This window comes from Sturnira hondurensis, unplaced genomic scaffold, assembly GCF_014824575.4.
Source record: "Sturnira hondurensis isolate 20B ecotype Veracruz unplaced genomic scaffold, ASM1482457v3 Scaffold0007406, whole genome shotgun sequence".
Classification (NCBI taxonomy): Eukaryota; Metazoa; Chordata; class Mammalia; order Chiroptera; family Phyllostomidae; genus Sturnira; species Sturnira hondurensis.
In genome coordinates, this window is record NW_028080037.1 from 3790998 (window position 1) to 3928281 (window position 137284).

Sequence of the window (137284 nt, forward strand, 5' to 3'; positions counted from 1 at the left end):
TCATCGATGTTGCTGCCTTTTAGTGCTTCTGCCATTTTTTTCCCACTTCTTCCACATCAGCAAAATGTTTCCCTTTGAGGACTTTTTTTTAAATCTGGGGAAACAAAAAATAACGTCATTCAGGGCTAGATCGGGTGAGTAGGGAGTGTGGGGCACAGGAGTCATGACGCTTTTGGTCAAAAACTGCTGACCCCTCAGTGGGTGGGGGCAGGTGCGCTCACGAATCGCCCATGATGAAATGGGAAAAAATGTGCTGAAAGAGTCTTCAAAAAAATTCACTGAAGCCAAACGCAGCCTCTCAGAACAACGCCAGCTGATGCACTGATACGGATGGGTTCCTAGAACACGCACCCAGCCGGGGAAGACTAAACTATAAGGGGCTTTCCCTCCAGAAGATAATTCCGGGGGTTTTGGGTCCCCCTCCGTGTGTGCTTGTATGTGGTCTCATGAGAATGGAGAAAGTTAGGGTCGTGAGTATGAGACTGTTAATATTTTGTGCCTGGGCAGTGTGGGGCAGAGGAGAAAGCAACAGAAAATATAGGACATTTATTAATACGAATGCAGAGTAATTAACAAAGAACATCTATGTCAAAGAGCAGGAAGCCAGCCGTACATTCGAGTGAGACAGGTCGTCACAGATGTTGTTTCTAATTGTTTGGTTAAAATAATTATGATACAACCTTTCATGAAACGCACACATGAAAACAATGAATACGGGTGTTTCTTGCCATGAAAAGCGGTGACAAAGCATACATTAAAAAATGTTACAGTATCACACCTATACATGTTTGTATGTTTTTAGAAGGTGGTCTGGCTGAGTATGAACAAAATGTCTATGGCAGCTGCCTGATGAGGCAGAATTACAGGTGGGTTTGTTTTCTGTATTTTCGCCCTCCCCCTTTTATTTATTTACCTTTTTAAAGATTTAGCGAGACAGAGAGGGAGAGAAACATCGTTGTGCCAGTGAAACATCAGTCGGTCGCCTCCCGCATGCCCCACCCTGGGACCTGGCCCACAACCCGGCACGGGCCCTGACCAGGAATCAAACCAGCGACCTTTCAGTTCATAGGCTGGCACTCCATCCACTGAGCCACACCAGCCAGGGCTTTTTATTTATTTTTATTTTTTACTTTTTACTTTTTTTTAAGGAGAGAAACATCAACGTGTGGTCGCCTCTCACACGCCCCCTACCAGGGACTTGGCCTGCAATCCAGGCATGTGCCCTGACTGGGAATCAAACCGGCAACCCCTTGGTTCTCAGGCCTGAGCTCAATCCACCGAGCCACACCAGCCAGGGCTATTTTTTACTTTTAATGATGTGTATTTTCCCTTTTCCCCCCTAACTTAACTTTTATTAATTCTGTTACAAAGAATAAAATAAAACACCTATCAGCCGATTAAACAGAAAACTCAGAGCTATATACATTTTGCACTTTCTCATGCACATCAATCTTTAGTCGATATGCCATTTCTCAATTTTTAAAAATACACTGAATTATGGAGAACATTTTAGACCCAATGCAGCTTTTAAAAATATTTTTTTTTATTTTCAGAGAGAGGGGAAGGGAAAGAGAGAGGGAGAGAAATATCAATGTAGGGTTGCCTCTCGTGTGTTCCCTGCTGGGAGCTGGCCTGCAACCCAGGCATGTGCCCTGACTGGGAATCGAACCGCGATTGTCTGGTTCGCAGGCCCGCGCTCAATCCACTGAACTATGCCAGCCAGGGCCCAATGCAGCTTTTTAAAACAGAGATTTATGCAACATAAAATTAACTGTTTTTTAAGTGAGCAGTCAGTGGTATTTAGTATATTTAAAGTTGTGTGACCACTGTCTCTGACCAGCCCCAGGACATTTTCACACCCAAAAGGAAACCCTGGGCCCATCAGCAGTCTCTCCCCTTCCTCCCTCCCCGGGCCCCTGGCCACCCCCAATCCATCTTCTGTCTCTGACGACTTGCCTACCCTGCGCAGGTTCACACAAATAGAATTTAAAACAACCCTATTTTTCAGTCGATGGATTGCACATAAAAATTCCAATTTCCTGCTTCTTCTAATCTGACCCAACAGGGTCCCCAGACCCACAGGCCACAGCTGGCTGAAGGGAAGCGGCCGTCGCCCGTGTGGACAAGGCATGGCTTGGAACCCCACGGCCCCAGCCCGCTCGCTCTCTTCTGCATCAGTCTCTCGGCTCCTGCAGCATCTGGGGGGGCACCTTCCAAGGCAAGTCCCCGGGTGGTGGCCTCTCAGACTCTTCCCATTTGTTCAAGTCCTGAGGGTGTCCAGGGGCAGTGAGACACACCAGAGAATGTGAGACACCTGGAATAAAGGGGGACTGCGCCACCACTTACTAGCATGGACCACGCAGCTTCTCGGAGCCTGCTCCCCGGGCTGCAAAATAGGCACCGTAGGTACCATAGGCACCATCGCAATGATCATCCCCACCTCCTGGGGTCGTGTGAAATGCAGTGTTGGACGCAGTCGCCCCCATCCCCGCGGACCACAGACACTCTGTCACTACAGCTCTCCCCGATGTTCAGAAGTGGGACAGGGAGGATCAGAGAGGCAGAGAGGTTCAGCAATATGTCGAAGGCAACTCAGCACATCAGACGCCAGAGCTACTTCCCCCATTGCCCTGTGAAGAATGAAAGTCAGGGCTCCAGGGTAAAGGGTGGCAGCTGTTTGAAAGCTTGGGGAGTTTAAATGGTGAGGACACAGGTTCATCCCAGAAGCGATCAATGATCCACCTTGAGTAACTTCATCCTTGGCTTGTGCAAGTGACAAAGGTAGTCACGTGACAGCAGTTTGGCCTGAGAGGAAAGGGACGAACCCCTTAGATGTGCCCTGGGCCTTGTGTCACAGCAGCTGCTCCGCCTCCACGGCCACCCCTCTGTCCTCTGCCCCACCCCCAGTTGCTGAATTGGTTCTCCTGAAGTGCAGGCTGAGACAGAGCTCGGTGTACGAGATGTTTTCAGGGACCCACATCAGTGAAAGGAAGCCAGGGAGAAGCAGCCTTCACGGTGGGCCTGGGCCAACCCCACCGGGGGGGTCTGGAGGCAAAACCCCCACTCAGGTTGTCCCCCTTGGGCTGAGGTGGCCGGGCCGGTCTCCCCTGCTGAGCTCAGTCCCCAGGGGTGGGCCGCCCTGAGCCAAAGTGGCCTCAGGCAAAACCGCCGCAGCTGCCCAGGTCCTGGTGGAGCCCACAGCCAGCGCCCCTCCGGCACCTGGGCAGCAAGTCCCTCCGGGAAGGAGCACGTCTCCCACCCACACAGCACTGCGATGTCTACAGAGAATTTACAATAAGGAAAGCTGTCAACCTCGTGTTACCATTTGGTGCCAGCAGACCTAAACAATGTCAAGGCCAGGTGCTGAACAGACAATTGCCACTGCTCCCCACCGTGGTGCCTGGTAGTAAGTGCTCACAGACGCCATCGTTGCTGCCACTATTATGATCGTTGTTATTTTAGCCTCACCCAAGGCCATTTTTTATTGCTTTTAGAGAAAGAGGAAGAGGGAGAGAGAGACAAGCAGGCAGACAGATAGGCAGACACCAGTGTGAGAGAGAAACAGCAATTGGTTGCCTTCTTGTGTGCACCCGGGGGGATGGAACCTGCAACCCTCGGTCTACAGGCTCCAACCAACTGAGCCACACAGACCAGGGGATCCTCCTCATCATCGTCGTCATTATTCTCCTCTTTCTGTGACTCAGGATCAGTGGTGGTAAATACCAGGAACTCATCTTCAACAGACTCAGCAAACAGGAGGGCGTAGGGCAGCTCACCCAGAAGCACGCCTGGAACATGGCGCTCACACATCAGGGCCCTGCCTGTCTCCTCTCCTCGTGCTTTCTCCGTGCGGGCCTCCCGCACAGGCACGTGTTCCCTCCAAGGGGGCAAACGAGGCCAGCGCAACGCCCCTCGGTCAGCTTAGCAAATCCCGAGCTCAGAGAGAGACTCTCCTCCCGCGATGTCCCAGGGCAAACCGTTCCCGACCACTCTGGTCAGGCGCCCAGGCTGGAATCCATCCCTGGGATTGTCGTTGGCCAGTCCTGGCTCACGTTTCCCAACCTCGGGGACAGGGAAGGGGCAGGGAGGCTCTCCAGACGGAGTTGCTGTTGTCAGACGGGGTAGGAATTGATGCTGGAGATGCAGAAACAATAAGGATGCCCCTGGGGCCACCCCCCCCCCCCGCCAGACAAGCACAGCGACCCAGGGTGCCCGCTTGCATGGTCTGGGGCTCTGAGACTCGGAGAGGGCCTGGGAGTGGCCCGGGATCAGGCTCCAGAGCCCAGGGGTCCCACATCCCCTGCCATCGGCTCCCTGGCCTCTCAGGCTGTGACCAATGCCTGTGGATACAGCTGCCTGTCACTCTGAAGCTCAGGCACCTGGCCCCTGGGCCCCAAGAGATAAAGTTCCGCTTCATCCAGCCTGCCCAGCCCCGATAACAGCCCGCACACAGACCGGCCCTCACAGCTTCAGGTCCCCAACTAGTGTCTCGGCCCTCGGCCCTCGGTGGCAGGGCTGTGGGGCCTGGCAGGGGACAGGGAAGTCCTACGCACACGGCTTGTGCCTCTGAACCCTCACTAGTTCTGTCTGGGGTCTGTAGTTACAGATTCTAGGAAGCAGAGCCCAGGGCTCTCTGTCTGACTGTGTTCAGGTCCAATTTTCAGATGTAAGTAAAGCCTCCTGGTTTATTTACGATCCCCAGATGCAATAACGAGTCACAAATAGGCCCCTGGGCTCCGCTAGTCAACCACAGCCGCTACGGACAGGTGGGTCCCTGCTCAGCTCTCTTCCCCGTGTTGACCTGGATCGGACAAGCTTTTCAAGTCAAGTCCTGATGACGTTGCAGCTCTGCTATAAAACCCTCAATAGCTCCCCATTGCCTTGAAGCTACAACCCACACCCCCAGCCTGACCCTTGAGACCCTCCAGGGAGCTCGGAATCGCTGTGCCGGGGGTTTCCAAGCTGCCTCCCAGGTTTGATGGTGCACTGGGAAGACTCATAGGAGCGAGCAGACAGCCCCACTCACGGCTGAGATGCATTACAGCAAAAAACAAACACAAAAAACACAGCACAGTCGGCCCAGGGGACAGGGGCATGGGGGTCGCTCAGGGGAAACCAGGGGCAAGCTGCCAGGGTCTTCCCCAAGTCAGGGTGCAAAGACACTCTTAATTCCTCCAGCAAGGGGCTATGAACTGCTCTCTACCAGGGACTCACGCCTGAGCCTAAGGCTTTGGGGTTTTTATTGGATGCTGGGCACACAGGTACCCGCTCCAGAGCATGTATGAAAACCTCAGGATCCCAGAAGGGGAGCTGGTGCTCAGCATAATGCACGTAGCTGTGGACCCCGTGAGCCACAGACCTCCAGTCATGCCAGGCCCTCGGTGCCCTCTCCTTCAGTGGAACCTCCTGGCCTGTGAGCTCCTTCGGCTCTGGATTTCTCAGTGGGAAACCTGGACCCAGGGGCATGCCGTGGGCACTGAGGACAGGCTGGTGGGAGGGGGAGGGGCGGACAGATTAAGGAGGAGGAGCCTCCTTGCCAGCCTCCAGATCTGCCCAAAAAACAGGAAAGGAGGAGGTGCTTGGCCTTGTGGGGTGGCTTCCAGCTTCAGAAGCACAGAGGCTGGACTTTGGGTCTCTGTCCCCAGCAGGCCCCCACCTTCAGGGTAGTGGCCCCAGGCAATCTGTTGCTATTTGTCCGTTTTTCTTTTCCTCTGGAAAAGCAGGATGCTGGGCTCTATGGTCCCTGAGGTCATTACTAGCCACAAAGATCTGTTTTTCTGTATTTTTTCTAATGGGCCGATGTGGGCCCTGGCCCGGTGCCTCAGTTGGCTGGAGTGCCGTTTTATACACCAAAAAGGTGTGTTCAATTCCCAGTTCAGGCACATACCTAGGTTGTGGGTTCAATCCCCAGTCAGGGCACGTACAAGGGCCAACTGATCGATGTTTCTCTCTCACATTGATGTTCTCTCTCTCTCTCTCTCCCCCCGACCTTCCTCTCTCTCTAAAATCAATAAATGTAGCCTTTGGTGAGGATTGAAAAAAAAAGGCTGATGCGAGACACTGTGAGAACCAAAATGCAAGAGGATAGAAGGTCGAAGCCAAGTCAGGGACCCAAATGGTCAATGTCACAGCTGCTAAGCATTTCCAGGCAACAAGGACATTTAACAAAGTCAGTTCCCTGCGAAGAGGGCTCAGCCACAGAGCCTTCGGGGACTAAGGCTAATCTGGAGCCCTCCGTAAATGCCATGGCTGGCTGGCAGTCACTGCTCCATCTTCCAGGACAGGGGGACCTGAAGACTCCCTGGCGGGGTGCTGGGGAGAGCCCTGGCCTTCCTGTTTCCAGAGCCACCAACGCCACCCACTCACCTCCCTGGAGACACTGAGAACCTGGGCCCTGAATCCCAAAGAAACATCATGAACCCTAACCGACACCGATAGAGACCCTACTTGCAGCAGGTCAACTGCAAAGACTTGGGCATTATCTCATGGAATCCCCACCACACTGTTATCGCTCTCGTCGGACAGATGGGGAGACCGAGGCCCAGGGGCTTTGGTGACTTGCCCCAGTCATGTGGGAGGGGGCAGCCCCAGGACCCCAAGCCCACACCTGTGCCTCTCACCACTATGGAATGCCAAGAAACGAAACCCTTTTACCCTAATACAAACCACACACTCGCCATGGAAACAGGGCCTCCAGACCAGCCCCCAGTGCCCTCTCAAATTCTCCCTGGATACAAATTCTGAGGGCACCACTGCACTCAACCTGGCCTTGACTCCTGAGCCTTGGGTTCTGCGGGGCAGAGCTCAGAGTCCAAGCCCAGGGTCCTAGGAACAATGAGCCCCTTGGCTTCCTGCCCTGGCCCCTGGGTAGGCCACTCCCTTTCTCTACGCCCGACTGCCTGGCCCTGTCCCCCTGGGCCGGACCAGAGGTTTCCAGGAACTTCCAGGGATGGTGCCAGCACCCACCCCCAGGACAGCCACAGAGGCCAGAGGTGAGCCCCACTGGGTGTTAAATACCTTTGCCCAGGGCTCCTCCAGCCTCTTGTCCCATTGTCTTTCGAGGGAAGCCAGACCCAGATCCGTCATGGTAAGTGCCTGCCTAAGGCCATGGCAGCCTCGCTGGGGTAGCTTCCAGAAACACCTGTGGCCGAGCGTCCAAACCTTACCGTCCTGTTCTTTCTCCTTAGACGTCTTACAGCAACAAGGGACCGAAGGTAAGCAGGAGGGGACAGGTGGGTTCGGGGCCCCAGGACACGAGGATGTCCGCAAACATCAGAAGAGGAATGGGTACAGGGGGGTTGTGACGTCCAGCATGTGTGCTCGAGGTCATCTCTGCCCACCCCCGCTTCCCCCACACTGAGCTGCCCTCCCTAGGAACTTTACCTCAAGTTCCTGCCAACCTCTTCATTCTGTCTGGAAGTTCTTTCTAAGATCCAACTGAAATCCATGTTGCTGTATCAACAGGCTATATCCTTCTGGGAAACCTGAGCAGGCCTCCCAAGCCTGGTCTCCCAGGAGCTCAAATGCTCCATGAGAAACCTGTTTTGCGGCTTGGCGACCGGGGCGGGGGTCAGGGAACAAGGTTAGTGACCGCAGGCAGGGACTCAGCCTCGGCCCCTCTCTCCTTCTCAGCCCGAGAGAGGCCGATTCGTCCACTTCCACTCCGTGACCTTCTGGGTGGGCAATGCCAAGCAGGTGAGGCAGGGGCGAGGTGTTGGGGTGGGCAGAGGCTGGGCGAGAGGGCCTCTGGACGAGTCTGTGATTGGCCCCTGGGAGGAGAGGGTCAGGGCCAGTGCTGGCACGTCAGCGGAAGGACACACACTCTGGGCCCTGTGTACACAGTCGGGGCAGACCCGGGCAGGAATCTCACGGGAGGTCCGGAGGGGTCAGAGAGCGGCCCTTCTTCCGGCAGGGGCCCTGCCCTGGAATGAGGGGGCAGACGAGATGGGGGGCAGCTCTCCGTGGGGGCCCCAGGCTGGCACCTCAGCCCTCATGAACCCAACGCGCTTGCCCCTCTGACCCAGGCGGCATCCTTCTACTGCACCAGGATGGGCTTCGAGCCGCTGGCCTACAGGGGCCTGGAGACGGGTTCCAGGGAGGTGGTCAGCCACGTGGTGAAGCAAGGGCAGGTGAGTCCCCCGGCTGGGACCGCCACTCATCCACGAGGCCTGTCCCTCTCCTCCTGCGGGTCTCTGAGATCCAGGAGACTCTCGTGCCTTTGGCTGAAACCCAGAGACCAGGAGGACCCTTGTCCAGGCAGACCCAGGCCTCTTCCAGGGAGCCTGGCACGGCCAGCAGCTTGCCGGTGGGGTGTGGCACCCACCGGCCCCTCCGCCAGGCATCTTTGTGTCAGGCACAATGGGGGCCTTCTTAGTTTCGTCTCCTCCTCCAACGCTGGCCTTACACGTGTCGGGGAAAAGTGGGCAGAGGCCCCAGGGTCGGAGCCGGAAACCTGAGCAGTGCCCTGGCCCCGGAGCTGTCCCGCAGGAGGCCTGACTCAGGACCCTGGGGCACAGGAGAAGCCCCCAGGCCCTCAGGACCAGGCGGGACACTGAGGCACAGCAGAGACTGCAACCCAGGGCCAGGGAACCTGCATGCCTGGAAGGCTAATCTGGCCCTGGAGTGGCAGGGAGAAGAGGGCGGGGTGCACTGCCTGCACTCATGGGGGCCACAGCTCACTGTCCCCCCTTCTTCTCTGGGTCTTAGATTGTGTTTGTTTTCTCCTCTGCTCTCAACCCCTGGAACAAAGGTGAGGGGACCCCAGAGGGGTTGGATGTGCCAGGGGGTGGAGACCTGGTATTGCGGGCGAGGTCAGGGACACGGGCATTAGGGCTCCCGGAAGGGCCGCAGCCCTGAAGGAGATGGAGCCCAGCAGCCGGGGAGCACAGGTGAGGGTCTGTGACTCCAGTGCCACCCCCACCTCCTGCCGGCCACAGAGATGGGCGACCACCTGGTGAAACACGGGGACGGAGTGAAGGACGTCGCATTTGAAGTGGAAGACTGCGACTACATCGTGCAGGTGAGCCGGCACCTGGGCTGCCGAGGGGAAGAAGCAAGAAGGCCCAGCCTGCCCTCTGTCCGCATGGAGTCCCTGTTCTGTCAGGGCTGCAGGACACTGCCGTGCTGAGCGACACACGCCTGAAGTCCCGAGACACCCGGCCTGACTGTGTGTCCTCTCTCTGAGCCTCAGTTTTCACAACCACAACATGGGCCTAACCCCAGCACCCAGCCCACGGGGCTCTCACAGCAAGGCAATGAGATTGTAACGGCTGCTTGTTGAGCAGAACGCTGAACCAAACACTGAGGCTCAGAGCTCAGATTCCAGAGGCAGGCTGCCTGGGCCTGAATCCCATTAGCTGTGCGACCCTGGGCAAGTGACTTAACTTCTCTGTGCCTCAATGTCCTCACCTGCAAAGTGAAGACAATAATAACAGCACCTTCCACAGAACGCTGCTGTGAGGATTAGAGTTTAACACCCACAGCAGTGCCTCACATGTGATAGGAACAGACATGCCCTAAGTAAGGCTTACTATGTGCATGCATGAATTATGCATGTAAGGCACTTAACAGAGGGTCTGACACATAGTGAGTGCTCAATTAATGAGCTCATATTCTTATCGAACCGCCCTTTATACCGATGGGAAAACTGGGGACTGGAGAGGAAAAAGGGCCACAGAGTGAGGAGAGGCAGGACAGACCCCCCACCCCTACCTGGTTTGTCGCCCACAGCCTCAACTCTGGACCTGAGCCTCAGTTTCCCAATCTGCCAATGGGCACTAGGCATGAGTATCAGGGGCAACTGCAGAAGCTGGCCAGGGGTTCCTGCCTGGGGCTGGAGCACGCAGGGGCGATCCACCGGGAGCAGTGCGCCGGGGCTCCGGGAAGGTCCAGACTTGACTGCCCCCCTCCCCATTCTCCTGCAGAAAGCCCAGGAACGAGGTGCCAAAATCATCCGAGAGCCCTGGGTGGAGCAAGATAAATTTGGGAAGGTGAAGTTTGCTGTGCTGCAGACGGTGAGTCAACTTCGGTGCCTCCCCCCACCCGCAGCATTAGTGCCCACGAAGATGCCGGGATTCCCCCACCCCCTGAACTCCTTATGTCATGCCACCCTCGTTCTTTTTTAAAAATATTTTATTTTTTTAAGATTATTTATTTATTTTTAGAGAGCGGGGAAGGGAGGGAGAAAGGGAGAGAAACGTCAGTGTGTGGTTGCCTCTCACATGGCCTCCACTAGGGACCCGGCCTGCAACCCAGGCATGTGCCCTGACTGGGAATCGAACCACAGACCCTTTGGTTCGCAGCCCATGCTCAATCCACTGAGCTACACCAGCCAGGGCCACCCTTGTTCTTCAAAGCACAGACTGCCCCCTCCAGGCCGATTGTCTGTGATGCCTGGCCAGCGTACACAGGCCAATGAGGGTTACCTGCCACCCTTCTGGGGTCTCCTTTCCTCCTCAGTGGGGGTCACATCATGGGGATGTAAGCTCCGGGCAGGGACTTGGAAGAAAGCAGAGGGACTGGACACGGGGCGCCGTGCTCCACCCTGCACTCGCTGAGTAACTTTGGGCAAATCACTTCACCTCTCTGACCATGTTGAAACGAATGAGGACTGGACCCCCTTGTCCGATCTGAGACGGTGCCCCACCTAACCTTTCTGCGCCTCAGTTTCCCCAGCTGCAACCCTTCCAAGGGTTTTTGGAAGGTCAAATAAGATCACTCGTGCACTTAGCTCCTAGCACGATGGTGCCTGGATATTGCAGACACGCCAATGGAGATCACCGACTGGGTTTAGCACCTGTGCTGTCCTCATACAGAGACAGCCACGGGCCCGATCTTCTCAAGATTAAATACAACCTAAAAGTGGTTAAGACTAAAAGTGTATCTGATGCAACATCCTCGTTGTTCTCCATTAGGTCTGCATATTTTTATTGCACCAGGCACTGACCTAGGTGTGGGGGACACAGCAGGGAGCCAGAAAGTGTCCTCGCCCTCTTAGAACCTCGGGTTCTGGGGGGCAGAGAGACTGCCAGAGAAATTCCCAAATGACAGGCTGCAGCTCATTTCCAAAGTGGGGGCGGGTGACTTGCCTGCAGTGGGACAGCGAGTGGGAGTCGGTCCAGGGCAGAAGCCCAGGGCTGCGTGGGTGCCGTGAGATGCAGCCTAGCCTCAGAGGGGACGTGAGCTCAGGGGCCCAGCCAGGCTGTTTTCCGCCCGTAGTATGGTGACACCACGCACACCCTGGTGGAGAAGATGAGCTACACTGGCTGCTTCCTGCCTGGGTTCAAGGGCTTGGACTCCAAGGACGCCCTGCTCTCCAAGCTGTGAGTGCTGCTCAGAGCAGGGCAGGGGTAGAGAGCGAGGCTTCTCTGCTCCAGGCTCCTCTGCAGGGGTGAAGCGTTGCGAACCTGCTGGGGTGCCCCTCAGGGTCCCCAAGGGTGGCTTGGAGACTCAGCCTAGAGGCTAAGAATACAGGCTCTGGAAGCGGGCTGCCTGGGTTCAAATCCCAGCTCCGTCACTTCAGAGTCCGTTAACCTTGGCAAGCAACTTTATTTCTCTACCCCTCAGTGTCTCCATCTGCAAAATGGGGCGAGTAAGGGGGTGTGAATGGACACAAATAAAATGCCTATTGTAGGTGCTACGTCATAGTGAGTTATTACTATTACTGAGGGGCCAGTGGGAAGAAGGGTAGATTTGGGGAGTGACCCTCTCACTCCTTAACCGAGCCTCTGTCCCAGGCCCCACTGCTGCCTCGAGGTCATTGACCACATCGTGGGCAACCAGCCTGATCAGGAGATGCAGTCTGCCTCTGAATGGTGAGCCCCTGGCCCATGCTGGGACCTGCTTGTCTCAGGACCCCAGAGTGGGAAGCAGCACGCTGGGTGGTAGGAAGTGAGCCGGAGGCCCCCCGATCATCTTTCCCTGCATATCTGTCCCCATGGAGACCAGAGGATACAAGGCCCAAAGTGAGGAACCTGGGGGAATCGGCACAGGGTGGGTGTCACTGTCCAGGGAGGCTCAGAGACTGTCACCACCCCACCAGAGCCCTTGTGCACATTAGAAGCAAGTGCCCCTTCTCCAAGCACTTGCCCCTGCTGGAGCATGGCCTCACTGTGGGGTCCACCTGGAGGGAAACTGTCACAACGCAGGTACAAACCCATGACGTGCGTGATGGGAATGATGGTCCCTTTTGGAGCCTGCTCTGGGAACCCATTCCGGAAGGTGGAAGAGAGGCAGGGAGCCCGTCCCGGAGCCAACGCGCCCTTCCGGCTACCCCACAGGTACCTGAAAAACCTGCAGTTCCACCGCTTCTGGTCTGTGGATGACACGCAGGTGCACACGGAGTACAGCTCTCTGCGGTCCATCGTGGTGACCAATTACGAGGAGTCCATCAAGATGCCCATCAATGAGCCGGCACCGGGCAAGAAGAAGTCCCAGATCCAAGTGGGGCCGCCCTGGGGGGGAAGACAGCAGGGAAGGGGTTTGAGGGCTCTTGTGGGGACGGGGCCGATGACAGGGGTTTCCTTGTCGCCCTCCGCCAGGAATATGTGGACTTTAATGGGGGCGCTGGGGTGCAGCACATCGCTCTCAAGACCCAAGATATCATCTCGGCGGTGAGAAGCCCATTCCTGGCGGCTAAATGCTCCCCACACTCAGCTCCAGAGCCAATCTCTACACAACAGTGTGGAAGCTGCAGAGCAGCCTGGGCCCCCCCGGGGGCTGATGGGGCCCCTGCTGGGTCCTGCCACCCAAGTTCAGGCACAGTCCCTCCCAGAGGGCTCAAGCTCTCCTCGAACAGCACTCTGGGCTTTAGAAACAGCAGGTGTCAGAGTCGACACGAAGCCCTGATTCTCTCCCCAGTTTCTGCCAGGGACGCCCTGATTCTCTCCCCAGTTTCTGCCAGGGACGTGCTGAGTCTCTCTGGGGAGTTTATCCCCCTCTCTGGGCTTCAGTTGCCTCACCTTGAAAATGAGGATATTAGGCCACAAGATGGATTAGGTCCTGGGAGCCAAATTAAACGGCCTGAGTCTGTGGCTCCAGCCCCTAGGGAGGCTGGGTCCTACCCATTCCTTAAATGGCAGTTTGGCAGAGTGGGCGAGAGCCTGGACTGTCCCATCAATCTGGCCCAACCAAAAATTCATTGCATGGCCCTAGCCGCTTCATTCATTCATTCGCTTACTCAGCAGATGGTTACAGAGCACTATGTGCCGGGGGCTGTTTTAGGGGCTCGGGAGCCACCAGCCAACAAGGCAACAGTTTCCACCCCCATGGAGGCAAAAGAGAGAGCAAGTGAAATAGATGTTAGATGGCAGGGAGTGTTTGGGAGGAAAATTAAGAGGGCCGTGGGGGCGGGGGCGGGGGCGGGACGGGCACTGCAGTTCAGGTAGGGTGGCCACAAAAGGCCCCGTAGAGAAGGACACATTGGCGAGTGCAGAGCCGGAAGGGGCAGGTTTGGAAAGGGAGAAGCATGTGGACACCTGGGGGAAAGCACGCCGGGCAGAAGGCACAGCCAAGGCGGAGGATGGCTGAAGGAGCAGCAAGATCACGTGGCTGGAACAGAATGAGCAAAACAGATGGGTATAGGAGACCAGGTTAGAACATCGGAGGGGGAGCCAATGGTGAGGACTTAGACTCTGAGGTGTGACACCGCCGGGGAGTAAGAAGAGGACTGACATGACTTGTAGTTTAATAAAGGCACTCTGGTTATGATGTGGAGAACAGATATTTAGTCTCTTAATGCCTCAGTGTCCCCAGCTATGGGGATAATGTCATCCAAATGCCTCCAAACACCACTGCCAGGACATAATGAGGCAATACCCAGGGCTGGAGACAGGCTCACGGGGAGCGTCCCATCACACGTTAGTGATGGCTGTTCTTCCATCAGGATCCACAAGACCCCGAGGGGGAAGGGGATGAGGTCACAGTGCACCCTGGCACTTTTCGGGGGCCAGAACAGGGGCTCTGCCTCCTCCTGGCCCAGCACCTCCACCTGGCTAAGGGTGCTGAGCATGGAGAGAGAAGGAGGCCGAACTTGACCTTGCCCTGAAACAGATTCGCCACTTGAGAGAGAGAGGCATGGAATTCCTGCATGTCCCATCCACGTACTACAAACAGCTGCGGGAGAAGCTCAAGTCGGCCAAGATCCGGGTGAAGGAGAACATGGACGTGCTGGAGGTGAGGCTTCAGTGGGCTCCTTAGCCAGCTGGCAGGGCCAGCCGAGTTCCATCTCACCTTGCAAATTTTGTCCAGACCTCTAACCTGCAGGACACACCTGGATCCAGAGGGAAACCAGGCCAGGGCCCGGCTGTCATGGGACTTTCATCCTAGTAGAGGGACAGATGACAAACAAATAAATAACACCAAGCCATCAAAGAGGGACAGGGTCATGGCCACCTAGGAAGTTAAAGTAGGCTATGACAGAGATCGACCTGGGACTACTTTACAGGAGGTAGCCAGGAGGGAAGGCTTCTCTGAGGAAGTGACATTTCCGTGAAATGCAGATAATGAGAGGGAGTTGGCTGTGTGAAAAGCTGGGGAAAGGGTAGTCCTGGCAGAGGGAACAGCAAGTGCAAATGTCCTGAGGCAGGAGCAAGCTTCAAGTGCCTGAAGAACAGAAAGGAGGCTAGAGGGGATGGGAGAGGGAGTGTGGCATAGGTCACAGAGGTAGGTGGGGGCTGATTCCTCGTGGAGGCTACTTAGGACTTTGGAGTTTGTTTTTCTGTGGCCAGAAACCACTGTGGGGCTTTTTTTTGGTTTGTTTTGTTTTTAATAGTTTTAATAATATATAAATCACATAACATAAAATCACTCTTAGAGCATAATTCGGTGGTTTTCAGCTACTCACTATGCTGTGCGGCCATGATCAAAATAAATTTCAGAGTGTCTTCATCACTCTAAAAAGAAGGGGTATGGCCTTAGCCATCACCTACCAGTCCCACCATTCCACCGTCCCCTCTGACCTAGGCAATACTGATCTCTTTTGTTTCTCGAAATTTGTCTTTTCTGAGCATGTCACACAAATAGTATCACACAATAGGTGGCCTTCAGTGTCTGGCATCTCTCTCTCAGTATCATGTTCTCAAGGTCCATCCACGTTGTAGCCGGTATCAGGGCTTCGTTCCTTTTCGTGGCTGAGTAATATTCCACTGAGTGAATAGACCACATTTTGCTTGCCTATTCATCAGTTGATGAATATCTGGGTCATTTCTATTTTTTAGCTGTTTCAATAACACTATGACAATTTCTGTACAAGTTTTTGTGCTGACATGTTTTGATTTTCTTGGGTAGCTACTTAGGAGTGGAATTGCTGGGTCATAAGGCAACTCTGTGTTTAACCTTTGAGGACCTGACAGAAGGTTTTCCACAGTGGCTGTACCATTTTCCCACCAGCAACCTAGGAGGGTCCCCATTTCCAGTGGATGGTTTTAAACAGGGAATGGCATGATCTGATTTCTGAAATACCCCACTATGTCTGTGGGGAAGATGGGTTGTAAAGAGGCGAGAGCAGAAGCAGGGAGACCTCAGTGGAGGCTACAAGGGTGGTCCAGACCAGCAGGGAGTGAGTCAGGGAGTGGTGATGGGGCAATTGGGGGATCTATTTTGAGGCGTCTGGAACTGCTGGCGAAAGGGGTCTTTTCTTGGCTTAGGGAATGCCAGAGCCCCTTCCTATGGACTTTCTAAGGATGCCAAGGTGCAAAATCAGAGGAGCATGTCAGCCTTCCCCCAACCCAGGCCCCTGTCCCCCACGCAGGAGCTGAACATTCTGGTGGACTACGATGATAAAGGCTACCTCCTGCAGATCTTCACCAAGCCCATGCAGGACCGGCCCACGCTCTTCCTGGAAATCATTCAGCGCCACAACCACCAGGTAGATGCCACCCATCCCCAGCAAGCCCAAGGGGGTCGGTCATGCAGGTTAGTTAGTCCGGTTGGCTTTCTGGGCTTGCAACTCACCTCCTCTCTACTGCTATAGGGTTTTGGAGCCGGCAACTTCAACGCACTGTTCGAGGCTATCGAGGAGGAGCAGGCCTTGCGGGGCAACCTCACTGACTTGGAGACGAACGGGGTGGTTCAGGGCAAGTAGGTCCCGCCCACTGGCCGCCGCACGGAAGACCACGCCCCCTAGTTCTGGAACCGCGCCCATCCACGGGCTCGAAGAGCCTTTCTTACTGGCCAGTCCCTTTAGGCCCCTCCCACTAGCCGGTCTTGGACCCAAGGTCCCGCCCACCTCCTGCTGCCGCCCCAGTCTGTGGTTCTCCGCAGTAAAGAGGACCGGGATCCCACGCGTTGTCTGGGTGTCTGTGCCGGGCAGGAGCAGTGACGCCGTTTGGCGGCCAGGGGGCGGTAGCGCCGCAGAGGCGTCTGCGTTAGGGGTTCGGAGCACGGTGACAGCCGAGGAGCAGAGTATGAGCGCTTGGTTCCTGGGACGGCGCCGGTCAGGGGAATTCTGGAACCAAGGGTTGTACAGAGGGCTTACACTCTAGCGGGGAAGACAGACTACGGTTTCGTGGAGTGGTGCATGCTATTAAGAAAATAAAGCGGGTGGTGAGATTGCTGAGGGTGGCACTAACTTTCACCGAGGGAAGGCTTCTCTGGGGAGGTGACATTTGGTAGCCGGCGTGGGAAAATCTGGAGAAAGAGCATCCCAGGACGAGGGAACAGCAAGAGTAAAAGCCCTAAGGTGTGACTGCTCTTGGCAGCAATCTGTCTGGTGGCCTTATGGGTCTCTAAAGATGAGCCATCCCCAGCTTTGCTGCCCTGAACGCAAACTTTTGGAAAAGAGAGGGGAGAGTGTTAGGTAAGGAGGTAAGGGTTTGGGGGGAAGCGTCCTTGCTTCGCACCAATGGGGCATGGTTTCTGGTCTGAGAGGTGGATCTGGTAGGAGGGATTTGAGCCCCCAGAACAGTGGTACAGCTCCGGCCCCCACAGCATTGCTAGCTCATACTCAAGTGTGAGTGAACCTTGCAAAAGAATGACACACTTGGGAGGGAGCTACTCGTCCTAAGACTCTTGGAAGGAAATTTTTCTTCAAAACCAGGCAAGAGGAGGTGGGGGCAAACTGGGTGTCTCCTTCCATCTGCATCGAAGGTTTGATAGCCTCCCTGAGAACAACAACTCAGAACTGGGAGCAGGTGGATCTCAGTGTAAGACAAAATCTAAAGTGGCCCTGGCCAGGTGGTTTCATTGGTTGGAGTGCATCCAGTACACTAACAGTTTTCGAGTTTCGTCCCCAGTCAGGGCACCTACCTAGGTTGTGGGTTCGATCCCTGCTGGGGCATGTATGGGAGGCAACTGATCAATGTTCCTCTTACATCTATGCTCCTCTCTCTCTTTCTCTCTCCCTATCCTGCTCCAAAATCAATAAAACATATCCTTGGGTGAGAATTTTTTCAAGAAAGAAATTTACATTGACACAAAGGGAAGAATTGGGTTTTTAAAAAATTATTATTTCAGGTAATAGAAGATAGGGATTCTGGAACCATGGACTTCAGATATGAAATTAGCAAGACCCCACAGAACAACGGCAAGCCCCAGGCCCAGGCTGCTGGGTAAAAAGACCCTCCCTCTATTTTCCTATGGCTTATGCAAAAAGGGGAAATTCTACAACCCGGGAAGTTGCAAACTAGTGGCCCATGGGCCAGGTCTGGCTCACAGGTGTATTCTGTCTGCATAGTTTTAAGCAAATTTGAGTCAGCATTTCAGAAAGTTGGGATATTTCACATAGAAATCCTAGGGTTCTAGTTCTTCTTGGGGCCACCAGGCGATTCTGGGCTGCTCTTCCTATTAAGCGACACTCAGCGGGAACCAAGCAGTCGGTGACCCTTTCAGTGGGGCCTGGGCAGAGCGGACCTGCATTAGCTGAGCGCAAACCAGGGAGCCAGAGTGCCTGGGTTCTCACCTCAAACCAGCCACTTGCTTGCTGTGGGACCTCGGGCAAGTTACTTAACCTTTCTGTGCCATGCTTCTCCTCTTTTGTTAAATGGGGGCGAAATAATACCTGCCTCCTCGTGCTGCTGTGAGCTGAACATCAAAGATGTTTAAAACTGACGGGCAGCCCTGGCTGGTGGGGTCCAGTGGATTGAGTGCAGGACTGTGAAAGGTCATCTGTTCAGTTCCCAGTCAGGGCACAGGCCTGGGTTGCGGGCTGGGTCCCCAGGAAAGGGGCATGTGAGAAGCAACCACACGTGAAAGTTTCTCTCCCTTTCTTTCTCCCTTGCTTCCCCTCTCGCTAAAAAAACAAAACTGGCTGGCACAGGACCAGCACTACGTGTCTGCTCTTGTTTTTGGAGAGGGGCCTGAGTGACCCAAGTCTACCGGGCACCACCACCCCCCCTCATGCCAACCTACCTGGTCTGCCCTGTGCATGTTCTGATTGGGCCTTCCTTTTTGGTCCCCACACCAGAACCCGTGAGGGAAGGTCTTACCCTGTGGGTCAGAGAGGCAAAGCGAGAGGTGGCTGATTTGAAGAATAAGGGAGGAGAACCATCCATCCAGGATTTAAGGGGGTTCGAGCTTAGGTAACCAGGGGCAGCAGTATGGTGGGGGCAGGGGCGGTGCACGGCGAAGAGAGATGGCATTGACCCAAGTGGAAATACAGCAGGAGGGGCAGGTTCAGGAGGGATGATGAAGGAACCTCCAATTCGTAGGTGTCTCCAGTGTGTGCCTTGGGCTGGACGCCCAGGGCCGTCCTCACGCAGCCCTGCAAGGCCCTTTGGTGTCTGCTGCCTCCACAGTACCTTCTGGACCTTATTTCAGCTACAGCCTTGCAGGCTTCCTTAGGGGTGCTTGATACATCGGGTGGGGGTTCCTTCTGCCTGGAATGTCCTTCCCCAAGGCATCCGCAGTGAGGTAATGCGCCCTATGTCCTTCGATTTTTGTGCCCCTCTTGGCCCGGTGGACTTCCCCGATCACCCTATGTCAAACCTCACTCCCCACCCACCAACACCCTCCTCTCACGGCCATTTTTCTCCCGCCTGTAGCACCAATCCTCCATGTCCGTCTGGCCCACCCACAAAAACAGTAGCCATGAAGAAGGGGAGTGGGTTTTCTCCAATCCGGTACCCCCAGCACCTGGGTGAGCATCCGGCACAGAGCAGGTCCCTAACAAACATGTTAGGTCAAATGAATGCACGAACGGCCAAGAGCTGTGTCTTGTTTCCTGGCTCTGCCCCGCCCTTGGCCCGGTTTCTGTTCCCGCGAGTCCACCCGCAGTGGGGTTCGGCTGTCTGGACGGACGCTCGGCTCTGACACCAGCCCACTCCACCGTGGACCGTCTGCCGGGCCTTTCTTTGCTGCCGCCCCCTCCCCGCCCCCCACGAGGCTGCCGAGAACCTCCGGGTGCAGCCTGCGTGTACCTGGCAGGCTCGATTCCTGACAGTGGGACGGCTGGGCCAAGAGCTGACGTGCACTTTACATCCCGATGGCCAGTGTCCTGTGTTTCCTCCCTAAGGTTGTCACGCCCGATGCTTCCGCTATCTGCAGCGCAGGAGTGCCCCCCGCCCCAGGCCCGCCAGCGCTGGGTGTTTTCCAACTACGTGACACCTGCCACGTGACAGGGAAAATACTCTTGTGAAAATTTGCGTTTCTCTTGGAAGAAGATACAGCCTCTTTCCTGTCACGCTGCCTCTTGCTGAGGTTTTGAGCCTGTCCTTTTCAGGGATAAGTGGACAGCTGTCTCACACGCTCTCCCTGGGCCCCTCAGTCACTGCGTCCCGGGGTCAGGCAGAGGCAACACTTACCTGGAACACCACAGCCACTTAGTTCTTCTCCACCTATTCCACCAGCCCCTGCTCCCCTCAAATGTCGACAAGAGCACGTGTTAAATGTTCGACATTGTTTAGTTCTTCTAGGGATGGCAATAGGCTACGGGATCCAGTGTCCTTACTGGCAGACTATTAGCAGGGTGAGATACCTAAGTTTCGATAAGGAAAGCTCTTCAAAAGCTGTGGGAGGTCTAGCCTGACCATGGCTTGGCCCCTTCACAGAATTCACCTGCTCGAAGTTGAGGAGCTGGTCCTCTGAGCAGACCACACCCTGCCTGGCTCCTCCCACCCCCAGCACAGCCAGCCCACCCTCTGTGCCAGCAGGGTGGGCCCCTAACAGAAAGAAAGAAGAGGGAGAGGGAGAGAGAGGAGAGCAAGAGAGACGGCGTATCTGTAAGAAAAGTCAGTATATTTATGGTTTGCTTTATAAAAGTTACTATAATACAATGGTACATAGTATTGAATTCACAAAAATATGAACAAATATTTACAACCAGACACACCCACAACAGAAACACTTCTCTTCGAAACGAGTTCCATACGGGTGACAGAGCCTGTATGCACAAACGTCCCTAAAACTGACAGGCTCTCTTTGTGGGAGAAGGGAGGCAAGGAGGGAGGAACAAGAAAAAAAAAAAAGCAGAAGCCCCCAATTCTTCCAAAGCAAAAATTTGTTCAGTGAAAACGAAGGCATTGAAAGAAAAACGAGCCAACACGTCTCTGGCTATGGCAAACCATTTCAGGGGCGGGCAGGGGTTCCTGGGGACGAGGGCCTGGTCCCCCCCTGGCTGGGCAAGGCGAGGGCTGAGGCAGGCCCGGCCCCTGGTGTCCCCACCTCTATTTCTTCTGTAGGGGAGTGGGGACAGAACGGAGACAGCCCCTTGGGGACTGCACAGGTAACGTAAATCAGCGGTCTCTACAAACTACACATGTTCTCATGTGAAAAATAAATTATTTCCTGTTGCACAATTAGGCAGAACACCGCAAATGGGAGAGAAGGTCGCTGCTATGCGTAGGTCCCCTCTCTGTGTCTTAATGCCACCAATTTCATCATCCTTGAAATGGCAGGCACAGTCTCAAACAGAGAGGGCGTGGGGTGAAAACCGGAAAAAAAAAACCACAACAAAACCACCAACAACAAAAAAAAAAGAAGAGAGAAAAATAACAATTCTTTGTACATCATTTACACAATAACAAGCTTGACACAAGCTGAGATACCAGAGGCCCGGCCCCGCGTCTCCGCAGGGCGGGGCGGCCCCGCCGGGGTGCTCCCATCTCGGCGAGATTGAGTCCTGGTCACAACGGTCACGTTCCATAAATTATTTACAGGCCTGCTCTGCTTTCTGGGGTGCGGGGACTCGTGTGGTGTTTTCGGAAGTACAAAGAAATGAGCAAAAAAGTCTTCCCACGTGTTTCTACAAGAAACAATGTTCCCGAGAAGAAGTCCTTTACCGGAGCCTATGTACAGAAGTTGGTTCTGAACTTCAAAAACCTATCCCCCCCTCGGTCTGGTTTTATACACGCGCGCAAACACACACAGACCTATGGAAGTAAACCCTGATAGGATGACGCGAAGGGAGTAAAAAGGATTAAAAAAGAACAACAACAAAAAAACCTGTCAGATTTAGAACTGAGTTTTAAAAACTTCTCCAAGGTTTTTCTTTCTCTGGGAGAAATAATCTTCTCGCTCCGAAAATAAATACGCTTTTTGATGTCTTGGGGTGAGGGGGCTGCTGGCAGGGTGGGTGGGGGTGTGGGCTGGGGGCGAGCAGGTGAAGCTTATAAACAAAAAATCGCCACACGTATTCACGGTCAGACACCCGTAGAGGTGGGACTAGGAGCTGCGCCTGCCTGGGGCGGGGGGTGACGGGGAGGACAGGGGAGTGCAGATGGGACCCTCCCCAGTGCCCTGCCTGCCCATTGGGACCTCCTGGAGGCCCCCTCGTTGCTGGCATTCGAATGAGAAAGTAAACATTGAACCCAAGATCTGGGGGGTGGCAGGGTGCAGGGTGGCGGAGAGTGCCCAGAGGGGAAAGTCCTGCCTGGGACTAGCGCGGCTGGGGTCCGTGAGGGGAAATGCACGCCCCGCCCCAGGCTGCTGGGGGAGGAACAGACGGGGGGTGGGGGGCTGTAGGAGGGTCTTCTCACTGGGTCCACTGGCAGAGGCCAGGGCCTCTCATAGTGTTGAGGTCAAGGCCACCGGGCCGCACCCCTCTCCTCTCTGCAGCACCTGGCCCAGCACCCTGGCCCCGGGGGTTTCCAGACCACTGGCCGACACACCCGCCGAACCGGGGGCTCTGCAGCCTCCACCAGGGGTCCCCGCCCTCCGATTCTGCCTTCACATTTCAACAGTTAAAATGTCTTTTCTTACAACAAGGAAGAAAATACAGGGAAGACAAAACAACGTAGCAGCATTCATGGAAAAAGAGGCTGACGACAACGACGACGACGGGGAGAAAAACAGAGATGGAGAGCCGGGGAGAGTGACACGAGAGCAGAGAAGTTCGTGTTGGAGTCGAACACAAGCCCTCACAGGAGCACTTTAAGAAACGATGAGACACAGGCTGACAGACAGAGAAGCCCTTTCCCTCTGAGGGGCTGGAGCCGGGGTCCTGGGGGTAGTGTTGGGGGCGCCAGGCCCTGCCACGGCCACTGGGTAGAGGACAGCACCTGAAATGGGGGTGGGAGGTGGGGCCGGGCCCCGGGGCCACAGGGGTCCACGCGGGGAGCCCTGACGACAGCCGACATCCTTCCGCTGGGCACCGCGCCTAGTTGAGGGTCCCCCGGCAGTTCTCGGAGCTGCACAGACAGGGGATCTTGACGTCCTCGATGGGGAACTTGTAGTCGTAGGTGATCTCCTCGTTGACACTGATGTGCTGCTTGGAGTAAATGACGATCTTCTTCTGTGACTCCACCGTGATCACCTTGGCGTAGCAGTTGGGCTGTGGGCCAGGAGGGGGCGCGCTGAGCAGAGAACTCCCTGACCCCCACCCAGTCCGCCCCCACCAAGGGCCCGGAACAGAGCCCCGTGCTTGCCACGTGACCCCCGCCGCCTGGTGCCACCTGTTCTAGGCCTCCGTTCTCCCACTTGGGTGGCAATGACCCCTGGCCTCTGATGTTACATAGGAATGACCACGATGGTAGTATCAATCAATCCTTTCCCAGGGTTTCAATTTTCGTTTACATTGCAGGTGACTCCCAAACTTGTGTTTGTAGCCCAGGCCTCACTTCTGTGCTCTAGAGAAGGGGTCAGCAAACTCCGCACCACCCCGCCCCCCCCCTGCCTGTTTCTGCAAATAAAGTTTTATTGGCATATAGCCACAACTATTCATTTACATATCACTGGGGCCTCTTTTGTTACAGTGCCAGTTAAGCAGTTGCTAGGACATGGTCTGGGCCACAAAAGCCAAAAATATTTACTAACTACTGGAAAAGTTTGCAGGTCCTGGCCCAGGCCCAAACGCCCTACAGGGGCTGGTATGCACCTCTGGCAGTTCCAGGAGACAAGTGTGGCTGTCATCTCCAACCTAAGCTCTAGGGGGTGCTGGGCCGTGGACTCAGGCCCCAAACCTCCGCATCCTCCTCCCCTCTCACCTGGACCACAGCCACACCCAGTGGGGTCTGTCCCCCAGAACCTGCTTAATTCTGGTTACTGCTTCCCACCCTCTGCCAGCAGCTGCAGTCAGGCCCCCACCCCGTCTCTTCTGGGCTGCCACCTCCTCTCTCCTGAGAAAACCTACTCTTGACCCAGCAGCCAAGGAAATCTTCCCGAAGGGACAGCAGATACTTTCACCCCCTGGCTCAAACCACCCAGCAGCCTGCAGCGTCTTGGAGAGAAACTCCTCAGCTCCGCCTACCATGCTAAGTGCCTTGGCCACCCCAACCCCGCCAACCTCGTGCCCTCACCCTGTCCGCTTGCCCCTACTGCGTCCCCACCGCTCCCCTCGCGGACCCTCCTCACACAGGCGTTCCCCCTCCCTGCCCCAGGGCCTTGGAACAGGACCCTCGCCTCAGTCACCACCTCTGACCCCTCGGCTCTCCCAGGAGCATCCCAGGGAGTCCCTACCAGTCCAGATCGTGACCGAGTGACAACCAGGAGGGCCAGTGGGGACAGAGAATTCACTGTGTCAGGACGCTCGGAGGGCTGCCTGCAGGAACCCACTGGTCCTCCCAACAACCTACAAGGAGGGGCTGACGGCATTTCTGTTTCCCAGTCGAGGAAACAGTGGCACAGAGACACTCAGTAAGTAGGGACACCAGGAGCTGGCCGTGTTGGCTCGGAACCACCCACCCCGTGCCAAGCTCCTACGCTTGTTTCCAGGGAGAGAATCGCCCTTGTTATCAACAACAACCCCCAAGTACCCCAGACCTGCACCCTCCACTCCGGCTGCCACGAGCCACAGGTGAGTCCTTTCAGTTTGAAACAAAATGAAATTAAAAACTCAGTTTCTAGCCCTGGCTGGCGTAGCTCAGTGGATTGAGCGCGGGCCTGCGAACCAGACGATCGCGGTTCGATTCCCAGTCAGGGCACATGCCTGGGTTGCAAACCGGTTCCTTGCAGGCTAACTACCAGCAGGGGATGCACAAAAGGCAACCATACATTGATGTTTCTCTCCCTCTCTCCCTCCCCTCTAAAAATAAATAAATAAAATAAAATCTTAAAAAAAAAATATATATATATATAAAAAAAAAAACAAAAACAAAAAACTCAGTTTCTAAAGCGCACTGACCCCAGTTCAGTGCTCAACCGCAGGCCTGGCGGGTCCCGCGCCCGTGGGCAGTGTGGACGCAGGGCTTTCCCAGCATGCCGCAGACCATGACCCACTGAGGCAGGGAAAGAGCCCGGCACAGAGGAACTCTGCCGCCACCAGCTGGACGCGCCCGGCCTGAGCACCTTCAGCCTTGTTGTACCCATTGTACAGATGAGAAAACTGAAGCCCAGCAGGGAAAGGCCCCGGACACGCTCTCCCCCTCTGCCCTGCCACCCTCCCCTGGTGCAGGGGCAGGAGCCGTGGTGACCCCTGCCGGCACTCACGTTGCAGCTGTGGTTGATGAAGCGAGCAAAGTTGCCGCACTTGGTGGCATCGATGATGGTGTCGTGGTCCACCCGGAACATGTAGCTGCTCCCAATGCCCTCGTCTTCGTAGCGTTTCTCCCGCATGTCCGCGATCACCTGGCCGGGGCAAGGCCTCCCTCAGTCCAGGCTGGGCCAGCCCCGTTCCCACCCCAGCGCCCGGTCACGGGGCGGCGCCTACCTGGCGGATATTCTGGCCCACGTACTCGATGACCATCTCGTCGGCGGCAATGGGCTCCATGGCGAACAGGCCCCAGTCGTGAATGTGGCTCTTACAGAACTTGAGCTTTTTCTTGCGGAACTGAGCAGGGTGGGGAAGGAGCAGAGGTGAGTGCCTGGGTCTCGGGTCCACGCCACCCCGGGTGGCCCTGACCGGCCTGGCCTCACCTTGAGCTGGTTGAACTTGAGCAGGTCGCTGTCACAGCTGCCGGTGAAGGAGGACAGCAGGCGGCGCTGCTCCGAACGCCGCTCCGAGCCCGCGCGGGTGGAGGCGTGCGGCTGTGCCGGAATGCTCATGCCCTGCGGAGGAGGGTGGGGGACTGGTGAGGGGGCGTGGGCACCCGGGGGAGCGGGCACCCAGGGGAGCTGGCCCCGCTGACCACGGCACCCCATGACCTGGGTCCCTGTTGCCCCAACTTCCTTGCTGTGGCCTTTCCCGTGCCTGTCCTGACCCTAACTGCCACCTGCCCTTCCTGCCACAACTGGCACGTGCTCAAGCATCCCCCACCCCGACTTCACCAAACAACTTTTCACTGAAGTCTTTTCTTTTTCTGCGTCCTCGCAGACTCTCCCCGTCATCCATGTGGCTTGCTTCTTTCACTCAGGGCTGGCTCTCATGTCACCGTCTCCAACCCCGACCTCCTCTCCTGAGTGCCAACCCATAACCTCCTCTCCTGCTTTCTTCGCCCGGTGCCCGGTCTGCTCGTGTCCTCTCCCCCACTAACATGTACGTCTCGGGAAGAGAAGCATGTGGTTTTGCTCCTGCCTGAAGCTCCAGAACTGTGCCTGGAACACGGCAAATACTCAGTAGATGCTTGCTTCACTTGAAAAAGGAATGAGTGAACTTTCTGGAAATGCCACTCAGCTCTGCTCACATCCCCGATCAAACCTCTCCAGGGACTCCTCGCTGCCCACTGCTCACCTCACTTCCCCCACCTGAGCAACCAGGTACGTAACCCCCGCCACGGGCTGCTCCAGGGGCTCTACCCACAACCCCTCAACCTGCCTGAGCCCCATTCAGGGAGACCCCTGCCCACTGCCCAGGCCCCCAGCGGCAGTACCTGGGTGTCGGTGGGGGGCTCATCTGTGCTGGCGCGGGTGTTGTTGAGGTATCTGATCTTGTCCTTCTTATCGATGGTGTAGAAGCCCTCGCTGCGGGCGCAGCCGGTTGCGTGTTCGGGGATGTCGTCGTCCCGCTTCTTCTTCTTCGCTGAAGAGAGGCTGGTGGGTGGGCGTGGGTCAAGGGCCACTTGGACACGGATGACAAGCCCCTCTTGGTTCCTCGTCAGGCCCATCCCACCAGCCCAGCCCTTCCACCCTCAACACCACCTCCAGGCAGCTCTAACATGCACCGTCGCCACCCGCAGCCACGCCTCCTGGCCAGCCAATCCCAGCGACAGCCAGGACTCAGGCAGGGGCACCTGGCTAGCTGCGTAGCCCTGGGTGAGCTATATTAGCTACTTTCTGCCTCAGTTTCCCCATCTGCAAGCGATGCCTCTCCAGATGACTCCCTGTGCTCGGCAGGGCCCCTGGCACCAAGTGCCCACTGAATCAGCCCAGGACAACTGGGAGGATGGCAGCTCCAACCTCAACACGGCACAGCCAGCACCTGACGATCAGATCTGCCTGGGCTCAGATTTCAGGTCGGCTTCCTTTGTGCTGTGTGGCTTTGGGCAGGGCGCTTAACCATCCTGAGCTTTGGCTTCTGCACACTGGCTGCCGGGAACAGCAGCCCTACCTGACTGGGCTGCAAGGGGAGGATTCAAGCAGGTGACAGGAGCCTGGGGAAGAGCAGGCCCTCAGCCAGCTTCTGCCGGTTACTTTGCACAAGCCCGTGACTGCACTTGGCCCTGAGACTGGCTAACTCAGGGGCTGAGCTGGGCCTGGCACAGAGGGCGGGTTTAAGGATGCCAGTGCGGAGCCTGTGGACGCTGGCCCGAGCCGGTGCACAGACGCCACTCCGCAGGCGACGGGGACTCATGTGACTGCCTTCGGGGGCATCGTGGCAGACAAGCCGCAGAGCGGGGGCAGAGGATTCCTAGTAGCAGAAGGTGTGCCCCACCCCCTCCGTCAGGCAGGATATAGGGATGGTAGACCCAGAGGGTATCGTTGAGCCAGTCCATGCCGTTGTCCTGCTGCAGCAGCCGCTCGTAGGTGACACACAGGAAGCGGATGTCCTCCTCGTCGATGCCGCCGTTCCAGATGTCGTAGAGGATGGTCATCTCCTCGAACTCCGTGCGGGGCCGGAAGAGGGGCTGCGGCGGGGAGAGCTCGGGCGAGGCTGCCAGGTCCTCGTGGCGCTTCTTAGGCGGCCGGCGCCAAGGGCCTCGCACCTTGGCCAGGTCCATGAGCTCCTCCGTGACCTCGTCACGCCCGCGGGGACCCGGAGGGATGGCCTCAGAGAGCCACTGGTTCTCTAGCTCCTTAAAGGGTAGCTTGGTGGGCTCGACAGGGGGCATGGGGGGTGGTGGTGGAGGCTGGGGAGGCAGGGGTGGGGGCGGGGCCGGGATCCCCGTGTTCCGGAAGTCCAGGGTCACGGCCCGGGGGTCGTGGGTGCTGGGGAAGACAGGGGTCTGGGGCTGGCCAGGCAAGAGCAGCAGGTCCCTGCCAAGGGCGGCCCCCACTGGTGGCCGGACCAAGGGTCCGTCCAAGGAGAGCACGGCTGGCGGGGATCGCCGGGGCCGGCCCGGCTTCCTCTTGATGGGGGGTGGGCAGGGAGCCAGAGGGGCAGGCAGCAGGGGGGGCAGCTGGGCCGGGGTCCGAGTCTGGGGCCGCAGGACAGGCACAGGCAACGCCAAGGGCAGGGGCAGAGGCAAGGGCAGAGGGAGAGGCAGGCGCGTGTCCAGGAGCATCTGGGAGGGCAGGGGGCTAGGCCGCTCGTCCCGCCGGCCCGCTGGGATGGGGCAGACGGGCAGGAGCAGGGGCCCCCCGGGCTCAGGGAAGGTGGGCGTGAAACTGAAGTCCCGGCCTGGTGTCCTCGGGAGGCCCCCGCTGCTCAGGCTGGGGGACTGGGATGGGTAGGAGAAGGGGCTGCCGGGCACCTGCGGAGAGCTCAGGGACAGGCTGCCGCTGCCCCCCGACAGTGGGGGCTCCCCGCTCGGGGTGGCTGGCACAGTCTCGGTGCTCTGTGACTTGGCCAGGCTGCCACAGAGGCTTGGGGTACGCGGGGGCTGGTCTTCAGAGGGAGGCTCTAGAGGAGCTGGTGGGTGCGGGGGGTCTGGGGTCTTGGGCTCGGGGGGTGGGCTGGGTGGCCGGGCTGGTCGAGAAGGCGGCAATGGTGGCTGCCGGGGTAAGGAAAGTGGCACAGGGGGCTCGGGCTTCACTTCCAGGTCCTCCCCTGCAGAGACGGGTGAAAACCGGGCCATTAGTTGAGTCAAACATCTCAGTGCCTTATTTCTGCCGCCCTACTATGCGCTTGATACCTGACCGGCGCATACCCGCAATTCCCCTGAGATTCTTCTGAGTGTAAAGACTGTCCCCCTCGCTCCCCAGCAGCTAAGCCACTCAAGGACCACTCAGCGTCCCGCCCAGTGTCCGGGTATACAGTAGGTGCTTGATAAATGCTGAAGTGACTCAAAAGGTGGAGGCATGGTTGCTAGTGGTGGACGCTCTCTTTAGAGCGTGTCCTGTGACCGAGGAACACCCCACGGACCAAGAAAATGGGCTCCGGCGGCAGAGCTGTGGAATGAAAGTCCCGTTTCTCCCCTGCAGGACTCGTCGGGGCCTTTAAGGGCTTTTCTCCCAGCACTTCCCTCCAGTCACGGAAGGCGTTTTCTAACTCATCCGCTGTCACCTGTCACCCTGCCCTAGAAAGGTCAACTTTGCGAGGGTGAGTATCCTCGTCTGTTCCGTCTGCTGTTGCAGTGAGTCCCCAGAGCGGCACTAGGGATGCGAGGAAGCCTTAACAAAATACTCATGACAGTATCGAAGGACCCATGATTCTGTAGCCAAACAACACGGAGATACAAACTATCCCGGGCCTCTTTCCTGAAGGACTGAGCAGAGGTACAAACTAACCGCACGTGGATATGAAAGTTTCAATGAACTGAAATGAAGTCACATTGCGGAGTCCAGTGGCAACAGTACTAGACAGGGCAGAGAGCGGGCGTTTGCATCACTGCAGGAAGCCCTGCTGTCCGAGCCTTGGACGTGCTCCCTGCAGCTCCGTCAGGATGTGGAGGGTGCGATGTCCATGGCCACTCACCTGGCCCAGCACCCAAAGCTCCCCCTACCTGCCTGTCACTAAAGCAACCATGCACACCTGCCCCTTTCTGGGGAGCTTCTCCTGGGACTAACGGTTCAGGGACGCATTGGTGGGGAAATGCAGGCCCTGCGCCAGCATTTGGGACGTCATCTGTCCCCCCACTCTCCCCTCCCACACAGCCTCACAGCGAGGGCACTGTCCGCCGACCCATTTTCCATATGAGAAAACTGAGGCTTGGGAAGGTTAAATGATTTACCCAAAGGAGACTGGGCTTATCCTGCCTCCACCCCCACCACCCTCCCAAGGGGCTGCAGGTGTTACCTTGGGTGGGCTCCGGGGAAGCTGGCAGGTGGGCCTCCATCTCTCTCGAGGGGGGCTCTGGAGACAGCGACCTGGCCCCTTCCTGGGTCAGCCCTGGTTCCTTGGGGGGTTCTTTGCAGCCAGACAGCTCCTTCACACCCGCAGGCAGGGGGGGCTCTTCCTGCACGGGGGGCCGCTCCTTGGGGGCTTCGTCCTCAGCCTCAATGTCCACCTCCTCTTCTGGGCCCAAGGACACCATCACGGGTGGCCTCGTGGCCACCTCCTCAAAGTCCTCCTCAGGCACGGCGGCAGCCATGCTCTCATCTGTGGCTGGCTCCTCCTCCTCCTCCTCCTCCTCCTCCTCCTCCCCGGCTGTTGCTAGCTCTTCTTCATCCTCTGAGGACGACGACGAGGACTCGGAACTTGATTCGAACTCTGAAGACTCCGAACTCTCACCGGAGGAGCCAGCTCCACCCTTGCAGGTAGCCATGCTCGCCGACTCGTCTGGGCAGGGGACACGGCAGGGGACCCTCTCGTCATCTGCTGTGCCCGAAGCAGATGCTTCGCCAGAGGGCTAAAACAGGTGACGCGTGGCCTGAACGTGGCCCTCAGAGACATGGGTGTGTGTGTGTGTGTGTGTGTGTGTGTGTGTGAACTACTCATTGTTTTCTTAAATCGAGGTAAAGTCCACGACATAGGAAACGAACCGTTTTAAAGTCGACAACTCAGGACATTCACAGAGGGCACAGGGGCCTCCCCCTGCCTAGTCCCAGAACCGTCGTGAGCTCAGGAAGAAACCTATCCCCGTGGCCTTTATGCCCCCCGGCCCCACACCCCTTGCCCTAAGCGACCATGGGTCTGCTATCTGGCTCTGCGGACAAACCTGTTCTGGACATTTCATGTCAATGGGATCACAGGGAATGTCGAGCGTGTTTTAATGAGTTCACGTCTCAAGGGCAAGACTTTTCACCCAGCAAGCATTGCTAACTCTTGCTCAGGCTCTGCCCTCTGCAGAAGGGCCCTGGGCCAGGCCACGGACGACAGCCTGCACCACTCACCTCCATCCGAGTCCCCTTCTTCCTTGTCACTCGCCTCTGACAGGGCTAAGTCTTCGTCGTCATTCTTAGACTCTTCCTGGCCGTCACTGTCATCGTCATCATCCTGGGGAAGATGACGGGTGAGTGAGGAGCCTCAGGGTGCCCGTTCCCCACCCTGGTGCCCCAGGCCTCCCTGCCCCGAATGGCACCTTATCTGACGTGGATGAGGTGGAGGAGGAGGAGATCCGACTTCTGGGGCCTTCTTCCTCTTCGTCCTCTCCCTCCTCTTCCTCCTCTGTGCTCTCCTGCTCCTCCTTGTCGGAGGCCGAGGATGAGGGTGAGGTTGTGGAGGACCCGGAGGAGGAGGACGCTGACGACGAGGAGGACACGGACAGCGACTCCTTCTCGTCCTCCTCCCCACCACTGTCCAGCTCCAGGGGTCGAGCTGGCCGCCGCCGCACACCCACGCCCTTGGGGTCCCGCTTGGCGAGCTCGCAGGGGGCGTCTGCCATGTCCCGGCCCTGCTCAGACTCTGTAGGGAGGCAGGGTGTGAGTGGGCTGGGCTGGGGGGAGCAGGAGGAAGAGACCCCGGAACCCGGCGGGGAGTGAGGGGGGCACAGACCTTCATCTTCCTCATCCACGGAGGCTGAGGGCCGAAGCCGCTTCTGGTCTCCGGACGAGGCTGCTTCGGGTGGTTCCTTCCTCTTGACCTTGAAGGAGGGCAGGCGGATGGCCCCACGCAGCCCGATGCCCAGGCCCAGGCCCTCGTAGCCCAGGCCCTCGCCCTTGCCCCACGACTCCAGCAGGCAGGAGGTGATGCGGTCCTTGGGCTTCGGCCGGTCCTCGTCCTTGTGCTCGCCCGACTTGACGGGGGTCAGTGAGGCCTGGAGTGCAAGAGGGACGGTCGCCATGGTTACGGTGCTGCCAGGGGCCCCGTCGGCGGCCCTCCCTGAGCAGCCTCCCTCCCTCCAACAGCGGCAGCTGCAGGGTGACTGGTCACTTCCTTCCCGAGAACCGGCCGCCCTCCATGCCCACCTCTCAGGACTCTCGAGTCCCCACTTCCTCGCCTGCAGGGAGAGCGCTACAGCCACCTGGGCCAGACCCCTGGCTCCCCCGTCGGGAGGTTGGGGTTCCCCAGAAACGCGTTCTCAGTGCACATCGGTACCACTGACGCCCCAATTTCACAAAGTAACACTCCCACCGCCCGCTTTCCCGGGTATGAAGAGGAGTGTTTCCCACGCGTCTGGGGAGGAGAGTGCGTGCCCGGCGGGGCCCCCGCCCACCCACCTTGGCCATCCGCTCCTTCTTGTCCCACCACTCGTCGAAGGCCCGGAAGGCCACCACCTCCACCATCTTGCGGTTCAGGTCGCGCTTCATGATGGCTTTGAGCTCTTTGAGCACCACCAGCAGGACGCCATCAACAGTGGCCTTGTGGGGGTCCTCCTGGCGTGGCATGTAGCCTGGCGGTGGCACGGACGGGTCAAATTTGGGCAGGGGCGGCCAGGGCTGCCCACGACCTGGGCCCGTGTTGCTCAGGGAAAAGGGGCCCCGGTAGGGGGGCAGGTTGACGAACTGCAGCCCAGCTGCAGCGGCCATGAAGGGCGGGTAGGGGCAAGCGCCCTGGCCCGTCATCAGACGGCTCAGCATCTGGGTTTGCATCTGGAAAGACATGGGCATGCCGCCCCACTGGCCGCCCAGCACGTGGCTCACGTCCACCTGCATCACGGGAAACAGCCCAGGCGGGAAGGGCGGCAGCGGCGGCAGGATGGGTGGCGGTGGGACACCAGGAGGTGCTGGCAGGGGTGGTGGGGGCACTGTCACGGCTGGGTGGGCCGGGGGTGGCGGGGGCGGTGGCGGTGGCAGAGGTGGGGGCATGGGGAAGCCAGGCTGTGGCGGGGGCGGCGGTGGGGGTGGGGGCAGTGGCGGGAAGCCAGGGGGTGGAGGCAGCGGCAGGTTCGGGGCCAGCACGGAGGGGCCTCCTACAGCTGCCCCCCCTGGGGTCACCACCATGGGCTTGGGACAGTCAGCGCTGGTGATGGGGGCTGAGGGCATCTCGTCATCCGAGATTTCCATGTCCTCGCCAGAGGACTGCTGGCCCTGGGGAGATAAGGGAGACAGTGGTGAGTGTGAGCCTGGGTGGCCCAGCCACCTCCTAGGGCACCCCACTTCTGAATGCCGGAGGGAGAGGAGAGGCCTTCTGCAAGTCTACTCCGTAGGGCTGAATGCTTTAGCTCCGACCCTCGTCTCCTCCCTTCCCAGCCCTGTGGCCTCAGCAAGTCAGTGACCCTCTCTAAGCCTCAGTTTTCCCATCTGCATAATGGGCATCAGAGTACCTGCCTCGGGGGGTTACCCTGAAGATTCAGGCATTTTTCACACATTTTTCCAGCACTGTTTTAGGTGCTGACTACCCAGCGGGGAACAAGACCCCCAAAATTCTTGTTCTCGTCAGGCTGAACGAGAAGGAGGAGGTAACCGGGACAAAGGCGTGAAATATACACTCTGTCCTGCAGAAAAGGAAGCCGGGAGGGAGATGGCCCGAGAGGAGAGAAACAGATTCTGTTTCAATTTGAGAGATTCTGTTTCAGTTTGGATTCAGAGAAGGTGATACTAATAACTAACACCCCTGAAGCTGTTTCCTACTGCCAGGCACCTTTCTAAGCGCTTTACACACAGTAACTCAGCTCATCCTCCGAAGAACGCAACCAAGTAGCTCTACTAGCTCCGTTTTCGCTGAGGAGAAAATCGGAACACACAGCTTAAATAACCTGCCCAAGGCCACACAGCCAGTGAAGGATGGCCCTGGGATTCGAACCCAGAAGTGGTTCCCCGTCAGCCTGCTGCCCTCGCTGGAGAAAGCCCGTGGAGACAGGGGCATTTGAAGGGTGGGGGGCACAGGGGTGGTTGGTGGAACCACGGGCACATGAACAGGAAGTGCGCCTTTACCTTCATCTCTTTTCATCTAGTCTCGTCACTGGCCCACACTCAGTACAGGCCAGTGTGGGGCTGTCTCCCGTCTTTCTTTCTATGTACATTTTGTAAAAATTGAATTTACTGGGATGATATGGGTCCCAGGGTACAGTTCTATAATGTCATCTGTGTATTATATTGTGTGTTCCCCACCCCAAGTCAAGTCTCCTTCCGTCACCATTTGCCCCCCTTTACAAACCTCTTCTATCTCCCCCACCCCCTCTTCTTGCCTCTGTCAATCACCATATTGTCTGTATCTGTAAGTTTGGTGGTTTTTTTGTTGCTTAATCTCTTCACCTATTTTACCCCGCTCCCCAATCCCCCTCCCCGCTGACAGCTGTCAGCCTGCCTGTTGGATCTGTGCGTCTGTTTCTATTTTGTTGACTTCTCTTTCCAGCTGAGTAGCATTCCACCGTGTAAACGTACCACTGCTTTTCTCCCCACTCATCTACCTATGGACACTCAAGCTGCTTCCAAATCTCAGCTATCGCGGTAGCACTGCAGCGGACAGAGGGGCCCCATTTCTCATCTGCACTGCAACCTCCCAGTGTGGGCTTCTCCTCCAGTCCCTCCTGACCGGTGAGGGGAACTCAGGACAGTCAGAAGCCACTGGCCCAAGAGGCAGAGCCGGTCAGAATGGGGGCCGAGGCTCAAGCTCAAGAGGCTCTGCCCATTACGGGGGGGGGGGCGGGGGGTGCTGTTGCCGGAACTCGGGCACCTGCCACCCGGTGACCAGGAGAGGAGCTGAGGGTGGGCCCGGCTCTAAAATGGACAAGGGCCCCTGCACAGTGGGGCACAGTGGGGCACAGTGGGGCACAGTGGGGAGGCGTGGGGGTCCGCTTGGTGGAGGTGGAGCCAGATGACAAGGAGGGGTAGGGAGAAAAGGGTCCGGCCACCCCCGGGGCTCTTGTGACAGAACAAGAGGTGAGAAGGTGCTCTGGGTGAACTTGGCAGAGGGGACTGAGCCTTTGTAGCTTTTGAGACAGGAGTGCTTTGGAAGGCCGAGGGGGAGGGGTCTGTGCAGGCTGTGAGGTGATACGTCGGCCTACCAGTGGGGGAGGCCTTGAAGACAAATGGGGGTTGGGGGAAGAATGCCAAACATTTGGCAGCAGCAGGAAGCTCTGGATTTTGCTAGTCCCCTCTATTCTCCTTTTCTCTCCCCGACCCCAGGGTCCCCGGGCACTTGCTGAGAGACACAGGCAGGCTCAGCCTGGTACTCAGGGACAGCGGCCACCAGATCAGCCCTGGACAGCACCCAGCAAGCCCTGTGATGCCCGCAGAGTGAACCCAGGGCCGTGCAGCCAGCCAATCAGTAGGGGACGGGGACAGTTGGCCCTAGACCTGCCCCACCCCTCCACCTGCCCCTTCCTCCCCACCCTCGGGGTGTGTGTGGGGCGTGGTTGGAACTAACTAGGCGCCCAGCAGCAACCCGCAAGGGCCCTGCTGTGCCTGGAGCTAACCTCACAGCACCTCGCTGAGGCCCAGACCCCAAGAGACAGGTGCTCTCCCCATCCCACTTCACTCACACTGACAATGAAACTGAGACTCAAGAGAGGGAAAGTGCCTTCCCCAAGGTCACAGAGCCAGAGAGTGGCAGAGCTGGGGCTCAAGGCCTGTAGGTTTAACCCTCGGTCTCTGTGAAGAAAGGGACCCCCTCCCACCCACCCGCAAAGGCCCGTGGCGCTCGCAGCTGGCCAGGGTGGGAAGTCGCAGTTCAGTCCGGAGGAGCCTGCACGCTGCTCTCCAGGCTGCCAGCAGGGGGCGCAAGAGGGCCAGTCTGAAGGCTATGGGTACACCCAGGCGTCCCCAGTCAAAGATCCCAAGCATGCCCGACCTCAGCTCTCTGGGCCTCGGGCTCCCCTACCCTACAGTGACAGGGTCCGGGCGCAGTCCCTTCTTCCGACTACTCTGCACTTCCCAGCCTTGAACGAGGTCGTCAACGTGGTCAACAGCCCTCAACCCCAGACAGCAGGGAGGCAAGGAAAGGAGGGTGTCAGGGCCAGCAGCTCCCCACCCCTGCACACCTGTCAATCCCCCTGCTTGGAGCCCTGGGCACCTGAAACCACTTCCCTAGAACCGCCTGGAGGCCATCTGGAGCCCCAGCCCCCTGCAGTTCCCTCCTGGGCAGGCCAAGTTCTCCTCTGTTCCTCCCTGAGGCAGCCAAACCGGCCTAATCAAAGGGCCTGGGAAGGGGAGGACCCTCCTCCCCACCACCCACAGTGGCACAGAGAGCTGTCAAGGCCCTGCTCGCTCATGCCCATCGGACCCACAGGTTCCAAAGCAGGTCTCAGGGAGGGCGGGGGCAGGCCCCTGGACCAGGAAGGGGGAGGAGCGGAGCCAAGGAGGGGACCTAATATCCCACCCCCCAGAGGAATGTGGCACACAGCACGCCCCCCGCCCCCCACAATCCTGAGGCTGCCGATCTGGGTGATGAGAGGGTGATGAGACCGCAGGAGAGGGTCTAAGGTTGAAGAGAGGGTGGAGGGCAGACAGCCTGGCCTGCTTCTGGCTGTGGCCCTCCCCCTGGGCTAGCCCTTAACTCCTTCACTACTAGAGCCAGAAAAAGTGGGAGGAGGGAAATGCCAGTGCCCACCGGCCTGCCCACAGTGGGTGGTTTCCCATCTCCTCAGAGAGCCCTAGGTTTGAGCACACAGTGCTCCGGCGCTCCCTGCCTCTCCCCAAGCTTCCTGAGCCTCTCAGGTCCAGCCCCAATTATCCCCAAGCCACCCAAGGGAGAAGGGGGCCCAGAACCATCACCACAGTCCATAACCTCTGAGCTCTCAGCAAACTCCGACCAAAGATCACGCCAGAATTGACCCCTGGGAAAAGTCTCAACTCCCCACACCTAACAAGGAGAGCAACAGAACTGGGTCGTGTTTCCCTTCTCTCCACGGCTGCTAGGGAGCTCAGAGGCAAACCAGCGCTCAATCACAGTCTGGTGCTTTTTGCATCCTCTTTTTATTCTGTGCATCGGTCTGTCCTTTCGGCTGTCCTGATCCTGTTGCTTCTATGTCTTAGCTAGTTTTCCAAGAAGATAATGCTTTCAAGGGGTGAAGAGGGAGACATACATAAAACAGACAAAACCAATCCCAGACAGACATGGACAGACATGGTGGTACCTCATCCATCTTCTCTGAGGTTGGCGTCCTGTCTCCAGCCAGGTCCAAGGCCATCTCAGTTGTCTGGCCCAGAAGACCAGTCGGGTCCGGGGGGCCTGGCTCGGGTGGGGGCCGGGGCCCCAGCCCCAGGTCAAGCTCGTCGTCCTCATCAGAGTCCGGCAGTGGCGTGGGGCTAATGTCCTCCAGGCCGGTGCTGGACGGGCGCGAGGAAGGCGGCGTGGGGCCCCGGAAGCCCGGCTGGGAGTTGGTGCCGAAGGGGGCCAGCGGGGAGAGCTGAGAGGAGGAGGAGGAGATGGGACTGCCCTCCATCTGCAGCTCCGGGTCCGAGTCCTGCTCCGGGAGGAAGGGCAGCTTGCTCCGCTGCTCCTTCAGCAGCATTTCGATGCGCGAGTCCAGGCTGTCGTGGGGCTTCTCCAGCCCCGGCGACGACTCCAGGGTCGGAGTGCCTGGACTGTCACAGGGCTCTGGGCTCCAGCCGAAGGTCGGCCGGCCGCCCAGCTCCATGCTGTTGGCCTCAGGGGGGGGTGGGCCGGGGGGCGTGCCCGGCCTTTCCTTGGGCAGGGGCTCAGCGGGTGGCAGGGGTGGGGGTGCGGGTGCTCTCCGGAACTCCCCGCCGTCACGGGCTCCGAAGGTGGCCGCGGTGGGGGGCTCCTCAGGGGGTGGGGGGAAAGGGGGCACAGGAGTCTGATAGGGAGAGAAAGCCGACTTGAACGGGACTCCGGTAGCAGGAGTTGTTTGGGGCGGTGGTGGAGTGTGGGCAAACGTGGCCGAATCCTGTGGCTGGACCTTGAACGGAGGGCCCCCGCTGGCCCCACTGCTGCCGACTGCCCCAAACGCGAGGTCCACAGAGCTCCTGAAGGGGGTAGCTGTGGCCCCCGCCACCGCAGTGACCACGGAAGAGTTGTGGACATAATGGTGCTCATGGCGGCGGTTGTAGGCGTCCGTAAACTTGCTCTCGTGGCGCCGGGCCTTGAAGGTCACCGTGGGGTCCTGGCTGAAGAGGTAGGAGGGTGTGGGCTGGCGGCTGGAATAGCTGGAATCCTGCGAGAAGGGGGTGCCCAGGCGCGGCGTGAGCGGCGTGGTCTGTCCGTAGGAGTTGGGCGTGTCCAGGCGACAGCTGGAGTAAGCAGTGTCCTGGGAGAAGGGCGTCCCGCCACTATTCGGGGTGACGGAGGATGAGCCAGAGCCACAGCCTGTGGACAGGCCACCGTCCTTGAGGCGCTTCAGGGCATCTGACAGCTACAGAAACAGAGAAAGAGAGACGTGAGACCCTGGGAGGGAGGGGGGAGGGCTGGCCATGGAATGGGGCTCTCTTCCCCACTCACCCTGGCTGCCCAGAGTCCAGGCCACACTGGTCGCTTTAGAACTGCAACTTGGTAAGAGTTTGGGGTCAGGAGGAGATGGAAGAGAAGTGGCTGGGTGGTCCTTTCTCTACTCTTGGGGTAGCCAGTTGCCCTTAGGGAACCTTGAGGGCTTGTCCTAATCCCCGAAGCAGAGGCAAGAGAAGACCCTGACTCCATGGTCTGAACTGGGACTTTCTTCCCATCTCAGGCAGAGATCAAAGAACTCCCAGGCAGGGGTAGCAAAAAGTACTATGGCCTTGGGAGTGTGCCTGGGGTGGGTGGGTGGGTGGGTGGGTGGGGGGGGCTACCTGGTGTTTTAGGATTTAAATAACAGGACATGGTAAATGTGCCTTACAAAACCACCTAGCCAACCAACATGCGAACAAAGTCTCTTCATTCTGGAAAAGCTACTCCTGTGGGTGGCTGGGTGGATTCTGGGAAAGGGCTGGGACGAGGCTCTCCCCAGGTGACGGTGGTCCGGTGAGTGTGCCGGGAGGCAGTGACCAGGAAAGGAGTTGGTCTTGCTCTGTAAAGAGGCCCTGAACTCTGCTTTCTGGGAGCAGGGGTTCAGGGGCACACAGGACTTCGGACGCAGCAACCCCACGGCAAGTGGACTCCAGCTGGGCTCTGGGTCTGTGGGAGCCCCAGCCTGTGTGTGGCCAGATCCCTTTCCCTCCCAGGCCATGATGTCCAAAGCTGGGGTGGGGGACACACCAAGGACCTGGTGGTGGGTGATGGGGGGGGGGTGCGGGGGTAGGGAGGAAACACTGAGAGCCATCACCCACCTGCAAGGCCTCATTCACAACCGGGGAGACAGCATCCAGCTCGCCCACGGGGAGGGTCTGGGGTGTGTACCGGCCCGTGACCAGGAGTTCGTAAAACCGCATTCGGGTTTCCCCTGAGAAAGAACGAGGGAGGGGGCCTTCAGCCAGGTTCCCGGGGGGCACAGCCCCCACAGGTGGGCTTCCTCTGGGTCCCTAATACCTGAGACCCCAAACCTGTGGTAGCTGTGTAACCATAACCAAGTCCCCACCTTTTTTGTACTTCACCCCGGGGTCCAAGCTGCTCCCCAAGGCTGCTGGGCTCTGTGGTGTTTCTCATCCTGAGACTCAGAATGCAATGCCTCTGGGGCTGGGATTCCCCCCAATACAGAACGCCACCCCCAGCACAAAGCCTGCCCTGTCACCTGGGCACCCAGAGAAAGCGGGCAGCTCTTCCCAGTCCCGGTAGCAAGTGGAGAGGAGAGGTAACAGCTGGCTGCTAACTGTGGGGGTCCAGGTGACCAGCAGCCAAGCTCCTGTGGACCCCGCGGGCCTCCTCCTCTGACCAGACTCCCCGGCTCTGTGTGGCGCTGGTCCCCCAGAGCCCTGTGTGGGGACCTTCTACCCCTCCCAGCAGAGAGAGGCCTCTGCAGACCCGGGGCCCCAGGCCACTGATATTTATAGAGCCCTGTGAGGCAGCTGCCTACATATGCAAAGGAGCCACATTCCTTGAGCTACACTTTACTGGTCTCTTTCTTGAAATACAAACTTAGTTAGCGGTCTCTGAGGGCTGCCCCCCCCCTTTCTTTTTGTAGAAATGAAATTTCGGTGAGCGCTGGCTGCTCCCTAGAATAGGGAGGGGGCTCTATATTTGCTTCTCAGGGCAGCAGCCACCCAGGGGGCATGCAGATTTCCAAGGGTCTGTACTCCCCCCACAGAGATTGATAAAGTATAACAGAGCTGGGGGACAGGGTGGGTGTGGCTTAGATAGGAACCTGGACTTGTGCCCCTAGGAGATTCAGAACTAGGTACAGCTCGAAGAGTTTAGGGGAGGGGAGGGGAGGAGAGGGCCTGCCTCCTTCCACACACAGCAGGCAGCAAGGAAGGCCTCTGGGACTCAGTCAATATGCATCCACTATGAAAACCAAAAATAAAGGTCTAGATTTTCCTGTCTTGGGTTTTTTGTGCCCTGGTAGCTCACAAAACCCCTGGAAGCCACCCTCCTAGGCCTGCTCAGAGACCTCAAGGAGCTCTGGACCTGGCACAGTCGCGGGGCTGGCTTGTCTCCAGAGTACCTGGCACCTGTCTGGGCACCTTCTACCTTGGTGGTGGGGTCCTGGCTCGCCCCTCCACCCAGCTTCTGAAGGGGCCTCCTGGGACCCAGAGGGTGGGAGGTGTGGCCTCTGGGCCGGCCTCTCCCAATGGCCAGAGGGACTCGAGCACAGTGCAGGGAAGGTGCTGCTGTCTCTTTAAGAGAGAGGAGGGAAGACACCGTGTCAAGCCTAAAGCACCCAGAACAGCCCGCCCAGCACTATCTGGAACATTATCAATGAAACCGCACTCTGGGCCCAGATTGGTTCCCACTTCCAGGGGGAAGGGGTGGCCTGGAGGGGAGGGGTGCCCTGGAGCCCTGGAGGGCTCTCTTTTTAATCTTGGGACCCATTCTTTAGGCATTTGAAGGCATCCTGGTGGCTCTCCCTCAGCACCCCCCCCCACAACAAATAAACAAAGCCAGACTCCTCCCCTCACACAGAAGAAACACTGGGGACTGTCTAAACCCCGGCCACCAACAGGGCTCTGAGGGGGCCCTCTGGGGGTGTCAGCGGTGGGGAAGCCTCCGGGGGGTCCCTAGGGATAAAGCGGCCAAGGACCGCACATTTGGTAAATTATAGCTTGTCTCCTAGCAACAGACAACACATTTAGCTCCATGTGACTCTACCCTCAGGAGGGGGGCAAAAAAAGAAAGAAAGATTGTAGTGGGGCACCCAAGGAAAAGTGAGGGGGTCCCCAACACTGCCGGAGGGGCTTGGAGAGGAGAAGGGGCCACACTGAAGGCCCTTGAGCGCCCTGGGCCGGCCTCCACTCACCTTTGGTGTCCAGCTCCACGTGGATGATATTGCCCATGACCGAAGTGCTATGCAAGTGCTGAACCGCCTCCTTGGCTCCCCTGACCGTGGCAAAGACCACCTTGGCAATGCCCAAGTGCTTCTTGGTCTTGGGGTTGTACAAAATCTCCACCTCCTCCACTTCCCCATACTTCTTGCACATGTCCCTCAGGAAGTTTTCGCGGATGTTATCATTCAGCTTGGCGAATGTCACCTGCTTCGGAGGCACTGGGCCCACGTAGAACTCATCGATCTGGCAGGAGAGGAGGGGGAAGGGAGTTTGGAGAACATGGAAATTGAAGGGAAAACACAACATTCCCCACTCGCCTGGCGGTAGAAAACAATGAAGGGTAAAAAAATTTAAAAAAAAAATTTTTTTTTGGAAAAAAAAATGTACGCGGGCGGGCCCGGGAAGCGGAAGATTAAATCGTTTGGAACGTGGAAGTCCTCCGGGTTCGAAAGGAAAGGGGAAAAAGAAACTGTTTCTCTTTCCCTATGCCCCCATTCCGGCCTCCTCTCCCTGCTGCCGGGTCTGGGGCGGCCCCCTGGGCTAGGAAGTTGTCCCCCTAAAGACACAACACTGGGGAGGGGGGCGGGTCCCTTGGGCCAAACCCCCGGCCTCGCAGGAGCCAGGTGGGGACCCAGAGCCCCCAGCTGGGCGGGCAGGACACAGTATCAGCGCCTCGATTACAGTTGTAGCGCAGTGTTACTCTGTTTACAGCAGCTCGGAGGGGACGCCCCTCTCGCAGCGAGCTCCCCCTCCCCGCCAAAACTTCCCCGTCCGGGACGGCGGGAACTCAGAATCTGGCCGGGCTCGGTCTGGACTGGCGTTATTTTCGAACTCCGGGAGGGGGAGGAGGGGCCGCGGGGGCAGGGGGTAGGGTCCTACCTTGAATTTGGGCACCGACAGCTCGAGCTCCTTGTTTTTGGTCCAGATCCCGACCACCCGTGGATCTTCGACAATTTCCACCGGGCGGTTGCTGGACATCTGTGGGGAGAAACGCCCCCGGTGGGGGCGAGATGGGAGGGTTGGTCCCACTACTCCCCGGGGGCTGGGGCAGGACCCCCTTCTCCAAGCACTTGTCAAACTCCAGGGTTGGGCCAAGCCGGCTGACAGTTGGCCGGGTGGTCGGGACGGGGGTCCCCGGGCTGTTCGGCCCCCTCTCCCCGGGCACGGCCTGGGAGGGGGGGAGTGGGGGCGGCGGGGAGGCGCGCCGGCTACTCACCGCCAAGCTGAAATGCTGCCCATCGTAGCGGTACAGTTTATGGTGTCCCTTCTTCAGAGCCGGGTCAATCATCAACTTGTAACTTCTCCAATGGTGGTTCCTCCTCTCGCCCGAAGGGCCGGGCTGCGGCGGGGGCTGCTGGTGGTGGTGGTGGGGGTGACTGTTCTCCATGCCGCTAACCCAACCTGAAAACGAGCAAGTTGTTGTCGCCTCCGCCGCGGCGGCGGCCGCTGCCACACACACGCGAAAGAATCAAATCGTCCAGCCCCCACCCCCTCCCACCTTACCAGCGCGCCCCAAAAGGCGCTGTCTCGCTGGCTCCCCCCAAAATAAGAATGGGGCGAGAGAATAACCCTTCCAGGAGAATTAGAAGCCCGCCCGCTCGGCCACCGTCTCGGGGCGGCAGCAGGGGGCTCCCGGGGACCCCCGGTGCGGGCTGGCGGGGCCCGGGGCGCCGGGAGGACGTGGGCTCCGGCCCATGGTGCCCGCCCGGCCGCCCGGCCGCCCGGCGTGGCGCGCGCTCGCTCGCTCGGCACGGCGCGGGCGTNCCCGCCCGGCCGGGGCCCCGGGGCCGGGGCCGGGGGCTCAGGCCGCCCGGTGCCGGCCGCGGCCTCTCCCTCCCCGAGCCGCGCTTACATCCCCGCCGGGCGCCGGCCTCCCTGCGCCGCCAGCCAGTACATGGTGTCCCCCGCGGGAGCCGAGGCCGGGGCTGCCGGACGGGGGGCCGGGACGGGGGGGCACCGCCGCGGCTGCCGGGCCCAGAGCTGCTGCCGCCGCCGCTGCTGCTGCTGCTGCCCGGGAGGCGGCTGGCGGCGGAGGCTCGGCTCCCAGTAGCCGCACATCCCACAATACACCGCTAAGGAGCCCGACCCGAGCGCTCACCCTCCTCCTCTTCCTCCTCCTCCTCTTCCTCCTCCCCTCGCCTTCCTCGCCGCTTCCCCAGGCAGTCTCCCGGCGGCGGCAGCTGCGCCGCCAAAGCCCCGGGCCCCAGCGGCCCCCCACCCCTCACTTGCGCGCTCCCACACCGCCTCCCCCCTCCCCAGGGGAAGGCCTTTTAATTTATTTATTCTGCTGGGACCTAGGTGGGGGTCTCGGCGGGCGGGGGCGGGGGTCTCCCCGGGCTCTACCTCCCGCGGCCGAAGCTACCCTCCGGGCCGCGGCGTGAGCCTCGGGCCTCCACAACTGTTTCCAAACTGCCGAGGCCGGAGGTGGGCGCGCGGGGGCCCGAGGGACAGGGCCGGGGATTTGGGGTCTAATTGTGTGTCTGGGCGCTGGAGCCGCGGGCGCAGGCACAGGCGGCCCCGGGCGCGTTGCAATCGAGGTATCTCCGCGCCGGCTTCCTCCTCTGCCCCGCGACCCCCTCCCCCGCGCCCCCGGGGGCAGAGCTCAGGAGGGGAAACCAGGATTTTAACCACATTAGCATTCACATTCCTGGGAGGATGCGGCCCTCGCCTGGACCTGGCTGATAGAAGCCTCTTGCACTGTTTTTATTTTGGGCGAGCAGCGCCCTGTAATTGTCCAGAACACATGGTTGTCTCCCCCCACCCCCTTCTTCCTCCACCACCAGCAGAGGAGAGAGAGAGGAGAGAGAGTTCCCCCCTTTTTTTGCATTTATCTTTTCCTTCCCCTTTCTTTATTAAAGGTCCGGGCAGAGGCGGCGGCCAATCAGCGCGCGGCTTCCATCTTGCGAGTTCAACTGCGAGGCTCCCGGGCTGGGCGAGGGCGCGCGTGCAGCCCCCTCTCGCCTCCCGGGCCGGGGCGGCCGCGGCGGGCCGGCGTCTCGCCGGGGCTCTCGTGGTGCCGAGTGTCACATTGGGGCTCTTTTCGGGGTTTGCCGCGGGGCGGTGGGGAGGTAATTGGCTGGAGCCGGGCGGCCGGGCGCGGCGGCCAATCAGCGTGCGGCTTCTATCCGGCTTGAGTTATTAGACGCCGATCTGCAAACATCCTTCATCAGACACCAAGGAGAGGCCAACAGATGAGGGGAGCCATTTTTCTGCAATGGAATTAAATGGCCAAGTGGGTTTTTCCTTTGTTGCAAATGGGGAATGTTCTTCCTTTGGCTCCTCCACCATCCCGTTCAGGACGCTTCACTGTTGTGTTGTAACAAGGGGTCACCAGGCTAAAGGATTCACAGTTGGAAGAAAGAAGACTTTATTTTTATTTTTATTTTTTTAAAAAAACTCTGGATTTTTCCTTTATGACTTGGAATCCATCTTTGTCTTATATAACTAGGTCATAGCACACCCTTAATGTCAGCAGTTAACAATTTTGAATTCCAAAAAAAAAAAACCTAAGTAAATGACATATTTTTCTTTTTTTTCAACTTGGGTGAGTGGGGGGTGGGGGGGAAGCTTGGAGCTGTCTTAATCTGTATTCTCTCGACTGAACAATAAATTTTTAAATATGTATAGTTTCCTCTATTAAACACTTAAACCTGGCCATCTTATTAACTCCTTCTGCTCTCTCTCTCTCTTTTTTTAAGGTAATGTTTTAAATGTATAGTTTTAGGGACTAGCGAAATGGCAGCAACAACTTGTAAGCAGTTCTTACTCCTTTTTTAAGTTTTTAAAAAAAACTTGTGCATTGTAAGTAGCCAATCCATCGTCCTTACCAGTGTAGTTTTCATGTTAATGTTGCTGAGATGTCCTTATTTTTCCGAACCTTCATCTGCATGTCTGTCTGTGTCGCTCTTGTCTAACATAAGCCAGTAAAAATGCTTGTAGACGATTTTTGCTTTTTAAAGCCAAGGCTCTAGCTTTTAAGCTTTTGAGAATGTGTACAGCAGTAAATGCTAGTCAGCTTTCTTCCCAGGAAACAGGTACACTTTCTTTGAAAATCGATCTACTTGAAGAAAAACAGCTCTTGTTTTTCTCCTGGTCTCGCTAGAGGAGTGGGTGAGGGGAAAAGGAAGACCTCTTTGTGTCCAACAGACGAAAAGCCGTCACAGGAAACTAGATTAAAACTGGAAAACAAGTCCTGGCTGGTTTGAGCCAAACACCAACGTTCACTTGCGGGTATTTTTCGATGGTGGTTGGGGTGGCCGCATGTCTTTTTTGCCTTTTGTTTGATCTGACTGTGTGTTTTCGCCTTTTGTCTCTTAATGACGGTCCCACCATTGCCATGTCCAGAGCAGTACACGGCCCTCAGCGAAGCCGCCTTGTGCCAACCCAACCCTGGAAAGTTCACAGAAGTTGGAAGGACAGAAAATGCCATGAGAGTGTAACTTACAAAAAAGGTAACAACTACAAAAAAAGGCACCACCGTCTCCCCCAAAACCCCCAACTAAACAAGTCCCCCCCCCCCCGAGATATTTTTTTCCAATAACACCTCCCAACCCTCCGCCCAGTCTGATCTTCCAGACTCCATGGCACCTGGCCGAGCGGGTAAGTTGAAGAGACAAAAAAAAAAAAAAAATGCTTTTTGCCCCCTTCGAGGAACTCTTGTTTATGCCGAGCAGGCCAAGGGCTGCAGATGCCTGGGAGCTGAGGGGAGAAGGAGGTTTCTGGGGCTTTGAGTTTGGGAGCGGGCCTCGGTCGGGGTGGGGGCCGAGGAGGGGTCTTCGGACCCCTCTGCCGGGGTCCGGAGGAGAGGCCCCCCAGCGGCCTCGGGCGCCCGCGTCGCCGCCTGCCCCTCGCCCCTCTCGGTGCGAGCCTCGGTGGGGAGGAGGAGTGGAAGTGCTTCGTTGGTGGAGTGGTTGGTGGGGTGGGGGGGCGTGAAGGACCAGGAGACGTGCCCGCCCGGCCTCGGGCCCCTCTCGCTGGAGCTGTGGGTCTGGCGCCCCGGCGCCCGTTCGGCCGGCTCCGGCCGCGCCTGCGCCTCCGCGGCAACAAAGGACAAAGGCCGGCGTCCATGTTAGCACCGTGACGCAGCAACTCTCCCGCCTGCGGCCCAGGCGTCGCCGGTTCCCCCGGCCGCGCGCGCCTCCCTCCCAAACACGAGTTTTATTTTCAGGTTCAGAACGGGGCCGGGGCCGGGCGGCTCGTGGCCGCCGCTCTCCGCGTCCTTCCTCCCTCCTTCCCCGGTTGCCGTTGGGCGCCCGGAGCAGGCGGCGTCCCCGCGGCCCCCGAGAGTCCGGAGGGCACAGCACTCCGAGCCACGGGCTGGTCGCGGAGGCCGTTTCGGGGGCCCCGGGGTCTGGGGGCGTCGCGCGCTGGGGCTCCCGCGCTTGCCTCCGCGAGGCGAGGCGAGGCGAACAGACCGGCGCCATTTCGCGCGCCGCCCGCGGCTGGGGCGGTGGCGGCGGCCGAGCGCCAGGCGGGGGGAGGGAGGGAGGGAGGAGGGCAGGCGGGGGGAGGGGAGGCCGGCGCCTGGTCGCCCACGCTCCAGGCCGCCGCCCGCGTGGACGCCCCTGGCCCGGAGGCCTCGACGTGGAGTCCGTGATGCACAGCTGGCGGGGGACCTTGCACCCAAGTCGGGGCCCCTGGCGGGCACCAGGAGGCCTGGCTGCCCTCCCTCCAGAGCAGGAGCCAGCAGCAAAGGGCCAAGTAGCCGATCCGGGCCTGGAGGCTGCCCTCCAGCCCCAGGCTGTACATCGGGCTTCTGTGCGCACGTTGGATTAGCAACCGCCCTTTAGTAGTGAAGCCCAAGGTGCTGGGGGTCCCTAGTCCTCCCTCAGTTTGGGCGGGAGGCCCTCACGGAAGCCACCGACACCCGAGCTGGTTGTCCAGGTCATGCCCTCCAAACAAGCTCTAGAGGCTAGAGGTAGGGGTTGAGGCCTGCGCCCCCCCCCCCCGCCCCCGGGCGGAGGGCTCGAGGGGGAAACCTCGTATATCTCTGGCCCTCGCTGGGGGAAGGAATGCGGACGGGGCGGACCTTTGGAAATGCAGATGAGTCGCCTGCTGCTGATTTTTGCTTGGGCTGAACCTTGGTGACTCAGCCACCCCCGCTCTGAACCATTCCAGAGTGAGGGCGCCTTGGCAGCTAGAAAAGGGGGGAGGCAGTTGTAAGGATCCCCTTCCGTTACGGAGATCCTATCTGGTTTGTGGCCATTACCTCCCTAATCCTCCGGCTTCTCCCTCCCATCCCCAGGCTTCTGGCCAGAGAAGGGGCAACACGTCGGTCCCCCCCAGAGTGGACCGTCCTCCTCCGAACAGCAGGAGCAGGCCTAGTTTGGCTCTGACAGTCCTCCCAGTAAGGTAGGCGTGAGGCCTTTCCCAATCTGTAAGGGGGATTTGGGGGGCTTTGGCCTGGAGCCCTGGGAGGGCGGACACCTCCAACTCGTTAAACTCGTTCTGCAGCCCCTCCCCCACACAGATGTGCCGGGCTGTGTGTGTGAAATCGGCGGCCTGCTGGGCCCATCCATCCCTGCCTGTCAGCCTCTGTTGTCAGAGTTGGGGCGTGCAATTCTCTGCCTATTTAGTAGCGCAGGAGAGGCCGACAGCGCTGGCGAGTGTTTCCCAGTGGTGTTTTGTGGTGGGGGATGGGTCCTGGATGCCTCTGAAAGACACCTCGGCTGCCAGGAAGCCCAGCCCTGCTCAGGCCCTTCCTTCCTGTCCTCAGTGTCCGCCGGTGGGGAGAATGGTTGAGCGAGGGCCCTTCCCCTCCTGTGTCTGGCTGCTGGGAAGGTGAAGCACGGGGCCTGAGGTCTGGGCCGGCTTCCTCTGAGAGGCTTCTTGCCTCTTCTGCTTCCTGGGAATTCCCACGATTACCTCCCCACCCCCCACACCGAAACCAGCCGTAGCTGGAGTAGCGCACAGCGGCCGCCGTTTGTTTGCGTGCTGCGACCTCGCTAGGGTGGCGAGCGGGGCTGGGTCAGTGCTTCTCGGGCAAGTGTGCTGCCGAGTCACTGGAGAACTGATTCCTGGCGACCCTCGGGTTCCTGGTTCCGTTGGTGGGGCCTGAGAACGTGTATTTGGGACAAAGCCCCAGGTGGTGCTGATGAGAGAGCCCAGTGCTTGGCACAGAGTCGTTGGCCTGGTAATAATGGCAACGCTCTGTTGGTTCTGACACAAGCTGTGCTGCAGTGTCCCGGTCTCTTTGTCTCCGGGAAGCTCCACAGCTGGACACCGTGTGGCCCTTGATCTCCGGACCCCACCCGATGCGGCCTCTAGTATGTGAAGACTTTGATGAGCCATTTGGGTTCAGGGGCCACGTTTGAGCTCCCTCCCCCGTTTGGCTCGCAGCTTGGCTTCTGTATCAGATCAGCCCTGCCCGCTGTCACGCCCCCCGGTGCGAGGGCCAAGCTGAGGTGTGGGGGGCCTGCAGGACTTGCCCCTGATGTTTTCTTTGCAGTCACCTTGGTGCTTAATCAGGGGAGGGTCTGAGGCAGGTGTCTGTGGGCTTGAGTCTCCGAGGTGCCGGCGACCTTGGGTGAGTCTCCGTGTAAAATGATAGCATTGTACGCTGTCACTGTCCAGAGGATTAACTGCGAGGAAGGGGGCCAGCAGCGTGTTCAGGCTTCACACTGGTTAGCCTCCATTCCAAATGGGGGCTGGGCTGCTTTCCAGCTCCACCCCGAGCACGTGGCTGAGCCTCAGGGCCTGGGCTCCCTGAAGGAAGGCGGGAGGCAGTGTCATTCTAACTCGNCTTAATCAGGGGAGGGTCTGAGGCAGGTGTCTGTGGGCTTGAGTCTCCGAGGTGCCGGCGACCTTGGGTGAGTCTCCATGTAAAATGATAGCATTGTACGCTGTCACTGTCCAGAGGATTAACTGCGAGGAAGGGGGCCAGCAGCATGTTCAGGCTTCACACTGGTTAGCCTCCATTCCAAATGGGGGCTGGGCTGCTTTCCAGCTCCACCCCGAGCACGTGGCTGAGCCTCAGGGCCTGGGCTCCCTGAAGGAAGGCGGGAGGCAGTGTCATTCTAACTCGCATGTCGTCTGAGTCTGGCTGGTGGCCTGCCCTCTGCTCTGTGAACACTCAGGATTTGGGGTCACACGCCCACCCCTCCCCTCAGCATATAAATGACTCACCCAAGGTCATGAGGCCACCACCCGAGGCCAGGACCGGGTTCCAGGTGTCTTGACGAACAGCCCAGCGCCTGTGTCTGTGGCACCCCCTCGCCCCAGCTGTCTGGGTTATTTCGGGCGCCCTCCCGTGCCAGTTGTCTGCTGGCATCGCCAGCGGGAGCCAGGAAAGCTGTTTGGCTGCGAGTGACCTGAGTGCTGCTCTTTCTGGCTCCCAAGCCTTGGACTCTCCTGTCCCAGATTAGTTGGGTGAGGTCCGTCTTGTCCTTTGCTGGGGGGCAAGGGGGTGCACCCCACCGCACCCCTTTGTCAAAGTCGATGCACCTCTTCCCTCCTTCCCCAGACCTCAGGTTTCAGTTCAGCTGTGCGGCTGAGGAGCCCCTTCAAGTCTCAACTCCATCTCACCTCCCGCCTGAGGGTGTCTTGTCCCTTTGGGTAGGGCCCTTGAGGCCGCAGAGGCAGGGGTCTTGACCTGCTGTGGCTGCAGATTGTTCAATAATTCACTGAAACCCTCCCCTTTTGCCTGCTGCCTGCGGGCCAGGGTGCAGCCAGTTTTTCCACTCTTGCCCTGGGAGCAATTAGGAAGCAATTAGGTGCTGAACTGTGTGGTCTGGGTGTGATTCTTGGGAGAGGTGTCCTGGTGACCTGACCTGGAACCCCCCCTTCAGCATACGTGCTCCCCGCTTTCCCTTCTCTTTTACTCCTCGTTTCTTTGTGCCCCCACCCCCAACCCCATCACCTCCTGGGCCAGGGAGGGGCCCAGCACGCTGTCATTCCTCCAGGCCCAGAGGGTGGCCCCGCCCACCGGTCACCCAGGGGGCGGTGGGCGGGGCGCTCCTGGCCTGGAGCCTGCCTGGAGAGGGCCACGCCAGCGGAAGGGCAGCGGGCTGGCCGGACTTGCCTTACCACTGGACACCAGAGTCCCGCCTCTTCCGGCGCAGCCACTGAGAGGGAGAGCCCCGGCGCGGAATACGACCTTTTGGACCCTCTGGGTGGAGATGTAGCCACGTGGACTATAGAGAGAGGCACCCTGCCATCTCAAGGCCGTTTGGGTCTGCTGCTGTCTCCACCTGGCCAGTGACCTTAGCAGGTCTCTGCCCCTCTGGGAGCATGGGTTTTCCCATGTAACCCACGAGGAGGAAGTTGGCAGGTAACCTCTTGAGCCATTTCTGAAGCTGGCTTTGTGAGGGGAAGCTTTTTGGATGGCAGTGACTCCCCAGGCCACCTGGGCCACCTCCCATCTCTGGGACCTCAGAGAATAGTTTAGTCTATGCAGGTTCAGTGTCTTCAGCCTCATGCAGAGTGGGTGACTCCTCAGGTGTGCTGTGACCTCTGGGGACATTCGGAGTCCCCAGGGAAGGAAGTCCTGGGCATTGTCATTAGCCATCCTCACCTGTGCTGCCAGACCCTGTCCCGACGAGAGGAGAGTGGGTCCAGGTCTCTCCCTAGCTCACGTGGTCTCACTGTGGCATGGGCCATCTGGCCAGCCCACCTGGCTTTGGCATCTCAGCGGCTCTGTGGTGAGGAACAGTTTAAAGCATCTTTCTTGCTTTTCCTCAATCTCCCCAGGAGTTCCTGGTGACTAGAGGCAGAATGACCTGGGGCCTTGGAACATCCCACGGGTAAGAAAGCAGGGCTCCTGGGTGCGTGGGTGCGCCCAGGGCCGCAGCTGGCCTGCCCTGGCCCCACCACCTCCAGGGAGCTGAGCAGCTGGCCTGGTTGCTGGGTATTTTTAGCTACAGGGACCCCCCACTCAGCTGGGCCCCCCTCACACCCTCTCCCCTCAGGCTGGGATTCTGCCAGCCCTTGGCCAGGTGGGGGGCTGGGGCCCGTGTCAGCTGTTCTGCCCAGACCCAGGCAGGGCTGGGGATGCCCTTTCCTCTCCTCCCTCCTCTTCACGTAGTGTAAGTGGTTCAGCCGTAAGTCAGAATTACCGCTTGAACAGTAATTAAATTTTTAAGATGCTTAAAAAAAGAATTATCACCCTGTTTCTCAAGTGGATGGTGGACACTGGGGTTTGAGGATTTTGAGGGTAGTTGGGAGCCCTCCCCATGGGCTGCTGTGGCTTCTTCTGGCCTAGTTCACTCAGGGTGGGGCCGCCTAAGGGAATTCTCCCCACGCCCCTCCCTCCCTTCCTCTCCCAGTCCCTCCCTGCACTTTAGGGTCCCAGCTGCAGCTGGGTCAGGCTGGAGATGAGGCCACAAAGGTGAGTGGCTGGTCCTCCTCCCTTCACTCCAAACCCTCTTCCCTCTTCCCTGGGGTCATTTCTGACCTGTCTGTGGGCCTGGTCTGTTCTCCTGCCAACCCGAGGCTGCCTCACCAGCCATCACAGCTCCTCTGTGGTCTCCAAAGAGAGCTCGAGGGTCCAGCTTTGGCTGGGCCTGTTCAGGAGCCTTCTGTCCAGTGCCCCCTGCTTGAGCCTGGCAGCCAGGCCCTCCTGAGCTAACCCCTGTTACCTTGACAACAGCCCCTGGCCTCCCTCCTCATTCCCCAGCCTCTGCCAAACCTGGCAGGGTTTTTCAGCCACCATGCATTTGCCCCAGCTGGGTACCCTTCTGGCCGGCCTGCCCTACACTTGCCAAGCTTTTTATTAGTTCACCTACCCCCCAACACCTCTCAACCTCTGAGGTCCTTACAGGCAAGAATACAATTGCTTCTCAATAAACTTGTGTTTGAAAAAAAAAGAATGAGTTCCTGGTAATTTTTCTAAGGGTGCTTGACCCGGCCGATACCATCTGGTTTGGTCACAGGGTAGGGCTTCCACCCAACAACCTAAAAAACCAGGGCCTTCAGGTACAATATCACCTCTTCACAGCTCTGGCTCTTTTGAGGCTTCCACGGGCGGTCGCTGCTGCCCTCTGGCGGTCAGACCATGCCTTGCATCCACTGAAAACCTTGACCCGGCATTTCTAAAATTGCCAGGTTGGCAATTTCCTCCCTTGAAGTCAAGTTTGCCTCATCTTTGCTGAGAACTTGAAAGTTGGTAACCTTCTGGGTGGGGTAGGGGCAGAAAGATCCTGCATCCTGCCAGCCCCTCTTGGAGGTCCCACCCAGCCTGGGAGGCCCTGCTAGCTCATTTGGCCATGCCCCAGTGCCTAATCTGCCTGCCCTCACCTGCTCCAGGGGTCTCCTGCCATTCCTCCTACCAGTGGCCTGGTTTGTAAAAGGAAATCAGCCCAGGTTCGCAGGGGGCAGGGTGGGGACGGGTGATGGCAGCCAGCCACCCTGTAGTACTTGGCATGTGAGTGTTTTGTAAGTAGCTGCTTTGGTCAGGGTGGTGGGAAGATTGGGGAGAATCCTTGGGATGTGGCTGGTGGCTGGAGAATACCTAATTCAGATGCTGTATGGAGGTAAGGGTTATCAATGTCCAAAATGGGCAAGGGGCCCAGCTGGTCTCAGCCAGCGCTCTCCTGGCCAGAGCCGCATCTGGGTGTCCTGCTCTTTTAAGACCTCTTACCCGTACTAAAAAGTCTCCCAGCTACACGTAGTTTGGGGTGCTCACCTGCACCGAGGCGATCGCCCGGCAGAGGGCGCCACAAGTCCACTTTGCACTCTTACGGAGGTGGGGGTAAGCGAAACCACTACTCCCCACCCGCAACCCGCGCACCCACACAGGCGCGGGGAGCCCCAGACCAGGTGGGTAGACAGACCCCCCCCCATGCCAGCATCTTCCCTGGCACCACCAACCTACCTCCTGTGGGGAAACAGGTCACAGGCAGACATGCCACAGGCCACAGCTGGAGCAGGGCAAGTAGGGGGCTTCACCCCAAGCTCGACACCGAGGCTCCACGAACCCGGGTGCTGGGTGGGGGGCACAGTTCGCCAATCAAAGAGTCCCTGTCGGAACCAGCCAATCAAAGAGCCCCTGGCAGGGGGCGGAGCCTGCCAACTGGGGGTGCCCAGTGAGGAGCTGCGGAAACGGTGGGATCTTGACAGTGGGGTGCGCGCCATTAAGAGCGGGAGGAGGGAACGTGGTCAGGAGCTGTTTGTGCGGCTGAGCATCCCGTTCCTCAGTTATCTCAGTTTCCCCGCAACTGAGAGGTGAAAGCCCCGTGCTGGCAGCCAAGCAGGAAGGAAACTGAGGCTGGAGGTTGGCCTGGGTGGCTGCCTGGCGGAGGCGGCGCTAGCCGCGAAGGGGCGGGGCTTGTCGCGGCCCCGCCTCCGCCGGTATCTGCCCGGCACTGTTCCCCGCGCGCTGCCGCCAGGTCTGCCAGGTCTGCGGGCTCCGTGCCATGGACGCCTCCAGGACCCCGGCACAGGCCGCCGCCCCGGGCCCGGGCAGGAAGGAGCTGAAGATTGTGATCGTGGGCGATGGCGGCTGCGGCAAGACTTCGCTGCTCATGGTGTACAGCCAGGGCTCCTTCCCCGAGGTGAGGACCGCGGAGGGGGGCGCTGGAGGGCGCAGGATGGAGAGGGGGGCTGGGCCGGGGCCCCGGGAGGGCAAGAGGCGGCCCTCAGCTTGCACCGAGCCCGGCCCGGGGTCCCCGCCGTCCTGCGCGCCGGGTGTCGGCCACCACCCCGGGTCTCCCCCTCGGGAATTCCGGAGCCTCCTGGTGTGAGGGGGACTGAGCCGGATGGGGCGAAGGTAGAAGGGGACTCCGCCGCACTCCTGAAGAGCCAACCCTTACCCCACAGCGCTACGCCCCATCCGTGTTTGAGAAGTACACGGCCAGTGTGACCGTGGGCAGCAAGGAGGTGACCCTGAACCTCTACGACACCGCCGGTGAGTCCGCCCAGAGGGTTCCCCTGCCCAGACATCCCCGCGGGAATTCCCGCGGCCATCCCCGCCGCCAGCCTCCGCGGGGCCCTGACGGCCTATGGTTCCTGGAGACAGGAGAGGGGTGACCCTGATGGCAGAGAGCACCTCAGTCACCCCATCTGTAAAAGGAGGGTGTTCCGCCCAGATGAGCTCCCCGGCCTCCACCCAGCACTGGTGTAGTGAGAGCCAAGGGCTTTGCTCCTCTCCTATGGTTCCAGAAAATCGTGGGCTTCCTTCTGCTTCCCTTGGAGCCAGGATTTCCCCTCGTTACCTGTCTTCTCGGATTCTGTGAGCCCCAGATTTGGGGCCTCTGGTGCTAGGATACCTCTGGGTCCTACGTCTAGAATATTCTGGGCTACAGATCAGCGCTTGGGACTCCCAGATTCTGTGGCCGACAGCCCTGCGGCTCCAGGGTCCTGTGAACGCAAATTTTGATTCCCACCCTTGTGGGGTTCCAGGGGCTGCCTGCCGTGGGCGGTTCTGGAATTCTGTGCCCTATCAATTGCAGCCTGTGGCTACAGTGCTGTGCCTCCCTGGCTCCCTGGAAGAAACAGGCCCTGAGGAAGGAACTGAGCTCTGGGGAGTCTGGGAAGCAGGTTCTTGCTGCCACCTGCAGCTCCTAGCGGGTTTATTGCGCTGCCTGCATCACTCACCCGCCCCTGCTGCTGGGGATGGGTGGGAGGAGCACAGGCAAAGAGAGGATTGGGGTGCCGCTGGTGGGGAGGGGGGCGCTGCCTGCCTCAGGGAGTTTCTTTCTCACCCGGGCTCCCCTCTGGACCTGCACAAACACTGGGGAGCAAAGGTCAGGATCCCCATCTGGCGCCTCACCCAGCCTTTGTGACTCAGTGTTTAGTAACCTGCACCGAACCCTGTCATGCGGCGCCCCTTCCCCAGGCAAGCCCTGTGTGTATGAGGTGAAGTCTCTGGCTGGCCTGGAATGGAGCCAACATCCAGACACCCCACCCGCGCTGCCATTAGCATCTCGGGTCTACCTGGAGTGCGAGGAAAGGGACTGACTGTGCCAGTCCCAGACGCCCCCTCTGTGCCTGACTGCCGGCAGGCTTTGCGGTTTGGGTGTATCCGTGCCTGTAGTGGCCTCTAAGGACCTACTGGGTGAGGACCCTGCAGGGCTGCCCCCAGAACCGGGATGTGTCTTGCTCCCTGAAGGCTTCTGGGCAATTCCCAGGGGTGTGGCCACGACAGCAGTAACAATTTGGTGTGTTTGGGCTGCTCAGTTTCACATTTCCTGTCTGGGCCCAGGGAGGGGGCTCTGGGTGGAGCGCTGGCAGGTCAGGGACTGACAGGGGGATCGTCTCTCTGTCCCCTCCGCCCTCTGCCCTCAGGGCGGCTCCTCTCAGACCTTATGGTTAAGTGTCTCTTGCTGCCTCCCCCATTAGACCTCTCGCGGGGGCCAGCTCTTTCCTGGTCTGGCCCAGAGAAAGATGCTCAATGAACATGTCAGGGTAGGTTGTCACGCGAAGGTTCTAGAAAGCCTCTTGTTTTAAAAAAGGATTTGCTCAAAGAGCCACTTTGGGGGTGGGGGGATGGAGGCAGCTCTGTCCCCTGCGTCATCAGATTCATGTGACCACCAGGGCAATGCTCACCCCGTTCGTCCGCATGACCACAAGCTTTGGAGTCAGACCTGGGCTTTCATGCCAGCTCTCCGGCTGGGTGTCGCTGGGTTCACCTGGGCCCCGGTTTCCTCATCTGTAACAGGGGCTGAAACTGTTGTGAGACTGAACGAGGCCCGTGTGACGACATGCAGCACTCAGCCCAGAGACTGGCTCTGGGGACGAGCTCACGAAGTGTCCGCATGGTTTTGGAGCCCCCCCACTCCCACCCCATCCAGGCCAGAGCACAGTTTGTGGCTCTGCGGGGCTCTGTGCGCCCCGCGCCCCACTGCGTTGGCTGCAGGGCACCTTTCAGTGGAGTCGGGGGAGCAAACTGGCCCCCAGTGGGCAGGGCAGCTTAGGGAAGGGCGGGGCTTGCTCCCTCCTCACGGGACCCCCCCCCTTTGGAGGAGTGTGGCGGAGACACTGGGTGCCTGGCCTGTGGCAGGCTTGTGGAATGAATGGAGAAGCAGCCCAGATGCAGAGAGAGCCCCGGAGAGGCCCCGGGTGACAAGGGCGATGACGTTCGTCTCTGTGTGCACATGGGCAGATATCTGGGGAATGTACTGGACAAGGATGGCCAGGGGACCAGATGGAGAAAGGTGGAGACTAAGCAGTGAAGGGAGTGACCAAGCTGGAGACGAGTCTAGTAAGAGTTGTAGAAGGTTCTAGAACCTGATAGGCTAGACTCTGCGGCAAGGGGGTCCAGGGATGGGAGGGTGCAGGGCGGCGGCGTCTTTCCAACCAAGCAGGGCTGACTAGATTTCTGGGACGGGGGAGGCTCTGGGTCAGGTGAATTTCCCTCCACAAGGGCCCCCGGGGGCAGCTGGTCAGGCTGCTTGTCTCCATCCTGTGGGGACAGTCACAGACGCGCGCAGTGACAGAGGGTGCATGGAGCTCTCAGTGCTCAAAGCCGAAGGGAGGCAGGGGCTGTGAGCACCCCCTGTCCCAGCAGCCTCGCCTGCCGCCCCAACACCCTCACCGACACCCTCAGAGACAGGAAGCTGTGGTGAGGTCTGAAGTTTCCTGGGCAGGGGGGAGGCGAGGGCGGGGTGGGATGTTAAGACACCCACAAGAGACAGGCCTATTGGGGCCTCGGGGTGGGGCCCAGGGTTGAGGCATCGCAGGATGGAGTGGGGACTGACCAGGAAGGTGGGGCGCTATCTGTGGTTGTCATCCCCGCCTGCGATGGGGACACTAGAAAAAATAGGGGCAGAGGACTTGCTAACACAAGGACTCAGAGACAAAAGCGGTGTCCAGAAGCCAGGAGCACTGGAGGCTTGGGGAGCCGAAGCCGTGGGTCCTCGGCCTGGACCAGTCGCGGGTGAGGACGCGCAGAGGCGTGGGCCCCAGAGCTCTAGTAAAAGTGGGTTCCTTTTCCGGCACTTTCACTTCTCACGAGGCCTGCACCCACCCAGACCAACGCCCTGGCCAGAGCTGGGACCCAACTGCCCTGCGTATGTCCTCCAGCCAATTCCGGGACCACTGTGGCTCGATGACACCGACTCCTCACTCTAGCTCCGCACTTTCGAGACCCCTGCCCCTGGGGGGTGACTGCCCACAAAGGAAACACCCTCTCCGGAGGCGGGTGCGCACCTCACTTCCTCCTCTCCAGAAACAAACGCTTCCTTTTGCATGAAACGCTGGGGCTTTTTAAACATCTGAAACCCATCTGCAAAGGCCAGAGTAGGACACCTGTGTGCCTGGAAGCCCTGGCGTGACTGCGGGTAAATGGGCAGGCAGCTGTGCTGCCCTGTGGCTGGAGGACCCTGTAAAGTTGGGGGTCTGCAGAGCCAGGGTTAGAGCCCTCCCCCAGGACCCTGTCCCTCTTGGAAGTTCCCATTTCAGCGGTAACCCGGCAGCAGTCCCTCACCCTCACCGTTGCCCAGCCTTGCTCTGCCTGCAAGCCTTCTCCTTACAGTATCAGGGCCAGGGTTGTCACTCCCTTCTCCAGATAAGGAAACTGAGGCCCAGAGCCGGAAGGTGAGTCGTGGAGGGTGAGTCTGCGTGCAGCCAGCCCTCCTGACTCACCTGGGAGGTGACCAGGGCGCTCACCCCGCCCACAGAGGCATGAGGTCACAACACCCACAAGGCCACCTTCTCGCTGCTGGCCAGGTCTGCGAGAGGAGGCCCACCCTGGATCCTGGGGACAGCTGAGCCAGGCACAGTCCAGCCATTAAGGCAACCGGGAGGAGGAGCTGGGACCCAGGCTGGCTGCCCAGCGCCTCCCAGAATCCCTCTCTCCTTGAGACAGCTGTGCCAGCAGCCTTTCCTCCACCTGGTCAGGGCTGGGGTTTGTCGAGTGGGGATAGCTCCTGTCCTTTGGGGCGGAGTGAGACAGGTACTCCAAAAGTCCTGCCTGTGGGCCCCTGCCCTCACAAAGCTTCCTCTTTGTAAGAAGAGCTGTGTGACCGTGGACGAGTCGCTTGGCCTCTGCGCTGCAGTGTCTGCAGCTGTAAAATGTGGTCACAGCCCCGAGGTCCAGGGTCCTAGTGATGAAGGAGGAGTCAGGCCGGTCAAGGGCTTTGTGTGGGGCCCAGTGGTCAAAGAATGACACTGTCCATTTTTATTACTGTTGTCATCAAGGCTCGCCTGCTTCTCACACGTCCCTCTCACAGGCGAGGAATCCAAGGTCCAGAGGTTAATTCCCAATTGGGAAGGCTGGGGAAGGCTTCCAGGGAGAACTGGTCCCTTCAGAGTGGCTTGGCCTGGAGCTGACCTTGGATTTGGGGACTGAGTGGGCGCTCCAGCTCCCAGGGAGCCTGCCTGTGACCTTGAAAAATGCCCCCTCAGCCACCTGGGCTCCTAACAGGAAAAACCCTCCCCACCCAGCTTACCTTCCCCCCACCCCCACCCCATGGCAGCTTAAATCAACACAGGTGATGAAAGAAAACACTGAAGGCCAAGGGGATTGTCGAGGCCCCTCGTCCACTCGCTTGTCTATTCGACAAACGGAAAGGAACTGGCCAGGGTCCCAGGGAGTTCGGTCCCGGTGAATAGCACGGAGATGGCCCTGTCTGTCCCCACGGGGAGGCCAAACAAACAAGAAATGGAAGAACATCGCTACCTCAGGTGGTGAGACGAGCTAGAAAGAAAAATAAAGCCACAGTCAGCCCGTGGGACGGACCAGCAAGGGGGCTGTGTCAGAGCAGTTCTCTCAAAGGAGGTGACACTCCGGCAGACACCTGAAGGAAAGGAGGGACCGAGGCATGCTCCTACCTGAGGAGAGCCTTCTAGAAGAGGTGACAAGAGTGAGGGCGGCGTCCTGGGGGGAGCCTGCTCGGCCTGACGCCCCCTTCGGCCCCTGCAGTCCGGCTTCTGCCCTTCTCAATGCTGCCCCAACCGTCGCGGGCAAACCTGAGCACCCCAGCCCCAGTCCCCCCACCCCCCATGTGACAACAGGTGAGCAGCTCCCAAACCTCCACCAGCCAGTCTTGATCGGATGCCTGAGAGGTGCCAGCAATTACGTTTTTTAAAAATATTTTATTTCTTCTTAGAGGGGACGGGAGGGAGAAAGAGGGAGAGAAGCATGGACGTGGCCCCCCATAAGCACCCCATCCAAGGACTGCGCCCGCGGCCCAGGCACCGGCCCTGACTGGGGCTGGAACCCGCACTGTCTCCGCTTGCAGAACGACACCCCACCCACCGAGTCATGCTGGTCAGGGACCAGGAATTAATGCTCGAGGACAGACAGGGCCCCTGCCCTCGGGGCGCTTGCGGTCCACCGGGACACAGTGCAGGACACCCTGGAGTCCGTGTGGACAGACAGGGCGGGGTGCCCCCGAGCCAGGCCAGATGGGGAGAGACGAGGGGTGCAGTAGGCCCCCTTTGCCAGCTCCGTGTCCACCCCGGCCAGGTTTCTCCGGGGGAGTGACAGCGTGTTCGCCACCGTCACGAGCAGGGCCACACGCCATAGAGGCCCGGCGTCCGCACAGAGGCAGAGAAGAGCACGGCTGTTTCTGTGGGAGGAAGTCGAGACTCAGAACTGAACGGAGGGGCTGCTTGGGCGCCGAAGGGGCCGTGCTGCTGCGGGGCCGTGCTGCAGCGGTGACGGAGAAGCCCTGCGCCTGTGTCGTCACAGGAGCCACAAGCCCGTGTGGCAGCTCATCACTCGAAATGTGGCTGGAGTAACGGAGGACCTGCATTTTCCATGTTAGTTTAAATAGCCACGTGAGGCTAGAGACTGCACCGTCCGGCAGCAGAGGTCACGAAAGACGTGGACCAAGGTTAGGGGAAGGGACAGTGTGGGGACAGAAGGGGGAAAGCACGGGCAGGAAGAGAATGCTGGGCCAAGTCCCTCGTTCTTACAAGAATTTCTCCAGCTTTGTGGCTACAGGGCTGGAGGGTCTGAGTGTGCCTGGCCCTGCCCACCCCTCCCCCCTTCTGTGGTGTTGGGGGCGTTCTCGTCTGAATGACAGCAGGGACAGTCCTGGGGCCCACCCTCTGCACACTGCTCGGGGGCTCTGGTTAGAAGGGGAGCCGGTGGGGAGAGAGAGGGGTGACTGTCCTGTCATCAGTGGGGGCCAGAAGCAGGACCTGGCCTGCTGTGCTCCGTGAAGAGGCCTTTGGCAAGGAAGGAGTGAAGGGCACCGGCCACTGGGAGGGAGAGGCCGGGCGGGGACTCCTGGCCTCCGTGGTGAGTGGAAGAAGTCACCTTGCCCTTCTGCTGGGGTGCTGGGGGGTTGCCAAGGAGACTGAAGGGCGCTGGGCACTCTCTGTGGGAGCTTGTCAAAGTCACACAGTACAACAGCGAGTGCACAACTTCCACGCAGTGCCCTGCCACTGGTCTGGGGGTTGGCCAGCAAGGTCTGCACTCGGCCAGTGGATGGGACCAGCACAGGGCCAAGGGGCTGCTTGCCCGAGTTTGGCGCTGGTACTGGGGTCCGGAAAAGGCCGCCCCCGTTCTCAGGAGGCCCTCGGAAAACCCGCAGGGCAGCATCCTGGGCGGGGCCCCGGGTGCTCTCGCCTGGCAAGTGCTCCAAAGTGTTTATACGTGGAGAACCCAGCTGGGGCGGAATGTAGACACTCGGTGCGGCTGAGGGAAGGCGCTCTTGGCACTCTTTTGGGCAACTTATCTGTGAGCTTGACATTGTAAATATAAAAATTTTTGAAAAACCAAACCCACCGTCCCCCCCCAGCCTTGGGCTCTGACTCCGTTGGTGCTGGGCAGGGGCCAAGCATCAGACATGTCTCCCCATGTGTCTGCTGTGTGGTGGGGGTGACAGCTGCTGTGTGGGGTGGGGACTTGCTTGTCGCCTCCAGCCCTCCCTCCCCCTCCCTGTGTTGGCTGAAATGGCAGGATGAATTCCACCTGAGACCTCTGAGCCTGCGGGGGAGGCGTGCTCCTTTGAGTTTTCGGGGAGGGGGTGGTTGGGGTCGGGAGCGTCATCTCCTGCATAATTGTGGCGGCTTTCCAACCTCGTGGTCAGGCCCCACTCTGAGGACTGTGAGGGTTTTCTCTCAGTTAATCCCTGCTCCCAGCCAGGACGGTGGGCTGTACCTGTTCCCCACCCGAGGAAACTGAAGCCTAGACACTGGTCACTTGTCCAGAACACCCCCAACCCCGCACCCACCTGAGTCCAGACAGGGACTCAGGTGGATGAGGCCGGGGTGCCTCCCTGACCCCCAGCCACTCTCTGGTTCCAGGGCAGGAAGACTATGACCGGCTGCGGCCCCTGTCCTACCAGAACACCCACCTGGTGCTTATCTGCTATGATGTCATGAACCCTACCAGCTATGACAATGTCCTCATCAAGGTGAGGCCTGTCTCCCAGCCTGCCTGCCTCGGGGGGGTGGGGGGGGTGGGGGGGGCACAGGGACTCTGGAACCAGCCCAGGCCCTGACACCCAGCCTCTCCCTCCACAGTGGTTCCCCGAGGTCACGCATTTCTGCCGTGGGACCCCCATGGTGCTCGTGGGCTGCAAGACAGACCTGAGGAAGGACAAGGAGCAGCTGCGGAAGCTCCGGGCGGCTCAGCTAGAGCCTATCACCTACCTGCAGGTAGGCCAGGGCGCCTCCCTCCCTTCCCCGCCCCCACCCCACCACGGGCAGCCTGGGCCCCTTGGCACAGCTGTGGCCTAAAGGACTCCCAGACCTTTGGCTTCTGCAACAGGGCTGCAGACAGCTGAAGCAAACAGGATTCTAAGAATAACCATTTAAAAATACCAATGACCCATGTACCCAAGCACTTTACCTTGTTTTACCCTTATAACCCCAAAGTGGGTACCATTTTCAGGGGATCAGTTCAGAGCTGGAGAGGTCAAGGAGCTCGCCCAGTGTCACACAGTGGGCCTGACGTATATGCCGTCCAGGTCACTACAGCTCCAGAATCTGGGCCCTTAACCACCCTCCCGCGGGGACCTGAGGGGCAGGCCCCGGGTCTGGAAGCAGCTCCCCGACTCCCGAGCGTCCTGGGCAGCCCAGCCCCGTGGCCTTCTGGGAGAGGCCGGGGGACTAATCAAATTTAATAAAAGGGAATACACACTGATGAAAGTAAACTTGCCTTAGAAACAGATACTTTCTACCCAGGGAGCAAGCCCCCTTGCCTGCAGGGAGCTTGCAGGAAGGGAGAGGGGTGTGTCAGGAGCCCTGGCTGTCTCCAGGCCTTCAGCTCCTCTCATCCGCCAACCCCGCCCGTCTTCAGAGTTCAGCCCACTTCTGCCTGAGGTTGGAGAGGGGGTGGGGTGGAGGCCAGGAGGGGCTTCTGCCTGCGGGGCCACGCCACACAGACCCTCTGCTCCATCCACCCACTGTCGAGGGCGGCCCCAGGGTGGAGGACAGAGGCCCCACACCAAGACCTCCGCCCCTGAGAGCCACTGAAGCAGCCCCCAACTCCATGCTCCAGGCCCCTCACCTAATGCTGGCCCCGGTGTGCCCTCCCCCCCTCCGCCAGGGCCTGAGCACCTGCGAACAGATCCGAGCCGCCCTCTACCTGGAATGCTCAGCCAAATTTCGGGAGAACGTGGAGGACGTCTTCCGAGAGGCTGCCAAGGTTGCCCTCAGTGCCCTCAAGAAAGAGCAGCGGCGGAAGCACCGCCCACTGTGCCTGTTGCTCTGACCCCTCCAGGCCGGGCGGCGCGTGCCTTCAGGACAGGACTGACCGGGCCCTGGTCTCTGGTCCACTCCTCAGGGTCCCACTCCAGCCCGGCTCTTGGAGGGCACTTAGGGTTGGGCACCTCCAGAGACTGCTGCCCGGAGCCTGCGGCAAGACTCTTGGGATGTTCTCGAACTCTCTCCTTTCCCTGCTGAGGCTCCGACTATAAACTCTGCATCTGGGACCCTCCTGCCGGCGGGTGAGGGTGCTGGATTTGGTTCCCCTGTACCCTGGAACTGGCAGTTGTCCCCAGAACTCTGGGGTGCCCTCTTGACACCTTCCCCTAGCCGTGTGGGTCTGCCTTCGCACACCCAGCAGGTCCTTAAAGCCCACGCTCCGGTGTGGGTGACTGTGGATTTGGCCGCACCCCAGGGGCCCCGAGCCTGTGGCTCCCTGGGCTCAGGAGATAGACCCGGCTGCATCCTCCAGCTCCTGGCTTCCTTCCCCTGGGACTCTCGGCCATGAGGGGACCAGGCCTATCAGGGGGACACAGACAATGGCCCCGGACGTGGGGGCTGGCAGCCCCCACTCCACCCCCTCCGCCCCACACAGAGGACTTCAGTCCCAGCCTTTGGCTTGGCCAACAGTTTTCCAGAGCTAGACGCACAGGACCAGGGGGAGGAGGGACTCGGGAAGCAAAACGAACACCCTGGACCACCTGGCGACCCCTGCTCTGGGTCTCCTCGCCCACAGGAGCCCCCTGCCGCCAACTCAAGATGGAAAGCAACACCAGCTCCTGACCTTGGACAAGTCACTTCTCTCTATAGACTGTCCCCGTCTGTGAAAGGACAGTGCCGGCCCATGAAAGAGCCATCAGGCCCCCTCTGCCCCTCACAGCCGCCACTTCAGCCAAAGCAGGACCACCCTGGACTCTTTCGAGAATGGACTCACCCCCCCCCTGCCCCCCCAGCTGCAGACTCACTGAACCTCCTTCAGGAAGGTCCGGGAATGTTTAAACACGTGCCCCCGGTGGTTCTAACGCCGGAGACCGAGCTGCTTGGTTCCCGAGTGAGCACAGAAGTCAGCGCCACCAAAGACTAGACACTGCTGGGTGGCCACTAAGCCCGAGCCTTCCTGAAGTCACCTGCTAGGGAAAGAGCCCTCTGAAGTCCACTGCACCTCACCTAGGTTCCCTGAGACCGTGTCACACCCTGGGGACAGAACAGGGCGTTCGGTCCAAGGGCCTCTGGTTCTGGCAGAATTCAGGGCCTCATGGACAAATGAGGGTTTAGGACCCCAGGTCAGCAAACCATGGCCTGTGAGCCAAATCTGGCCACCACTCTGTTTGCAAATAAAGTTTTATTGGAAGACGGCCATGCTCACTCATGTGTGCCCGGCCACTCGTGCCCCACAGCCACAGGCTGAGGCAGCTGTGATGGGCCGCTTGGCCCTTTACAGGGAAAGCTGGTGCCATCCAGACCAGGGCAGTGGGTTTCAGCTGGCAGGCCCCAACGTGTCTGAAGCTCTACCTGACTATTTAGTCAGGGGCACTGACCTCTTTTCCCTTAGACGGTCCAGTAAAAAAAGTGGCCACAGCCAACACAATAGCTGTCCAGTATGAATGAATGGAAATTATGGCTTTTTTCTTTTGGTGGGGGAGGGGATTATGTATTTTTTGATGTGCAGCAGAATTTTAGTAGTTTACGTGCTCCGTGAAGTGGAAAGGCTAAAAGTCGCTGGTCTGAGGCAGGGGGCAAACCCGAGGGCCCAGCGGGCCGCTGGGAGGCCCAGGTGGAGGCGGGGGCTGCCGCCCACTAGAAAGCAAGCACCATTCTGGGGGCGGCTCTTGCCAGGTCTTTCCATTGTTTTAGGGAATTTCATATTTTAAAAATGTAGCCAATTAAAAACAGAAAAAGTAAATCCCTTTGAGAACCAAAACACTGCAGGGGAAACCAGCTGTGAACTCTGGCTCACAAGGGTTTGTAGGGATGTTGTTAAGGGCAGCTGAAGCTCAGGCGCGGGAGAAGGGGTGGGAAACTTGCCCGAACCTGCCCGCTCCTTCCCCTCCTCGAATACAGGGTCTCCCGAGAGGTGACTGGCGGACCGCCCTGGCAGCCTCCTGAAAGTGAGGTGGTTCAGACTCCCCCCACTTTCTAGAACCTTCAGGTGAAGGGAGGGCGGTGCAGGCTGGGGGCCCTTTGTGCTGGCTGAAGCCAAGGGTCTCGGTCTCACTCCCTGAGTCCTCACTGGGAATTCTGGAAGGGCTGAGGTGAGGGTCAGGAAGTCCCCAAGAGCAGAGCCAAACTTCGTCCAAGAACAGGCTCAAATCACCCAAATGCTGCAGGGCCAGGGCGCCCTCTGGTGGCCACCCTCAGCTGCTCCAGGGGCCAAGAACCCCAGGCCTCAGGGAGGGAGGGCCACTCCCCCCAGGTGGCCAGCAGTCAGGGGGCTGGGGGAGCACAAAGAGCACAAGGCACAGACAGACAGTGGTTCTCAGAGCACTTAAATGCCGGCCCACAGAGAAATGGAGGCCGGGAGGAGGCAGGAGCTTATTACAGCAGAAGCGTGAGCCTGGGGAGGGAGGCACCACAGGACCAGGGGCTTCCTTCCACCCCAGCTGGGGTTCTGTAAGTAATGGGTCATGAGTCCACCCCCAGGAGGCATGTCCGCACCCCACCTGAGGGGCTCCCTGAGGCTTAGCCTCCTCCCAGGAAGCCCACCCAGTCTGGCCAGGGGCCACTGGAGAAGGCCGAAAGTCCTAAGGAGGACCCACATTAAATACGTCATAAATAGGGAGGGTGGGGCGGCTAACACTGTGAGGACAGGCTGGGGTCACATTCCTCCCGTCCTGCTGGAGTCCAGACCCTGGCCGTGCCACCCACAAGGCTGCTGGCCCTTGAGGTCACTGCTGCCAGTGGCCACTGGCACTGCTGGGGAGGATGTCAGCAGTGGGGTGCCGACGGAGACCCCCCGGCAGTCTCCGAGTTCGGGGCTCCAGGGTGCAGTCCTGAGGCTCACGGCTTCTTGGCCTTACTCCTGTTCTTCTGGAGTTTGGCGTGCACGACTTTGAGTGTGGTCAGGAAATTGCCCAGGAAGAGGACCAGGAAGGTGAGTGCCAACACGAACACCTGGTGGGGCCACGTCGGGACGGGAAAGAGGGGGAGGCTGTGCCAGCTGTGATGGTGCCCCTTGCTGACGTGCCACCCCACCCCCGGACCACAGCACCCCCTCAGCACAAGCTACCCGCAACCTGCAGGGTTTCACCTGCAGAAGGCAGAGAGGGTCAGGCAGGGTCCTGGGGGCTCACCGAGGGGCTCCTTGGCCTCCCAAATCTCCTCCCATGGTCTCCCAGTTCCCAGGAGCAGAGAGGTCTGGACCCCATAGAGGACAGCAAAGGGGATGGCGAAGGAAACCTTTTCCCCAAGCCGGCCCAGCATTCCCCAGGACCCCCGCCACACGCAGCTCAGCGCCACCACACACACACGCACACGCACATGCACACACGCACACACCATACCTGCCATTCTCTGCATTCCTCGTGGGTGGAGAGTTCGAACAGCGTGACCGCGTTGTAGAGCTGCCAGAACTGCAGGGAGCGGGGACAGGCGCCGCTCAGCTGCCAGTGCCCCGGGCACCCTCACGGGAGAGCCCGGGAGATGCGCCAGGGCCCCCAGCTTCTGGGATCGGCTGCCCTGAGATACTGAAAACTCCCCGGTGGAACTGGGGTACCTGGAGCCAGCGTAGCCTGAGGCCTCCCCGGACTCGGGGGCTGCCAGAGCCCCAGACCCCACAAGGCCCAGCCGGGGGATGGCTGGTGAAAGGGGAGAGGCCCACAGACCTCTGTTCTTGGGGGTCAGCCCAGAATAGGGCACACCCACAAACTCCAGGGGTACTCACGTGGCCACAGAAGAGGAAAGGCAAGAGGAAGGTGAGCCCCCGCCACATCCAGGACTGGAACCCTTCTGCGGAGAGCAGGGAGGGAGCGAAGGGCCCGTGTGAAGGGCTGCAGTGGCCCCCACGGCCCACCAAGCACCCACTGCTCGGCCAGGCCGGCCACCCTGAGATTAGCTACCCGCAAACACACGCAGGGCAGAGGGCATGGCCCCCGCCTCCTCCGGGGACGCGAGCGCTCACTGTGAAAATGACCCCGAGAATGTGCAGAACACCTGTCACCGGGCCTGACTGCTCTCACGCCTCAAGTCGCCATGAACTGAGCGGGCCCGACAACACGCACGGAACGTGGATGTGCCAGGCACTGTGTTTTTAACCGTTTCTTTCATTTGCATCTTTACAGAACACGTTAGAACGCATCACTTCAATCGAGTCTTGACAAAGAAGGACCTACTCTGCAGAGCAACCGGTAAAAATGACCATCTTAAAAGACAGCAGAGATGTGTTAAAATCAGCTTCCCCTGCCCTGACCAGTGCAGCTCAGTTCGTTGGGCCTCACCCCACAAACCAAGAGGCTGCTGGTTTGATTTCCGGTCTGATTCCCAGTCTGATGCCCGGTGAGGGCGTGTGTCCTGGCTGCAGGTCCGGTCTCTGGTTGGGGTGTGTACAACAGGCAACCAATTGATGTTTCTCTCCCACGCTTTCTTTCTCCCTCCTTTCCCCTCTCTTTAAAAATAAGTAAATTAAATACATATTTTTTGAAATTTCTCCTGAAAATTTAGATGAAAAGTCTCCAAGCTTTTATTAAGCACCTATCCCTGAGTTAAAATTTACACATACATCCCCAATGTATATACATGTATATGTGTAACAACACTAGCCTGACATTATGTGTATTAGAAAGCACAGACAAAAAACCGACATTTTGCCCTGGCTGGTTAGCTCAGTGGATTGAGCGCAGGCCTGTGAACCACACAATCACGGTTTGATTCCCAGTCAGGGCACATGCCTGGGTTGCAGGCCAGTTCCCAGCAGGGGAATCACGAGAGGCAACCATACGTTGATATTTCTCTCCTTCTCTCCTTCCCTTTCCCTCTAAAGATAAATAAATAAAATATTTTTAAAAATTTAAAAATAAAAAATTAAAGAAGTTTTAAAAAACCAAACACAGACATTTAAAAATGATGAGAGAGGCCCTGGCCAGGAAGCTCAGTTGGTTAGAGCACAGTCCCAGTACACCAAGGTTCCAGGTTTGATCCCCAGTCAGGGCACATATAAGAATCAACCAATGAATGCATAAGTAAGTGGGATAACAAAACCGTTATTTCTCTGTCTTCCTCTCTCTGTAAATCAATAAATAAACATTTTTATAAAATAAACATGGAAAGGATAAGAGAGAAGCCAGCACTGGGGGCACATAGCCAGTCTTGCCCTCGGCTGAAGCAGAATCCATGGCGAATTATGAAGAGCAACCTGGGCAGGGGCTGGCAGCTCTGGTTCTGCGTGTGGTAGGTCTTGTTATGTACGTCCTTCCCAGCACGTGCTCCCACTGTGGGGAGTCAGAGGCGGGGTCTGGGGGGCCGGGCTGGGGCCCCCACTTGTCCCTCCACTCCCCAGGCAGGCTACTCACCCACCGTGAGGTCCAGGTGATTCCTCTCGCCCAGAGCCCGCAGCCGGTAGAGGCAGCCCCTCTGGTAATAGTACTGCATGAACTGGACACAGCCTGTGGGGGGGCACAGTGCCCGGAGGATGGAGTGGCCCCTCCACCTCAGGGGGGTGGGCCTGCCCTGCCCAGATGGCAGGGGGCGCTCTGGGTACAGCCTCCCCCCACACACACACAAACACACACTCACTGTGGTCTGAACCCGCTTTTTCCATCCTCCAGAATACTGAAAGAACCCAGGACATCCGAGGACCCAAGGAAGCCCCAGCTAGACTAGAAACTTCTAGAGCTTTCCTCGGCATGTAGTAGGCACTCAAAAGATGCTTCTTGGACCGTGCACCACACTGGGAGCTGTGTGCAATGCCGAGGTGGCAAGACGCAGTCCCATACAATGCAATACTTGTACTGACGTGGAAAAACACCCAGGGCAATTGTTAAAAACCCAGGTTACAGTCAAAACGACACACGCAGAGGGGTCCCACGCTGCAGACTGCACACAATGCGGTACACACGTGTGTGTGTGTGTGTGTTTGAATGAACACGTTAAAGGACTCAGACCTACTAACAGTATCGTCCCTTAGGGTGAGATTGTACGTGATTTCCATTCTTGGCTTTATGTATTTGTACTTGTTTGTAAGCAAGATTTTACTTAAAAATTCAGCTGTAGTTTTTGAATCGGCAATACCTACATGATATAAAATTCAAAGGGAACGCACAGGCACAGATGAAAAAGTAAAACTGTCTCCCACCCCCCACACCCCTGGAAGCAGCCCCCAGCCCTGGGCCTGGTGCATTGTCTATAAAGCTGGAGCTGTTTGTAAGTGAGAAAATGAGCCTGTTTTCACTTTGAGGAAAACAAAGTTAGTGCCCCCGACCTCCCCGGGCTCCCAGACATTGGGTTGGTCTGGCCTGGCCTCAGGAACTAAAGGCAGTGAGGAGGCTGGGGCTGGGGGCAGGGGGGGGAGTTGAAGGCGGGGAGTTGGTGGTGGGGGCAGATAGCTCTCTTCTGGATCCTTGGCCTCCCCTGCCCCAGGCCAGCCAGAGATCCCCCCAGTCTCCTCCCTCTTCGAGGAAAGGCATGCCCCCCAGAGGGACGTGGCCCCCTCCCCTGAATCTAGGCAAGAGTCACTCACTCTGAAAAATGGAAAACGCTAGAAACTGATTTCGGAACTTCTGATAAATCAGTCCGTTGGGCCTGCAGAGAAGGAGGAAAAGCCAAGGTGAGGCGTGCTGAGAAATAAGACATTCGTGCCCTGTGCTGTTCCAGCTGAGAGGGAAGAAAGGGTCCCATGAGGAAGCCAAAGTCCCCGGTATCTCCCCCCTTTACCACCAATGGCCCTGGGGCTAGGCCCAGGCACTTCCCTCTTGGCTGTAAGTCCCTTCGAGAACCAGGGCAGCCCATGGAGTTTTGAAACCTAAGTTCCCACCGGTCCCCCTCCCCACTCCCCGCTAGACTCTGGTGCCGCAGCCCCCCCCCCCCAGCTGTTGCATCCAGCCTGGCTCCCTGTCACCTCTGCCCCAGCCTGTGGGCAGAGGACGCAGTCCCAGGAAAACTCCCCATGGCCCAGCAGTAAGCTCCCACTTTCCTACTTGGCTCCAAAGTTGGTCCAGGTCAAAGCCTTCGAGAGCCATCTGGGCCCCCTCGCTCACCACCAGTCCCCATTCGCCGCTACCTGGGGAGGGCCATCCGAGGCTGGGGGGCGGGGCAGGACACACTCACCAAGTCAGCATCACTCCAGACAGGAACGTGGACACGTAGTGGTGAGACACCCACCAGCCTTTAATTCTCGGGGAGAACAAGAGAGAGAAAGCTCAGGCTTTCAGGGAGAGAAACACAGGCGCCTCCCAGCTCCCCAGCCCACGTGGGGCGGGGCTCCCCTTCTCCCTGTCCTACGGACATGCACACCCACCCACAAACCCTCAGCCAGGAGCCACGAGACCCACAGAAGCACACAGCCCCGTGGCTTCCAGCTGCCCTGAGGACACAGCTCCAACCTCATCCCCACTGCAAGCCACGCCTCCCTTCCTCTCCTCCTTGAACCACTCTACCTCGGGACCTGGGACAGGCTTTGTCGTGGGGTCCCAAACACCTGGATTGAAGCCCTAGTCCCTGTGTGACTGTACTCGGAGGTGGGCCTTTAAAGAGGTCACTAAGGCTGAATGAGGTCATGAGGATGGGCCCCCATCCAAGAGCACTGGTGTCCTTACAAGAAGTGGAGACATACGAGGAGTGTGCATGCTCATGGGGGGAAAAGGCCACGTGAGGATGCAGGGGATGTCTGCAAGCCAAAGCAGCCTCAGGAGAAACCCACCCCACTGGGGTGGGCCCTCAGCCTTGGCCTTGGCCTTCCAGCCTCCAGAACTTCTGCTGCATGTGCTGCCCACTCTGTGTCTTGTCAGGGTGGTGGCCAAGCTGACTAGCAGAGCCTCTGTACTTGCTGTTCTCTCTGCTCCCAGGCCGTGGCCTGCCTGGCTTCTGGCCCAAATTCAAGTTTGCCTGTCACCTCCTCCAAGACCTTCCCTGACCCTCTTAACTAAATCAGCCAGAGGAGCCCTCTCTGGATCACATTATCCTGTCTCACCTTCTGCATGGCGCTCACCAGTCTCTGAGATGATTATTTTTCCTCATTTGTGTTCTGAACACCCTCCCCCACTCAGACATCAATCCCCGAAGAGCAGGGGTCTTGTCGGTGTGGCTCACTGACGCACCTGCTCAGGGCAGGAGCTCAGTAAGTGTGTTGAGTAAACATAGACCACACACGCGTGTGTGCGCACACACATGCAGCAGCAGCTGCCTGCATTACCCCGGACAGAAACAGAGGAATGACGGACCACACACGCAGCATCACAGCACCCCAGGCGCGGCTGTTCCCAGGGGGCCCCATGTGCAGGCGCACCGGCTGCTCCACCGACGGCCAGCCCTTGCCCAGCCCTGGGCTTCACTCATTCAATCCAGAGGCTGGGGGAACCCTGCTGTGGGAATCCGGTGTTCCCCCAGCTCAAGGCCCTCACTCCACAGCAGGGGAGGGATCCCGGTTGTCACCCCTCAGTGCTGGGGGCGGCCTAGGAGGAATGCTGCACCTGAACACCTTTGCCCTTCAAAGTCCCCGAGTTTGTCTCGGGCCTCAGCTGGCCTTCCCCAGCCCCTCTCTGGGAGCTCAGTTACCTGAACACCACATGGCAGGGAGGTGCTTTGCCAAAGGCAGCCTGGGAGGAGCCAGGGTCCTTCCCCCCAAGGACTGAGCGGTAGTGACTGGGACCACAGAGGCATCTGTAGGAGTAATCCAGCTACGTCCCACCAGAATGAACCATCTCTCGCTCTCTCTCTCTCTCTCTCTCTCTGAGATAGGGCCCAGTGAAGAGATGGGGTCTGGGGCCCTGCTGCTCACAAGAAGCAGCCCAGGATCTGCTGCTTTGGGGGTGCACTGCCAGACCAGACTTCCGTCATCCCGCAACTGGCCTCCTCTCTGGATTCCCAGGCTAGTACCTGCAGGGCTGTCGTTGGCGTCTGAAATGCCACATGACATTTCAGGGTGTCGCTGTGCCAGAGTCTACTCAGTTGTTCCTCAACAGTCACTATGGTCCTCGATGCTGCCAAGACATGTCTCTGGAAGTCACCTAGTGTGGTGACGGTTTCTCCAAGAAGTGGGATGGCTGGCTCGGAGGGTGTGGGCATTACTTGTCAAAGCATTTTCCAAAATCGCTATCTCAACTGACACTCCCGTCAGCTGTGGCGGACGCTATTTGGGTCCCCAAACGCTCACCAAAGCCTGGTACAAAATGTTAAACTTTCTGCCCAACTTATTGGATGAAAACTGGTGTCCTGAGGTTTCCATTTGCATTTCCTTATCCATGGGTGTGGGTAGTTTTAAGCTGCACGCCCCCTCCCACCCCAGCCAGAATGCAGACATCCTGAGGGCGGGGACTGGCCCTTCCGCATCCCTCCGCCTCCACGCAGCCCTGATAGTGCTGGACGTACACAAGATGTGCAGACGACGGCCTGAGGGTTCCTCATGGGTTATGGTGATGGACAAGGCTTTTTCCTTTATTCCCAGCACTCACAGCACAAGGTAAACAGTAGGAACTAAATAAATGTTGACATGAATGAAGTTGTGCACAGGAGGTGCAGCTGGTGAAAGCCACAGCTGGTGTGCATGCCACCAGCACAGAGGGGACAGGAGCTGGTTGCAGGTGCCATGAGAGTCCTTGGGACGAGATAAGACGTCAACTCACTTCTTGGTTCCTTCTCTCCCTCCTCCTGACCCTGTCCTGTCTGTTGGACTCTGTGAGGCCTAGGCACTGATTTTCTGATAGAAAAGCCATGTGGCCACATCCTCAGACTTTTAGCTTGAAGAGCACCCAAGAAGCCTCGCTGGAACCTTCCCAGGTCTCTGCAAAGCCACATACAAGACCTGGAGTCTCCGCAAGTCCAGGCCACTTTGTGCTACGTCCACCCCAGAGCTCTCCTGAGCGGACGCAGGCTCTGGGTGACAAGCTTGGCTGAGCAGCAGCTTCTAACTCCACAGCGTGCTGTGCACACAGACCAGCAGTGACAGCGGCCACAAATAAACACAGCTCAGTGGCACTGGGAGAGGCTAAAAGTTATTTCTTCCCCAGCCTCATCACCTGCACACCTCAGGGCTCTGGGCAAGTTTTACGCATGTGTTTACATAACATTTTTATTGTGATGTGATTCAGATACCATACAGTTCACTCATTTAAAATACACATTCATAGCCCTGGCTGGTGTAGCTCAGTGGATTGAGCTCGGGCCTTCGAACCACACGATCGCGGTTCGATTCCTAGTCAGGGCACATGCCTGGGTTGCAGGCCAGTTCCCAGCAGGGGACTCAAGACAGGCAACCATACATTGATATTTCTCTCCTTTCCTTCCCTTCCCCTCAAAAAATAAAAATAAAAAAATAAAAATAAAATAAAATACACATTCACAGCCCTGGCTGATGTGGCTCAGTGGACTGAATGCCAGACTATGAACTGAAAGGTCACCAGTTCGATTCCCAGTCAGGGCACATGCCTGGGTGGCAGGCCAGGTCCCTGGCTGGGGACGTGTGAGAGGCAGCCAACCGAGGTTTCTCTCCCTCTCCTCTTCCTCCTTCCCTTCCCCTCTCTCTAAAAATAAATAAATAAAATCTTTAAAAATATGCAGGCTCCCAGAGCTGTGCCACTGTCACCACAATCAGTTTTAGGACATGTTTGTCACCCCAAAAGGAAACCTGCACCCAGAGGCCGTCGGGGCTGTTTTAGACAGAAATGTTTTAGTCAGGGCCTGTTTTAGGCAGCCTCTTCACGAGCAGGCGGGAGGTACCCGAGGAAGAGTGCCACACCGGCAGGGACAGCAAGGTCTGGCATCTGGGGATGGTGCCCAGGAAGGTGCCCAAGAAGACCCTGGCCCTCCCTACAGGGCGCCTTGGCCACATCTGCGCATGTGCACAAGACCCACACATCAGCCGCTATTCATCCCAGGCCGTTCCTGGCTTTGCGCTTTGGGTGATCCGGGCAGTTGGCGGAATGGCTTCTACACTGAGCATCCGTCCCTTGCCTGCCACCGCTACGCCTCAGCATCCGGACGGTCCCTGTAAAAGCTTGTTAGAGCCACGTGCCCATGGGCTGCCCTGCCAGGAAAATGAGTATGATCCTGGCCCAGAGCTAACTGCAGGAGACATCTGCTGTTTTGTCTGCCGGTCAATCACCCCCATGCTGGTTCCAGGCCTCAGCTTTCTCTCTGAGAACCAGCTCACCCTTACACCCAGTCTGGATGGTGGGGTGGAGCTGAGTAATATACCTGGGGGCACGACCCAGAGCCAGTCTGGGCTCTGTCTCACTCCAGTCACAGTGATTGGCTCAGGGATGAGCATGTGACCCAAGCGTAGCCAATCAGAAGTCTGTCTCAAGATTACAGCTATATTTCTGAAGGAAAGAGGCTATGGCGTTGCTGATCCAGGAGGATGCTGACCTAGGCTGCTGGGAGCCGGTTCCACGGGTAGCAGAATAGGGAGAAGGAGGGGGATCTGTTCACACTGAGCCCTTTTTACCTCCCAGAACTATTTATATGCTCCCATAAATCCCTTTTATGTTTACTCCTATCAGGTGGTTTTCCAACATCTGCAACATCTGCAACATCTGCAAGGCAAGGTGACTTGCTTGTTGCCTGAGCTGAGCTAATGAGCGACTTCTCACATGGGATGCACGAGACACAAAGAAAGGGTGGCTCCACCCCGAAATGGGGGAGTCCCCCTCTTCCCCCACCTCTCCAGGCTTGCTTCCCTGACCATGCCCCAAACTCGGATCTCAAGTGCAATGGGGAACAGGATGAAAGAGGCTCAGTCAGACCAAGACTGGGCACCAAGCCTCCAGGAAGCCCACATGGTTCAAGTGTGCCTGCCCTGAGAACACCAGCATGGCCCCGAGGGCCCCGACTGACTGCAGAGCTCAAGTTGAATTCATTTCGACAAACCACGGGGCATTCGCTGGGTGGCAACACTGAGCTCCTAAGCAGGCCCTGGACACTTCAGTGAAGAGAAAGGTAGAATTCATTCCAACCTCCCCCTCACTATGCTCTCCTAGCTGCTGGCTTCCTAGCTCTTCCCTGGAGAGGGCCCCGTGTGAGGGGAAGCCTCCAAGGCATCGGTCTCCCTTGCCCGCTTCCTGGAGAAATCAGCTCGAGGAGGAGCCGGGCAGGATGGAGCCTAACAGATGTCAAGGATGAGTCAGTCACTGGGTTTGGTCACCCAGATCTGGCCACTGCTCCCGCCGTCATTCCAAAAGATGAGGCACCGGGCCGAGCCCACCACTCCCATTCCAGACTCCCCACAGACGCGGCATCCAGACCCCAGTCCAGGTACGAGTGGTACAGCACAGGCCTGGAGGAGCAGTACGGTCACAACGGGAGATTCCTGACTGACATGTGCCACGAATGGGCCTTTGAAAACACTCTACGAATGCCCCCAAAAGGCACCAGAGTGCGGAGTCCCTAGCTCAGTGTGTGACCGCCAGGACACACTCAATAAACATTGCGAAGAATGATGGAGAGGGGCAGAGGGGACCCACCCACAAAGCCCTGCATTACACGCTCAGTGACAACACTTCCTGCCGTCCCAGCAGAGCGCAGACTCCGGAAAAGCCCTGGAAAAGCCCCTGCTAAAGCGTTAGGCAAATAACACTTGGCTTTGGAGCCCGACTCCCTCCCTCTGTGCCCCTCCCAATTTCCTGGTGTGCCCACACTTACAGGCACCTGCACTCGGTCCTGCTCCGGTCTCTCTGCTAGCCACCACCCCCGCCCCTATCCACAGCTTAGCATCCTAGAAAAAGAGCTGACTGGAGCAACTCTTACTAAAGGGTCAGTGGCCATTAGAGACCCAGCATGCCTTGGACCCCTCTTAAACTGAGGCCATCAGGAGGACGAGACTCCCAGGCCAGCAGCGAGCCCACAGCACAGGGAGAGAATTAGTGACCGGGAGGCCTTGCCAAATGCCCAGGCCTCACTGCCCCTCTATACGCTACCTCGCTACCCTCCCCAAAGCAGAAAGGTACCACTCACTAAAATTAAGGAAAGTCATGAATGTTACTCATGGAGTAAGATCTTCTATTTCAGCGTTTCCCAAAGCCTGGGGCGTGTGTCGCCAAGCTGTAGATGACACTCAAGTGTAACTCTAGGGGACGCCGAGTGCTCTCTCCATTCCCCTAAGTCGAGGAGCGAGTCTGGGTGAGACGCTAGCACATCACTGTTAATGCCCCTCGAGATCGGCCGGTCTCCGGCTCTGCACGTGGACACCCACAGGAGAGACTGCGGGCCTCAGGCCCGGAGTCTTCAGTGAATTAGACAATGGAAACAAAGCCGTGTTTTTATACTACTTCCTTTTTCCTGCAACTCATGCTGGTTTTCCATGTAATGTGGTGAAACAGTTTCCTCTTAAAATAAATATTTAAGGAAAAAACAGGGAGAGAGCCCTAGCTGGTGTAGCTCAGTGGATTGCACACGGGCCTGCAAAGCAGAGGGCCGCTGGTTTGATTCCCAGTCAGGGCACATGCCTGGGTTGCGGGCCAAGTCCCCAGGAGGGGACACATGAGAGGCAACCACATATTGATGTTTCTCTCCCACTCTTTCTCCTTCCTTTCCCCGCTCTCTAAAAATAAATAAATAATTAATTAAAATAAAAAAAACAGGGGGAAAAAGAGATGGTTGACTTGAAATGTGGAGAAATTGTCCCCCAGGTGGTACAGGACATGGAAAAGATGGCGGGGACGGGACAGGAAGGGGTGTGGTCTGAGAAATGCTGACCTCCTCTCAGAGGCTATGGGCTACAGGGCTGCCCACCTGAGAACTGCCATCCCCTGGTCCTTACCTCTTGGCTCTACATTCAGGGAAAGGCCCAGCAGAGCAGAGGTCTGCCCCGAGAGACCGCTGGGCAGAAAAGAGAGAGGGTAGCAAATTATTTGGGGGTTTGGCAGAGGCCCCCAATTAAATATATGCTCCTGGTTGTTCCTTACTAGTCTCCACAGGGAGAAAGCGGGATGGTTGGAAAGCTGCTACTTCTTTCTTCGGGACAGGACAAGGACAAGAGTGATGTGCAAAGGTTCAAATGGCCACCCCAAAAAGGAATCGGATCTACGGAAAATGGATCCTGCAAGTGGGGAGTGTGGACCTCAACTGAGTCCTGGGACTCTCGTCTCCCTGTGAGGGACCAACACTGTCGTCACCAGAATCCACTCATCCTTCTAGGGACAGTATCCCAATTTTCCTCTGGGGGACCAGTTCCCTACTGACACTCAATTTCTAGGCTTCCAATGACAGCCATAGGGGTGGGCACAAGGCTCAAGCCCAGCCAATCACTGTAGCAGTATGTTCTCTAGCTACAGTGACTGGTTCAGAGATGGGCATGTGGTCCAACAAACACCAATGGGGAAAGGCCCAGTGAGAGTCTCGGAGAAGAGTAATGTGCCCTATTTTGCAGGGAAAGCTAGAAATAAGATCGTGAGCTTGGAGTTGGCGGATGTCCCTACACGGAACCTGAGAACAGGCAACGCTGTGGAAGGCAGGGGTGAGAGACAGAGAGAGCCTGGGTCCTGACAACACTATCTGAGCACCTGGATTAAGCCTTACATGAGGTCAGTCCCAAAGGATCCGTTTCTTTCTTTTTTAAAAAAGACTTTATTTATTTATCTTTAGAGGGGAAGGAAAGGAGAGAGGGAGAGAAATACCAATATATGGTTGCTTCTCATGTGTCCCCTACTGGGAACTGGCCTGCAACCCAGGCATGTGCCCTGAGTGGGAATCGAACCGCGATCCTCTGGTTCGCAGGCCTGTGCTCAATCCACTGAGCTACACCAGCCAGGGCCAGAATCTGTTTCTTGATATGAGAAAAGAAATGCCAGTTATGTTGAACCCACTTGAGTCAGGGTCTCTCGTGAAGGAGAGACTGACCACACAAGTGACGCCGCCGCAGTAGCGGACACGTGCCCCTCCTCCCTGGGTCTGGACCGTCCTGGAGCCCCCCCAGGCCAGACCCCCATTACCTGGAGCCGTTGCTGATGAGGATGCTCTCGCGGATTGTCAGGGTGCAGTAATACCACACGAGCAGGAAGTTGAAGACCTCGTCCGTTACCCTGGTGGAGAGAAACAGCCCCAGGCGGGGAGCAGGTGTGAGAACCAGGTGGCTGGCCCAGCCGCACCACCACAGAACGGAGGGCCAGGCCCAGGGCTGCCGCCCCAGCAGGCCTCTGGAACCCCCGACGCCCGGGAAGGCAGGGCGGGCCTGGCCTCTCAGGCGCCTTCCCTGCACCGGGACCGCTCACCCCTCCTCACCTTTCCACCAGAACCCTCCGTGCCCTGAGGCTCTGGCTGAGCTTTCCCGCCTGCCCTGACCACGCAGCCCATGACAGCCTGTCTCCCTTCGAAATGTGACGTTCCTGGTGGGGTGCCAGCAGGAGGACTTGCAGTGGAAACCTAGTGTGCTTTTTAAAACCGTCTGCAGTGTCATGGTGTAAACGCCCACCGTCCCCCTAAACCAGCCGTGAATCTTGTTGCACATACAAAGTAACGCTTACGGCCTGAACCGTGTGTAAGAAGAATGTAAGAGGTCCCTGCCTCCCGTACAGTGACCACGGCCCGGAGCAGGCCTCAGAGGGGGACAGCGGGCAGGCGGGGCCGTGCAGAGCCCTGGTAAGAGTGCAGGGCTGGCGGGCACGCTCTGTGTGGCCCTGTCAGAGACCTGCCTGCCTCAGCTTTTCTGTCTGTATAACAGGAAGACTGGTCCCCTCCATGTGCTTTCCCAGGTGAAGGGTCCTGGAAGAGAGCCCTCAATATACAAGTACCCCCCGACCCCATGGCCGGTCTCTCTGATGAGACCTCAACCAAGGCTGTGCCTTTGACCCTGAAGGGGAAGCATCTTGGTGCCTCCCAGCATCACACGGAGCCCTCCAGCACAGAAATGACTAGGGGGGAACCCCACCCCACCCTCTTCATGTCTGTCCCTGAACTGGGAGAGCTTCCCCCAGGACTACAATGCCCTGGGGGGGGGGAATGGAAGGAAGACAGGACTTCAACAATAATGAAAGATGTTGGGAGGTGACCTTTCTGTGGTCGCAGATGACAGACTCCCAGCCCAAGCCTGCTGACTGTGGCCTGTAAAGGCGATCTCGGGAGGATTAAGATCAGACTCTGGAAACCCAGGGCCTGAGTTTGAATCCAGCCTCTGCCTCTTCCCAGCTGGAGAACCAGGGACAAGTTAGTGATTCTTCCCTGCGGCCGCGTCCCCACCTGTGCAGTGGGGAGAGAGACAGTGCCTCCCCGCGAGCAGGCTGCCTCGAGGACTCGCCCGGCCCGAAGAAGTGCTCGGAGCAGCGCCTGCAGCCCAGGGAGAGCTGCGCACGTTCCCGTCTTAACTCCGGAAGCACCAGGGTCGGACAGATGGCTCTCAGACACAGAACTGCAAGAAACTCAAAGGCCTGCCTGACTTGGAGGTGAAATGGGGGTGGGGACGGGCCCCCGGGGTACAGAGTCACTTAGATCCTGACTTCTGAGCTCAGGCCAGAGACAGGCCCACGAGCAAGTCTCAGTTGCCAGGGGTATTTTTCACCGGTCCCTCCTCTGTGTTGTCAGTAAAAAGAGAAGCGAAAAGGGTTTTAAGGCCCCAAGATGCTCGAAGTGCAGCCTCCATCTGCTCTGCCGATGGCCTGAGTTGCTGCTGCTGCTCCAACAGGTGGGCACATCTATGCTCTGAAGTTCCGGAGGTCAGGGGCTGAAACAGGTCACATGCGCCTCCTGGAGGCTCGAGGACAGAGCCTCTGTCATCGCCTTTTCCGGCTTCGGGAGGCAGGATGCACTCCTGGTCTTGTGGCCCCACACGGCTCTGACCTCTGCTTCTGCCATCACACCCCCTCCGTGGCTCTGACCCTCTCTCTCACAAGGCCGCGATGGCCTTGTCACCACAAGGTTGTGATGACATGGGGCCCACCGGTTAAGCCAGGGTCTTCTCTCCATCTCTAGGTCCTAACTTACTCCCTCTGCAAAGACCTCTGTCCTGTAAAGTAACATATTCTCGCATTCTGGCGATTAGAACGCGCACAGCTCTGGGGGCCATTATTCAGCCTGCCACACCAGGCCAGCACTGCCCGTTGGGAACCTGCAGTGTTGCAGGAACTTTATAAGGACGATCTTTCTGGAAATGCTACCGATCCTACGGGACTGGTTCCTGTAGTGGGTGTGCTCACACACCTGTGCCTGTCTGTGACTTCAGCAGCCGGGACCCGTGACTTCCTCTTGGCATACCTGAGGGCTTTCTCAGGCCCCTGCGCTCCCCATGCTGGTGTGAGGGGCAGAGGAGGACGGCAGAGGGGTGACCCCCTCTGGGAGCAGCCCTCAACTCCCACAACTGACCACAGCTGGAGCTAAATGCCCTTGCTCCCTCCCCCTCCGGTGGGACAAGGGAGGCATGTTCTGCAGTGACCCCCACCGCCCTCCCCCCACCCCCCAGAAGCCCTGAGTTCCACGTGCTGTGGGATGCCCCCTCCTTGTCTCGCTTCCCATCCCCCCTCCAGCATTTCTTAGGATCACTTCCTAAACAAAATACTGGCATTTGAACGCTTGTCTTGGGGATCTTTTCTGAGGGAACCCAAACTAAGACCGTACCACGTCCCATTTAACAGATGAGGAAACTGAGGCTCAGAGAGGGGGGGTGAATTGCACGAGATCACACAGCTAGGAAGCACTGGAGTGAGATTCAAACCCAAGCCCACCCGTCGAAAGCTGAACTCCAACTACCTCTTCCCCGCCTGCTTTGACAGCAGATCCCCACAGAGGGTGATCCTGGCCTGAAGGCAGCTGAAGGAGGCATCCCACTCTCCCGCCTCATCACTCAAGCCTCTTCAAGGTCACACAAGGCCAGCCAGTAGGTGCGCATTCCCACCACTGAGTGCTGACCTAGCGAGTGGCAGAGCTGGAGGCAGAGCCCCTCAGGCTGAAGGGCGTGGGCCGTGCCCAGCTGCAGACCCAGAGGCACCAGGGAAGGGCCTTAGGGTGGGACACCCAGCAAGGGAATGATCCGGGGGGCAATGTCAGGGAAGAAACGCCCACCTCCTGGACACTCAGCTCGCTCAGGATACTAAGCTGTGATCTGCCCCGCCCTGCCCAGCCTTAGCACCAAACGCCGGTGGCAATAACAACAACTGCCACCACCAGACAGCACGCGTGTGCCGGGCACTATTCTGAACGTGACAGGTGTGAGCCCCTGGTTCTCACAACCACCCTGCCAGGTAGACACTGAGGCAGGGCGATGTCAGGTTATTCGTCCGAGGTTAAGCAACAGAACCGCTTCCACATGGGGACAGAGATGAGCTGCCTGCCCAGCCCTCTGCCCTATTTTTAACCCAGAGAAGGTGCACTGGGTTGAACAGTGTCCCCTCCCATAATCCACATTCGCCAAGGACGTGTGAACAGGACCCTATTGGGAACTAGGGTCTTTGTCAGTGTAGTTAGTTAGGATGAGATCACACTGGATTAGGGTGGCCCTGAATCCAATGACTGGTGTCCTCGTAAGAAGGTCCTAAGAGAGACACAGGGACACACAGGGAAGGAGGCCGAAGGGCAAGACTGAGGCCCACTAGGCAGAGACTGGAACGAAACAGCTCTAAGCTGAGGAACACCGAGGACAACCAGCGACGCCGGGAGAGGCGAGGGAGAACCACCGCCTTCGGAGACAGCCCAGCTGGCTGACACCCTGATTTCAGACCCCTGGCCTCCAGGCGAGAGAAAACCTGCTTCTGCTGTTTTAAGGCACCCGGTCGGTCTGTGGCGCTCTGCGGCAACACCCCTTGGAAATGAACACAGAGGGGGTGGGAAGAAATGGAAACACCCAGGCCTTGGGGGAGCCTCAGAACTGGATGACACACCCCACATCTGCCCTTCGAGGGCCCAAGAGGTCCCAGGGCAGGGAGCCTGGCTGCTCATTGGGAACTTTTCCCCCCCTCCAGAGGGGCGTGTGGGTGCAGCCTCTGCCCTGCAGGGAAACAGGCCAGGCCCCATGCTACAGGCAAGCACGGGCCCAGGGTCTGAAAGGACCTTTGTCTGGACATTCAAGTGGCCAGACCAGCAAGAGGACTCCCAGCCAAGCGCCTGCCAGGAAATAAACCCTTAACACATGGGCCAAAGGCCCAAGCTGTGCTTGGCCGCCTCCCCTGGGGTAGAAAACCCAGGGCCACGCAGAGGAAGGAAACCCCCTGGGGCAGGGTGGCTTCAGGCCCATAAGCGGCTGCTCCCAATGCCCCGCTGGGCACCACACCCTGGGCAGAGCCCTCCGCACACAGGGTTCACGCACTGAATTGTCGCTACAACCCTGTGCGTTGGGCCCTGGTGTCACCTCGTTTTACAGACGGGCAGACTGAGGCTCCGGGAGGGAACCTGCCCATGGTAACAGCCAGTCAGTCTCAAAGCCAGGGTCAAACCTAGGCCATGAGTGATCTGTCCCTGTCTCTTTCTTTCCTCCTTCCTTTTTTCCTCTTCTTTTTTTTGTTTCCTTTCTCTCTCTCTCTCTCTCCCCCTCCCTCCCTTTTTGTAATTGAGATACAACTCACATACCATAAAATTCACCCTTTTAAAGTATACATTTGATGGGGTTTTTTGCGTATCACAGAGTTGTGCATCTAGCACCATCTAATTCTAGAACATTCTAGAACATTCTCACCGCTCAGGAAGAAACCCCACACCCATCTGCAGTCAAGCCCCCATCTCGCCTCCCCTCAGCCCCAGCCACCCCCAGCCTGTTTCAGTCTCTGTGGGTTTGCCTGTTCTCCGCATCTCATGTGAACGGAATCACACAGCATCTGATCTTTTGTGACCAGCGTCTTCCACGTAACATACAGGGTGAGGCAAAAGGAGGTTACATGTTGTTCATACGAAAAATAATACAATGATGAGTAAATAATAGTACAAGAACAAACTCTGGCCCTGGCTGGTGTAGCTCAGTGGACTGAGTGCGGGCCTGCGAACCAGACAATCACGGTTCGATTCCCAGTCAGGGCGCATGCCTGGGTTGCAGGCCAGTTCCCAGAAGGGGACTCATAAGAGGCAACCATACATTGATATTTCTCTCCCTCTCTCCTTCCCTTCCCCTCTAAAGATAAATAAATAAAATTTAAAAAAAAAGAATAAACTCTGGCCCCGGCTTGGTGTGGCTCTCGGTTGAGCGTCATCCTGCAAACCAGGATGGTCACAGGGATGGTCATCGAAAGGTCACCAGTTCGATTCCTGGTCAGGCAGGGCACGTGCCTAGGTTACAGGTTCAATTCCCGGTCGGGATGCGTATGGAAGGCAGCCAACTGAAGTTTCTCCCCCACATCGATGCTTCTCTCCCTTCCCTTCTCCCTCCCTTCCCCTCTCTCTAAAATCAAACATTTTTAAAAACAAAATTTAAATAAAAAAGAAACTTTTGCATACTCACAACTGTAAACCTGCGTTTGCCCCACTATGTAACATTTTCAAGACTCACCTGTGTTACAGCCTGTGTCAGAACTTCATTTCTTGTTGCGGCCAAATGACATTCTATTGTATGAATATGCCAACCTGGGCTCTCTCTGTACTACACTCTAAGGCCTGTCCAGCAGCCGTTTAGCAGATATCCGTCGGACAGGTGGACGGTGGACGGGACTGCTATTTCTCATGAGAAACAGCCCCTCTGTGCCTACACCTCGCCTCATGCAACACTGCGGATGCAGGAGAGACCCTGGATCCCTCTCTCATGGGGCCCTCTTCACCCCAGCGTCCCCCACCCCACAACGCCACGCTGCGTCACCTGTAGTGAAGGACAAAGCGGCAGGCCACAGCACCCAGGAGCAGGATGATGGTCAGGTAGAGCTTGAACTTCTCATACTCATCTTTGTAGGCAAATCTAAGGCAACAGACACGCCCAGGAAAGGTCACGTAACTTCTACTACATTTATAGCAATATGACTATACGCCATTGGGGGCGGGACCCCTGCCCCCATCAGATCCTGACATACTGCCACCCACGTCCCACAAGTAAAAGGAGAGACCCAGCCTTGAATGAATGGTGACGATTAACCAGGGAACGAGGACTGAAGTGTGGCTTCCCACGCCCCTGGACTCTCGATGTAGGGCTCTGGGAGTGAGGGGCTGGGCAGGGAGCAGAGACAGGGTCCCCTCCCTTAACCAGCTGGTGCTGTGGAAACACCAGGGCTCCATCTCCCTAGACACTGACAGACTTCGGATGGACACGGTCTGCTCCCAGGAGAAAAGTGCGCGACGGGCGTGGGGTTGGAGCAGAGCCATTCCCCACAGTGAGCTGGCGGTCCCGCCCGCCCGACATATGCACTTCCTGAAGGAAGGAAGGAGACCTTACCCTGGGGGCTGCCCACGGGGGAGAAGAGTGCCAGAAAGACCAAGAGCCAGAGTGCCAACTGTTAATGTTTATTCATTTATGCAAAAATCCTAGCTTGGTCCCATCTCATTTGAGTTGAAAGGGCAAAATGCCTGACTCCATAAAGCCAGGTGCGGGTGTGGGACACTCACTTGGCCTGGTTGCTGAGAAGGGTCACGTTTACGTTGCCGAGGACCAGATTCAAGTAGAGCCTGGAAGGAAAGACTGTGAGGCCACCATGTCCCCAAGAGCCCTGGCAGCAGCCCCAGCCAAAAATAGTCACACTTAATAGTCACCACTGAGCGGCCAATGCAGAACGCAAGATGTTAAACTCAGCAGTCCAACAGCCTCTCATCAAGTGCAAACAATGATTAACCAGAGAGCGGGAAGACTGTGACACAGGACGCTCCTAACTGAGCCCTTTCCCCTCATTTTAGCCTGCTTACAGACCTTATTTCCCAGCCTCCCTTGCAGCTACTGTGAGCACATGACTAAGTGCCAGCCAACAAGGTAAAAGCACATGTACAATACCTAGGTCAATTTAAAGCAGGCTCTTTTTAAAATTAAGGCCTAGCCTTTAAAACTGCACAAGTCCTATGTATACAACATGATGGGTTTTTACATATTTCTACATCCATGCAACCCACACCCAGATCAAAGAATAAAACACTTCCAGCTCCGAGAGGCTCCCGCCTGCCGCCCTCCCCACCAATGCCACCCACTGTTGTGTTCACGGGGAAGCACGTGAGGAAGCCTCCTTCTCTTTCCTGCCCTCACTCCTGCCCTACCCCCTCATCCTCAAGCCCCGACAGAAGGCGGGAGTCACACAGACCAGGTGTCCTAGGCCTGGGCGTCTGCCTGCAGAGGCGCAGCGTGTTGGGGGCGGGGGGAGTTGCCAGCTCCTACCCGTTCTTCTTGGGCAGGTAGGCCTCCATGTCGAAGAAGAGGTTCTGCCGCTCCTTGATGCTGGCGTCCATCTGCTGAACCAGCTCTGCCTCCTCCCGACTGGCATGGCGCTTGTACCTGCGGTGAGAGGCCAGGGCGCAGCAGAAGCTGGGGCATCGCTCGGACTGGAGTGAGAATCCAGAAGCTCTGGGCACTGCCCTCCCATCCGTCCATCTCAGTATTGCTTGCAAACTCAAGTCTGCACCTGTACTCTCTGGGTCTGATGCTGGCTCCCTGCTAGCCCTCTGACCTCACGGGTGCTTTTTAACCTCTCTCCCTTATTTCCCATATCGAAAAAACAGGGATAACATCGAGCCTACCTCCTTAACAATGCCATTGGGACAAGTGAATAAATGCAATTTAAAGTATCCAGGATCCGCCATCTGAGATGGAATCGCCGCCGAGATGCAGATATTCGTGAAAACCCTTACGGGGAAGACTATCACTTGCGAGGCTGAACCCTCAGATACAATAGAAAATGTGAGGGCCAAGGTCTAGGACAAGGACGGGACTCCTCCTGATCAGCAAAGACTGATCTTTGCTGGAGGCAACTGGAAGATGGATGTACTTCGACTGACCACAACATTCAAAAGGCCACCCGCCATCGTGTGTCAAGACTTCGTGCTGGGGCTAAGGAGAGGAGGAAGCTGACACCCCTCCCAAGAAGAATGAGCACAAGGGGAAGAAGGCTACGCTGGCTGTCCCGAAATACTGCGACGGGGGTGAGAGCGGCAGAATCGGCCGCCTTCGTCAGGAGTGCCCGTCACACGAGTGCCGTGCTGGGGCTTTTACCACCAGCCACTTCGACGGACACTGTGTGGCAAATGTGGGCTGACCCACTGCTTCGACAAACCAGGGGATAAGTCACTGTGTATGGGTGAATTAAAGACATGAAATAACATTAAAAAAAAACAAGTATTTAGAATGACATGTGACACATAGTACGAGCTCAGTGGAAATCTACTAGCAATATTCTTCTTCTTCCTATTCCTTTTTGTTTCCAAATGACTTTGATTTAATCACGGGAAGCAAACTAAGTGGAAAGCTTACGAGAGAGAAGCATTATAGGTCAGCGCCTTTTGCAGACGAAGCTGGGACACAAAGGCACTGGGCTCTGCTCGCTGCTCTAAAGGGGCTACCTGACGACCACGGGGGGCAGGCAGGAAGGTGCCTTAAAGGTGTGAGCAGTCAACTAACCAAGGTCGAACTGTTGTTCTTCGGTGATACGGAACTCTCACAACTAGAAAAACAAGTCACAGACACTCTTGGAGCAGGGGTCCTCGGCGTAAGAACCTACCTCAGGGGTCAACCTTCGAACCCAGGGCTTTTCAACGGGGGGTACTTGGCAAAGTCTGGGAACCTTTTGGCATCTAGTGGGTAGAGGGACTGATGCTGTTAAGCCTTCTACGTCACACAGGACAGCCCCCAGCAGCTGAGAATTAGCATCAGTGCCAAGGCTGACAAACCCGAGACAGATCGAAGCCTCTGAAGTCCCGCCCTCAGTAAGACACCTGTCTCCAAGAGTGGCGATGTCACTGCACGGGACCACCTGCACTTTCCCCCACGACCAACAGGCCTCCATTTCCAAAGGGGTCAGCTAGGGTTAGGGGTATAATCAATAATCTTCCCAAAAAGTGTCCACGAGGAAAGGCAAAAACGGACCAGGAGTCACACACTCTGGGACGGAGGCCCAGGTAGGTCAGAGCCTTGTCTTCTCTGCCGGATGAGGGGCCCACAGCACCCCCGGGACCCCCTCACCTACGGGCGCCGACATCACTTCCAGAACAGTGGGCCTGGCGTCAGGGACTGAACTGAGTTATGAGCTCAAGCTTGTCTCCACCAGGGTTGCCAGACTTCTTAGCCCCCACACCAGAGAGCCTGGAGGGGTGAGCCCCCACCCCCATGAGGAGGGTACTTTCTGTCTACCTGCCCAGCAGGACTTCTTGTAACCACTTCCTTTGGGGAACTAGCTCTCGTCCTCTTTCCCCCTCAATATGCTTTAAGGAGGGCTGACCCATTCCCAAGGTCCATCAACTGAACATATGACCTAGTCTTGCCTAAGTAGTCTCAGTGATTGGTTCACAGCTGGGCATGGGACCAACTCCAGCCAATGAGGATCACACCCAGCTGGGTGGCCAGGCCAACAGGAAGAAAGGCTGGAGGATAGGAGCCTGGCACTGCTGGTGGCCCTCTTGGTGACCACAAGGGGACACTCAGCCTGAGAGTGAAGCCAACCTACAGGAACGCACAATTTAAAGGAAAAAAAAAACCAGATCCCCAAAACATCCTCTGACCCCCAGGTCCAGTGGTGCCTGAAGCCACGCCTGGGTTTTTCCATTAAAATTTCCATTCCCTGCTCAAGACAGTTTTGAGCTGCACCTCTGACCCTGAGAACCAGGGGCGCTCGGCGTGCAGCCCGGCCCACCTCTGGAGCGTGCGCTTCAGGGTCTTCAGCCGCGTCTTCTGCTTGCTGATGGAGCTGCTGCATGAGGTCTGGAGCGCAGTCAGCTCCTCCAGCTTCTGCCTGTAGACCCTGTGCGTCTCCTGGGGGAGGGAACATGAAAGGTCGTTTTTCACAGTTTGCTCATGTCAGGGGGCATGACTACAGAGGTCGAAATTTGACAGCTAAAAGGACACAAAACCAGCTTAGAAGACTGGGATGGCAACACGTCACGCCCTTGTCTAATAAGGAACAACCACTGTTTTCTTTCCAGCCCTGGTTCCATCCTTCCTAATGGTGACAGCAATCAAGTGTGACTCTGAAGGGCCACCTCTTCTCAACCCTAGTCCAAATGGTTTGAGTCGACAGTCTCCATACAAGAGTGATCATGTGATCCAGGCCTGGACAGTTGGTACCTTCCAATCCTCTGGCAACTGACTGATTCAGATGTGGACACGTGGCTTAAATGAGCCAGTGGGAGTCAGTCCTGGGACGCTGCTGGAAAGAAACACTGGTTTAGAGACGCTCTCTTTCCCCCAGGTTGCTAACCTGGTAGCAGGTGACTTAGGACTCTGAGTGGGGACAGCCTGCCTAAGAATGAAGCCAAACAGGATGGGACAGAATCAAGACATGGTAAGGGACGGAATCCTGATAGCCTCGTTTCAGCCCTTGGGTCTAACCAAGTCTGAATGGAGTACTGTCCAATAGTCTTGGTGATAGGAGTTCACAGATTCCTTTCCACTGAGGCCAGTTTGAACTGGGTTGCTAATCCTGGCCATGAAGAGAGCCCTTACTATGTCAGCTAAGAAAAGGTCATAATACCTCCGCCTGTAAAGCCAACCCTCCCCACCCCTGGCACAGTCACCCTGATGAACGCAATATCCCGTTCCTGGAAACAACCGTTCAGGGCCTCAGAGCCCAGGGCACTAACTACAAGAGACGGAACGTCTTGCTGCTGCCGCTGCCGCTGTGGCCCGCCTCCCCCCACATCATGCCACGTGCTGAGAAACACGCCCTGCCCTCTGCCCTGGAGAATTGAAGACAGACGCCAACAACTGGAGAAACCAATGAAATTAAATACAATGCCCCAATGGGTACATTTAAAGCAGTGGTGTTCTTGGCTGATGGAGAAATGCACTGTTTGGCAGAGGGAGAGAAAAAGGGGATGGTCAAGGCTAAGGCCAGAGCCTACGTCCTCATGCCTGCCAAGCCGGCCCCTACTACGTGGGCTGAGTCGGGAGAGAAGGGAGAGGTGAAGAAAATGTGTGAATAGGTAACAATTAGGGGCGACACTGAAGAGTGCCGGGAGCAAGTCTCCCTGGGCTCCCAGGTGGGAGGGCTCAGTCCCTCACAAACAGTGTCATCAGTCTCCGCTTCCTGGGCCCTCAGAAAGGAAAATTCTGCCCCTGGTTTATTTAACTTTTATTTTTAAATAATTTCCAACTTGCAAAAGTTGGGGAGTAGAAAGGCCCTGACTGGTGTGGCTCGGTGGGTTGGATGTCATCCCACAAACGACAAAGTCGCCGGTTCGATTCCCAGTCAGGGTTTGACACATGTCTGGGTTTGCAGGCCAGGCCCCTGGTTGGAGGTGTGTGAGAAGCAACTGCTCAATGTTTCTCTCTCACACTGATGTCTCTCTCCCTCACTTTCTCCCTCCCTTCCCCTCTCTCTAAAAAATAAACAAATAAAATCTTTAAAAGATCAACAAGAGTACAAAGAACTCCTCTCTACCCTTCACCGAGACTCAACAACTGTAAGCATTACGCCATATCTGCTTCATGGCCACCCCGTCCTGGGCCATGTGGTGTGTGTCTCTTTTTTTGTATCAGGCACCAGGAATTTATAGCTCACAGGTCAAACACAGCCACGTGATTTTGTAGGAGCAGTAAGCTAGAAATGGGTTTTCCTTGGTTGAAAAAATCAAAAGAATATTTCACGGCATGTGAAAATACCTGAAATTGAAATTTCAGCATCCATAAGTAAGGTTTACTGGAGCGCAGCCACGCCCACTCATTTGCATATTGCCTCTTGGGAACTAGGAGAGCAGAGTGAGTACTTGTGACAGAGACCATATGGCCCGCAAAACCTAGAATCCTCACTACTTGGCTTTGGCATACGTTTGCCTACTCCTTTTCTAAACCGTTTGGAAGTTAGCTTCTTTAGTTAGCTTCTTTAGATAGTCAACATGCTTCTTTACTCTAGATACTTCATTGTGTATTTCCTAAGAACAAGGAAATTCTCTCACAGACCCACAGCACAGGGATCGAATACAGAAAATGTGACCTTGACACAACACAGTGCCATGACCTTAAATACCACCCAGATTCACATCTGGCTACCTGCCTACTGACGGCAAGTCCCCCAGATCCCGGGCCGACTCGGTCCCCCGCGCTGCACCACTGTTCACATCTCCATAGCCTCTCTGGTTCTTTCCAGACGAACAGCCCCTAACTTTTTTTGGTCTTTCTTGATATTATTAGCATTCTTAAAGAGTTCTATCTAGTTTTGGAAAATGTCCTTCCACCTGTGTTTGTCCACTGTTTCTTCCTGGTTGGATTCTGGTTATGCATTTGGATCAAGAATGCCGCTAAAGGGACACTGTGCCCTCAGTGTCTCCCATTAGGAGGGACACGGTGTCTGTGACATTAACGTTAACTGCTCAGAAAGGGTGGTGTCCACCCACTCCCACCACTGCACAGCGACCAGCTGTGTCTGTAATCGGTAAGGAATCTGTGGAGAGACAGGCTGCGTTTCCACCCCTTCTGAACTCTGCAGTGCCCGTCAGCCCTCCCCTCACAGCCAGCATCTGCCGGTGGTCAAGGAGACCCTCCGGCCCTGGCGTGGAGAGGACGGGGCAGAGCGGCCCTCACTGGACTGCAGTCTTCAAGCGGGCGGGGCCTTTGGACTAAGGGCCGGGGCCGCAGCCGAGGCTCCTGGAAGATAAAGAGGTGTGTCACCTCCTGGCCCTCTTCGGGCTGGGTGCCACCAGAGGGAGATAAGACCTAGACTGCAACATCAGCAGCCAGATGCTTACCAGGCCCTTTTCGGTTCGAATTAAAATTTAATTTCAAAGTAAAACGTGAAGACGTTACCCTTGTTAAAAATTAAAACGCTACAGCTGCGGGTGGAGTCGGCTTCGAACACACCCCATCCTTCTCCCGGCCCCCAGAAGTAACTGCTGTTACTCGTTTCTCCCAGACATTTCCCTATGTACTCTTCCAGACGATATTCTAGGTACCCATGTATTTCTGTATTTTATATAGACCTATTTTTTTTAAATCCTCACCTGAGGACATGCTGTTTTAGAGAGAAGGGAAAGGAGGGAGAAAAATATTGATGTGAGAAACTCACACCTCTCATATGCGCCCCTACTGGGAACTGAACCTGCAACCAAGGCTTGTGCCCTGACCGGGAATCAAACCGGTGACCTTCCAGTTTGTGGGACAGTGATGTAACTACTTGAGCCACACCGGCCAGGGTGGCCTATTTGTGTACACACGTGAGTGCGCATAATGAAAAATACACTGTTGCAAAAACAAACTGTCCCTAACATTTATTTTCCTTTGCATCATTTTAGCAATAGACCCCACAAAGTCATAGCTGTGCATATGGCCTACAGACTGTATTTTCCAGCCTCCCTTGCAGCTAGGGGTAGCAATATGACTAAGAGCCAATGGGATGCAAGCAGAAGTGGTATATGTAAGTTCTGAATCATATTTTTATAAGGAACTGCTTGGCCTCCAATCTTCCTTTGTCTGGCTGGCATATGGCAACTATGCAATACAAATGGCAAAGCCCACTGTCCGTTCCCCAGCCAGACCAGCCTGAATCCCAGGTGACCTCATGGGACAGAGCTTCCAACCTGCAACGGTTTAAAAACTGATTGCCCATCCTTTAGCATTCCTCATGCAGAGAGATGGGGGTCTCTGTCCCCTCTCCCATTAAATATAGGTAGGCTTGTGGTTGGTTTGACTCCCCCCCCAAAAAAAGGGCAAAAGTGACACTACACAATTTATGAGAAAAAAAGCATGGAAGGACACAGAGCTTCCCCCTTGTCTGCTGAAACACTTACTCCTGGAGCAAAAAGTTCAACTGCCCCGAGGCCACCGTGCTGTATGGAAACTCTAACCACACAGAGAAATCCCAGGCAGACACTCTGGCGGAGAACCCCAACTGGAATGACAAACCTTCCTGTCATTCCAGCCCAGGCACCAGACGGGTAAAGAAACCGCCAGGTGACTCCAGCCCCACCCATCCTGGCCATTCGAGTCTTCCCAGCTGGGGCCTCTGGCACCACAGAACACAAACTATCCAGACTGCGCCTGCCCTGTCTCAGTTCTTGACTCGCAGAGTCCATGAGCAAAAAGCAACTACTGCTGCTTTATGCAGCAGCGGGTAACTGGAATACCCCTCACCCTGGACCTCGCCTCCCCCTGGACTGTTGTGAGAAAGAGGGAAGATACCTCATTTCAGCCTTTCCATTGGGGGATTTCTCTGTATAACAGCATAGCTTACAGCCTAAAGCTTACCCAGAACTTTCAATTTTTAGAAATATATTCACAGTACCAGAATGATCCCTCAACTTTCTTTTCTTACTCAATACTATGCCTCAAAAATCCACCCATGTAAGAATAGATTTGTTTCATTCTTTTTTAGTGCTGTGCAGTGTTTCACGCTGTGCACACACTACTGTTTGTTTAGGCCATGGCCCTACAGCTGGATACTTAGGTTGTTTCTAGTCTCTGACTGTAACCAACAACGCGCATTTGTCTTTTTGTGTCTGCCGTTGATTAATACCCTTGGCACTGCCTCCCTGGGCACACACGCCAGCACCTCTCTGGGGAAGCTTCTCTCTGGGGAAAAGAAATGGAATTGCTGGGTCAGAGGGTGCAGGCTTGTTTTTAGTTTTAACAGATCTCGGCAAACTGCCTGCACAGTGGCTGTACCAATTCACAGTGTCCCACCCGCAGCATATGACAGTTGTCCACATCTCACCAACACTCAGTGCCATCAACACTTACTTTTTTACAAGCACTTCCCCAATGCTCTCCCACTACTGGTACTCTCTGCTCCACCCCAAGACAGGAGCCTGGGTAAGGACAGGAAACGCACGGGCTTTCCTTTCCCACAGTTTTATTTCCTGGTACATGGAGTCATTCCTGATCCCTGACAGTCTCTCTCTCTCTCTCTCTCTCTCTCTCTGATATTGGAGACCATACATCTGTCCACTCCTGTCCTCACCTCCAGGTTTAGGGTCTGCCAGCCACGAGGAGGACGGCGTGGGGTGGGGGAGTCAGACGCCAGGCCCCCAGTGCGACACGCTGTCTGCGCCGGCCTGTCTCTGCGGACTGCTGGTGCCCCCCCAGCAGCAATGAATGGTCATCCCTTTATTTCTTGGATCCTTACTTTTTTCGTGACAGCTGGCTGCCTTTCACTTGCTCTTTTTAAAAATTCTGATAAAATTTGGTATTTGAATTATTTAAATTTTTTAATTTTTAAAATATAATACACCTATGATTTATCATTTTAACCGTTACAAATTTTTTTGATCCTCCCACAAAGATATTTTTTTCATTGCTTTTAGAGAAAGAGGAAGCGGGGGGAGGGGAACATTGACGGGACAGATGTGTGGTGTATCCACCACGACCACCTGCCTCCAGAACTTTCTTCATCATCCCATCTGGGGCTCCGGACCCACCAACCAAAACTCCATTCCCCTCCCCCCCAGGCCCTGGCAACCGCCCTTCCAGCACTTTCTGACCCCACGCATGTGCCTCCCCCGGGGACCCCGTACATAAGCAGAATCATCTAGCATTTGTCTTTTTGTGTCTGGTGTACTTAGGGCATTATGTCTCCAAGGCCTATCTGTGTTGTAGCATATATCAAAATTTCCTTCCTTTTCAAGGCTGCGTGATGTCACTGTATGTGTGCACTGTGTTTTCTTTGTCCAGTCATCTGTCCATGGATACCTGGGTTGTTTCCATCTTTGGGCTTATTGTGAAAAATACCGCTATAAACGTCGGTGTCTAAATATCTGTCCAAGTTCCTGCTTTCAGTTCCTTTGAGTGCGTACGCAGAAGTGGGACTGCTGAGATCACACAGTGAACCCGTGTTTAATTTTCTCTGAGGAACTGCCAGGCCCTTTCCCACGGACGCTGCACCATCGCCGATTTCTGTCTCAGTGCACTGTCCCCAGGCGGTTCTGGAAGGGGGGGTGCACAGTACCGGCATTTCCTTGGAGTTCCTATTCACCCTCGCACATGAGGGTGTCTCCAACAGACCTGTGCGCCGGGATGCTTCTTCCAGGGGCGGAATGAACGGCGCTGAGGCAATGCAATCCTGCCGTTCATCCAATCGACCTTGGGCCTGTGGCCTCAAATGGAACTAGTCACCAGATGGGGGCCTTCTGCTGTTTTTGCCGACTAGGCAGCCAGTCCCCTTCTGGCTGAGGTCTCCATCAGTTTCTTTGGAGACCCCTCCCTCCCACACGCTCAGTCCAGGAGATCTGCCTAGCAGCTGGCGGACCCTGCCCTGGGTTCCGGGGCATGTGCTGCAGGCCCAGCAGCCAGATCCTCAGCCTCCTGATCCCACTGGTTGTTCAGGGAAGGGCATTCAGAACCAACGACACTCAGCTGTGGGCTCTCATCACAACCTCTGAGAAAGAGACCCATTTTCTACTAGTTTTGAAGGCAGCACTGTAAGCCCAGAGTTAATGCATCTCCTGCCTGAGAATGAACCCCACAGAGAGGAAAACAGAACGGAAAGGTAGACAGATGAAGGCCTCAGCCCTGATGATTTCACTCGAGCCCCTGGATCAGCTTGTACCTGAAGGCAGTGCACCTTTGAGTTCCCAATTACATATGCAAACATCTGTTTTGTTCTGTTTGGCTTTTCCAGTTGGGTTGAGTGTTTTTATCTGAGAGGCAAGTGTCAGAATCTAGATTCAGATGGCAAAGAACAGAGCTTTCCTTCTGGGCAAAACTAGCCACACCAGGTAAGGGGAGAAGCCACCAATCTTGGACCCATTATTACCAAGCTCTTGCCAAGGACAACTGTCATCTGAAAGGTGCCAGCAGCAAGGACTTGGAGCCTGGCTGACAGAATCCATCAAGCCAGTAACTAAACTGTCACCCCGAACTGTAGACCACTGGACAACCACACCGGGTTTTCTTTTGGTTTTTGGTGTTTGTTTGTTTTTTACCAACCTACGAACCTACGAACCTAAATCATTTTTAACAACTTTATTGAGGTATAATTTACACACATAAAACTGACTCGTTTTAAGTGTACCATTCAAAGATTTTTATACATTTACCAAGTTGTACACCCATCCCACACCCAGTGTTTGAACATTCCCCCACCCAGTAAGGCCCCGGTATCTATCAGCACGCACACCCCGGTCTCCGTCCTGTCAGCTCCTGGCAGCCTCTCACCTACCTTCTATTCTTAGAGATTTGTCTTTTCTGGATATTTCATATAAATAGAATCCTACAGTATGTGGTTTTTGTGTCTGGCTTCTTTTACTTAGCATAACTTTTTGAGATTAATTGACACTGTAGCATGTATTAGTGTTTTTTATTGCTACTCAGTAATAAAACTCTGGTACAGATATACCACATTCTGTTTACCTACTCACCAGCTGTTGGACACTTGGGTTATTTCCACTTTTTGGCTCTTATGAATAATGCTACCATGGCTATTATATACGGGTCTTTGTGTAGGCATACATTTTCATTTCCCTTTAATAGGAATGGAATTGCTGGGTCATGTGGTAAATGTAGGTTTAATTTTTAAAGAACGCACTCGACCGCCAAACCACTATTTTTATTTCTCAACTTGGTAGCCACGGGTTGGATCATGGGAGACGCGCTCCAAAAATTAGGAGTCAGTTCTCTGCACACGGCGCAGGGAGAACCAGCTCCCTCAACGTGACTGACTCTCACACCAAGTCGCTACCTCTAAAAATAACCCGGCGTGCTGGGGGCACCAGAGCAGACAGACAGCTGTGAGAGAAAGGACCCATTCTGCAGCCCGAAGCAAGCCCCACCCCCTACAACTGTCTAGTTCAAGACCGATTCAAGAAAAGAAACATGCTTGGTTGAATATGTACAGGCAAAGCTGAGGGGAGAAAACAGGGGGTAAATATAAGGCAAACACTGTGGGTAAAGAATCAAATGTGAAGACACTTGTTTCTCTAGGAGAGAAATGCAAGCACAGTGCACCCTCCATCCTCCAGTAACTGATGTCTGCGTGGCCGTAATCATGCAGATGGCCCACCGCGAGCGACACAGCTGGTTTTCTGTGCAAGCCTTTGGTGCCGTTCTGGTTTCCTGCTCATTTTATGAAGTATTTCAGGTGTATAAAAAAAGGACAGAAAAGTCATAACACAGAAAATAAACACGACACTAACACTCAAATTCTCATGCTGTGTTTAAGAGATAATAGTGCGCCTAAGGAAGAGAGCACTCGTGCGTTCTTCCTAGGTGGAACCGCCACCTCCTTCTCCCAAAGAGGCCAGCCCCCGTGCTGGTGATTTCCAGCCCCAACCCCAGATCTATTTAGTCTTTCTCTGTGCTGACACCTCCAGACTCTATTTCCTGGCTCCCTTACTCTGCCCCCCACTTAGGTTAGGCCAGTGGGAGGCCAGGACAGAAGACTGGAGGGCGGGCGGAGAGAGGGCTGGGGGTATTTGTTCTCCTGCCTCCTCCCTGCTTGGCCGTGGCCTTCAAGTGTTGCTCCCCTTCCCCAGGAAGGAGCTTTGGCCAAGCTCTGCTGACTGACCCCTCCCTCTGCTCCTTTAGAATTTAGGATCCCAGCTGCAGGGGCCTTAAACTGCCACACCTCTCCATAAATAGCCCCTTCCTTAAACTCTTCAGTGAGATCCTTCGGACAGAGACACTTCTTGCCAGGGCTCTGCCTGATCTCCACCTTCAGTGAATCTGGCCCATGTCACTCCCCTGCAAGTTTTTGTACTGCTGTCCAAAGATACGCATCAGTCAGCGATAACGTAGTTTCACTTTACTATACATGTCACACTGTATACCCCTCTCTGTAACTTTTCATTTCGGTGTTGCTTTTCTTTTTTAAGATTTTATTTATTTATTTTTAGAGAGAGGGGAAGGGAAGGAGAAAGAGAGGGAAAGAAACATTGATACGTGGTTGCCTCTCGCACAACCCCCACCAGGGACCCAGCCTGCAGCCCAGGCACGTGCCCTGACTGGGCACGTGCCCTGACTGGGAATCGAACCAGGCGACCCTTTGGTTGCAGGCCTGCACTCAATCCACTGAGCTACAACAGCCAGGGCTCAGTGTCACTTTTCCGTTTACAAGATTCATCCACCTTGATACATGTTGCTCTAGTTTATTCATTCAGCTCTTCACACCCCACTCCATGGATGTTCAGTGGAATTATCCAGTCTGATGGACACTTGGGTTTCTGTTTCTTAGCTGTTACGAGACAAGCATTATGAAAATTCTTGGACAAATCTCCTGTTTGAAATTTTAACAATGAGTATAGATATGACTTATAAAAATGTATAATGGATAAAAAAAAAAGACAGAGAAGCACTAACATTAGCTCTGTGAGCTGAGATGCCCACAGTGTCTTTTTTGCACATCTGATTACCCTTCTTGAAGACACAAACGAGCAAGTTTCTGTTGGTGGATTCAGAGTTCCGCCACCTGTCCTGTCCTCTGAGGCCCTGAGCTCTGCCCCAGTGGGAAGTGAGGTTAAGGATTCCAGGTATCCAGCACACCCGTGAAACATCTGGAGATGCTCTCGTAACACAAGGCACCTTGGCTGAATCATAAGACCCAGAACTGCTGGGCCAAGCCCAGAACCCAGAACTCCTGGGTCAACATTTACTGTGAAAACTGCCACCAATGGGATCTCTTGGCATTTTCAGACAGGGCTCTGGCCCAGGAGCATTGGGGTTGGTGGGCAACCCAGTAAATTGCAACAGAGCCATGGTCACCGCCAAAATGTGGTGCCTTACAGCTGTGCCCTTCTCTGGTGGGAAGTTTTCAAAAAATTACATTTATGTAGTTCTCTTTCTGAGGAATCAACATCAAACAAAGATTTCTGGATGCTGAGTATGGTTAACGGAGACTCATCACCATGGAAACACCCCCAAGGATGGCAAGTTAATCTCATCTAAACTGCATCGATTCCATATTGGGAGGGGAAAGATTCTGAGTCACGTGTAAGGATCAATTAGTAATGTCTGTTTTGGGAGCAGTAAGTGGAGGTAGGAGCAGGTATGTCAGACACTTGAAAGCAGGACAGCACAACAGCTAAGTGATGAGGCTGCGCAGCCAGACTGACATCACATCCAGGGTCTGCCACCTGCGAAGTGAGTGATGCAGTCTCTTTGCACTTCAGTTTCCTCAGTTGTCAAAGGGCTAGGAGACAAGGCCTATGTTACAGGCCATGTCCTGGTTTTTAAAAATCAGCTTTATTGGGGTGTAACTTACATATGAATTTGCCAGTGTTCAGGTGTATGAGTCAATGAATTTGGGCAGATATATACAATTGTGTAACCAGCACTACCATCCGCACATAAAACAAAAGTTCCTTAGTGTCTCGGGAAACTTTTCACGGCATCCTCAGATTAAATAACCGAGAAGTATTTATGTCCTAACAACTTAGTAGCCTTTTGGAAAAAATAATACACTAAAATCAACAAAAAGATTTTTATTTCATTATGAAATAGCCAAAATTATTTCATAATTTGAAATAATGGGGGACATGCATGCCTGTGGGCTCTGCACAAATCCTCCAACTGGGGGATCAGATTAGACACTGCTGGCCTCATTTCTCGTTCCATGGGGTTTTAATGAAATAATACTCTCTTCCCGCTACAGCCTGCCCGCCTGATGTCGACTCTATACACAGCAGCCAGAGGGACGCCCACTTCATTGGTAGGAAAAGCCATAGTGTTTACAGAGTGGTCCGCCTACTATGGGGTCAGGTTTAGGGAAAGGGCACTTCCAGCCACCTCCTTCCTTGGTGGGAGGGGCAAGGCTGGCTTTCCAGGGGAATAAGACAAGGCAGGAAAGGCTCATTAAACTACCTGCCACCGGGTCTGTAAGTGACCTTCTGTGGTCCTACCGCAGGCCACAGGGCCATGCTCAATTCACCAGCTCAAACCTCAACCAGGCAAAAAGGCAAAGTCCCCATTGCGACCTGACCTTGTCTGAGAACCCACTGAGGGAGCCCCACCCCCACAACCCCGGCACATGCAAATCACAGTCAGAAGAAATCAGATCCTTTCCTCTGGAAATTCCCAGAGATTATGACTTTGGGGGGTGGGGAGGAAGAATTCCAAAGATCTTTCGGATCCTGTAGGGCCTGAAAATTAGCCTCCTCTTTCCTCCCTTCATTTGTAAAAGGGAAGGAGAGGTAAAACCCAGCGACAATATACACTGCTTCCAGAAAGATGAGATCGAAGAGATATAAGCATGAAAAACCCATGAATCCCAGATCCTGAAGCAGATGCAGGAAAATTAAGATAGATGAGGATTTTCTGGTGGAAATAAAAAAAAAAACACCTTCCTATTGTTAAGCTTTCTAGTGCCCACCTGCCCACCTGTGGTGACCTCCTTGTTCCCCAGCAAATGTCTCATATCTGAAAGTCTGTTCAATAAATACACACGGACAGTGTACACCCCACTTGTATGCATGTTTCCAGAAGCTTTCGTCTCAGCAGTTCAGAGCTCTCCCATTTAATATGATGGAGAGGGGGGCTCCCAACACAAGGTCAGACATCTGAACTGAACACTTAGGGCACTAAGATCCAGCCCCAACTTGATCAGTAAATTGCTGTGTGACCCCAGTTAAATTAGCATGCCCAAGTTTCAGTGAAGACATAGGGTTTTTTACCTTAACCCCCAGGGGCCTCTATGGCCTTCCATTCATCACCAGCCTTTGACCCAGCAGCTGTCACCAAAGCCCAAGACCAGCAGGGTCCCTCTGCCCCAAGGTAGGGTGCAGTCCATTCTTGCAGCCCTACTGCCAAAGAACTAAGCAGGCGACATCACAGCTTCCACCCAGCCAACCCTTGCTAAGCACCAGGGTTTGAAATCTAGAATTAATGCCCAATTCCCCCCTGTCCCTCACACACCTGAGGCCCAGAGACACCAAGTGAGAACACAACAACAAATCCAACTGTCTCCTTTGCAACCTCTGCCTGCCAAGACTTGCAGTCTAATTGCTGTTAATTGCATTAATTGCACAGTTCTGAAGTGTTAAGACCCCTCCTCCTTCTCCTAGTCTAAGGCAGGGCAAGGGGAAAGAGGGATGAACAACAAAAGCTCCACACGGCAACCTCCTTCTCCCACTCATGGCCCTCAAACCCCCTCTGTGGCTCCAAGGACGTGGCATGAGAGCCCAGCAGGACAAAGCATTAAGAAGTAGCTGTGCTTTCCTGATGGCAGTGGAGCCACAAGAGTCCCTGGGGAACTGGGTGGGACCCAAGCCCTAGATCTAAGGAGAGGGCACCAACTCACACTTGCTGGACGGGTCGAGAAAGGGATGCCCTTCCGGTTCTGGGTACCGTACCTTCTGCTCATGCCTAAAACTGGCCCATCTCTCCGGCACCTTTCTCTATACTCCTCCGGACCTGCTGTCTCCTGTCTAGAAAGTCCCAGCACAGACACCCTTGGCATTCTCCTCTTCCCTCCCCGGACACGGCCAGAGGCCAACCAACTGCACACAAGGGCTACACGTTCAGGAAAAAGGTCACTGCTCCAGCCGAGGACTAGGAGCCGGGGGGCGGTGTGCGAAACCATTTCAGACCCGCAGAGCCCTATGCTGAGGGGGCTCACACAATCTCGGAGCTGCAGAGGGGAAGCCCCATCTCTACACAGGGCCCGGGAGTCCCCTGGGCCAATCCCAGGGTTTCCTGGGGCGTCTCCAGGCGGCAGAGCAGGTTGCGGAGGCCTCCGAGAACTCCCACCGGGAACAAACCACCCTGTCCTGAGGCCAGAGCAGCAAAGCCATTCTCTCGGGGGGCCTCTCGGGCCTCTCGGACCTCCGCCCCCGCCGCCCCCTCGCAGGGCTCCGGGCCGGAGGGTGAGGGAGGCGCCCCAGCTGTCAGACCGACGGATGCCATCCACCGCGCCAAACTCAGCCTGCAGCCGCGCCAGAACCCCGAAGGTGCGGCACAGGGGTCGCTGGTGCCTCCGCACAGCCGATGGGTCCAAGGGGAACGTCTCCCAAGCGCACGCTGCAGAACCGGACTGCCGCGAAGCGCGGCCGGGGGTGAGGCTCCGGAAGACCCCTGCGGAGCGCGGTGCTGGGCTGCCCCCTCGAGCCTCCCCGAAGGGACGCGCCTGGAACTTCCCCTCAGGGGCGACAGACCAACTTTCTGCAGCGAAGGAGGTGCGCGGAGCGAGGAGCCGGTGCGAAGGCGGAGGAGTGGGGCTCCGACCGGGCGCCCCAAGTGGATGAAGAACTGAAGTGCCGGGAGGTGGGAGGGGGCTGGCCCACGCGGACCACCGGCCTCCGCGGCCTGGCCAGAGACACCCACCGCCCAGGAGTCCCTTGGGGGTGTCCACCGCCCGGGCTGAGGGCGTCGGAGGCGGGAAGGCGCTGCGCCTCGGATCGCAGAGTGGAGGGACCAGGTGGCCCGGCTTTACCTGCAGTTCCTGAAATGCTCCCTCCAGCTCGTGCCACTCGCGCTCGCAGCGCTCCAGCTGGCCCGACATGGTGCAGGGGCGCGAGGCGGGGGCGGCGGCGGCTCCCGCAGCGTGGCGCGGCGGGCCACCGGCGCCCCACCGCCGTCCGCTCGCCGGCCGCGCTCGGAGACACCAGCTGTTCTTGCGCTGCCGGAGCCACGCGCGCAACTGACGTCAAGGCCCCGCCCCGGCGCCCGCCCCACCCCCTCGCCGGGAGGCTGGCCGCACGCATGCGCACGTTCACGCACCGCCCTGGCCCCGCCCCCGTGTGGCGTGCGCCCGCCCAGGGACGTCTGTATCTTTGCAGTCTGACTCTGGCCCCTCGGGAATGCGTCTGCGCCTCCAGAATCTCTCTTCTAGTTGGGGCTAGGGAACTCTTTCGCAGACTGTATTTGCAGAGCTTATTTTATATAAGTTAATTCGATTGTGTTTATTTGGGGTGTCTGGGGTCTAGAAGGAGAAGGGTGTTTTGGGAGATCTGAAAGCGCACCATCCTTTGGCATCGTCTGGCCTGAGCCAAAGCCCGCAACCTGGAATGTTACAACTGACATTGACTGTCCAACAAGGTCGCCGAGTAGGGCGGGGAAATACAGCGAGGGCCCTGACATCTCACATTGCCATTATTTCCTGCCACTAATAACATCCTAGATTCCTGCCCTCTAAGACTCTGGGTGACTATCTGGGCAGCTGTTTGTCACTCAAATGGCACAACCACCTCGAAGGTAATTGAATCCCAATTTCCTTCCCTCAAGATCTGTCCCTGCCTGGCTTTCCAGTCACAGCTCTTATCTCACCCCCGCCTGCGACCTCTATGTCTTCTCTTCCTGCTCTTGTGTGGAACATTCTTCCCCCTAAATCTTCATATCGTTTCCTTTTGCTCATCATCCAAGCCTCAGTTCAAATGCTACCTGTGTTAGGTCCTAGGGCTTCCCGAACCACAAACTGACTGGCTTAAACAACAGCAGTGTATTGTCTCACAGTTCCGGGTGCTAAGAGTACAAAACCAAAGTGTCTGCAGCGCCCTCTGAGATTGCGTGGTGGCCGCCAGTCCTTGCTTGGCATTCCTTAGCATGCAGCTGTATCACCCACTCCTCTGTGATCACATGGCCTTTTCCCCTGTAAGCTGGGGCAATTGTAGGACTAACCTCTGTTGATTGGTGTCCAGTGTCTGGAATTTTTAAAAAGATTCCTGTCCTGGCTGGCATAGCTCAGTGGATTGAGCCCGGGCCTGCAAATTGGGGTCGCTGGTTCGATTCCCAGTCTAGGGCGCATGCCTAGGTTGCAGGCCAGGTCCCCAGTGTGGGGCACGTGAGAGGCATCCACACATTGATATTTCTATCCCTCTTTCTCCTTCCCTTCCATTCTCTCTAAAATAAGTAAAATCTTAAAAAAAATAAATGTAGGAAATTTTTAAAAATAATAAAATAAAATTTCTATGTATTTTCTCCATTTTTTGGTTGTTTTGGGTGAGAAGGTAAGTGTGATGCATGTTATTACATCCAGGACATAAGCAGAAGTCAGTCTGCATAACACATTTGAAATCTGGATGATTATTGTATGAATCAGTAGTTTCTTTCCTTCTTTCTTTCTGAGTGTGTCTCATTTTATCGATGTCATGGTTTGTTTACCCACTCTTTATCCATTCACTGATTGAAGGACTCTTAGGTAGTTTCTAGTCTGGGCTAATTATGAATAAAGCCACTATAAATATTTATGTCAATGTTTCTAGAAAAGAAAAAGACTTTACATAGAAGTCCAGATTTTTCCTGTCTGCTGACAAGTGGGAAGGTCTGGTCACACTGGGCTTACACTCCTGCCTGGCAATAGGCTGGAGGAGGGCAGCAGTGTCCCCTCTACACAGGACTCACCAGTTGCCATAGTCCCCACCATGCCCAATTGTTGCCCATCCTATTTCATGTATTTATGTAACCTGTGGCCCCTGGAGACATTTGAGTCTGAGAGGCCCAATTTAATGTGTTCTGAAGATTGTAAAATCAGCTAAAATACTCAAATGGTGGTAAAACAGAAAACAGTTTATTTAATTAGGATTCATAGAATCATGAAGAAAACATAGCACCTTGAAGGATGAATACAGAGTCAACGAGCAGAGGACTTAGGAAGAAGAAGCCCCTTCATCTGTTTGCAGTTGCTCAATCCTAGCAGGTCCATCAGCCCCAGGCTGCTGGGGAGGAGAGGCTGGCTCCGCCCCTGAGGGAAGTTGGGGCAGTTGCACCTTATCTGCAGCTGTCTGCAGGCTGGCCTGCAAACAGGTTGCAAACCTAAGGGGCTGCTCTCTCTGTGGGGTCAGACTCCACATGTATCATTCATGAGCCCATCTGTTGATGACACAGGCTGGCCACCCCTATTGTGTAGTTGCTCAAGTGCCAGAAGCATCAGATCTTACCTGGCTGCCGCCCCGTCCCGGTTCCTGCCCAGAGCACCCTCAGACTCACTCATCAGCTCTCGGGGACTGCATCTGGACCTGGCTCTTCTTGGGGACTCTGATCATGGTATGTGGCATTTACACCATCGGAAAGTGTGTTGCAAGGGTATCTGTCATCCCCATCCCCTGCCCACACCCCCAGGGGAATCTTCCCTATTTGTTCTCTTTCAGGCACTCCACTTGGGCCCCTGCCTGCAGAGTTTGCTCAGCCAGCTGCGGAGAGTCATGAAAGTAGCAACACACAGTACTCACTAGGTACCTGGTGCTCTTCTGTACGCTTCATGTGTTTGTATTAATACACCAAGGTTCACGCGACCTCATGAGAAAGAACCTTTATTATCCCTACTTGATGGATACGTACCCTAAGGCACGGTTTCTCCAACTTTCACTGTGCTCAGAAAACGCCTCCTGCAGGGCTTGTTAAAATGCTGATTCTGATTCAGTCAATTCTAGGAAGGGCCCGAGATCCTGTGATTCTACAAGCTCCAGCCACTGCTCTGGCCAGAGGGCCACACTTTACACAGCAGGAAACAGCCCTGGCCAGGGAGCTCAGCTGGTTAGAGTGCTGTGCCACTGCGCCAAGGTTGTGGGTTCATCCCTGGTCAGGGGTCATATAAGAATCAGCCCATGGATGCATACATAAGTGGAACAAAAAAGAAAAATAAAAATTCCAGGGACTTTTCCTTCATCCGCTTCCCACAGATGCAGTTGCTCAAAAATAGTCCCAAAGATCTAACAAGCAGTTTGTGCGAAGACATTTATAGCAGCACTTTCCCGATCAGTCACAGGCTGGAAACATCCCAAGTGCCCTACAACAGGGAGATGGTTAAGTAAGCCATCGTCGCCCATTTCCCGAAATACTACGTGGCTGTTAGAATGATCATTAGGGGAACTAAGTGCACGCTGGTAAACAGGGATATGAAATCATGGTAAGTAAAAAAGTAGAAAGCCCAAAGTAGTATGTGTATACTGGTTAAAGTTATCCAATCATTTGTGTGCCCTGAAAAAGACGGGGTGGATTTAATATAACAGGAATCACCCACATCTACGGCCACAGTGCCCTCAACACGCCCGATCTGATCTGGTCTCAGAAGCTAAGCAGGGTTGGGCCTGGTTAGTACTTGGATGGGAGAAATCATCCATCATGTCAATTGATGGGAATTTTTATTTCCTGAAAGGTTGTGCAGGTGTTTGGAAGAAATTTCACACCCCCTGGCTGATGTGGCTCAGTGAATTGAGTGCCAGCCTGCAAACCAAGGGGTTGCCAGTTCGATTCCCAGTCAGGGCATATGCCTGGGTTGCGGGCCAGGTTTCCAGTGGGGGTGTGCGAGAGGCAACCACATATTTCTCTCCCTTTCTCCTTCCTTTCCTCTCTCTCTCTAGAAATAAATAAATAAAATCTTTTTTTAAAATTTCAAATCCCTAGCCTGCTGTTCATGGGTGTAGAATGTAATGGAAACAGCAAGCATTATCTAGTAAATGTCATTTGTTTAACATTTACTCTTCAGGTATCAAGATGTCCTTTATGTCCTTATTCAGTTACTTGTATTACTGGACCTACCTGGGGCTAGGAGGAGCTCTGTGATTCGCCTGGCCCAGTCAGATGGACCTGAGTTCAAATTTCAGTGCATGCCCTGACCAGTGTGGCTCCGTGGGTTGGGCATCGTCCCACAAAGTGAAGGGTCACCAGCTGGATTCCTGGTCAGGGCACATGCCTGGGTTGCGGGTTTGGTCCGAGAGGCAACCAACCGATGTTTCTTTCCCTCCTTTTCTGTCTAAAAATAAAGTCTTAAAAAAACAACAACCCTCAGTTCTACCACCTCCTGAGAATCCAGTTCACCTTCTCCGGAAACTCCAGTTGCCCTGCTGGGGCTGCTGGGAGGAGTACACGCAGTGAATGGTGTAAAGTGCCTGGCAATGTGTAAGCACTAGAAAGCACTGGCTTCGTGTGTTTGAGGGTTCTTTAAAAATATTTTATTTGGGACTATTTTTAGATTTACAAAAAAACCTGCAGACAGTAGAGAAAGTTCCCACCTACTCGTCAGTTTCCCCTAATGTTGACAGTGGATGTGACCATGACACCTTTGTCAAATGAAGAAATGAGTGTAAGTGTATTACTCGCAACTAAGCTCCACTTTGTTCCGATTTTACCAGGTTTCCCACTGATGTTCCGGGATTCACTGTGACACTGCGTTTTGGGGTCAGGTCTCCAGAGTCCCCTCTGGTCTGTGGTAGTATCTCAGTCTTGACTTTGACAGTCCTGAAGAGTAATGTGTATTTTTTAATAATAGCTTTATTGAGATATTGTGATGGCTCATTTTCTGTCAACTTGACTGGGCCATGTGATGCCCAGATATCTGGTGGTTCTGGGTGTGTCTGTGAGGCCGTTTCCAGGAGATTATTTGAATGGTGGACTGAGTAGATTATCTCCCTAAATGTGTGGGGGGGGGGCGGGGGACGAGAGTTTATCCAATCAAGTGAGGGTCTAAATAGCTCACGGAGGTAGAGAAGAATTCTCTCTCCGTGCCTGATCTTGGGACAAGGGTCTCCTCCCCTCAGACTGGCGTTTACGCCATCGGTGCTTCTGGTTCTAAGGCCTTGAACTCAGACCAGAACTATACCTTGTTTATCCCTTGTTCAGCTGACGGACATCTGCGTTGTTCCCACCTTTTGGCTGTTAGGGGTCACAGTGCTGCTGCGGCTACTCAGGCACGAGGTTTTGTGGGGCTGTGTTGTCTCTTGCACGCGGCAGGAGAACTGCAGAGTGAGATGGTAACTGGGTTTAACATTTTGAGGAACTGCCAAACTGTTTTCTAAAGTGACTATACCATTTTGTACCCTCACCAGCAATGTATGAACATCCCAATTTCTTTTTAAATATTTTACTTACTTCTTTTTAGAGAAAGGGAAAAGAAGAGAGGGAGAGAAACATCAACGTGTGAGAGAAATACTGATCGGTTGCCTTTCACTTGCTCCCTGACTGCGGACCAGGCTGCAACCCAGGCACGTGCCCTGACCTGGAATCAAACCAGCAACCTTTCAGTTTGGGGACAGTGCCCAGCCAACCGACATATACCTGTCAGGGTTCTCCAGTCTTGTCAACACTTGTTATTGTCTTTTCCCATTTTAGCTGACCTAATTTTATGTGAATTGTATCTCACTTGAGGCTTTGATTTTTCATTTTCTTAATGGCTAAGGATGTTGACTATATTTTCATGGGTTCATTGGCCAAGTACAAATTTTTTTTTCAATTTGTATTTATTTTTAGAGAAAAAGAAAGGCAGGGAGAAAGTTAGGAAGAAATACATCCATGTTCAAGAGAAACATAAGTCAGTTGCCTCTTGCACACCCCCAACCAGGGACCTGGCCTGCAACTCGGGCATATGCCCTGGCCATTCAGCCAGCAACGTTCCAGGATGACGCCCGACCAACGTTTGCAGGATGACGCCCGACCCAGCAAGGGCCCAACTGTATATCTTCATTTGGAGAAATGTCTATTCTGATCCTTTCCTCATTTTAAAATTGGGTTACCTCCCCTGTATTCTTGAGTTGTAAGGGTGCTTTATAAATTCTGGATACAGGTCTCTTATCATATGTATTTTCATTAATTTTATCCCATTCTGTGAGCTGATCATACAATATATGTAAAATATATATAATTTATAGCTGTAAATATAAATATATAATTTATACGCAATTTCTTTGACTTATTCAACAAACTCAAACTGAAAGAAAAGTTGCAAGCACATTACAAAAAGCTTTTTTGCCCTGGCTGGTGCGGCTCAGTGGATTGAGTGCTGGCCTTCAAACCAAAGGGTCCCCGGTTTGATTCCCAGTCAGGGCACATGCCTGGGTTGCAGGCCAGTCCCCAGCAGGGGACGCATGAGAGGCAAACATATATTGATATTTCTCTCCCTCTCTCCTTTCCTTCCCTCTGAAGATAAATAAATAAGATCTTTTAAAAAAGAAGAAGTCAAGTTCTGAGTACTAGGTGTGTGCTTTTGCCACCATGGGATGTCCCCACCCTTGGCTGTCTCTCAGGACAAATCTAGAAGCCATGTTTGCATATATATGTACACATATATTTTTGCACATTTACACCTTTATTTGTAACTATCTGTAAATATTCAAAACCAGGATGTTACACCAATATGCAAGTCCAACCCACGGGGCTCGTTCTCGTTCCTCCCTTTTCCATGTTCACAGCGCCTTCCTCCCGCAGTGAGAAACCTGTCTCCCCTTGTTGTTAGTGTGTTGACTCTTCCGATCATGCCTCCCCGCGTATAAACCATCTCCCACTGCCACCATCATCCTCTCGGCTCTCCTGAGGCCAACCTTGCCCCAAATAAATGCATCTCAATGGAACAGACAATGAGCGTCCCTTTCTTGGCTTGGTGTCCAGATTAAAATAACTTTTTAAAAAGATTTTACTTATTCATTTTTAAAGAGAAGGGTAGAGAAGGAGAAAAAGAGGGAGAGAAACATCAATGTGTGGTTGCCTCCCATGGGCCCTGTAGTGGGAACCCAGCCTTCAACCCAGGCATGTGCCCTGATTGGGAATTGAACCGGCGACCCCCTGGTTCGCAGCACATGCCCAATCCACTGAGCTATAACAGCCAGGGCTAAAATAACTTTAAAAAAATAAACATGAAAATTTCCCCAACCTCCAATGGCCATAATCAACAAGATATGAGTGGAAGAGCTTGATAAAGATTTAGAAATTTAACACTGCCTAATAATATATCTCGAAGCCATCTAACAATATTTGAGGAATGTATTACTAGACACCTTGTCCTCATTGGCTGAAGATACAAAAACCCCTATATCTTAGGTTCCAGCTATCGTATTATTTTGAAGGCCCTCTGTCTAGCAACAGGGAGAAAATGTGAACATCTTTCTATGTTTTTATCTACGATGCATTTGAAGGATGACATATGACAATCCCCCCAGTGAAGCCGTATTTTCCAGGTTCTTTTGCATGATGGCAAATACTGGAGGAAGATTGTAGGTAATAGGAAATTCACCAAAATGCTTTCCAATGACCAGAGGAAATGTTGGCTGCTTTTCATGTTTTTTTTTGTTTTGTTTTGCTTTTTTTTTTTTTTTGAGCCTGATTAAATCTTATGTTATTTCGCCACCTGCTGGCAGCTTCTCAGAATTTCTGTTTCTTCCAACAAAAGGTAAAAAAAGGCTCGTTCAACAAAGATTTCTTAACAAATATGCTTTCTTCTCCCACCTGAAAAACTACCACTCACAGAGTTTCGATAGTAGAAATATTTCAGTGTCCTTTAATATGACAAAACAGTTTCTTTCCAAGTTTTCAACAATGAGAGTATATTGACTTTTTATTATGAGAGAAAACATATAGTTCAAATAACACTTATAAAGAGAATCTGTGCTGTAAGACCCAGTGCAAGAATCAGACAGCAAGCCCTGGATGGGTAGCTCAGTTGCTTAGAGCATCGGCCCAACACGCCAAGGCTGCAGGTTTGATGCCCGTTCAGGGCACGTACCAGAATCAATCAATGAACACATAAATATGTAGAACAATAAATCTCTCTCCCTTCTGCCCGCTCTAAAACCAATCAATAATTTTTTTTTTAAAGAATGAGACAGTCCTAGCTTGTGTGGTTCAGTGGATTGAGTGCCACCTACAAACCAAAAGGTCACTTGTTTGCTTCCCAGTTGGAGCACATGTCTGAGTTGCAGGCCAGTTCCCCAGTGAGGGGAGAGTGTGAGGGGCAACCACCCATTGATGTTTCTATTCGTCTCCTTCTTCCCTTCCCCTCTATCTAAAAATAAATAAATATAAATAAATAAATAAAATCTTAAAAAAAAATAAGACACCAAGGCCCTGGCCAAGTATATTTGTTGGTTAGAGCATGATCCCCTTACACCAAGGTTGCATGTTCGATCCCCAGTCAGGGCACAAACAAGAATCAACCAATAAATATATCAATGAGTGGAACAAGTCACATCTCTCTCCCTCTCCCTCCCTCCCTCTCTCAGGTCAATAAATAAAATTTGTTTTAAAGAATAAGACATGGACAACAAAAAAATGAAACAAAACAAACAAAATGAGCCCTGATGGGTGTGGCTCACTCCCAGTCAGGACACCTGTCTAGGTTGTAGGTTTTGTCCCTCGTGGGAGCAAAAGGCCACCAGTCAATGTTTCTCACATCAATGGTTTCTCTCCCTTTCTCCCTCCCTTCCCCTCTCTAAAAAAATAAGAAAAAAAAGCATCACACAAAAATATTAAAGGATCTTCAAAGGGAAGATTAATAACACACGATTTCCCAATTATTTCTGCCTAGCAGAATTTTGTTACAGTGAAGAGAAAGAAGGAAGGAAGGAAGGATGAAATGAAGGGAGGGAGGGAGGGAGGGGAGGAGAAGAAAAGGAAGAAGGAAATTCTTGTGAAATAGGCATACAAAAAAGTGCAAAAAACATTACAAAGAATTATGAGGTGGCCCTGGCTGTCATAGCTCCGTGGATTGAGCACAGGCTTCAAACCAGAGTCGCAGGTTCGATTCCCAGTCAGGGCACATGCCTGGGTTGCAGGCCAGATCCCCAGTGGGGGCCATGTGAGAGGCAACCACACACTGATGTTTCTCTCTCTCTTTCTCCCTCCCTTCCATCTCCAAAAGTAAATAAATTTATTTTTTAAAAAAGAATTATGCGGTGAACACCTATGTGACTACCGCCCAGATGCCTCATACACGTTGATTGCCAACTGCACCCCCTTCCTTCCCCCAAGATAACCAGAGTCCTCATTTTATAGTAATTTATTCGTGATATTCCCGTTTGGGATTGAAAGGCAATGAGCTGCAATGAGCATTCACGGACCTCGATCCTGGTACATTACTGGGATCTTCATCTTGACCAGATCCCGCCACACCGTCTTCCAAAGTGGTCCACACTCCCCGAAAGAGTTCAACCCTTCTGCACTTTCAAGTCACCTTTGAAAAGTATCTTTCCTATGGTTGATGATTTTTAAAAAAGTCTCAGTGGGTTTTCATGAGAGCTGCTATCGGGCCACTGGAAACGGGAGACTTACCAACTGGTCAGGGGCTCTCAGCTCTCTGCTGCAGGACAACATGACAATCACCATTTATACGTTTTCTACAGCCCCAATCAATGTGAAGAGTTGCTAACTATTTACAGTTTGGGGTTTGGTCACGGAGCTTGTTTGGACTGAAGTTACCATGACTGAGAAGACACTGCATGAACAGACTGGCTCACCTCTGCCATCACAGTGAGGAGAGTATTCCCGAGTCGCCCGTGGACCCCAGAGGAAGAGGCACACCTGTACAGAGCTGCCCTAGCTGAGGGCCAGCCTGCATCAACCAGCCTGCAACTGAGTGAGCTAAGAGTGTTTATTGCTATCTGCCTTCAGAATAGGGGGCTGCTGGTTTTACTGCAAGAGTGAACTGATACCACCTGGAATAAGGAATGGATTTGTGGTACAGAAACCTTCTTTGCAATGGCACTTAGGATCATGAGATCTTAATGATTTATATTCAGGGCCTGCCATGGTCTGAATGTGTGTGAGCCCAAACATTCACGTGTTGGAATCTAACCCCCAGGGGGATGGTATTAGGTGAGGCTTTCGGGAAGTGATTAGACTATAAGAGTGGGGTCTTTGTGAATGAGATGAGTGCTCTTGAGGGCCTGGCCAGGTGGCTCAGACTGTTAGAATGGTGTCCCTGATACAGCAGGTTGTGGGTCTGATCCCTGGTCAGGGCAAATAAAAGAAGCAACCAATAAATGCACAAACAGGAGGACCAACAAAATCAATGTTTTTCTTTCTCTCTCTCAAATCATTAAATTAAAAAAAAATGTGGGGCTGGGGTGAAGGAAATATAAGGGGACTAAATAGTAATGGAAAAAATATAAAGATTATATTTAAAATTTTTAAAAAACAGAGACCCCAGCCCTGACTGGTGTAGCTCAGTGGATTGAGCACAGGCCTGAGAACCAGGGGGTCACCAGTTCGATTCCTGGTCGGGGCACATGCCTAGGTTGTGGGCCGGGTCCCTGGTTGGGGGCACACAAGGGACAATCACACTATATTTCTCTCCCTCTCTCTCTTTCCTTTCCCCTCTCTCTCTAAAAAAATAAATACATATATATATATATATATTTTTTTAAGATAAGAAAGAAAAAAAAGAGACCCACAGAGCTCCCTAGCCCCTTCCACCATATGGAGACACAAGAAGTCAATAATGTGGAAGAGGGCATTCCAGCCATGCCAGCATCCTGATCTTGGATTTCTAGGCATAAGAACTGTGAGATAAAAATTTCTATTGTTTATAAGCTTTTCAGCTTGTGTTATTTTGAACCAAGTAAGACAGGGCCTAACATTTTGAGTAATGAATGAGATTCATGTTATTTGCAACACAATCTCAATTCCATTCACTATTTTAGAAATACAGTTACTGTCGCCAGATATACTCTTATATGTCAGAGAATGCTTGGCTGGCAGAGCCAAAAAAAATATTTACTATCTTTAGGTTTGCCTAATTATAATTCACTCCCTGGCTCTGGGGAGTAGATCACTTTTCCTGGACAAAAGAGAAGCTAACGCATTTGGAGATGTGCCATCAAGGAGGAAAGGGAAGCAGGGTGTTGAATTTCAGTAGCAACCAATAGCGTCCTCTGCCACAGCTACCCACTCTACCAGCCCATATTATCTCTACCCAGCCAAAGTCTAAAGGACAGGACAAAGCCAGTATTAATCAAATCCAGACAATATCAAAGGAGAAAATGAAATAGGCTGTGGAGAGGGCCCACTTTTCAATCATTCACCAGACTTGCATGGATAAAATTAGTATCTCAATATGTCTTTTGCCATCCTTTAAAGAGCCACCAATACTAAAATGATCCTCTATTCATTCATCTCTTTATTCAACAAGTATTTTTTAAGGACTTATTGGGAACTGGACTCATTTGCTGGGACTGCCATAACATAAAAGAGCCACAAATTGTCTCACTGTTCAGAAATGTATTGGCTTAAACAACAGAAATTTATTGTCTCACTGTTCTGGAGGCGAGAAATCTGAAATCAAGGTGTCAGCAGGGTCTTCCTTCCTTCCTGGGGGAGAATGTGTCCTGTGACACTGGGAGATCTGACCATCTCCCAGCTTCCGGTGGTTTGCCTAAAATCTTTGGAGTTTCTTGGCTTGTAGCAGCATCACCTCAATCTTCACGTGGCATTTTTGGGTCTGCCTCTGCGTCCAGATTTCCACTTTTCATAAGGACGCCAGTCACGTTAAGATTAGGATCCACCCGAATGCCTTCACCTTAACCTGATCTGCAAGGACCCTATTTCCAAATAAGGTCCGATTCACAGGTACAGGGTTAGGATTTCAACACCTTTTCAGGGAATGAAGTTCAACTCATAACAGGAACATGTTCTGAGGCTTACAAGGCCAGGCATACTTAAACTCAGGCTTAAAGAATTGGGGGGAAAGACAAGAAAGAAAAACAGGGAGGGGGGAAATAGAAGAAGGGAGGAGAGAAAGAGATGAAAGTGTAGGACAAGTGAAGAGAAAACTTGTAGGAGAGAGAGAAACAGGACCAGCTGCGTAATTTATGGGGCCCAGTGCAAAATGAAAATGTAGGCACCCTTGCTAAAAAAATAAGTAATTTTGACAGCAGAGCATTAAACCAGACACAAGGCCCCTGTGAAAATAAGGCCCTGGGTGGCTTCCCTACGGAGAGAATTGTACAAACTAGTGTATTTTGAGTCCTTAAATGGTTTCCTTTCATGTTTTTTCATTATTTTTCTGTGCTCTTTATGAAGCATCAGTGAAGCAATCACTCCTGTAACAGCAGGTCCATTCTGGGCTTAGGGCCCTCCTGAGATTCTGCCCCCCGCCCCCGGCCCCCCAGGAGAAAATAGCTTAGGGAGACGGTGGCCACACACACGCTTGATGCTTTCATCAGGACAATCCACTTTACACTATCATCCCACCTCCAAGACCTTGCCCAGGCTACTCTTACTCCCTTCCTCCGGGTGCTGTGCGAGCTCTTCACAGGCGGGGGCTGACCTGTAATTCACCTCTGAATCTCCAGCACCCGGCAGTGTCCATATAAGAAATATAACATGCTTTCCGCAAATGTTTATGGAATAAAGCCGATGAACTGACCTGAGCGGCTTTCAAAGCATTTATAGGTTTGTAACAAAATCATCCTTAACTCTGTGCAGACTTGCCTCCTGCTCTGGCTGTTACTTAACCGGACCTTCCTTACGGTTTCCTGACTGTATGTTTGTGTGGGTGAGCACCTGTCCTCAACTTTTTTGAGAATACTTGTTTTCAACCTGGGCGCATAGCAGGCATTCAAATACTTCTTTACTGAGTCTTGAAGAAGTATTTTAGAAATGTAAGAATTCATGGGGAAAAAGAAAACTTCGGGGAAAAAAATCTTCCCTCTCCCTAAAATCTTTATTTAACACATATGTAAACAAGAATAATCTTGTAAAACCTTTCTAAAAGGTTTAGAAAGGTTTTAAATCTTTCTAAATCTTTCTAAAAACCTGTAAGATCTCAGTTATCACATTCTGGTCTTTACAGGTCTGTAAAGTGATTCTATGGCAGGGCGTTGGGGGTAATTCCTAAATTTGGCTTCCTATTTAGGTACACTCACCTTCGCCGCGCTTCCTCCCTCCACCCCTTCCGCTTTGGAACACGATTCCACCCACTTCCGTCAGGGGACATACAGAGCGCAGGCGCAACTTGGGAGCCTTTCATCACTCTCTCAAACTTTTGCTGATGTATGCGCATGTGCAAAAGGGGCGTGGCTGGGTAATTGCGCGGGAGATTGTTGGCCAACCGAACTCTGGCGACTGTCTCCACCCACCTAAATAGGCGGGCGGAACAACAGTCTCCCCTGGGTTTGGGTAGCGCACGCGCACTGAGTGCAGGAACGTGGCGAAGGAACGAGGGCGAACCTTTACGCATGCTCATGTAAATGAGGCGAGAAACTTACGTCACAACTGAACCGGCCTCTTTTCTCTCTCAAGCCGCCTCTGACTTTTAAAGGGCCGGAGCCCCTTTTAAACGAATTGCTTTTCTAAAATTAAGCATTTATTGAGAACCTGTTATGTGCCAGGCCCAGTTTACATTGTCTCCTGTGTGCATTTTCTGGTTATTCCTTTTGTAATCATTGTAATAGTTACATTTGCATAAATTTCTCCCCCCACCCCTCCACCGTTGGTGTAGCTCAGTGGATTGAGTGTGGGCAGCGAACTAGGCCATTACGGTTCGATTCCCAGTTAGGGCACATGCCTGGGTTGCAGGCCAGTTCTCAGCGTAGGACACACTAGAGGCAACCATACATTGGTATTTCTCTCCCTCTCTCCTCCCCTTCCCCTCTAAAGATAAATGAATAAAATCTTAGAGGAAAGGAAATAAATTTCTTCCCCCACCCCAGTTGTAGCATTCCTTAGGAGGCAATAATTGGAAATGGGAGGCAAAAGTGGTATTCTGGGTATACCGGTCTTCCTAGGTCAAGAGGTCAGAGATTGAATCCTGGCTCCACCCCCATCCACACGCTCTTTTGCTCCAGCTATGATATCTAACTTCTGTGAGCCTGTTTGCTGATTTTTTAAAATATTTTATTTATTTTTAGAGAGAAGGGAATGGAAGGAGAAAGAGTGTGAGAGAAACATCAATGTGTGGTTGCCTCTCATGTGTCCCCTACTGGGGACCCGGCCCGCAACCCAAGCATGTGCCCAGACTGAGAATGAAACCAGCAACCCTTTGCTTCACAGGCCCGCGCCCAATCCACTGAGCTACACCAGCCAGGGCTGCTGATTTTTTTATTAATATTTTTTATTTTTCAATTACAGTAGAGATTCAAAATTATTTTATAAGATTTTTATTCATTTGTTTTTAGATAGAGGGGAAGAGAGGGAGAGAGGGAGGAAAACATCAGCGTATGCTTGCCTCTTCTGTGCCCCCTAATGGGGACCTGGACAGCAACTCAGGCACGTGCCCTGACTGGGAATCCAACTGGCAACCCTTTGGTTTGCACGCAGTCACTCAATCTACTGTGCCACACCAGCCAGGGCGCAATATTATTTTATATTAGTTTAGGTGTACAGTATAGTCGTTAGGCATTTATATAACTTACAAAGTGATCCTCCTGATATTTCCAGTGCCAACCTGGCACCACACATAGTTATTACAGTATTATTAACTGTATTCCCCTTGCCATACTTTACATCCCCGTGCCTGTTTTATGAGTTTGCTGATTTTGTAAATGCTGATAAGGTTCCTACCTACCTCACAGGGTTGTTGTGAGCAGTATCTATATTTTAAAAAGTGTGTAAAGTACCAATACTATGCCTCACACTAGCTATTAAGTAAAGAAATAAAAAGTAGTTATTGAGTGAAATTACTTCATCAGAAAGTGGTTTTATAGTTCCTGGAACATTGTTCCAGAAGATCCTTCAGGAGGAAATAGTGGCCGGGATGGCGAGCAGAAGGTGAGAGTGCTTATTTCCCAGCAGGGTTGCCAACGGCACACACAGTCCATGACTTCTACGTGTTTTTCCCTAGTCTAGACGGTACGTAATGGTATGGCAGGGTTGTTGCAGGTTTCATTTCTTTAATTGCTAGTGAGGCTGTGCATTTTTCCTTGGGATGGTTTATTGTCTGTCTTTCTTTGCCTAATTTTGTAATTTTACTGGCTTATTTCAAACACTGTAATTTTCACTGGCTTATTTCTGCAGACATTATGTTCAGTTCTGACAAAGCATTTTTTTTCTTTTGCCAATTAAAAGAAAAAGAAAGAGGATTGGGGCAAAGAGAATTAAAAGGTAACTTTCCTAAGGAAGGCATTGAGGCTAGAGGACAGAGGTCTCAGAAGCAGTGCGTCCAGGTGAACTTTAGGCAATGATAAAGGAAAATGTTCCGTGTCTCTGCTGTCCCGTATGGTAGCCCGATGCCACATGAGCCCACTGAATACTTGGAATGTGGCTAGAATGACTGAGGAATTGAGGTTTTGCTTTTATTGAACTTAAACTTAAATATGTCCTGGCTGGGTAGCTCGGTTGGTTAGAGCATTGACCTGATAGGCCAAGGTTGTGGATTCGATCCCAGGTCAGGACGCACACAAGAATCAACCAATGAATGCACGAATAAGTGGAACAACAAATCGATGTCTCTCTCTCTATCTCTGTGTCTATCTCTCCCGCCCTTTCTCTCTGTCTCTCTCTAAAATCAATTGATAAAAATAAATAAACATTGCATACCCGTCTCCCTGATGGTACAGGCCTAGAGATTAGGAAAGAAGAAGAAAATGGAGAGGAAAAGAGGGGTCCTATGGAGTCACTCAAAAGCCACCTATAAATATGAAGGGCCTAGAACTTACATTTTCAGCTTTGGTCCCAAGGGACAAAGGTGTGCTCTATTTGCAAAAATCTGTCAAGCTCTTCCTGGCTGGTATGGCTCACTGGCCTGCAAACCGAAAGGTCACCCTGGTTCAATTCCAAGTCAGGGCACATGCCTGGATTACAGGCCAGGTCCTCAGTTAGGGTGTGCGAGAGGCAACCAGTGCATCAATGTTTCTCTCACACATGTTTCTCTCTTTCTCCCTCTCCTACACTCTCTAAAAGTAAATAAAATCTTTTAAAAATATATCGAGCTATACGCCGATGATATTTCTATTTTCCTATGTGTACTTTACACTTCAGTAAAAATGTAAGCCACATTTGCCACACTTTGCGTTGCCCTCTTTAGTCATTTTTCTAATTTTTGTTTCAGCAGAAGTCTCAAAATCCAGAAGTGGCCTGTGGCTCGCTCTGGACACCTGAGGGCCCCTAGAGGGCGCTCATCCTGCATCAGCGATTGAGGCTTTATTGTCAGAATTCATTCGGACGCCACCCAATTCATCCCTCTAAAGTGTACAATTCAATGGTTTTCCGTCTGTTCCCAGAGTTGTGCAACCATCACCACAGTCAGTTTTAAAACATTTTCATCACTGAAGAAAAAAGCCCCTCCGCCCTTTCACCATCACTTCCCTGTTTCTCTCTCCTCCTCCCCAAGCACCCATTCACCTATTTTCCGTCTCTACGGGTTTGCCTTTTCTGGATATTTCCTGTGAGTGAAATCATGTTATATGTAGCCTTTAAAAAAATATATATATATATATATATATATATATATTAGAGAGAGGGAAAAGGAGGGAGAAGTTGAGGGAGAGAAACATTGAAGCGCAAGTGATCAATTGCCTCTTACACACCCCTGACCAGGACCTGGCCCCCAACCCAGGCATGTGCCCTGCCCGGGAATCAAACCCATGACCTTTTGGTTTGCAGGCCAGTGCTCAATCTACTGAGCCACACAAGCCGGGGCTACTATGTGGCCTTTTGCATCTGGCTTCTTTCACTTAGCATAATGTTTTCACAGTTCATCCATGTAGTAGCATGTACTAGTACTGTATTCCTTTTTAGTGGCTGAATAATATTCCGTTGTATGGCTAGATCACATGTTGTTTACCCATTCGTCTTCTGATTGACTACACAGGAGAACCCCCTTCACCCCATCCTGCAGACAAGATCCTTGAGAGGAACCCAGGCAAATTCCATCATGGCGGGTGGTTATGAGAAGAGTATTTAGGACAGAAGCCCATGAGCTTCATGCTCCTGATGCTTCAGCGTTGGGGAGTTTCCAGTCCACAGCGCCTACTCAGGAGTGTGTGAAGAATGGTACCACATTCTGACCTGATAGGAAAAACAGCCTCGTAGATTTGTGGCCTGCCCTACCAGATGGCCTACAGATAAGCCTTAACCTGCCCCAAATTCTTCTCTAGAGGACAGTTCTGCCTCCTCCTGAACCAGGGTCCAATGAGGGGCTGTGAAAGAAGTCTTTGCAATACAGGGACTGAGGCTTGTGACTGTGCCCTAGCCTGGCCTAAGGAAAAGAAGATTCTAGGCTATGAGGCACCATTACACAGGCAGCAGGGCAGCTGTGGACAAAGCCATGAGCCGACGGACAGTTTGACTTCCTGAGTCGGAAATGCTGTCCAGGTCCCCGAGGAAGAGAAGAAAATGTCATGAGGAAAGCCAGTGTCAGCAGCCATGGCTGCTGACAAGGGCCAAGGGCCATTCTGGACCCTGGCTAAGCCACTCAGGAATCAGGGATTGGAATTCAAAAAGAGCCAACTAATTCCTGTGAGCAATTGGTACGGAGGTGTCATAGTGGGTAGCTACTTTCCACCAGGACTACGAGATCACGGAAGAAGAGAGAGATACAGAAATAGAGACAGAGATAGAGCTACAGATGAAGGGAGATGGTGGCTTTGATGTTGACAATGAGGTTTACAATTTTCCAACACCCTCATTTCCTTAATAAATTTCCTTTATTGGATGGTAGGAGATGGTGTCTCTACTGGCAACCAAAAGAACCTTGGATAGAGCAAGAAGATACATTGAGGAAGTTCTGTGCCTATTAATAGCCATCTCTGAGAGAGACACACACTCAACAAACAAATTAAGTATAAATGATAAGTGTGGGAGTCAGAGCAAAATTCTCTTTCCAATGAGAGTGAAGAGCAAAGCAATGAAGGAGCACTCATGGGAACGAAAATTACTCTTCAACAAATATTTATGAACCCAGTGAAATGAGGTACCTGGAATAGGCCCATTCACAGAGACAGTGAGGAGAATAGAGATCACCAGGGGCTGGGGGACAGAAGAATTGAAAGTTATCATTTAATGGGCACAAGAATTTCAGTCTGGGAAGATGGGAAAGTCCTGGAAAAGGAGAGTGTGAGTGATTACACGATATTGTGAATGTACCTACTGCCACTGAACTGTATGCTTAAGAATAATTAAAACAGCCCTGGCTGGTGTAGCTCAGTGGATTGAGCATGGGCCTGCGAACCAGACGATCGTGGTTCGATTCCCAGTCAGGGCATATGCCTGGGTTGCAGGCCGGTTGCTGGCGGGGGGGCCCACGAGAGGCAACCACACAGTGATGTTTCTCTCCCTCTCTCCTTCCCTTCCCCTCTGAAGATAAATAAATTTATTTTTAAAAAAAGAATAATTAAAACAGTAACCTTTCTGTGATGTATGGATTACCACAATAAACAAGAATCGCAGCAAAAAGAAAAAAAATCACACCTGAGTTCAAGCAGTCTTGAAGCCAGGTCCTTCACACCCCGGATCAGTCATTTTCTGAGGGACGCCCTTCCCGGGGCTCAGTTCCCAGTCACTCCCACTTCCCTGGGGCGGGGGGACAGTCCTCGGAAGAACTGCAGACGGGAAAAGCCCCATTGCCTCTGGTCCGGGCTGCTGTCTGGAGGAAAGGAAGTCCTAGCAGAGGGCGGAGAAGAGGCAAAGGCCCCGAAGTAGGAACACGCCCCGCATTTTCCGGGGAGCAAGTGTGCGGGGCTGGAGCAGAGGTAGACCCAGCGCACTGAGTAGGGGACCAAGTCAGAGAGGAAAGGGGCGGGAGGCGGGCCGGTGAAGCGGGGCTGTGAAGGGGACTAGGACCGTGACAAGGGGAGCCACACGGAGGATGTGAGCTGAAGAGGGACCTGGGCCTACTGTGTTCATGTAACATGTAGGCGTCTTCCAGGGTTGGAGGGGCTCTAAGTCCTCCCTCAAAGTCGGCTAGCAAACCCCCACGAGACTAAGAACCCCTGTGACGTTGGCTTTCCCTGCAAATTCTGCCGCTTCGACTTTGCCTCTCGGCAGAACCGCCTTTAACTCTTGTTTCCCGCGTTGTATTTGCTCTGGGGATCCCCAGACCGGAGAGGGTCGGGGGTGCCAAGGGGAATAACCTCCCCGCGTACACGTGACTTTCGCTCCGCACACCTCCGGCCACCGGGCCGGTGCACCAGCCAGCACTCGACCTCCACCGGCCCGAAAATTTCCTTCCCCGGACGCGGGAGGACTTGCACGGTTCCCTACGCCAGGCCCAGCGAGCCCACAGTCTCCGCAGGAAGGGGCGGGCTTTGCTGTAGCCGTACGTTGCCATAGCGACCCTGGCTGCAGCCCTGGACGCTGGAGCGCGCGCTTCGGGCTGCTCAGAGGCTGGAGGCTGCGATCCTTCGATTCCTGCTTGAGAACTCCGGATCCACTCGGCAGGTGAGCGCGGGTGAGAGGGCGCAGGTGGGACCGAGTGGGTGCTCCGGACGGACCCCTGGGTTCCGGGCCCAGCCCCTCTCCACCTTCCCATTGCGGTAAGTATTGTTATTCAGTATTAAAACAATTCAGGCAGAGTCCGCGCACCGCGTTGCAAAGCTTTCTTTTCCAATCAGTAGCTCATGTATTCAGTCCTCAGCCTCCGCATAGTAGAAACTAAATTCCTGAAAGTGCCGGCTGGTGCATCCGTCTGGTTGAGTTCATTTTACTCTCATGAGGCTTTAAGTAACCCCCCAGTGACATCGTAAGAAAGTTATGAGATTCTAGGTTACGATTCTGAGTAAACCAAGGAGACAGTGTCAGTTCGGGGTTGATAACGGCATTAACACCTTTCTGGACACTTGCTAATCTCAGTCTCCCTAAGACACAAATGGGCTTCTCATCAGTATTTTTGTTTTTACAGTTACCTTCCCCTTCGGGAACCTGACACTTGTTTTTCCTTTAAAGTAAGGCTATGTCAAGTCTCTTTCTTGGCAAAATTATTTGTTTGTAAAAGAGAGTTCATTTAAATATCAAGATTCAGCCCTGGCTGGTGTAGCTCAGTGGATTGAGCGTGGGCCTGCGAACCAGGGGATCTCGGTTTGATTCCCAGTCAGGGCACATCCCTGGGTTGCAGGCCAGTTCCCAGCAGGGGACGCATTAGAGGCAACCATACATTGATGTTTCTCTCCCTCTCTCCTTCCCCTGTAAAGATATATAAATAAAATCTTTTTTAAAAATTAAAATAAATAAATACCAAGATTCAGCACAATGCAGGTGGTACTTGCATTGTACCAAGTGCAGCCCTTCTCAGAAATGGGAGACAAATGAAAACCACTAAATTTAGGGCCTGAGACCGTTATCTCCTCCCAGCTGTTGCCCTTGCTGATTCCGTTGCTTGGAGTGACCCTGTCTGTTTCTAGGCTTGATCCTCAGGGTCAGTACCAGCCGGTGTGGTTGGGCAGCCCAGTCAGACCAACCCCTGGAGTCTGCTGCTGTAGCCCAACCGAAGGAACTCCTTGGTGGGCAGGGCCCAGTGCAAGAGGAAAATACAGGGCCCTTGCTCAGAAAGGATAAGTTCAGAACAGTGGCCGTAGAGAAGTAAACCAAGCACAGCCCTTCTCAGGTCAGGGCCCTCTGCAACTGCTCAGGTTGCACACCCGTGATGCTGGCCCTGGGTGTGTGGATGCCTGGGACACCTCGACTCCTGGAATCTGCTCAGCCGATTCCAGGAGATCTGAGGTCATTCTGATTGTCTGATTGGTCAGTAGCTCTGCGTGCTCATGTCAAATATTTCACCGTTAGCCCCTGCTGCTAGCACTGCTGGTGTGAGCCTGTGTGTGTATGTGTGTATTCCCCAAGCCCATGGGGTGGAATAGGTAGTATTTGCTAATGCAAATACTGGGGAACAGGGATCGCCAGCTTTGGAAGGGACCATCTTTATCACCTGGCACAGGCCCCATGGAGACAGACAGGGGAACGTGAATGTCTGTACTGGAGATCCTGGGGACATGAAGAGCACAGACGGGGCTTCCCAACTAGGGAGAGGCCCTAGACCCCCCAAAGTCTCTCTGCAACCCCACCAGGTAGGGCTGGGAGGAGATCTGGGTCAGATGGAGAAACTTAGCCAACTGGTGAGGCAGGCAGGTGGAGGACTGAGGCCTAGGTCAGATGTAGAAGGGTGACCAACCATCCTGATGTACCCAGGATTGTCTCAGTTTTAGACTGAAGGTCCAAAGCCCTAGGAAATCCCTCAGTACCAGCCATATGGGGACAGTTGGTCCCCCTAGAAGCAGTATCTTTAGTTGGTGGGCTCTTGACAGCTTGCAAACCCGGCAAAGCCAGCTCCTGAACTTTTTCATCATTCTATCCGCGACACAGATGATGTGAGACCAAGGAGGTTACAAGTGCTGGGTGCTGGGCGGTGTGTGTATAAGGGATGTCCCCGTGGGCTGTGCCATAGCAGCTGTCTGCCAACCCAGGGTAGCATGGCTGCCCCAACCCCCCATTCCCCTAGAATGGATCTTGATGCTCACCAGGGGGGTCTCCAGGCCCAAGTTCTAGGGTCAGCATCCACTCTGATTGGTCACACCGGATATTAAATATGTGAGCATCACCTCCTGCCTGAGGACAGCTTCTTCCTGATGCCATCACAAACCCAACTGCTCTACTGGTTTCCCTGGTTCCCCAAGCAATTGTGTCATCAGGCCTGCCCCCCCGCCCCCGCCAGTGTACCCCTGGAGAAGTGAGGGAGGAAGACAGCCCAAGGTCAGTCCAGCACAAAAGGATCCCCTCCCAAGGCAGTTCATCTGTCCCATGGACTCAGAACACACATGACTCACTCCGCTTGAGCTTGAGACGGGTACCTCCCCCGGGAATCTCCGGAATGCTGGCATAACCAGCGGCACACAGAGCCCTCGATGTCCCTAACTTTCTCCAGCACCCTCAGGCCCTGAAGAAGCAGCCAACATGCCCATCTCCAAGTACCCACGAAAGTCAGAGCCCCTTTGGAAGGGATGGGACCAAAAGGCCCAGAAGAATGGACTGAGACACCAGGTGTACACTGTTGGTGGCGACTGCTATGTGGGCGAGTGGAAGGACAACATGAAACATGGTGAGTGAGGGACCCTCAGGGGCTTGGGCCAAGAAAACAGCTTTCAGAGCTCACTTCGGATATAAGATGTGTCCCTGAGGTTCCTCCAAGGGGTAAATGCTGACCTGGACTAGCCAGGGGCCCCCACATGCTGTGGTTTTGGGAAGGAACTCAGCTGAGAGAAAGTCTCGGGGACCAGTGGGGCACAGAACAGTCTTGAGACGCCAGCCGGGCCCCAGCTGGAGCTCAGGGGACTCAGTTCCATCCCTGCCCTCCCAGAAACCAGCCTGCAGTTGGGAGTCTGGTCTTCAAACTCAGCCCTGACATGGAGTCTGACCAACAGGAGGTGAAGGAGAACCCCCCCTCACCCCAAGTAGCTGGGGCTTAGACTTTAACTGGATTGGGCTCCGGGTCTAACCGGTGGAGGGTGCAGGGGTCCTTGTGATACAAATTAAGACCTGAAGAAAAAAAAAGCTTTTATTTTTAAAAAGTGGCATGACTTTTCACTCCAGTTTCACAATTCCAGATTCTGTGCTCTTAACCACTCTTTTCTCCCGCTTTCCTGCATTGAGTGCTTTTGAGTCCATAAACCTGGATGAGAACCTGAGGTCCACCAGCTATGACCTTGAGTGATCCCACACCATTCTGAGTCTCGGTTCCCCCATGTGTAAAATGGGAGTAATGCTCTGAGCCAGTGTGGCTCAGTTGGCTGGCCATCCTCTCACAAGGCAAAAGGTCACCAGTTCGATTCCCAGTCAGGGCACATGCCTGGGTTGTGGTCCAGTTCCCTGCAGGCCAACTCCCAGCAGGGGACGCACAAAAGGCAACCATACATTGATGTTTCTCTCCCTCTCTCCTTCCCCTCTAAAGATAAATAAATAAATAAATAAATAAATAAATAAAATCTAAAAAAAAAAAAGAGAGATGAAACTAACTTGGGGTTTGCTATGCGTCTGGCTTCAAGGCAAAAGTCTGGAGGACCACCGTTTGTAGAAATGGTACTTTCTTGGGGCTTTCCCAGGTGCTGGGGGTCCTGAGACACGGCACAGACCCTGTCCCAGTCTTCGAGAATCACCCAGTCTAGGGGCCCCTGAGGCCCAGGCAGACCCAGCAACTGCCCCCCGGGCCCCATGTGGCCATGTCTGCAGTGCTGGCCCATCTGTGTGTCAACAGGGAAAGGAACACAGATCTGGAAGAAGACAGGGGCCATCTATGAGGGGGACTGGAAGTCTGGGGAGCGAGATGGCTATGGCACCCTCAGCCTTCCTGACCCAGAGACAGGAAAGAACAGGAGAGCGTACTCCGGCTGGTGGAAAGGTGGAAAGAAATCGGTGAGTGGTTCCCATCGTGCCCTGGGGCGTGGGCCAGGCTGAAAGCAGGCTGTGTGTGTGTGTGTGTGTGTGTGTGTGTAGGGGCAGGAGTCAGACAGGCCTGGGAGAAAAGGGGTGGGTTTGAGGGGAGAACAGGGGTACTGTGTGGGTAGAAGGAAGGGTGGGGGAATCGCCATGCTTCTCAGAACAAAACCCAGGAAACAGGAAGCCAGAGGAGAGGGCCCAGGGAGGAGCCTTTGAAACCCTGTGGCTACAAGAAGCTGGCCAGGCTGGGGGCTGGGGGGTGGGGGGAAGTCTCCTCCCCCTTCTCCCCACTCATTTCCTGGCTTTCTTTTCCCTGGGCAGCCCTTTCTGAGAATCCCCCTTCTGCTGGGCCAGGATAAGAGGAGGGTAGGAAGAGTGAGTAACAAGAGAGGAAGGTCCCAGGTCCCAGGGGTAGAAGCTAGCCAGAGGCATGTCCTCACCCATAAACACTCAAATCCTCACCTATGTTACAGGCCATGGTAACATAAAAATGTAATATTGCTGTTGAACAACTGCTATTGCAATCTTGGAACATGATATTGTACTTCAGTTAATTCTCACATCATCATCACCCCCCGCCCCCCATTTACTGAGGAAATACGCGCAGAGAAGTGAAGTGCCTTGCTTGGGGCCACACTGCTGGCAGGTGGTAGGGCCCAGGATTTCATGATCTCTGCTGTCAAACTGTTTATTGGCCAGTGGGGAGAGAGTCCTCAAAATGAAGTGTACATATAATACAGTGTTAGGATAGAGGTTTGCACAGGGAACCCAGAGGAAGATCGTTGAGCATTCAATCACGGCAGGCCTCCTGTAGGAGGTGACATTTAAAAAATGCAGTTAACCTGGGAGTGAAAAAGAAGGGGAAGTAGCAAAGGAGGCAGAAGTAACGAAAGGAAGGATATGTCAGCAAGGCATGTGTGCCCAAAGGGGTGGGGGTAAGGGGGGGGTAAGTGTGGGCCTTGTGTTAGTGGGGAATCAGCTGCTTCACCCAACCTCCTTGGGGCAGGAGGTTGTCTGTGGGGCATCCGTGACTCTCTGTGGTCGGATGCTAAGTATGGTGGTGTTGATGTTCATTTCTCCGGGGAGAAAGTCCATAGCTTGGATCGGATTCTCAGAGGCAACGATTCCTTTGAATAGATCAGAGTTGGGGTTAACTTAAGCAGATGGGCGGTGGAAAAGATCCTTCTAGCTGCTGTATAGAGAGGATGCGTGAGGGTGGGGAGAATGAGAGAGTGGAAGAAGGGACCAATGAGGAGGGCAGAAGGCACCGCAAGCTGCACAAACGGGGTAGCAGAGGGAAATGGGCAGCTTGGAGCGATTTGTCGACACAAGGTGAAGGACTGAGAGAGGAAGCGAGGAAGAAAGAAGCCCAGGTGTGGATGGGGTGCCAGGGAGGATGGTGGGGCTTTCCTAGTGGTGGTGGGGGCGCCGTGAAGTGAACAGGTTTACCTTCATGCTTTCAGGGCTATGGGATCCAGTTTTTCGGACCCAAAGAGTATTACGAAGGTGAGTGGTGTTGCAACCAGCGCTGCGGGTGGGGCCGCATGTACTACAGCGACGGTGACATTTACGAAGGCCAATGGTGGAAGGACAAGCCCGAAGGGGAGGGCATGTTACGCCAGAGTGAGTGCCCCGCCCACCCGCGCCCGCAAGCCACGCCCCCGTCCAGCTGGCCACGCCCACCCAACTTTATTGCTCTGGGCTCTGCCTGACCGCGCCCCCTCTCAAGCCACGCCCGGGCAAAGCCATGCTCCCGTGTGGGTTAAGGGGAACAATAGGATCTGATCCCTGCCCTGAGGGAGCTTATACTCCAAAAGGAGAGCCTGACAATAAAAATGAACAATTAAGACATTTTCTTATGGTCCTAACAATCATAGCTACACTTACACAGCCATGAAACCCATTTAATCCTCACTACAGTCGGATAGCATCGGCACTCTGGGCCCCCACTCTACAAATGAACGAGGCACCAGAGAGGTTAAGGCACTCGATCAAGGTCACACGGGCTATTAATTGTGAGGTCAAAAAGGGCTAAGGAATTTCCCTTAAAAAACAGGACGGTGTGTTGGAGAATGACAAAGGAGCTGGGGACAGGGACTATTTGGATTGACTGAGGGTCAGGAGTCAGGGAATGCCTTCCTCAGGGGGTGACCTTTGAACGGAGAGCTGAAGGAAGAGAAGGGGCCGGATATGCATTGAACTAGGGAAAATATTCCCCAGCAAAGAGTAAAGAGAAGCCCACGCTGGTGTCAGGACTTAATCTATTCTCTACATAACGACCTGAGGGAGCTTTTTACAAATTGGGCTTGTCACTGTCCCGCTTTCCACTTTCCATAGTTCCCTATTGCCCTCGGAATGAGTTCAGACTGCCTGTGGTCTGGGGGCCCACATGTCCTGGCCCTGCATGCCCCTCCAGCTTCACCTCCCACCCCTCTCCCCTGGACTTCCTTGGTTTCAGCCATACTAACTTCCCTTCAGTTCCCACACTGTCTGCCTCAGGGCCTTTGCACTGCTGTTCCCTCTCCCTGGAATGGAAAGGCGATGCCCAGATCTTTGCATCATCTCCACCTCGGAGAGGTCTCCGTCCACTCCACCTACAGCACATTCTCCTCTTCTCAGCACCTGTTTCCTTGCCTTTGACCACCAGGTGTATAATCAAGGGGGTTACTTTGCCTTCCTGTGCCTGTTTCTCATCTGTAAAATGGGAAGAATAGTAGTGCCCACTTCATAGGACTGTGATGAGGATTAGATGAGGGGGTCTCTGTCAAGTGCTTAAAATAGGGTCTGGCCCATAGTACATGGTCTGTAAAGCTGGTGGTATTGTCCCTTTAGACTGTGAGCTGCATGAGGACCGGAACTGTGTCTCTCTTGTTCCTCATTGTTCCCCCCAGTGCCTGGCACATAGCAGGTGCTCTTGGTGAGGAACCTCTTCTCTGCTTGAAATCCCTCCCAGTCTCCTGAAAACCTAAGTGGCAGAGGGCCAACAGGGCATGGTGGAGGGGCTAGCCTAGTAGTCTGGCCTGGTTTGCTGTGCCCAGCACCCACACCTCTGTCCTTTCTTCCAGAGAACGGGAACCGCTATGAGGGCCACTGGCATCAAGGCTTGAAAAATGGGGCGGGGCGTTTCTTCCACCTGAACCGCGGTCAGATGTTTGAAGGCTTCTGGGTGGACGACGTGGCCAAGTGTGGCACAATGATCGACTTTGGCCGCGAAGAGGCCCCTGAGCCCACCCAGTTCCCCATTCCTGAGGTGGGCAGCTCTCACCAGGGCACTGGGACCACACCCAGCCACACCCAGCCACTCCCAGCCTGGCCTGACCCAGCTCAGTCCAACTAGCGAACAGACAAGGTTTTGTTTTCAGTCAGGGCATCTCCAGGGAGGCAGGCAGCACCCCACAAGGCTGTCAGCACCACCAAAAGCAGGCAGCACCTCATAAAATTGGCAGCCCGGGATTCCTATGTGCCTCAAACCCACCCCTGCTGCCTCCCCGCAGGTCGAACTTCTAGACCCCGACGGAGTGCTGGAGGAAGCCTTGGCCACGTTCAGGAAGGCACAGGAAAAACAAGGAGACTGATGCCAGGCGAGGGGATGGGCACACCTGTCACCCTCTATGTAAGGTGTGGTCTCTGGCCAAGGGGCTCAGGACTGGGACCAGAGAGGGCGGGTCGTCTCCTCCTCCTGCGGCCTGCTGGTCCTTTTTGGTTCCCCGCCTTCAGAACTCATCTCACTGAAGACCAGCTCCTTGCAGTCCTGCCCAGCCCTCCCATTTGTACCCTGGGCTTCCCGGGGGGAATACTGCTTGGGGTATTCTAAGGCTCACCCCCCAAATGCTCGTAGGGTGGTTTACATCTGGCCTCCACCTGCACATCTGTCCAGTGGGCCCATTCAGCCCTAGTCCCTCCTGCTGTGGGTGTAAGTGGGTTTCAAGGGGAGGGCACGGATAGTGTCTTTGAAAAGCCAGCTTCCACCACCCCTTCGCCTCTGCAGAGAGACTCCCAGGGCTCCAGGAGAAAGTCCAACCCACGTCACCCAACTGCTCAGACCGGTGCGGCTCCCACTGGAGGAGTGCGCCGTGGCTCCGGCACACCCTTGGCATCTCGCTCCTCCCAGCACTGGATTATTCTTTGCCAATAGGGTTATTATTCTTTGCTTCTCTCTCCAGCAGGCCGTGGGTACCCTCTAGGTGCGGTCTGGGACCTTACCCCCGAGTGTGTGAGAATAAAGAGGCACCTGGGGGCATTAGCCTGGGGCTGGTGGGTTGGGGGCAGGGGAGGCATGGGAGGGATTTCAAGCAGAGAAGAGACAGGCTTGACCCTAAGGGGTGGAGCGGGGTGGATCTGGGTCTCTGCACTCTTGAAATACTCCAGAGGGAAGAAAGCCTGCGTCTGGTCACACTGGTCCCTAAGATCTGGGGTTAAACCTGACCTGGCTTCTTGGTCGAACACAAGGGCTCTCGACTTTGGAATCCCGTGGGAGCTCTTAAAAGCCAGACGCCCAGGATCCACGCCCGGAATTTCTCATTCAACTGGGGTGAGGCCTGGGCCTTCGGAGTCTTCTCTAGATGAATCTGACGTGGAGCCAGGGCCAAGAACCCCCGAACTCACAGGATTTTTGACCCTCGGCAAGTAACCCCCGTGCCAGCTCGGTAACACGAGACTTTAGAGGTCCCACAGGGGCGTTTTGAGGGTTTGCCCACAGATGTCATCATGCTAACATGTATCGAGGTTAATTGGGAAGAGATGTCTGGGAAGGGCTCTGCATAATTTGAATGTAGATGACATTCCTGTGCGATGAGGGGCTCTTACGTAAGGAGGGTCAGGAGCCCTGCAGTTGGATGGCCGGGGTGTGAATCCAGCTGTGTGGTCCTGAGTATGTCACCCCATCTCTCAGTTCTCCAGGTTTCCTCTCCCCTAAAATGGGACAGTAATGGTACTTACCGCCCAGGGTTGTTGTGGTTACTGTGAGAATCAAACACGCACCCTTTCCCGGGGGCATCTGGTTTGTTGGCTACGATGTAAACACTCTACCAAAGAATGATTCAGCCCTGAAATACCAGGGGTTATTCACCGAGGCTTCACCAAGCACCTGGCATGTGGCAAAGGCCCCATAAATGCTCACTGACAGTCGAGGTTGTGCCTCGATCTGGTAAGAGGGTGGCCTGACCACGCGGCTCTGTACCTGACACCAGGAAGCTGAGCCTGGCCTCCTCGGGGCACGGAATGAACCAGACAGACCCACAGTGCTCACTCAGGTGCCGGGTCCTATGCTGACAGCTTTGTGTCCTATGCCCTGACCCTCAACGACCTGATGTTCTATTATTACTCATCCCATTTTAGAGGAGGAAACTGAGGTCCAGGGAAGTCCACAAGTCACCTCCTAGAAAGTGACTACTCACATGTACACTTATGTGCTGTTAAGTCCAGCACAGTGTGCACAGGGCACCATTTTTTCAGGAAAAGGAGGCATGTGCTGGTTTACGTATAAACCCTCCAGGAAGCAGAGTGGGAAACAAAGTGAACTGGCAACGGATGGTTGTCTCTGGGGGGGACCAGGAACAGGGGAGGGCGGCTTTTCACTGTGCATTTGGAATCCCGCAAATGTATCATCTGTTCAAAATATGAATAAAACTGAAATTAAAGACTGTTCTTAGCTACCAGCATTTCCTTACGTTACCTGGGTTTGAGTACCTGGAATGCTTGTTAAAAAAATACAGAATCGCCCTGGCTGGTGTAGCTCAGTGGATTGAGCGAGGGCCTGCAAACCACATGGTTGTGGTTTGATTCCCAGTCAGGGCACATGCCTGGGTTGCAGGCCAGTTCCCAGTAGGGGGCTCACAAGAAGCAACCATACATTGATATTTCTCTCCTTCTCTCCTTCCCTTCCTCTCTAAAGATAAATAAATAAAATCTTTAAAAAAAATACAGAATCATAGGGGGGATAAATGGTAATGGGGAAAAAAGACAATGAAAAAAATCTGACATACCAAGGGGAAGGGCTTGGATATCCGCATTTTACAGGCTAATGGGGTGATTCTTGAGTTCAGGGAAGTTTAGGAAAGAAAACCTAAGACTACAGCTACAGACTAGAAATTATTCCAGCGGGATTCTGGGTCTCCTCAGAGGTAGGGAGGCAGATCTCTTGAGGATGCATAGGAGGTACCTTTGTCTTCTCTGGACAGGAGTGAACAGTTTCACACAGGGGCCCTGATCCTGCCCCAATTCTTCTACTCAGTTCAGGCCATCTAGGAACAGCGGAGGGGTGAGCCCTGGTATATAGGATGCAGGATGGAGGCAAGAAGCTAAAATAGGAAAAAGGATGGCCCCCTTCCCCACTCAGCCCACAAAGCTGCTGTTGGCCAGGTTCAAGTTTGTACAGAACAAGACCTTAAGGCCACATTTTCCCCTACCAATTTTCACTTTAGCCAGAGCACTTTGTATTTATAAACTGCACTTGCTGAGACAGACAGAACGCTCAAGCTCAAAGATCCTTGGGGGCCAGGGAAGCAGCACAGATGAAGCTGTCTTGGTGTAAGACGAGAGGGAGTAGTGAGGACTGTGGCAAACATATGTCCTGAGGAAGAGGATAGCTACAGCTCAGCTCCTGCTCATTACTGCTACATGAGAAGGTGGGCCCGGTGCTACTGCTGGGTCTTCTGATTTCTTAAGCAAAGCCAGAATCCTCCCATGTAAGATTTCTGAGTGTCCAGGCTCTGGGCCAGACTTTCTAGGTTCTAATTCTGGCCAATTACTTAAACTCTTTGGGCATCAGTTCTGTCATCTGCAAAATGGAGACAAATATCCCTGCCAAAGTGCACAACCTGACTGCAAGAATGACGAACTATCAGGGATACCAGACCGAGGTGACATTCTAAATACTAACCGCAGGGTTGGAAGCCTCAAAACTATGCACGTCATAAAAGACGAGAGGCTGTTCCAACTCAGTGAAATGCCATGATCCTGGGCGAAAAAAGTCACGGGCAGAAAGGACGTGACTGGGACAAGCAGGAAAAGTGAGTGTGAATGTTCTATCAGGACTGTACCGATGCCAGGCTTCCAGAGTTTGATCACTGAGTTGTGGTTGCACAGGAGAATATCCTTGGTTTTAGGAGGAAGTATTTATGCATGAAGGGCCACATAGAGCCCGAGGGTGGGGGGACAAGGTGATCCTCACCACTCATGGCTTCTTTGTCTGCACATTTGCCCACTGAAGCTGAATAAGGAAACCCTCCGCCTTGCTTCAGCCCTTGTACTGTCAATAAGCATCCCTTTCGGTCTGTTTAGGGCCACGTTTTTTACGTTTTGTGCCTTTTGTTGATTTCACCATTTAGACAGGTCCTCGAGTGCTGACGTGCTTCTGTCTAGTGTACCTGACAGCAAGAAGGCTGTGACGTGCCTTAGAGAAAATGGCAGTGCCAGGCGGGTAAACTTCATTCAGGCACGAGTGACAGTCCTACTGGCCCCAAGTTCAATGGCAGTGAATCAACAACATATATTAAATAAGGTGTGTCTTTAAATGGAAACATACATAGAACAAGGTTATGTACTGATCAGTTGACAGAAGCATAGTGACCAGAGACTCGCAGGAACCCTAACCCTGTGTTTCCCATTGGAGCGATGGTTCGGTAACCACTAATTCAGTGTTCATGGTAATTTTGTAGAGCGGAACTACCACAAATAACAAGAACTGACTGCACATACATTTTCAGTTACTGTTCATGCAACTTTTTTGTAGGTTTGAAATTTCTTAAAATGTTGAAAAACATAATCTGCTTAAAGGTTCACCGGACTGAGGCACCAAGAGAAATGACGCCAGGCAGCCCCGACCCAGCAAACAGACACAAGAGGAGGCATCCCTTACGAGTATATTTATGTGCTCACACACGCACGCACACACACACTCGACACTGAACGGGCGGGCAGGGGGAGGTCGAGACGGACTGAAAGGACAGGAAGCATCCAGATGGCACTGGCATGGGCAAGAGGAGGGACAAAGGGAGCATTTGTCCTGGTTCTGGCTCCCATCGGTGGCCTCCTAACAGAGGTGAACCCAGAGCTGGACGAACAGGAAGTGCTTGCTTATTCTCTTAGAGGAAAGTTTCAGAGCGCAGTTACTTCTCTTTACAAGAGCCTCTTCCCTCCACTCTCTGCCCCCTGACAAAAGCCCGCACCCTGTGCAGGCTGTCCTTGAGGACAAGGTCTTGGGGAAGGGCATAAGGCCAAAGCTAGGAAGTGCCCAGGCCAAGGAGGGCTTAGGCATAGTGGCTGCCAGGAGTCAGGGGGTGGTCCCCTCTGTGGTCCAGCTGGTCCTGCAAGCGAGCGAACTCTGCCAGCTCGTTGAGCTCCTGGAACTGTCGGTCCGTCTTATGGCTGACCAGTGAGCGGTAGAAGTGGACAGCGAAGACGATGAAGACCAGGCCAAAGGGGACCATGATGGTGGTGGAGGCGATGGCAGCGGCCTGGCCCGGGGTGATGCCACCCGTGCTTTCATTGCTGACACCTGGGGCCCCACCGATGGCCGGGGGCTCGCCCGTGGGCCGTGGCTGGCCCGGCTGCTTCTTGAGGGGCAAGAACTTGACCCAGCAGAGCAGCACGACCTCGGCCAGGAACAGCAGCGTGCCGATGACAGTGGAGAAGGCCCAGGCTAGCTCGATGTGGCGATGCATACGCTCGTGGGGCGACTCCTTGACGGAGTTGAGATTGTGCACGTTGCTCACCGCCTCGATGTTGGGCAGGATGCAGGTACTGATCATGAGTGCAAACAGGTGCACGGCCACAAGCACTGTCGTGCAGGCGCTGAAGGCGATGAGCAGCCCTGGCGGGTAGTCGTGGTCAGCGTCCAGCTGCACCTCCACCATCGCCACCTGGGGGTAGGGAAGAGGTGGGCTGAGAGCCAGGACAGTCATGGCCCACAGAGGCTTCCCTTCTGTCAAACTCTGGGACCCTGGGCACGTCATGTGAGCCTCAGTCTCCACAGCTGTATAATGGGGATCATTAGACTCATCTACTCGGGGTTAAGAAGCTGCAGAAAGTCCCAGTGAAGAAAGTAGGCTGCCTGGGTTTGAACTCCAGTTCTGCTGCCCAATAGCTACAGGACCTCGGGAATGCAACTGAGCTGCAACTTTCTGAGCTGCAACTTTCTTATTTGTAAAACAGGAACATCGTATTCATCCACAGGATTATTTTAACAATTAAATGGGAGCTCCTGGCACACAGCAAACACCTCCCCAATAGCGTACATGGCTCTTCCCATTTGGCTAGGCATTAAAAGCCAAACACCACAAATGGTTACAATGGTTTTATGTCTTATATTACTATGATAAAAAGTTTGCATGAGAAAAAAGAAAAAGCAACCACCCACCACCCTCCCTGTTGGCCCCTCACTCCCTTTCTCCAGCAGAGGGGTGGGGATGGAGGTGAAAGTCATGCCCAGGCCCTTTCTGAGAATCCAGTGCACCAGCCAACAAGGAACCATGAGACTTCCCAGAAGAGATGGGCTCTAGCCCTGGGGCCGTCTACTCCTCAGGCCTAGAACTCCCTAGTTCTAGGCTCAGGGCCCCAAGGCTGACGCACCAGCTTCTACCCAGTTCCTGGAGACCTGTAGATCCAGGGTCACTAGGGGCATGCACCTCACCTGGGCCTTGGAAATCACCACCACGTGAAGGAGCCAGCTCCTTAGATGCAGGCTGGGAGCAGCAAGCAGTGGGCACACAGCCAGGGCTTGCCTGCTGGGGCTTGGAACCGTAAGCACCGATGACAATACCATTAAGGACAGTGACCCTTCCTGAAGTGCTCACTACTCATGTGCAGGCTCAGAGGGTGGGGGCAGGGTCTAATGCTGAAATGTGTCCACCAGCCTCACACCAGCCTGCCCTGACCTCACTTACTCCCGGGGAAGGTGGTGGGCTCCTTCCTTCCCCACCAGCTCTCCTTCTGCCTGTAATGCCCGGCCCAGTTCGCTTTCATTTCTTGCCCCTGTGCACTTTTCCCGTGGCCTGGAAAGGCAATGTGGGGCAGTGCTTAGCAGCACAGGCTCTGGAGCCAAGCAGCCTGGCTTTGAACCCTGACTCCTCTCTCTGCCTTTTCTTAGGCTGTGACTCTGGCCAAGTTCCTCTAACTTTCTGGGCCTTGGTTTCCTCATCTAAAAATGGGAATAATGGCACATGGCTCAGAAGGTTGTGAGGACCGGGTTCATGCAAAGTAACAGACTGAGTGCCTGGCATAGAGTATAAACCTCAGTGAGAGAGAGCTTTATTAATTATTATTATTATTATTATTATTCAGCTTACAAACATCATCCCCAAACCCACTGTCTCTCTGTGAAATCCTGAGAGTTCTCTCCTTTGGCTGGAGAAGTACACACAATCTAGAGCTGATTTGGGGCCCAGTGCCTTTGAGAATCTGGTGACAACGGACACCCTCCTTACAAGGCCTGGGCCTATAGTCATAGGACTTTTCAGACAAACTCAATGGGATCCACAAACCTTTGTTTTGGAATTCCCACAGTTGAGTATTGTCTGAGCTTTTCGGCCCAGGAGTTTACAAAGTATTTCAAGTTCATTTAAAGTTGGAGAAATGCCATTAGGATTCTGGCCATTTTTAAGACCACGGGTGGCCTAATGCCAACCCTGGGAATTTAGTACATCCGAGTGATCTGGGGCATCGGGCAGGCCACCAGGGTGCAGTGGATTAAAGGCCACACCGGAGGCCCCAGGGTCTCTGTCCCCAGGGCTGCCCACACTCTCTAGCAGGGGATGCCTCCTGCTACCTTCCCACCCCCGGCACTTCCTCTTCCTGTTTTTTAAAGTTTTTACTTATTGATTTTTAGAGAGGAAAGGGGAGAAACAATTTGTTGTTCCATTTATCTATGCATTCGTTGGATGACCTTTTATTTTTTTTTAAAGATTTTCTTTATTTATCTTTAGAGGGGAAGGGAAGGAAAGAGGGAGAAAAATATCAATGTATGGTTGCCTCTCGTGCGTCCCCTGCTGGGAACTGGCCTGCAACCCAAGCATGTATCCTGACTGGGAATCAAACTGTGATCCTCTGGTTCGCAGGCCCGCACTCAATCCACTGAGCTACATCAGCCAGGGCCTTGGTTGACTCTTTTTAACGAACTATAGAAATGATCCCTGAAAGTATAGTCTTCAGTTTACTCTTTTTTGACTCTTTTTTTTAAAGTGTATATTTTATTTTATCTTCACCCAAGGACATGCTTATTGATTTTATTTTTTTTTTAAGATTTTATTTATTTATTTATCTTTAGAGGGGAAGGAGAGGGAGAGAAACATCAATGTATGGTTGCCTTTTGTGCGTCCCCTGCTGGGAGTTGGCCTGCAGGGAACCAGCCTGCAACCCAGGCATGTGCCCTGACTGGGAATCGAACCGCGATCCTCTGGTTCACAGGCCCGCCCGCGCTCTATCCACTGAGCTACACCAGCCAGGGCGCTTATTGATTTTAAAGAGAGGGGAAGGAGGGAAAGAAACATCAATGTGAGAAAGAAACATCAATCAGTTACCTCTCTTACGAGCCAGGCCTGGGAACCGAACCTGCACCTTTTTGGTTTATAGGACAATGCTCCAACAGAGCCACACTGGGCAGGATATGTTTCTTGGTTTTAGAGGGGGGGGGGCGTGGAGAGAGACAGAAACACTGATTGACTGCCTCCCATACACACCCCAAGCAGGGATCAAACCCACAACCTAGGTAGGTGCCCTGACTGAGAATTGAACCCCCAACCTACTGGTGTTGGAATGATGCTCCAACCAACAGAGCTACCCAGCCAGGGCCTCCTCTTCCTGTTTTGGCCTGCTGCCCTGAAACCTGAAACCAGAGAAGGGACAAGAAGAGCCTGCTGCTCAGCTGCCCCAGGCCCACTGGCTATTTATTCACTCCCTGGAAATGTCCAGGCCCCTGAGACGCACCAAGCCCTGAGCCTGACACTGGGAGGGTACAGGCCTTTACTGAACACTGAATCTACAGGTGCCTAGAGGTCCAACGACTTCGAGCCTCCAGACCTGTGAGAAATAAGTATCTGTCGTTTATACACTAGCCAGTTGTGGCGTTCTGTTGTAACAGCCCGGATGGACTAAGACAGTCGCCAAGGAGATGAAATGAGGTCTTGACACAGGGCCGGCCCATAGGAGGTGCTCCATAAATCTTAGGCAAAAGGAAGCACACAGGCCTCCAAGTGGGAGAGAACTAGCCCCTGGGTGCCTTCAGCTCAGGCTGGAGTCAGCTGACCCCACCTGCTCACGTTCCATACCTGGGAGTAGGAGAGGGGCCGGATGACCATTTTGGGCCTTGTCTGCCCCAGCTACAACCCTTGGGCACAAGGGGAAAGCGTAACCCAAACCATACCTGGCCAGATGGCCACATCGGCAGGAGAGAAACCACCTTTTCCACACCATTTGTTACAACCACAGGCCTCAGGGCCAATACAGCGGTTGGGACACACCTGGCCTGGGGACACCAGAACTGGCCAGGCTTCCTCCAGCTCTCGGGCCAGGGAGAGGCGGGGCGGCTCAGTCTGTGACACTGGGCCCTCAGGGGAAGAGGAAGGGGCCGGTGGCCGTGCTCCGGAAGAAACCCTATCACCCTTGCCGGACCCTACAATTCCTGGAACTTCGACCACGCAGGCCGGCTCCGTGTACCATTCTCACACTAGGGATAAAGTTCTGTGCCATGGGGCTAAGTAAGGGAAAGATTGGCACAAATCATGGATCCCGATGGAAACTGCTCCCAAGAATAAAGCCACTGCCTTTTCCAGAATGCTTCCGCTGGGGAAATCTCCCCACACGAAGGGAGCATAAAGTCACAGGGGCCTTATGAAT

General features: G+C 54.8%; 6 protein-coding genes and 3 long non-coding RNA genes across 26 annotated transcripts in view; 6 read left to right on the forward strand and 3 right to left on the reverse strand.

The window, feature by feature from the left end:
* Positions 1-6928: 6928 nt before the first annotated feature.
* Positions 6929-16280, forward strand: HPD (4-hydroxyphenylpyruvate dioxygenase). Of its 3 annotated transcripts, none has more exons than XM_037052017.1 (14): positions 7014-7087; positions 7188-7214; positions 7633-7695; positions 8025-8129; positions 8707-8749; positions 8937-9019; positions 9924-10013; positions 11218-11321; positions 11736-11813; positions 12279-12441; positions 12540-12611; positions 14050-14172; positions 15749-15865; positions 15971-16280. In XM_037052017.1, the coding sequence occupies exons 1-14, from the start codon at positions 7085-7087 to the stop codon at positions 16079-16081; spliced, it is 1182 nt and encodes a 393-aa protein (XP_036907912.1). In that variant the 5' UTR covers positions 7014-7084; the 3' UTR covers positions 16082-16280. The 3 variants fall into 3 exon arrangements, with proteins under 3 accessions (XP_036907914.1, XP_036907912.1, XP_036907913.1); XM_037052018.1 differs by having other exon boundaries at positions 7078-7087; positions 8045-8129; XM_037052019.1 differs by lacking the exons at positions 7014-7087; positions 7188-7214 and adding an exon at positions 6929-6992.
* Positions 16281-20148: 3868 nt separating this feature from the next.
* On the reverse strand, positions 20149-43054 carry SETD1B (SET domain containing 1B, histone lysine methyltransferase). Of its 2 annotated transcripts, none has more exons than XM_037052015.1 (17): positions 42752-43054; positions 42116-42300; positions 41779-41877; positions 40872-41142; positions 38809-38921; positions 36681-37919; positions 31882-32691; positions 31217-31478; positions 30804-31126; positions 30616-30718; positions 29579-30061; positions 27137-28390; positions 26115-26281; positions 25222-25353; positions 25016-25135; positions 24796-24933; positions 20149-22702 (listed from the first exon to the last, which is right to left on the reverse strand). In XM_037052015.1, exons 2-17 carry the CDS (start codon positions 42284-42286, stop codon positions 22529-22531), a joined length of 5859 nt encoding a protein of 1952 aa, XP_036907910.1. In that variant the 5' UTR covers positions 42287-42300; positions 42752-43054; the 3' UTR covers positions 20149-22528. The 2 variants fall into 2 exon arrangements, with proteins under 2 accessions (XP_036907910.1, XP_036907911.1); XM_037052016.1 differs by lacking the exon at positions 42752-43054 and adding an exon at positions 42403-42496.
* A 177-nt stretch (positions 43055-43231) lies between these two features.
* On the forward strand, positions 43232-51691 carry LOC118991066 (uncharacterized). Of its 4 annotated transcripts, none has more exons than XR_005067339.1 (4): positions 43232-44409; positions 45244-45350; positions 47144-47250; positions 50587-51691. It is a non-coding gene; the product is annotated as an uncharacterized LOC118991066 (long non-coding RNA). The 4 variants fall into 4 exon arrangements; XR_005067340.1 differs by having other exon boundaries at positions 43235-44131; XR_005067341.1 differs by lacking the exon at positions 43232-44409 and adding an exon at positions 44416-45129.
* Positions 51692-52666: 975 nt separating this feature from the next.
* Positions 52667-64005, forward strand: RHOF (ras homolog family member F, filopodia associated). Its single transcript, XM_037052021.1, has 5 exons — positions 52667-53387; positions 53653-53740; positions 61033-61142; positions 61252-61386; positions 62279-64005. The coding sequence occupies exons 1-5, from the start codon at positions 53250-53252 to the stop codon at positions 62441-62443; spliced, it is 636 nt and encodes a 211-aa protein (XP_036907916.1). The 5' UTR covers positions 52667-53249; the 3' UTR covers positions 62444-64005.
* Positions 64006-64901: 896 nt separating this feature from the next.
* TMEM120B (transmembrane protein 120B) lies at positions 64902-101082 on the reverse strand. The gene is made up of 12 exons (XM_037052022.1): positions 100887-101082; positions 87234-87352; positions 84770-84886; positions 84016-84075; positions 83279-83374; positions 77508-77597; positions 69694-69759; positions 69107-69168; positions 67941-68033; positions 66317-66381; positions 65937-66005; positions 64902-65547 (listed from the first exon to the last, which is right to left on the reverse strand). The coding sequence occupies exons 1-12, from the start codon at positions 100953-100955 to the stop codon at positions 65434-65436; spliced, it is 1020 nt and encodes a 339-aa protein (XP_036907917.1). The 5' UTR covers positions 100956-101082; the 3' UTR covers positions 64902-65433.
* LOC118991069 (uncharacterized) lies at positions 77520-99652 on the forward strand. Its single transcript, XR_005067342.1, has 3 exons — positions 77520-77600; positions 90934-90938; positions 99641-99652. It is a non-coding gene; the product is annotated as an uncharacterized LOC118991069 (long non-coding RNA).
* Positions 101083-102996: 1914 nt separating the features above from the next.
* Positions 102997-104612, forward strand: LOC118991346 (uncharacterized). Its single transcript, XR_005067386.1, has 3 exons — positions 102997-103435; positions 103540-103623; positions 104547-104612. It is a non-coding gene; the product is annotated as an uncharacterized LOC118991346 (long non-coding RNA).
* Positions 104613-119712: 15100 nt separating this feature from the next.
* On the forward strand, positions 119713-130091 carry MORN3 (MORN repeat containing 3). Of its 10 annotated transcripts, none has more exons than XM_037052031.1 (7): positions 119715-120469; positions 122946-123119; positions 124272-124429; positions 125917-126076; positions 127519-127703; positions 127948-128071; positions 128442-130091. In XM_037052031.1, the coding sequence occupies exons 2-6, from the start codon at positions 122975-122977 to the stop codon at positions 128026-128028; spliced, it is 729 nt and encodes a 242-aa protein (XP_036907926.1). In that variant the 5' UTR covers positions 119715-120469; positions 122946-122974; the 3' UTR covers positions 128029-128071; positions 128442-130091. The 10 variants fall into 10 exon arrangements, with proteins under 10 accessions (XP_036907925.1, XP_036907923.1, XP_036907921.1 ...); XM_037052027.1 differs by having other exon boundaries at positions 119716-120469; positions 127948-128034; XM_037052030.1 differs by having other exon boundaries at positions 119713-120469; positions 122955-123119; positions 127948-130091.
* Positions 130092-131975: 1884 nt separating this feature from the next.
* The window catches only part of LOC118991071 (calcium release-activated calcium channel protein 1), a 13504-nt gene continuing 8195 nt past the window's right edge, over positions 131976-137284 (reverse strand). For 2 of the 3 annotated variants that reach the window (XM_037052034.1, XM_037052036.1), the window contains exon 2: positions 131976-133314. In XM_037052034.1, coding sequence (XP_036907929.1) covers positions 132703-133314 — 612 coding nt within the window. In that variant the 3' untranslated portion in view covers positions 131976-132702. Of the gene's footprint in view, positions 133315-136811 lie in introns of all 3 variants that reach the window. The other variant, XM_037052035.1, reaches the window with a different exon arrangement.

What these genes read in the sequence shown, in the direction of transcription:
- RHOF (XM_037052021.1), top strand. Translation starts at nt 53,250, where the DNA reads ATGGACGCCTCCAGGACCCCGGCACAGGCCGCCGCCCCGGGCCCGGGC. An exon ending in GAACCTCTACGACACCGCCG is followed by an intron (nt 53,741 to 61,032) that starts GTGAGTCCGCCC and finishes CTCTGGTTCCAG; the next exon opens with GGCAGGAAGACTATGACCGG. An exon ending in ATGACAATGTCCTCATCAAG is followed by an intron (nt 61,143 to 61,251) that starts GTGAGGCCTGTC and finishes CTCCCTCCACAG; the next exon opens with TGGTTCCCCGAGGTCACGCA.
- HPD (XM_037052017.1), top strand. An exon ending in ACAGCAACAAGGGACCGAAG is followed by an intron (nt 7,215 to 7,632) that starts GTAAGCAGGAGG and finishes TCTCCTTCTCAG; the next exon opens with CCCGAGAGAGGCCGATTCGT. An exon ending in AGAAGAAGTCCCAGATCCAA is followed by an intron (nt 12,442 to 12,539) that starts GTGGGGCCGCCC and finishes GCCCTCCGCCAG; the next exon opens with GAATATGTGGACTTTAATGG.
- SETD1B (XM_037052015.1), bottom strand. Translation starts at nt 42,286, where the DNA reads ATGGAGAACAGTCACCCCCACCACCACCACCAGCAGCCCCCGCCGCAG. An exon ending in GGCAGCATTTCAGCTTGGCG is followed by an intron (nt 41,878 to 42,115) that starts GTGAGTAGCCGG and finishes TTCTCCCCACAG; the next exon opens with ATGTCCAGCAACCGCCCGGT. An exon ending in TTGTGAATGAGGCCTTGCAG is followed by an intron (nt 37,920 to 38,808) that starts GTGGGTGATGGC and finishes CTGTTTCTGTAG; the next exon opens with CTGTCAGATGCCCTGAAGCG.
- TMEM120B (XM_037052022.1), bottom strand. Translation starts at nt 100,955, where the DNA reads ATGTCGGGCCAGCTGGAGCGCTGCGAGCGCGAGTGGCACGAGCTGGAG. An exon ending in GAGCATTTCAGGAACTGCAG is followed by an intron (nt 87,353 to 100,886) that starts GTAAAGCCGGGC and finishes TCCCTCCCCCAG; the next exon opens with GAGACGCACAGGGTCTACAG. An exon ending in CGCTTTGTCCTTCACTACAG is followed by an intron (nt 77,598 to 83,278) that starts GTGACGCAGCGT and finishes TCTCTCCACCAG; the next exon opens with GGTAACGGACGAGGTCTTCA.
- MORN3 (XM_037052030.1), top strand. Translation starts at nt 122,975, where the DNA reads ATGCCCATCTCCAAGTACCCACGAAAGTCAGAGCCCCTTTGGAAGGGA. An exon ending in GAAGGACAACATGAAACATG is followed by an intron (nt 123,120 to 124,271) that starts GTGAGTGAGGGA and finishes GTGTGTCAACAG; the next exon opens with GGAAAGGAACACAGATCTGG. An exon ending in GGAGGGCATGTTACGCCAGA is followed by an intron (nt 126,077 to 127,518) that starts GTGAGTGCCCCG and finishes CCTTTCTTCCAG; the next exon opens with AGAACGGGAACCGCTATGAG.